Genomic DNA, 109,939 nt, shown 5'->3' with positions numbered 1-109,939 from the left:
TCTCGATTTCTCGAACCAATTTTCGTTTCTCAGATTTTATCCCCGATTTCTTGAACCACCCGTTTCCCCGGTAGATTCGAGAAAACGGGATACTACAGTCATTTTAACTAATTTTCTGGCAAGGCCTTTTTCTTGGAAAATTTTCTATTCAAAAACAAAAATCTCGAGAAATGTTTTTTTTTAGAGAAACCAAGGCGGAAATACTGGAAACTGATAACCAATGAAAGCTTTCCATACAACTCTTCTAAACCGCTCTATGATTGGCTAACTTTTACAGGCTCAAGTCCAAAGATGTAGACATGGCGGACGAGGACTCTTCGCCTTGGAGTCGCCTGTGGCATCTTCAGGAACGTTTAAAGCAAGAGCGGCTGTTCGTCAGCAAAGAGAAGACTGAAATATCAAATCTACACCAAGAGATACAGTCGAGCTGCGAAAGACTTTATCACTTGTCGTGGATAACCCGGCAACAATGGAAAATTGTACAACGAGTGAGGGCTTCACCTGAAGAATGCAGCCAGGCTGTAAATAGGCTGGATTCTGCCCGCTTTGTCGATGCTTCAAGGCACCTTGGCTACCTAGAGTCAAAGTACTGGGAGTTTCTGAAAGGAATAAGGGAGAATCCTTCCCTTGTCGCGTCGACTTTGGCTTACGCAGACAAAATCAATTTGGACACTTCGCAGCTGATTCGCCTGTTGTTGAATTCTCTGTACGGAAATTGTATGCTTCCGCAAGATGAGAGTTATGTTTTGTTGCTGATGAAGCACCTTATCGAACTTAAAATCAAAGGAGACGATAACCCTGAAAAATTCTTTCAGCATCACAGGAATTCGTTCACGTCGCTTTTCAGCATTCTAGTGGAAAGCTTGTTCTCTGCGAAGTTGTATTTGACAGCGGCGTTGCACGCGCCTATAATGCAAGTCCTTTCGGAGGATTCGCTGCTGAAAAGAAAACTTCCTCTAAAATGTACTAAGTTTGTTGAAAACCTGAAATCGAAACTGTACTGCTTTCCGCAGAGCTTACGCTGGCTAGTGTGTCAGTTTTCGAAAATCCTCTCTGCAAGCGGTAGCCTGAACGACAAGGATGTGCGCTCGATGGTTTTGAAACTCTTGTTCGATTTCCTTGTGTGTCCGGCAGTAATTCGGCCTGAACAGTTCGGCATTACCTCTGATGTCCAAATCAGTGAAATAGCCTTACAAAACTTGCAGCAGATAGCTTCGTGCTTGTTATGTTGTTGTTCCTCTGAAGGTGATCTTGAAAACCCAAGAACATTGGACATGTTTTCGAGAATCGATACAGTAAGTGTTCCCCTGATAGGGGAGGGGTGGGGGTATTGGACCTTTGGGGGTGTTGCTTCCTGTAGAGCTGATACGGAGGCCTTCCAAGGGGTAAAAGGGACAAGCGACATGACCCTGAATACTGGCGACACAGGAATGTTTTCCTAGAGACGAGCGACATCGTTAGGGCACTGAAATGAGACAGTAGCACATTTCAACAGCAACATAATAGGGGGAAAAAGGGCAGCGACAATTACAGCTGGTGGCTAGACGAAATTGGTTCTCAGAAACATGCGACACATCCTACCCCCTTGGAAGGCCTCGATACTGTACAGTAACGCCCAGAAGCACTTTTCTGTTGAATTGTCTAAAGATGTACTATTGCTTAGTTTTCAGTTTATAACCAGGTACCCCCACCCCTGGTGTCGTTCACACACTCCCACCCCTGACTTTTCCTTGTTTTGACATCAAACTTAAGTTTACGTTTGACTTGTCTGTCAAGCTTCCCAATTTCACATACAGTTTTTTGGGCAATATAACCTATTTCAGAGGAGAAAATGAAGGTAGAAGGTTCTGTAAGTAAAGGAAAAATGCATCTGATTATCAACTTCTTGTCAAACGTTAATTTCTCTATAGATGTTCCCTTCCTATAAGAATAATATAAACTCTGAAAAGAAATTCATCATTTAATATGGCAGCAACCTGACAAAACAGGGTTTGTTTGTATATAATTTGTCATTGTAAATGTATTGATTGAAATCTTGACTGTTTCCTTTCCCTTTTCAGGCTTGCATCACACAATTTTTAGATGCCATATTAGAAAGCCAGAAAGAAATTGCAGATTTTCCAAACCAAATGTCACTTCCTGGCCTTTGCCGCAACTCAGTTCTTATAACAGAAAATGAGCTGCATGCCTTTGTAAGTATTTACAGAGGGGGTGCCCTTAGTTTATACAATTATTATGGTTAATCACTCCGGACCCATTTTAAGGATCGCCTGTTGTTCTCTTTTCCATTCACTGGTTAATTCCAAATGCTATGGTGCTCCTGGTTCATGGCTCCTTCTGTTGCCACTAATAATCTGTCTAAACACAGATTACAATAAGCACCCATATGCACTGACAGCGCTTCAAGCTGCGACCATTTTAGTCGCCATGGCGAGTGAAAAGAAAATTTGGCGACTAAATTTTCCAAACAGGTCATTTGGCGACCAGTGCAGTGTAAAGGGCTGGCTAGGCATCATTTGTTTTTGCAGTATAATTACTAAGCAATTTCACCACAAAATTTTCCATTACAACTATTTCAGTCGTGCATCTTGCAAAACAAAAATACTAATTATCCATTTGGCTTGGACTGTGCTGTTTGATGTCTTTGATCGTGGAGCCGCCATTAATTTGAACACCACATTTATGTTTCTATTATTTTACTGTACTGCACGAGAATTAACTTGTTTTGCATGTTTATCTTCCTTACCTGTTTCTCTTATCATTTATTTACTATTCTGCACGATAATTAGAACAGATCAAGCAAAAAACTTTGGAATGCAAGCGAAAATTACCGCGTCGAAACGTTCTCCGAACGATTTCTATTCAGCTCATCATGGTCAGCAGTATTACTCTATGTAAAGCGACATGAAGTGTCTTCTTCTAAAACGTTTTTGCTTTTGGCGACCAAAATTTTTCTAGTGGCGACCATTTTACAAAAGGAAGTCGCCAAAGGGCGACTCCTGAAAAACTTGAGCTTGAAGCACTGACTGATTTCTTTAGGAGTTGTAGAAAAGGAGTATAGCCTAACCAGATGCATTATGTTTGCCATACTGGACCCTGGATCAAACAGTCCAGGTTCACGCCCAGGCAGGCGTCACTGCATTGTGTTCTCAGGCAAAATACCGTACTTCCATAGAAGCTCTCTCAACCCAGGTGTATAAATGTGTACCAGCAATTTTACATTGGAGGTAACCCGGAGATGGACTAGCATCCCATCCAGGGGGGAATAGAAACATTCCTAGACGGTTGATGCGGAAACTGGGATTAACTTTAGGATAAACTTGCATGTAACTCTTACTGCATCTCATATCCATGTATAAACGGGTACTTAGTCTAGTGAATTCAGTGCTGCAGGTAACCCTGTGATAGACTAAGATCCCATATCGAGTGGTAGGGAGTAGGCTCAAACACAGACTTAACTTTGTTTTATCACATCTGTTTGCAAATCACTGTTTATCTTTTTTTTTTTCTTTCAAAAGACAAGCTTTCTAAGGATGGTTGAACACAGTGAAGATCACAGAGACATTGTCAACCACCAAGAATTGAAAGAGTTGCTGGATACTCTACCACCCCAACCAAACCCCCCTGAACCCACTCCCCCTGACTTGCCCAAAGATGTTGGTCTTCCACTCAGTCATGAATCTCCAACAGATAGTCCAAAGACCCCTAAAAAGCGGCGCGCCTTTAAAGGGAAGAAAGAAGAGAAACCTCGCAAGCCAAGCCTGAATGAAGCTCATGCAGCAGAAGTTGAAAGAGTGATCAAGCAGTTTAATCCTTTAGCAGTTGTGAGTAAATCAGAGGAGTTCAAAAAGGAATTTCTCAGGAGAATGCCACTGATGTTGCAGGAGGATGAAGATGTTTTAGTGATTTCTCTTGGTTATTCAGTTATTGAATGTCCTGGCATGCTGTCTGAGGAGAAGGTATATTTAGAAACCTTTAAATATTACATATAAATTAATTACATTTGCATATTTTCTTTTTACAGACAGGTTGCGGAGCATTTATGAACATGGGGGCTAAGACTCCCAAAAACACTCAGAAGGTTAAAACTTCACATTTGGGGCAACTTTTTTTCCTTCCAGCAATTTTTTTGTTTTCTGAGCAGTTTCTAGACTGTAGATTTCTGAAGATTCTCCGACTGTTGTTCAAAGGCCATATGAACATTTCCAATCATTTTTCAAACTTTTCCGAAGATAAACAAAGTTTCCCAAAGACTAGCTTCCAAGGAAGTTTTGAAGATGTTTGAACCCACTCATGAAACAGATTATCTTGACAAACCAATTTTATGCTGCTCATACGATATCCCCCCCCCCCTCCCAAAAAAAAAAAAAACAATTTTGTTTTTTTTTTTTTGGGGGGGGGGCGCTGTACCCACTGCTCTGCTGCCTATGCTTTGTCAACTTCATACATTCAGGAATCAGGCCAAACCATGATTTTCCGTTATGGAGTGGGGTGTCAGTTTGCTAATGTTTAGTACTATCATTTATTATGGTAGAATTTTTTTTGTTTTGTTCGCAGGTCCTTGGCATTGAAAAGCCAAAGAAGGAGGATGATCCTAGTAATAGTTTCAGGCCAAGGAGTAGCTCATCCAAATTCTACAAGAATATATTTCCTGAAAAGCCAGTGACAAAGAAAAAGAATGAAGATCTTTCTAATGATAAAAGCAGTGATGAGAATATTTCTGTCAGCACACCAAATGGTAAGTGTAGACTAGACATGAAGTTTTACTCTTGGGAACCGATTTAGTGATGGCAATCTAGTGTGGGGCTAATTATGATAGGAAGGGTTTTAATGGAGGTTGTAGTATAGCAATTGCAAAGCAAATGGTCAATAATGTTGCTCAGGTTTTATTATTGTATAAAAATTTGTATAGAATAGCTGAAATCATGAGATGAACAGTTCTGTATTCTAACAACCTATCTAGCAAAGCTAACACCACTTTAAGTTGGCAGCTTCTATGTTCTAACAATATGTTGCGATGTTTTGTAGATAACAATCAATCAAGTGGATCTGGAATACCTCAGCCAGCTATCATTGGTCCTAGTCTTGATGCTGACAGTGCTAATCCACCAGAACTGACAAATGAGGTGACTTCAGGAACAGATCATGTTGATTTACTACACAGCAATCCAGAGGCAAACATGCATGTGGCACCAGATGTTATAGAAAGAGGAAATACAGAAGTGGGACACTCTGGCAGTGTAGATTTAATTGATTTTGGAAGTGGATGTGAAAGTCCACCACCCCTCCCGCAAGTTCCAGGTGATTCAAGTGGTAACCATGGCAACCAAGCTGCGGGAAACAGAGACAGTGCCATTAGCAGTGGTAGCAGCCAACGTATTAGCACCATCAGTAGTACAAGCACTCGTAGCAGTGGAGTTGAATTTCCCAGAGAATGCATGCCTGTTGACAGTGGGCATGGCGATATAGCAGAGGAGGGTTCAGGTTTGGATTTCTCTGGTCTTGAACATCTCGATGCACCTGGTAATGATTTCAGAAAGCGCACAAGTGTTATTGGTGACCAGGAGAAACGACAAAGTAAGATCAGTAATCGTGGAAGCACGAGCAGTGGAACAATAACTGGCTACCAAGGAGAAGGATCCAACCGTGACAGCCAAGCAAGCTTCTTAAGTTTTGATTCAGAGTTTCCACATCGAAGTGGGTCTTCCAGTGCGGCTGATGACGAACATGAAGTGCCACCTATGGAGAAGAAGGCTTCGCGTGCAGCCTCTTTAAAACGACATTTCAGAAGTAGGAAAAAGACTAAAGGGAAAGGTTCCTTTGACGGCCAGGAAAATTTGAATGATGAGCAAGGTGAAAAGAAAGAGAAAGGATTATTTGGAAAGATCAGGTCAGGTCGCTCTAAAGAGTCTAAAACAAAGGCGAGCGGATCAAGAGTGTATGAGAAACTGGCAGAGAAAACACTTGATGCTTTTGATATCACCAACAGAATGGCACCACCTGAAGTAGAGGAGAAAACACCCAGAGGTATTAAGTCTTAATATTACATTATGAAATGAATATATGAAATTCATAACTATTATTTGTACTGCGGATATTCATTTTAAGCGAATGAAAGATCATCGCAGTAAGGTACTCAACTTAAGCAGTTGAGAAAAGCAAGCCTGAAAAAATTCCGGCTTTTACGGGAATCGAACCCATGACCTCTGTGATACCAGTGCAGCGCTCTAACCAACTGAACTATCAAGCCAACTGGGAGCTGGTCACTTGTGAGTTCGTAATATACCCGTGGATGGAGAAGATATGAAATGAATATATGAAATTCATATATTTGTACTGCGGATATACATTTTAAGCAAATAAAAGATCATCACAGTAAGGTACTCAACTGCTTATAAGTTGAGTACCTTACTGCGATGATTTTTCATTTGCTTCAAACTTAATATCACATTGTCACAATTCATTTTTCCTGTTTCACAAATAAATGCAAAGGTCAGGAATATGCTTTCAACGTTTAATCTATGAAGAAATTAAAGTCACTTTTGACCGTCTCCAGTTGGGTTTTCTTATTAGTTTGAACGCTATTGAAGACTCCAGTGTTTTTTTGGTGGAGGGGTAGGAGTCCACAACTACATGTACAGCGATCACTGTCATTGTATTTGCACAGTCTCAACTTCACATTGAAATTTTTTTCTGTTCTGAAATACAATGTGCATGTCAAATATACCGGTAAAATCTATGATTGCCAGCAAAACTGCAATATTATTTTTAGAGATTGCTACAACAGGCTCTAAAGCAAACTTTTTTATTATTTCTTTCTTTTTTGTTTTCTGTTATATGAGGTACATGTAACACACCTGCAACAATTTGACTGAGCTTATCATTTTCCTTCCACAGTATTGATGTGCTCTGTAATGTTAAAGAATAGTTTTAACCACCTCAGTTTCTTTTCTTAACAGAGATTGAAGATGTAGTAGCCGAAAATGTAATAAACAAGTATAAAACCATGGCACGTTCTGCAGCTGAAGGGAGTAAGTTAGATGACGCTGCTGTTGGTGATGATGACGATGATGATGACCAAGTTGAGGAAGATAATGATATTGTTGACGAAGATGAGAAGTTTCAAAACTCCAAGAGGAAGCTTAGACTGGTGCTTTGTCAAGCTGATTTTCAAAATCTTCCATTGCTTCATCCTGACAACAGATTGCCAGAAAAAAGGTAAGAACAATATCCTACCAGGCTGCCTAACACAACTTCCCAAAAATATCAATACCCCTCCCACAGCTAGTGTTTGGCTTGACCACTCCACGCTATCTTTCTAGATAATTAAGTTAAGCTTCTTTACCTTTAAGAACTTTGGACTTTTTAAAAAAAAAAAAGAAACCTAGGTCTCTTACCTCACAATTTCCAAAGACCTTCCTTGAGGTGTGTGTAAATATTAAATAAATTTGAACCACACATTTTCACAGGAAACATTAGAATCAACTGTCGGCTCAGCCATCAAAAAAGGAAAACTCTGTGCCATTATTGCTTTTATTGGATTATTGAATCTGATTCATCTTTAGTTATATAATAAATAATTATTTTTTACTGTCATTTGCTGAAGGGTGAGTGCCAAAAAGCCTGGCCATGAGCTGTTGACTTTCCTCCATGTACAACTTGCTGAGGCAATTAATCTTCAGGACAGATCTCTGTCTGCTCAGCTACATGAGACGATAAGAAGTGTCAAGGACCTTCAGCCACAAAGGTACAGATACATGTACATTCATACATTCCAATTTTTTGCTTTAAACTCCCCCCCTTATATTAAAATAAGCTTATCTATGTGATAATCCCCCAGTGTCTAGATGTGCAGGTGTTGTTGTTGCCTCAATACAGGTACATCAAAGCACCTGTAAAGACAAATTTCCAGGCAAATTTCTCCATGGAGGGGGGGGGTAGTCAAGATTTCAAGTGATGGGGATGATCAGTTCCCTCAAATCCAAAAACAACGGGCCCTTAAGACAGCCCTGGAATGGGGACAAAAATGAAGGCCCAAAAAAATCCCTGGACCATGTAAAGCCACCATTGTTATTTATTAAACAACAGCAAAACATGTTGTTTGTACTTTATTTGCAGAACTATGCAGCCAAGGCGCTACCACAAATCTTAAGATTTTTTTTTCATACCCCAAAAAATCCCAACTTAAAGCAACCACCCACAAAAATACTTGCCAAATTATCCTACCCCAAAAAATCCCAGAATCAAAAATTTCGAACCCAAAAAATCTTTCATTCATCCCCATCACTTGAAATCCGGAGTACCCCCCTGGGTAGATTTCATGGGTACATTTCCCATATTTCCATTTTGTCCCCAGATTTCTTCTTGTTCTAAAGTGGCGAGTGATGCGGAGAGTGTTTTACTAATACATGCTACTGTTATTGTTCTTCTTTCACAGCTTTGCTAAACTGTTACGGTCCTTAGAGGCGGAGTACAAGGCACGTACTCCATACTTGGCCTACCTGGTCAATGCACATCAAGGTTTACTGGCAACACATGCTCACTTGGAGAGATTAGTGGAAAGGGTAGAAAGGTATACAGTCGAAAATAAATGTACATATGTATCTAACAGTACTTTTTTGAGCCATTCTGTTTTCAATAGTGATTGGCATCTAATTGTCCTAGCAATAAAAGTAAGAAAGGTTGAATGAGAATAACTGAGTAAATCATAACTATAATAAAATTCTCGAATCTGATTGGTTCTAAGCACGCCCAATTTTTTTTTTGGTTCCTTACTCCTTTATATTCCTAAAATCCTTGATATTCCTAAAATCTTCAGTTTTAAAAATTACTTTTTTTCATTGTGAGGTTAAATCCTCAACAGGATTCTCTTTGTCTAAATTTTTTCCTCCAATCTTGATATATAATATGATTCATTGGTAATATGACTTTGTGAAGTCCAATTCGGCCGGATTGGACTCCACTCAGTCCTACAGTCGAAGCTCTCATAAGCGGACACCCTCAGGACGCGAAAAAGTGTCTGTAACTGGAGCTAACCGCTTACGAGAATGGTTCTCGTAAGTGGCCATTAGGGGTGTAGGGGATAGATGGCCGCTTACGGGAGCTTGCCCAGCTAATAATAACCGGACGAACGTGGATGACGACAAAACAAACACTGAAATATGGTACTGTAATTAATGTAAAATCATTGTGACGAACGGCGATGTGAAGTTGATTCATAAAAACAAGATACAGAGGTTTTTTATAGGATTTTCTTTGGGGTGTCAGTCCGCTTACGGGAGCTTAAAAACAAAGAAAAAGTTTAAGTCGTAATCTGCGAAAGTGTCTGCGACCGCTTACGGGAATGTCTGCTTACAAGAATGTAAAAGTACAGAGTGTGTATGGGAGTTAAAACGGGGTTTCAAAAGGTTGCCGTAAGCAGAGATGTCCGCTTACGAGAGTGTCCGTGAAGAGAGCTTCAACTGTATTACCATTATTAATAAGTACCGGTTTACAAATGTTATTTGGTTTAGTTCAGTGGTTGTTAATTTCTTTCTTGTTGTCACTTGTGTCTCCAAATTTTATTGCTAGAGGAGAAAATACTTATGATCAATGTTGATCTTTGGGAATTTGATAGTTTGCACACTAATGCTGCCTATTCTTTGACCTTTATTACAGAGACAAAATCATCTGCCGGAATTATTTCATCATGACTTGTGTGAAGCTGTTTCTCGAGTCAAAAGAAAAAGGAGAGATTAATACATTTGGCTCAGACTTTCAATCCCAACCCACACCAGATGAAAAGGTTTGACATTAAGCACTTATAACTCTTAATCCAGCATTGTGACCCCCACTTTTTATTATTGAATAATGATCAGCATGTTAAGATACAACTTTTAGCAGGTTAAAAAAAAAATTCTCCATACTGAGCAGTTTCAGAGCCACCTTAAATTTAAGGAAATTGAAGGTGGCTCTAAAAGCGCTCCGCTCCTGTTAAAGATTTGTAGTACTGACCCAGAAAGTGCTGGAAACCGTCCTGAGCCTCCTTTAAAACATTTCTTATATTGGTGTCAATTAACAGTGTGCTTTGCTTGAGGACTTCCTTCAAACGTTAGCTGAAGAGATGGAAAAACATCCCATCTGGTCAGGTAAAGAAACTTTCTTTAGTTGGCTTTCAGTTTCAGTTTTGTTAATATATCACATTTATATCACTCTAGAATTGGATCTAAATCGATTGAACAAAGAAACCACATACCTTTAACAAGTTTTGTCTGGCATTATACACAGTGTACACATTTTAGGCCTATCGTATTTTAGTTAAGTATTAAAATTTAAGATTAGAAAAAAAAATTCATAAAAGTAGTGTCGTTAACTACGATTGTAAATGTATATAATTTTTTTTTTTGTTAAGTATTATGTTAAATTAAGTTAGTTTAAGTTAGTCAGTTTTAGGTATACTGTTGTGTTGTAAATGGACTTTTGCTTGTCAATAAAGTTGTGTTGATTATTCAAAAAAAAAAAAAATACACAGTGTAATTACGTGACTTTGTATTATCAAGCTCCCTGTACCCATTGTGCAGCTGTGATGCTAAATGATGAAGGTGATAATGATGATGATGATGATGATGACAACGACAATGACGTCAACGATGATAATGATGATAATGATGATGAAGAAGATGAGGATGACAATGCAACCCTCCAAGTTAAGACCATTTTAGTCGCCATGGTGACTAAAATTTTTGAGCTGGCGACGAAATTGGAACCATAGTCGCCAGCTTGGCAACTAAAATTGAGAAGAAGGACTGAAAGTGTGAGCTTAATTTAGTGACTAAAATTCTTCACTGGCGACCAAACTTGAGCAGTCGGTGGCCAAATGGCCACTAACAAAAATAATAAACTTGGAGGGTTGCAATGACAATGACGTCAACAATGATGATGATGTCGTTCCACTACGGTGGTTTTTTAAACTTTTTATCTTGATTGACAGGTGCCAGTGAGGAGCAATTACAGGACACGTTTATGGCAACAGAACGTGCCATTATGAGCAGCATCTACAAATTTGCATTTTATCCCAATGGTGAGGTTGACATGGAAAGAGATAGGTGAGTAATGATCAAGAGTAGTCATGCAATTGTGTAGCACATTGGGATTGAGGTTGAGATTTCATCCCCTTCTTTTTTCATAATTTGTGTTTGTTTGCTGGGCTACATAATTCACTCAAAAAAATGAAAGAGACATGAAATTATACAATCATTCAGCTTCCTCCTCAGTCTTACAGGGTCGTCAGGTATGGCTCAAAGAGTTTCAAGTTCTGACTTACCCATTAGCGATCAAAAAATAAACAGCACACAATGCATGCAGAATCGATGACATTTCACAATGGGGTCTTAAATAATTTTCGGCAAATTTGTCAAAAAATAACGTAGCTGATAACTTATGTGTTGAATGTTTGTTCGGTAAAAGTTGCTTTATCTTACAGCATGATATACAATACAAGGTCAAGCGCTGATTTGAAATTGTTTGAACTGGCCTTTTGTTTTAAAAACAATCAAAAGTTTCAGTTAACTAAATTTAATATAACTCATCAAATATAATTTGTCTCTTTTGTTTATACCTTGGTTTAGTCCTTTCTTTTTGCTTTGCTTTATTTTGCTTTGTATTCTATGTGGCGATTTCTTGTTGAGGTAAGCTCGATTTCTGGTCACCTAACACAGGGTTGGAAATTAGCGCTCGCCCACTCGCCCAGGCGAGTGTGAAAACTGTCGGGCGAGTACAAATCACGGATCACTCGCCCAGTTTGGCGAGTACGATTTCATATCCAGATTATAGTTTTCAAAATAAGCGTCCACTGATCCACGAAACGCGGCAAGATTGCTTTTCCTGCCTCTTTTTCTGTACAATTTCGACACTTTGCTTGCAACATACAGGAATTTGGGAAGATGTATCAAATTGAAAACTGCGTATCAACTTTTGAAGTAAGCATGCTCATGGTTAAATTGTAAAGTAAGGTCTTTTTTGGCGATTTTTCATTCAAGAATTAGATTGCAGTCTGTATCATGATCGACCACCACTGTGGCACAATGAGTATTGAACGTGATTAAAATTGTTAGAGGAGGGGGGCTAAATTTTCCTTTCTTTAATGGAGGAGACTGGGCGAGAGAAAATTTATCTGGGCGAGCGCAATTTGAAGGTCACTCGCCCAGATGGCGAGTGCTCCGAAATTTTAGTTTCCAACCCTGTAACACTTATTCCTACTCATCAGGCAATGGCATGCAACTGACAGAAAGACCCTGTCCACTTGCACGATGACGTTATCGCTTCAAAGCATGAATATAAAAAAATACAGTTGAAGCTCTCGTAAGCGGACACCCTCGGGACGCGAAAAAAGTGTCCGTAACTGGAGCTGGCCGCTTACGAGAATGGTTCTCGTAAGCAACCACTAGAAATGTAGGGTATAGATGGCCGCTTACGGGAGCTTGCCCAGCTAACAATAACCGGATGGACGTGGATGACGACAAAACAAACACTGAAACATTGTACTGTAGTTACTGTAAAATCATTGTGACGAACGGCGATGTGAAGTTGATTGTTAAAACCAAGATATAGAGGCTGTTAACACTGGGCAGGATTTTCTTTGGGGTGTCCGGTTACGGGAGCTTAAAAACAAAGAAATAGTCTAGGTCGTAATTTCTAAAAGTGTCCGCGGCCGCTTACAGGAATGTCCGCTTACGAGAATGTAAAAATACAGAGTTTGTAGACTGTAGTAATAATAAATAACTTATACTTCAAGACCATCACTGAGAAGTAAACTCAAGTTAATATTTTTCACATTCTCTAAATCTTCAATTTTTTTAATTTTCAGAACATTTCATGAGCATGTGAAAAACTTGCAGAAGGTTGTTCATCCTAACCACAAGGCTGTGCGAGTGCCCAAGGTAGGTTATTCTACACTTGCAAAAGAGATGTAGCAGGACTTGTACTCAGTTTATTTGTTTTTGTTTTTAGGGGAGGGATTGAATACGACTAATGAATTTTTTCTGAACCAAATTCAGAACAATTATTGTGCTCTGAGTATGAAACTGATGGGGTATTTGCAACAAATCTTGTATGTTAGATTTACCGTAAAGAGGCTCCTTGGGAATCGGCTCAGAAGGAACTGCTTGCAATCAATGCTTACAAGGTAACAAGTTCCATTTCTTGTTTTGTACAATGAGCACAGTCATATCAGGTAAGAGTTATTAAGTGGGGTTCGAATAACTTAAATCGTGTTTAATGTTTTAAGTCTAAATCCTAAATTAATTTTAGAATGTGCATTAAAACACAAAGCAAAAACGGGGCAGAGGGGATGCAAAGCCAAGTAAACATGCTCATCAAAAAAGTGATTACCTTGGGGGGGGGAGTACTCCCTATAGTGGACTGCACGGGGAGGCTCCGCCCGCCAGCCAACGAGGAAAAAAGGGTACCTTTTTCTGTCAAAAATGGTATATAAAAGGGTAAGAGTTTGGACCTCGAAGGGGAGTCTCCCCCGTTTTAGTAACCCCCCCTTCCCCCGGGGGAGGGAGACATTAGCATTAAGAAATTCAATCAATATGCTTATTATGTTACATTTTGTCAATGAAATTCACTGAGCGAACAATAATGGTAATATGTCATTTAAAAGTAATTGTAACCAAAGGTTTAGATTCTGGGGTTAAGGGATCTGTGGGGATACACTGAGCTCACTTGACCTCTTTTTCTTCTCTAGACGCCCACGGACAAACTGAAATGTGTCAAGCGGTGCTGTGCTACCATCATGAACCTGCTGTGTTTGGCAAAAGAGACGAGCGCGCCTGGGGCCGATGAGTTTGTGCCTGTTCTGGTGTACGTGGTGATTCATGCCAATCCACCTGGCCTGCTGTCCACCATGCAGTACGTCAATAACTTCTATGACAAGAGGCTCTTTGGTGAAGACGCTTACTACTGGATGCAGTTTTGTGCAGCCATTGCGTTTATTAAAACGTTACGTTATGGCTCGAACTAAACCCAGAATACAGTAGTTAACAAGCGATTAATTCGCTGTTCAAAATTTTGACCAAACTCAAGACTCTCGTCTTGATGATGAAAGTCGTTTCAAATCTACTGTGGTTTTATTTTCCGGTGAAGTGACTCTTACAGATCTTTGGCAAAATATATTGTCATTTTTTCTGAGTTGCAAAATGACCTTCGTATCGAAGGAGACCTTAAGATTGTAGAATACTTGAACAGAAAAACGGCAAAATGGTAATGATGAATCAAAACGGAACACAGGTGGTTAAAATTGGGAGAGATTTAAACGGATTACGAATGACCACAGGGAAATTCTGGGCTGATTTTTTTTAATGCGCCATTCGTAAGGTATTGCCTTAAATTACTCGTAAAATATTTTGCAATTAACAAAATTGATTGCTGGCTGTTATCAGTAAAACAATCATGTTTAGCCGTTTGAGACATTTTTTACATATGTCTGTTTACTGTTTAAATTTGCTTTTAATTAATGCTCGCCATTTTTAGCAAGCTGTATCAGAAACCGTAGCGAAAGCACTTTCAAAAAGCTTTGCTTGGCAAATCTTCTGAGAAGAACTTTAGTTATGTCAAATTCTTATTGGTCAATCAACAGAAAGCATGTCGTCGTACAATTAAGTCATGTTGCTTGGCAAATACTCTGACAAACATTGTGGGCTCAGTCAAATCCAAGAACGGTGCTCCTACCTCTGACTCTAACTGTTTTGTATACGACGCTTTGAGCTTTTAGCTAATTATTCCACAGGAAACTAGATGAATATTTCCAACTTGGATAGTTCAGCTTTGTGAGAAAAACTGAGGAAAATATTGAAGCGAATGAGTTTCAGAAACGAACACGGACAAGATGAGGGAGGGCTGGGGACAACGTGGGATTCGTTCGATCCAGGAAAATGATGGAAACCCTGGAAACTAGTTCAGTGCTCTCCTTTCTCTTTGGGACTGGAATAAACTACCGGTGCTATGGCAATTGGTGCCATGTCCTTAGAAACTTGTAATAATTATTTCAGTCCAACTGAAGGATGTGAGCCGTTCCTTTATAAGTACAAAATATGGACGAATGGATTTATGGGGGTTGGAGAGGGTGGGTATACTGGGTTCAAGCTACCGTGATGTTTAATTAGAATGTATAGATTGAGTGTGAAAAAGGAAACGAAGTCAAATTTGTATGTAAATCAAGTTCAGCTGACCCAAAAGCGTTTATAATAAGCTTACAAATAGTTTTTTATTTCTTGAGCAAATTATGTTGATTTAAAGGAAAAGAGTGTGCATTTAATTAGAAATTATTGTATTTAATAAGTTAGTTACATTTTGTGGAAATGATGGTTTGTTTCCCTACTAAATAGAATAAGTGAAGGAGAAAATGAAGTACATTAAAAAAACCAATGTCACAATTAGCCATGTTCAAAACGAGCAGGGGACTGGGTACGAATATTCAATATCGATTGCACTGAAAAACTGGGCCCGTCATCTGAAAGAGCATCCAAAAATTAGTAACTCGACCAAATTTGAGAGTTATTGGTTTAAACGAATGGGTATGGTTCACTTTTAGAAATTGCTAAAATAAGAGAGCTTAGTATGGATTGGAGGGACAGCTGTCCATCCAGCCATACTAAGCTCTCTTATTTTAACGATTTTTAAAAGAGTTCCATGCCTTTGCGTTTAAACCAATAACTCTCAAATTTGGTTGAGTTACTAATTTTTAGATGCTCTTTCAGATGACGGGCCCAGTTTTTCAGTGCAATCGAAATTGAATATTCGTACCCAGTCCCCTGCTCGTTTTGAACATGGCTAATACGAAAAACGTATATATCTCAAGGTGTAGATTTTGTATCATGCTTTAGATTTTTATCTTAATATTAGGAGTTTAACTCCTGGTTTTAGTGTGGAGTCAATTTGTGGGGTCAAAGAAAATGATTTTATTTTGTTATTACTAGCTACAGAAAGGCATTGATTTGTTCAAATATTTTTTTTCTTTTCTATTATTTTAGTGGTCAGATTTGAGGTTTTACCTTTGTATAAGGTGTAGTTCTAGTGTAACCATTAATGAAACTGTTCCACTGCAAACTAAACTCCAGTTGGGTGAATAAAGCAGGTATTGCACGGCCTTATTAAGTATTAATAGAGTGTTAGTTGGAATGAGGCGGTTGAAACGAAACGGTCGAGTAACAAGCCCCGTATGTTACACGGGAGTTTCTTGTGTTCTCCTCTGGAATCTAACGTGTTCTTACCAAGAGTCTCGTATGTTGTATCCGGGATTTTATATTACAGGTGTTATAATAATCCGCTGTTCTTATCGGGAGTTTTATAACTGTGGTTCTTCTCGGGATGCTCGCGTATTCTCCCCAGCCCAGGTATCGTACTATTCCTCGGGTATCGCGTATATTCTCCCCGGATGTTGTATTTTCTCCCTGGGAGCTGTATGTTCCCTGGGGAAAATAATTGACAGAAGTTTCGCATTTTTTCAAGAGGGTGTGATTAACGCGTGGGGAACCTTAAAAAAGTAGAAAGGAGGTATCCAATAGTTAGACTTGAATCGCTTCACGTCATGATAGCCAGAAGCTTCTGCACCTAAAAGCCGTCCTGTCCCTGCTTGTTCTGAGCTAGGACGGACTCGAGAACATTGCAGTACAAACGACTGAAATCCCGTCCTAATCTTGGCACTTTCTATTGGATATCCACCTTTCTTCGTTCAGGAGAAACAACTACACGTGCAATATTGCGCATTCCATTCGCAGCTTTAGCTACAGTGGTTTTTGTTGCTGTGATCAAATGGTGAAAAATAAAACATTGCAATTTAGAAAATAAGGATCCCCAGCTTGGGATAGGTTATACTCCATCACACCAACGCCGAAAAGGCCTTTGGTGTGATGGATTGTAACCTTCAATAGGACTGCCTATCAATGGTAGGCCCGGAATGTGTGCGCGCGTTTACTGCAATTTTATTGAAAGGGTCCCAATATAAGTTAATGTGGCCATGCTTATCCAAATCACGCGGTTAAATAAAAGAAATGGTCTTGTAGTATATAATAAATACACCCACGAAGTGCTGCGAATACGTAATTTTGACATATCTCTCCTCTTCTATCCCATCACAACTAACTTAAATCCTTCAATGTTTTATGGTCCTCAAAGTAAACGTACACATGCTTAGAGTCGCTGCTGGTAGGAGGTTGACCAACAGTACTCGGGACTTGGAATTAATTGTCAATTCCAGCTCCTTTTGCTCCCTTTTCAAGGGCTTGTCTTTCATATTGCTGGGGTGCTAATATGAAATACTGTGGAGAGAAGTGCTAGTAGATGTAAAGCTTGGGAAAAGTATGAGAAAGATCAGCCAATGATCTAAGACACTTGGACCAAAATTTGTCTCCCAATGTAGAAATACCGTGGGTTTCAGTTTTGTTTGTTTTTGACGAAGTCAAACAGCTTAAAATTAGAGCAGTTTTCACTTGAGTGTCGAAAGTAAATTGCGGTTGCTTTGGTTTTGCATTACTACGCTTTGTGATTGGCTTAAAAATCTCGCGCCACTTTCTCAGCCAATCAGAACTAAAACCAAAACCAATCGTGACTCGCTCGCGCACGTTTTCCCGCGCTATGTGCCATCTACATGTATTTGCTTCGAGTTTTGATTGGTTGACTGGATTGTCTGTGCCCTTTGTGATTGGCCAGAGCAATTACTTTGGTTTTGGCTTTACGTTACTCAATTGAAAACTGCTCTAATGGATTGTGACTTTTAGGGTACCAGGCAAGGATGTACATCTTATATATGCCAGAAAACGTACAGTCGCGCTTTTTATGTACACCCAAGAAATATCTTAATTCAACAATCTATAGATTGTGTAGAATTCAGACATCAGACCATGGGGACTGTCATCGAAAATTTTGCATGTCGAGTAGGGGATTACATTATTTTCTTTTTGACTGAGACAAGGCAAGCTGAATGGTTTGTTCCAATTGCTTGCAAGAGAGAAACGGTTATGCTGACGTCTAGTCTCTCTTGGTGATTTTGAATGTCTAATAAAGTTTTTTGGGCGTCCCCTACCAGAAAACCTTATGGGTTTCTGCCCCTACTCATATACTTCGTCGGTCTAACCGTCTCGGACGAATTGTCCGTCGTCCAAACACGGCCATTAACAAGATAAAGATACAAGAAAGACAACACAACAAACTTTTTTCCAGACTTCACAAGTGAAGTTTAATCACCAACTAACCTTCGATGGCTTACCAAACAAACTCTAACGGTATCATAAAATTATAATATATTTACCTAAAATTTCTATTCGTCAGCTCGTATGGATATACTAACAAAATAATGGCAAATTACACTTCAATGTTTCTTACGTTTGAGAAGCAAAAAACAAGTTTATTAATAAAATATGTATTTCTATTATTATCGTATAACTACTTTGTCAATGTCAGGCGAACTACGCAAACTTCATCAATAGGGCTTGCACACTGGGCGATTCTGCAGTAGTTGTACATCATTTAACATAACCAGCATAACGTTACCCTCACAAAGTCGTTTGTCGACTACAATTTATCCCTGGTAAAATTTTCTTCTTGTTTAGTTCCTTCTACAAACACAATGGATGCTCGTTGTTTTTCATTCAAATGTAGCATGAATTTAACCCTTTCACTCCCAGAATGATTTTAGCAGTACATAAAAGAAACTCTTAGGAGAATACAATAAAAATGAAAACTGTTGTGCAGCAATAAGTATAGTTAATTAACGTTTTACTTTTCGGAGTTAAAGAGTTAAATGATCTACATACAAAATAACCGTATTCCTTGAAATAGGCACCTATGAAATGCTAGGTCCGGTTACGCCTTAAAACACGCTTTTAAACAAAAAAACACCGAACAGTGTTTGAAAAAAATTCTTTTTTTAAGCAGATTTATAAAATAAGTGTGAAAAGGCCTGTAAAACAAAATATTGAATCATTGGCTAAGAAACCTTTAGAGACCAAAGCTTCAAACCGTTCTGAAAAAAAATACTGTCTCTGGAAACTAATACGCAATCCAATTTGACCTGCCTTCAGTTAGACAACGTCTATCGTTCTCTGACGAATCTATGATACCTGATGTGCTCACTTAAAGAAATATCGTTCTGTTTAATTATAACAGGTCGCCAAAAAGAACAAAAATCGGTTTATAAAAAACTTCAGAGAGAGCTATTGCTGGTTTGGAATTGAATCACTGTCGGAGTAGCCGAGGGGTTTGCGATTCCAATGTCCAATCACGAAGCAGATCGAGCACTTCCGGACAATTCAAAGCTGTCAATCAAGCGCAGCACAGCGCCTCAAGGGTACCTCAATGCTTAGTCAATTCCTGAAGTAAAAGAAATTTACTACACCATGTTATGCCGCCTTATTATGAACGGGATGTCAAATAATTGTATTTTTTTTTCTTTCATGTGAGATGTACACCCTGTCTGCGTATCCTTTTTGTCACAGTGATCATTTACAAACTGATAACTGATAATTACTGTCTGTAAGTATAACACAACAACCTTACTAGTTTGATATTTTAAAACTATTTTGTCTAATTTTTAGCAAGTAGGCACTCTCAAGGATAACAGTCAAAAATCTATAATTTTGGTTATTTTTACGCTAAAAATGACAGAATAATTTTGTCGTTCAAGGGCAACTCACACGAGATCCTGGTCTATCAGTGATTACCAACCAAGTGACCGACTATTTCACAAGCTCACAATCTGATTGGCTACATAAGGGCAGTCATATTCTCGACAGACAGCCCTGGGAGCCCGTGCAAGTAAAATTTCCGAAATCACAACCCTATAAGTAAACCACCTTCACTTAACTTTTTGTTAATTAGATTGGTCTCTGAGTTATGCTAAAACAGTTAGACAGCTCGCTCTCGGTTTCTATCGACTTTTGATATTCCACTCGGGGCTTCGTCCCTTGCCAACCCCTTGCCAACTATCAGTCGATAGACACCTCGAGCTTGCCGTCTAATTATTAAATAGTCAACGATGAAAGAACCAATCAGATTGACGGATTTGTAATGGCCCAATGAGAGCCTACTAACTCCAAAATGTCACACTGCTGATCTTAAACAAACATTTGTCACCAAGTAGCCAGTGAGTGGTTTCACTTCATGGCCAAAGCAAGCAGTTAGTGTAGCTTGCAAACCAGATGTAATAATAGCAAACATTATAAAATAAACTAGCAAAGCTTTGCTTTGAATCATGTCATATTAGTAGCTTTAACTGAGAATTCAGTGGCATTTCTGATGCGAATCAGCTTTACTTCAATTCATTTCAACTAATAAAACGCTCGCCTAAATCAAACATTTTATAAAACAACCTAAAATCTCCATATTATTCGCTAGTTTTCTCTCTCTTAAGTTTTCTTGAAGACAAACCCCAGCCTGCCAAGAAAGGCGATCTGATTCCTTCCTGCTCACCGCTTCTCACATCTTTGTTCGTTTTGATGGTGGTTCATCTCTAGATCTGTCACTTCCCCGTGAGTCAAAGTCTGCATTGGCCATGTCACTCAGTCCTTGGAGACTTGAGAACTCTGAACCTCCCTGCTCATCCTTATCCTCTTGGGAGCCTGGTAACGAGTCCGACGGGGTGTTACTGCGGCTTCCTGAAAATTAATAGCCGGGAAAGTTGAAATTTAAATTATCGTTTGAGTACAGTATCTAAATCATGTAGATCATTTGATGTAGCAGTACAGTACTCGGGGTAGTTTTGGCTTGGGACACAAAAAGGTGACCCTCAGAACCCCTTTGCAATGTCCAAAGAACACTAAGGATGTAAAAGACTGCAAAACAGTCGTATCTTTTGCAAACTTGCTCGGTCTTTAAACGAGAGCAAGAGGTCTGAAATCAATGTCAACTGTTTTGCAGTCTAAGGACTAAATGGATGAGATACTTTTTTATAAACAGCCACATCCACCACAACAATAAGTTTTGTGTTCATTTTCTTTAATTTTTTCAATAAACCACTCATTGCTTGAGTACATCTATCTACACATTTAGTTCTACCACGGCCACACATTTTAAAAGACTTGCAACTTGCAAAGGAAAAAAGTAAATCAAACAACGTTTTTCTCACCAGATTTGCCGTTTTGTCCTCTCTTTCTTTGTTCTCCACCCTGCAAAACAAATAAGAAATTTTGGATCAAAAACTGAAATTGATTAACCTGTATGTTCCTCTGCATATTAGTGTATATTGGTGTAGTTCCAGAAAATGTCCATACTCCCTCACAGAAGGAATTGGAAAATTCTGGGGGTGGGAGGGGTTTCAAAGGCCAAAAACGTTAGGGAAATGTATGAGGCTTAATTGGAATTTCCGGAGGGGTAAGGGGTCCCTTCTGTGGGGGAGGTATGGATAATTATTTTATTGAACTACACATTATTCACGATCAAAATATTTCACTTGCTTTTTCTTCCAGAGTAATATAAGGAACACGAGTGATGAATGGGAAATGCTGAGAGAACAACAGGTGTTTCCATGGCCATTGTCATGTGAATAAAAATAAGACGTAAACAACTTAGCTAATTGGCAAATCTACATATACTGTAGTAATTTTTATTTAACCTGTACAACAAAATCTAACATTTAGTTAGTTTATAAGTCACAGACCTGAACAAACCAGAGAAATGAGTTTGAACATTGTTGTCATTAAGCAAGAATTCACTTATTATCAGAAAGATTCCTTTTCATTATACAGTGTGTGAAAGTAACAATGTAAAGTACCTTTCCCGATCCGGATTTTCCAGCCCAGACATTTATGGAGTCAAACAATTCATTGAATCCTCTTGCCTTAAAAGTTGGTAGAGATTGTTAATTATTAAACAAGGTCTACCAAACCAAAAGTCATCTACTAAAATTCCTAAACATTTAAAAAAACACTAACAAATTAATGATCTAAAAGGTGGTACATTTTGAGTCAATGACTTGAAACAATGTACTGTACTGGCCTGTGGTTTCTTTGAGCTAAACAATGCTATTATTGATCAATTTGTTGTCATTATTTCTATCACCATGGGATGTGTAGTGGCTTAACAGTAAGTATACTGGGATTCAAGCCCTGGCCCTGGGGTAAAAAATAGAGGATATTACATGGTTGCGCTGAGATATGAAATTTATCTTCAGTGTTCAAGTCGATATCTCACGAGTGAGTGCAGCGAACGAGTGGGATATCGATTTGAACACGAAAAGATAAATTTCATATCTCCAAGCAACCATGTAATATTCTGTTTATTATATAAACCTACTTATTACGATGTTTTTGACGATTTTCCGAAGATTGCCGACCATTTTCCGAAGATTTCCGAAGATGATTACAGATGTTTCCAAACATTTTCCGAACTTTTCCGAGAAGATATCCGAAGATTGCCGAGGAAGATCCGAAGATGTTTCAACTTAATATCGCTTTACTTTGGCTCATTCAGCATTGAAACAGGGAAAACTTGTCAGAAAATGTTTCGAAATCGATATCTTTACATGTGAAAATAACATGTTATTTTCATGTGTGAAAATATGATTTTTTCGCGCGAAAGATTTCCTGGTATTTCACTGACGTTTATATAATAAAGTGTTCTTAGACAATACTGTGCCCTTTCCTGGAGTATAAAAGGGTGTGGCAAACTGTTACAGTAATCAAAGTACAGGGGGGAGAAGGGGTAACCAGCAAATAAAACTTCATCCAGGGGAAGAAACAATACTCCAAGTCGCTTCATGCTACAGCAACCAAAGTGACATGGCAGACAAATTATTTGTTACCACTTTTCATCATTGTAGTTGTTCAACCCTCCAGTTAAGACCATTTTAGTCACCATGGCGACTAAAATTTTGGAGCTGGCGACTAAATTTGAACCAAGGTCGCCAGCCTGGCGACTAAAATTGGGAGGAAAGATTGAAAGCATCAGCTTAATTTGGTGACTAAAATTTTTCACTGGCGACCAAACTTGAGTAGTTGGTGGCCAAATGGCCACTAAGGAAAAAAATAAACTTGGAGGGTTGTTATCAACTTACTTGATGGTGAAGGTGATGCGGCTCATGATACACCTGGCCCTGTCCGTGGGGCTGCATGTGTCCTGTTGCTGGATCAATATAACCTGTCGCAGCCTGGGATATCACATGACGTAAACCTGGTACCTGGAAAGGGATGAGAAGAAATGTTACATCAGGCAGTTAACAATAAACATACACTTGCACATGAGAGAAGTTTCCCCCTTTGTTGTTTTTCTACTTTAGAAAACTATTACTATTACTTTGAGGCTTCCTTCAATTTGAAAGTTATCAGAAAAATATCTTCAAATACTGTGACATTGCTCCTTTAATATTGCATGTAGCATTTTTTATATCAAGCTTATCAAATAACTGAATGGCACATGAACATAACAACTTGTCATCTGATTTGCAAAATAGTTTGAAGGACAGTCTTGTTGAACTTAACCAAAAAACAACCTAGTTAACTCATTGTTGTCACATCAAAAATAATGCAAAATTGACCGTGTCGCACGTTTTATTTAATAACTCCAAAAGTAATTTGCAGCTATAAAGTCTCCAATATCTCATTTGAAAGGGCACAAAATATGCTTTCTAGAAAAAATATAATCTCCTTCATGGATACTTAAAACGTTTCAAAAAAAATTCTGAATCACAAAAAATCAGTAAAAATAAGTCACAAAATTTAGGCAAAACTGAAATAGTGCAAAAACGCTCCACTGGGTAAATTTTAAGGTCCAAGTAATCATTTTCCGTATTCTAAGACAAAATTGGTGCCAAAAACCGGATGAAAAAATTCCAAACAGGGAATTAATTATTAATTTTTTTTCTTACGTAAACAGAAGGATCGCATTTCAGTTTCCATGGCAACGACTTATCAGAGCTCAAGTTACGTGCGGCTACTCACGGCTGCATAATCCCTACAAAACGAGTGATTATCAAAGAAATTGAGCTTTACATTCCCAAATTCAACAAAGGACAAATTGTTTATGATAAAGGCGAGTTTCTAAACGTAATAAAACGGCGATCCGAACGGTTTTTTGCCGCATTTTGAACAGCATGTGCTCATATCGCAAACAGACACAAACATGTGCGAAGCAAAATAAAAGATCATTTACCTCAATTTTTCGCTTCGAATTTCGAGCTAACTGTCCAAATACTTTGTTTGAGACTTGAAAAACCTTCTGGATCAACTTCCTTCTCAAAAACCATCTTCACCGGCTTTTAAAAGCTGTTTAAATTCATTCGACTGATTCCATAGTCACGTCCGCCATATTGAAAATTTTTTTTTCGCTTGGAAAAATTGGTCATGTAAGGCACATTCAAGTGTCTTGGCCCAAAATCGCTCTGTAATTGGCTAATCATATCAGCTTCCTGTTCTCCAAATTTGGAGGAAAACAGAAGTAAGGCAAATTTTCTAGGAATTTTCGCGCTACCGGTCCAAAAGGACCGGTAAATGGCCGTGCCTGACAAGAAAGAGTTAAAGGCTCCAAACAAGAAATCCAGAAAGCCTAGTACTAAAGTTTTGAGGCAAACTGTGTTCCCCTGGTAACTCAAAGACAAAATCAGGAGGGTCAGATTTGCAGCCCGCCATTTCTCTTACTACTGACCTGTGACTGAACATTGGCACCAACATTACTTCCTGGTTGATATTCCTGACCCATGCCGCTCCCATTCATCTGCACACCGTACATGTCAGGCTGCGGCTGACTTGTGATTGGCATCTGATGTTGTGATGACGGAGTCACACCTGTTGGACTTCCTGCTACTGCACCAGCTGGGTATTGTCCTAAAAATAAAGGAAATGAAAGAATTTATAAAAAGTAATATCATGTACATGGAAATAGTTTCAATAACACAGAGAACTGTTTCTGTGTTCCGAATTCACGGGTTTCAAAATGTTTTAAAGTAGGTGTCAGCAAATGGAAGAGTAGGCGGCTGTGACAATGCCAAGCTTGTTTGTCACAAGCTAATTGTTGCGACCAGTTACACTGGTTGCATAAAATCAAGTAGCCAGCAGAACTCCAGAGGACAAGGAGTATACTGTGATAGGCTAGGATCCCATACAAGGAAAATACCAATACTCCTACTTCCAACAAATTCATGCTGTATAAGATATAATGAGGAACACAGGCACTGGGTACAATGCACAGACCATCTTGACTTGGAAAAAAAAAACACAAATCATACTAGTTATGCAACGCTTTCGAGTGGTATACTATGGAATATCCCACGAGTCACTTGTATTTTCTCGGTATACACACGAGCCTTTAGGCTCGTGTGTATACCAAGAAAATACAAGTGTCAAGTGGGATATTCCATAGTATCCCACGAGAAAGTGTTGTGTAACTATTTTATACCATGCCATGGAAAATACGCCTTCTAAATTTCGTCGAGAATACAATCGCAGCGCATGATGGGAAGGTTGGGTTGAATACCGCCGAATATACAACGGCTTTCCTGTATTCTGATTGGCTGTATTTTCTATGGCATGGTATAAAATGGGGAACACAGGCACTGGGTACAATGCACAGACCATCTTGACTTGGAAAAAAACGCAAATCAAACCCTTACACACCTTGACCAGCTGAGGGTACTCCTGGCTGTCCAGGCTGGACTTGCCCCGCTGGCCCACCCCCTGAGGCAGCTTTAGCAGCATACATATTTGCCTCTTCTTGAGCTTTTCCAATGTTTTTCTTGTATCTGATTCTCTTATTGCCAAACCAGTTTGAAATCTGTACAGACGAGAAAGAGAAAGTCAAATTGTCAGCCGCATAATAAGCCTTGAAATAACACGAATGCACGATAGATGACCTGATATGCACGTCTATGTCTTTTCAATCACATACATGTATGACAAACTTTCTCTTAAGTGTCACTCTTATCTTCCAATATATTTCTTTAAGCCCAAGCCAAATTTTGTAAATATTCCATTTAATAATTAAGGAAATTGACCTTATCTAGTAGAGGATCACCTCAAGATTACAGGTAGTAGTTTTACCAAGTGTGGCATTTTTTTGTTATTAGAAAGCAAAAATCAAAGGAGAAACTGACAATGACAAATTAGGGGGAATCACCTCAGAAGTAGATACAGTGGTATGGATTTAGACCATCACCACTCGTAGCACTTTTCAATCAGTGTCGAGAATGAGTTGTAAAGGCATCGCCGCTATCAGTCTATTTATGACTTGTAGATGCAACTGTAGCAGCACCTTCTATATCAGTTCCACCAATAAGCTACAGTATATTTGTACATTTAACCAGTCAGTTGATTTACCTGTGCAACACTGATGCCACATTTTCTGGCTAATTCTTCCTTGGCTTCCTCGCTGGGGTAAGGATTACTCAGGTGTGAATAAAAGTATTCATTCAAAATTTCTGTTGCCTGCTTGCTGAAGTTTCTTCTTTTTCTCCTGGAAATAAATCAAATATATTCTCTTTTTAGCACAAATGAAAGGGGGCAATTTCAGAAAATATCCATACCTACATGTATTTTGGAATTCCAAAGGCAAGGGAGGTTCTTTTAAATGGAATTCCAAAGTTACGGGGGATACTTATGATTGGAATTCTGAAGGAGGAATTACCGATCTGAACCCAGTTGCTCAAAGTGTGGATAATGCTATCCACCAGATAAACTGCTATCCAGTGGATAACTGTCATACAAAACCTAACTTGCTATCCACCGGATAGTGAGTTATCCAGTGGATAGCGTTATCCACCCTTTGAACAACTGGGGCCAGGGATTATTTCCAGAGGGGACAGACAAGAGTGTGTTCTTGAAAACGCTATTTTGTGGACTACTTGTCTTTAAATGAAGCTTGGTTATTCCTATTGTAAGCAGAAATCCTGCTTCAAAACAGTGAATTTTTCGAAACAAAAACAGTGAATTTTTCACCTTGCGTCCAGGAACCGTGATCTCAAAATCATAACAGCTTCACATGTACTCTGCTTCAGCTGCATCTGAATAGCACTGAACTTGCGGTGAATGATATTCACCATCCGTTCAATTTCCTTGGGAGATATGGGTCGTGTTCTTGACTGTTCTCTCAGTAGATTCATCACATGGGTTGTAAATTCATTGCAAGCCTAAAAGAAGAATTAATAGGAGCTGAAGAATTATAACACTACTTTGAATTTGTAAGTTCAGACTATCCATGAGCATTTCAGTTTCAAAGAAATAGCAAGTAAAATTTCACTTATTTGTTTGTCTGATTTGTTTTATTTATTTCACGACACCAAATAATTACAAAAAAATGAAAGGGGTGGTGAAAGGTACATTGTAAATCTAAGACTTTCTGAGATGTCAAGACTAATATCATTTTTGTGAGCGTGAGAATTTCTCAGCCTTGCAAAGGAAATCAAGACTACAAGACTGCACCAAGCAAAAATCAAAGTGGCTATAAGCCACAAAACTCGGAAAATGTATTTGGAAACAAGAATCGACCAACAAACTGACAAATAAAGATTTGCCAAAACGAATGATGCTAAACATTCTACACATTCTTCACTTCACTTAGTTTGATTTTCATCTTGCTGCTCATCGAGAGCAGGCCGAAAGGACAAGAGATAGAGTTCCCATCCGTTGCAAATTGTTTTCTTTCTCTTTATTTTTCCTTTTTGATTTTTGAAGGTTAGGCAAAATATTGGAAAAATTAAGCTTTGGTCTATTTCAAGAAAACTGACATTAATACAATACTTCGGCTGGTAATTAAGCATGATAATATTATGTAATTTAACTACAAATGTAGGTAATCAGAGAACAGGTCTAATTCTCTAGAGGCCTTAAAACACTTGCACGCATTGCGTGCCTATGTCTAACAGGAAACGAGTGAAGGAGTGAAATTCACTTCGCTAACTACAACTCTTTTCCGAGTTAAAAATGAGATGGCAAGACCCGTGAAATTTGACTTTAGTTCTACAAGACCAATGAAGAACTATTTGCTACCCTTAATAAAATAAAAAAATATATCAATTAAGAGGTTGTGAAAAGCTTATAATTTTAGGTTTCTTCATTACAAATGAAATATCTTAACATTGCTAAACATGATGAAAGTGTTATTTTAATAAAGTAAGGTCTATTGAAACAATAAGCACAAAGGTGATAGTAGTGTTTTGTCTGCCATGCAAGTTAAAATACAAAGAATACATCAATGTTAAATTAAGTTGCCCATGACAGAAAGTAAGGTATTGTTTGTTATAGCGCACATGTTTTGGGTGGTACATTTTCCCAAGAAATGTAAATTACAGGTATCTGTGAGTTGTGTATTTTACCAAGGCTGCCTTGAAATTGTTTTTCTCACATGTTTTTTGACCACATAAAAGTCCTTCGAATTTCAAATGAAGAACTTGTTCATACAGAGTCGCTCATTGGTCTAAGTTGAACCCATAACACCAGTGAGTGGTGTCACTGGTAGATATCATGGCTGTGACGTGAGTTTTTTTTTTGGCAAAAAAAAGAAAGCATGCCGTCCCTGGGCCACCTTGTTACACCTGAGTGTACATGAAATGCTACAGTAGATGAAAAAGTTATTGAAAACCCTATGTTTACATTGTTAACATTTACTATAAATAGAGGGATTTCATAAACCAGCTTATAGAAATGTCACCAACTGAAATAAAACCAACTATTAAAATTTTCATCCTATGAACTAATATTTAGATACAATGGCAGGGGTTGGCCTACATGTAACTGCAGCCAAAACTTGATTCTCTTTAAGCTTCTCAGTTATCAAGACTTTCTGTCTGTGGTCATTAATTGTGGCACCATTAAACTTACTGTAGATCTAATTTTTAAGATCACCCATACTTTCTCTTGATTATCTAGAATATTTATTATCTAGAATACAAGTCACAGCTTAATAATAAAAGCAGAATCATGTTGCCTATAAATATTTACCTAAGGGGTGCACACATTTCAACTGTTACGAATAAGTTGTTATGAAATACCTGTTCATATTTTTCCAGTTCTGTGTGATATATCTGTCTTATCTGGTTTAACTTGGCCCTGTATTCTGTATGTTCAGCTTGATTCTCATGCACCCCAGCTGCGGCAGCTGCTGCTGCTGCAGATCCCCCTCCTTTCTCAGGACCTGCTACACCCTCTGCAAGGAGCATGTTATCTAGCCTCATAAGCTGAGGATCAGGCGGTTCATCTTCTTGAGATCCACGGATGCTGAGAACTGTTGAAAGGAAAATGTTATTGTGCTTCTGAATGTTAAAGTTTCAACCACCTCACAATATAAAACATTTAATGAGGGAACTCCTCTAAGGAATCATGCCTTTCTGGGAGATATCCCCTAGAAATTTGTCAAATGAGAATGAGAAAATAATGGTAAACAAGCGCACATCATTATACACCTCTACCTACCCCATGGCCCAAAAAAAGTTTATACTTTTAAATAAATCCATTATTCTCTAGCCATTATGTTTTATTTATTTACAGACAATTCTCTTATTTAAACCAGGCATTGACTTGGGGCCCAGCAGTCTATTGAGAAAATAGTATATAAATGTCTGTACTTTTCACATGTGAACAGAACATTGATTTCCTTTGTAGAGTACAGTAGCTAGACAATTCAAGCAATAATCAAGCAGCACATTCAAACTTCAGGTTTTTTTATTGTAAGTTAAAATGTTGAGTTACGTTTTACTCTGCAACGTGGTTCTTGTTGTTATTTAAATTGTCCCTAAGTTTATAAAACGCATAGTAAAAATTTCTTGGTTTCATACTTCCTTCTGAGTGCAAACGATTGACGATTTGATGTAAAAATCATTTAGAATTTGTCAAAGCCAGACAGAATCAGCGTGTCATGAAAAATCAATATTTCACATTATTTTTTCACTTTCATCAATCATTATAATTTGAAAGCGGGGTGGCGACAGCAGTATGGTGGGTGCATGTATATATTGTGGTTAAAATTTTCTTTCTGGTTTGACATTTTGGAAACAGGTCAGGAGCAGTTTTAGAAATGGTAAAAGTTATGAATATGGAAAAGTTGAGCTCAAACAGGAACATCATGTTTTCTCAGGGGATCTTAACTACATGTTTCCAGGATGTTTAAAAGGAAGGGGAAAACTTCTGATAATTATTTTGGGCCAGAAATAAAGGATATCAATATCGGAGCAAACCCTTAGTTCCAACTGACAAGAAAGCAATTGTACAGTTAGGGTGATGTAGGATAGATCACAAAATTATGCTCTCCTTGACTGCATAAAAATTTGGCCTTTGAATTGACTAACTGTCATTTGAGAAGAATTTATCTGTACTTTTTTAGTTGCCAAGGGGAAAAAATGCAGGGAATAATGCAAACTTTTCTAAGGAAATTTTGTCGTGATTGGGTACGGTATATTGTCCTGATTGCTGACAGTTGTATCAGAAATTTTCTGAACAATTCTCTGTATGAATTTCAGGATGATCTTTGGCAGCACACAGTACTGCACAAAGTTTTTTATCCTATGGAGTTGTCACCCTCCATACCAAATAAGCTTTCAACAAATTGTGCTATTAGTCCAACAAAGAATGAAACAGTTCTAGTTACTGTGTAAAATATTCCACCTTTTTTTATTTTCTTGCTGGAAAAGCAACATTAAAAGAATGGCTTTAGTGCATAATTTTAACTTTGACCTCCGAGGAAAATAATTTACAAGATATGTGTTAGCTGGCGATACATAATATGTGATCTTTGGAAATGAGAATCATTGTTTCCTTATTTAGCAGATCAGTATTGTTATAGAAGATATTTATTAAAGAATCACAACAAAGGTATTTTCTTTGGGTAGCTGTGAGCCTATTGTTTGCCCTAAGGAACGCTGCAGACAAACAATAAACATTCGCCAACAATCTATTATACTAACACCAAAATAACACACGACACAACTCATAATTACTACCTTTCACTTTATCGCTACATACGAGCAATCAAGTGAAAAATGCGAGCCCAAACTACCACCGAAGTACCGAGGAAATTTATCAGTGCAATCAACGCAAAAACAATAAATTGATAGCGGCCTTCTTTTCGAGAAAAAACATGTTTAAAGGCGTCATCAATTTTAACTGAAGCAAATAAAGTTGTGATCGCCGTTCTACTGGAAACACATGCTCACATGTGAAGTTGAGTTTTAATAAAGCACAAAAATGACACCACGACGTATTATTTCGATGAAAATACTGTGTTTAATGATTTCAAAATGTAAGCGTTTGATGATAAGAAAACAGGAAAAAATCAAAAATGATTTAAAGCAGTTAAAGGACTTCGCGATCGAACGATTCGACGTCGGAACGTACACCTCGTGCAGTTCGTGATGAATCGTTCTATCGAACGAGGTGCAAACAAAATCGAGGGATTTATTGAATACCACTGGATTAAAGTTAGGAATATGATTGCAGTTCGTATATATTGTGCATCGAGCTTCCGAGGAAAATAAACACGTGCCTGCAAAGCTGTCATTACTTGCCTGTTTTTTCCTTGATCTCGCACAGGACGTTGAAAAGGGCGGGCTTCATGCGATGGCAGTTCAGAGCATGTTTCCTAAATGGATATGTGATGGGAAAACAATGCATTATCATATGATAAGCCATAAGGCGCGCAGTCAAAAGATCGACAGTTAATAGTATACATAAGAGCGAACTGAACAAGCTTATGTCACTACAAACTCAAGCATAGTACGCGGCGGGAAGACAGGACGCGAAATCGACAACGTAGTGTTCGATTTCACTCACCTCGCTTGCGCTTCGTCCAACGACTGATCAGTGATATTCATAATTTGCTGTAAAATATCACCGATGTCTTGCTTGCGACCGTCCGGTCCTTCCTCTGGAGGTTTCATTTGCTCCAGCGCAGCTTGCTGACCCGATAACATGGGAACTTGCACCGAATTCATCACATTTCCTTCCATAGCGCGGCTGTTGGCAAATAAACCTGCAATCCAAGATGTCCGCGCGCTCGAGGCTGTGACGAACTAGGAATGCCCACCACACTGCACAGCCGGTCGAAATGCAGCTCTATCTGTTTTCACTTTTCGACCTCGGAGTTTCAAAGCAACAACACTTTGTGATAGCTGTTATATTTCACAGAGTGTTACGCTCGGTTGGCGGTCGTGTTTCCAATCTGCCACTCAACGATCTGTTGAATTGAAGCACAGACGTGTCAATATCTTTTGGTGCGTGAGAAGAACACGAATGATTGACACCGCTGGATTTATGCAATTAGCATAAAAACCCTCATGTAAAATTCATCAGAGGAAAGTCACAAAGCTTTTCCTTCGCATTCAAACCTACCTTTCTTCAGTTTTTGGTTTCCTAGCTAACCAAGCACGTCAATGTGGCGTTTCTCGGTCGAAAATATACCGAGAACAAAGGGACGCCCCAAAATTTTTCAAGATGGCGGACAAGTGAAGACAGAATGTCAATATTCATTACAGTTGCTATGGTGCGGCCTGCAGGTGTTGTGTTGAGGCGGTACAAAGGAACAGTTGAATAGGAGAACAATAGAACAGCAAAACAAAAGAAAGATATATAATCACGCGTTATTGGAAAAAAACTGTAATTTTTAACCTGGTGGTAAAAATGATGCCTTGAGGGGATGGAACGCCAGACGAGTTCGACATCATAAATTATAACATATATCTTGGCGTGAGACACATTAAAAGGTTTAATTTAATATGCAAAAAAATGTACTCTTTCAAGCTTTACTAACGGGTCATAAATTTCCGGACAACCCTCACTCCCCCCCCCCTTCCCCTCTTCTCAATCTCCCCACCCCCCCCCCCCCCCAATAATACAAGCCTTGCAGCAACCCCAGGAACGGAAGGCAAACAATTTTGTTTCTTTCTTGCGGCCATGCAGGGAAACTAAACAAAAATTCTTCGTGGGAAAATAAAATAAAATGCAAGACAAAACAAACAGAGTGATATTCCTTTGGTCTAGAAAAAAGTGCCCCACGTTTATATGATTATTTAAACATTTCTACAGATAAAATAATTTGCTTTGCAGTGGCAGCGGCTCTTCATTCAGTGTTTTTAGATCTAATTAGAATTTAGATAAATAACTAGCTTGGCTTGACTTTTTATAGAGATTTGTCTCAATTATGTCTTAATTTAGAGTCTTGTCAACTTCGTACGTAAATAACGTTTATTGAACACCCCATTTCTGCTATAAAAACATAATTGCTTTATTTATCAGTTTATCTTGAAAAAACAATAGCTCGCTGTGTACACCGGAAAACTTGTAAGTATAGTTATATTTATTTTCAGAAGCTGCACCCAAACAATTCTTATAAAAACAAACAACTGAGTGAAGAAGTTGAAATAAAACTATCCTTTTGGACAACAGAGAGGATTAAATAGTCCCCCCACTAATTAGTCAGGGCCGTAGCCAGAAAAAAAATGACTGAGGCAATGTCCATGGTTAAATTGGAAAAATATTTGCCCCTTTCCTTTTGAATTTGAAAAATTGTTCTCCACCGATTCTGTGTGTATTTCCAACATTGAAAGGCGGGGCGGGGGGGGGGGGGGAATTCCAGCGTAAACCGTCCATTGTTGCAGGTATTTACTCTCCCCCTTAAAAAAAGAAACGAAAACAATGACTGAGGCAGTGCCTCGGTTTGCCTCAAAGCGGCTACGGTCCTGAACACAAATGATACTAGTACTGTGATATTCAGCAAAGAGAAAAATTAATTACAAATTACATTTTATTGAATTTATTGAGTTATTTATTGATTTATTTGCCTTGAAGCGACCGATCCAACATTGCGCTCAAAAAGCAATAAACCGGCATACATTTTTTACTTAAAAGCCACGCATAATCCATTTTGGTTGTTACCGTTTGTATCTTTGAGAGAAAAAATGAAATTACTCTTTCCATGAAGGATGCCGTGAATTGAAGTCCTGAATTTTTTTCGGGCTTCTTTTCCCCAGTCACTTAAATTGGTGGGCTCGGCGAGGATCGTGTTAATGCTGCCGCCGTGCAAATAATCAGTTCATTTATTCTGTCATCTATTCCTTCGTGGGAAAAAGAGAACCCACAAAAATGACATGTGTGGCTTCATGATAGCTCAGAATCAGAATCATCCTTTCAAGGGACACTGTCACGAGCTTCACTTCAAAACATTTAGAGCCTAAAGACGTATAATTACTATACCAGTGTACTGAAGCAATAAACAAGTGATATTATTGTGATGCAATCCGACAGGAACCTCAGATCTCAACTTGAAAAAGTCAGGCTGCCTTTTACAAGTTTTGCCCTTGTGGTCTGAACGGCTCCCATCTTCCTTCAACAACAATTTACTTTATATCTTTATCTTGATGTTTTAGGTGCATTTCGTGTACGAGCGAGAATACTTCGCCAATTTTAGTACTTTTAACTGAAAAGCAGATAAACCACGTGACAGTGTCCCTTAATTTAACGCCAAAAACCACAAAGAGTCATTTGAAACTGGAAAACAGCACTATTACCCCCCAGTTAGCGCAAATGTTTTAATTAGAATTTTTTCTTTCTTAAAGATCCCCATGACAGTGAAAAAAAAAATGCTTGCGTGAATGTGTAAACGAGAAGTCTTCAAGTTTTCGCGATTTATTTTTTTCTATCACATTTCTCGTTTTATTCCTCCAACGCAGTCAATTAAATCTGCTTGATCGAAATTTAATTCCTGTGATGTTATAAAATATTAATTATATTGTTGGCCTGACACGAAATAATTACTTCTTTTATAAGTACCTCTAAAACAATGCCAAAAAGTCACGTGCTTTCAGTAGCAAAGGAAAAGAGAAAAGACGATGTTTACCTTTCGGCACATCACCTCGGGAAGAACAAAAGGATGAAGGAACGAAAACAGCATGAGGTGCCATGTAGTTAAATATACGTGTGTGCAATAAAAACTATGCAAATAAAAAACCTCTCACTATACGTGTACTGATCAAGGTGAGTAAATTAGGGACACCTATATTCGATTTAAGAATGATGGTGTGATTTTTCTGTAAGGTAAATTGATAGGAATATCATCAAATTTTGACAGCATTTTTGAAACATTTTTTCCTTTTTTATTTTTTCTTACATATATGTTTAATTTCACCCTGCGATTATTTTAAGTATTTTTTTACAGTCACATACAGTTTTGCGTTTTTGGAACTTTAGGGTTGAAGAAATGAATGAAACAAACCTAAAAACGGAAGAGAAGAGTAGTGGAGCAAAGGATAAACTTCACGAGTTCTGCTCAGAGACTACCGCTCATGGATTTGGAAGACTGGCGTCTTCTAGTTCAGTTGTAGAAAGACTTATCTGGTCGGCGTGTTTGCTTGCTGCCCTGTCATATTCGATCTACCAGGGATATATAATCGTATCAGCCCACTTGTCGTACCCGGTCGATGTCAAAGTTGAGATGAGACAAGTCGATGAACTTGAGTTTCCCGCCGTTGTGGTTTGTAACATGAACGCGGTAAAGCGATCGGCCTTAACGAGGGCCGTCCAAGAAGGGCTCATAACGGTGAGTACTGAGTTATTAATAAGCGTGACTGTCGCTATCTGACTTCATTATCATTTAAATGCTTTTCCACTTTTATTACTGTTAGGTATGTTTATTATAAGCACGCACACTTTATTAAATCACTTTCTGTTTAGACTTGCATGATTTTGATCAATTCTGTGTCGTTGTTCAGGTTTTAGGGGGAAATGGAAGACGTTGATGATATCAAAAAACTTAAAGGAGCAATGCCACGATATTTTAAGTATTTTTTTCGGTTTCTTTCAAATTAATTAAATTATAGTTTCCTTATGTAGAAAAACAACAAAGAAGTAATAGAATCGTGAAGTCAGGTTAACCAAGGATGGTAAAGAAGATTAACACGAATTACGAACGAAAAATTTAAAAAAAAATTGCCAATTTTTTCAAGATGTGTTGTCCGTGACATAGCTCCTTTTAACTGATGAGAAACTGACGAGATCACACGCGCGGTCAATGATTGCTAAATACAGTACATAACGAAGGAACATTGCCCAGCATTTGCCAAGAATTATCCAAACAAATGAATAATGTCAACGCATTATTGTAACTAGGAAACCTTTTTATTGTAAGCTTTGCGGTTACTTTTTAGGTTTCCCTGCTGCCTCTTTGTAAAATTCGTTATTTCTTTATTATTACGTGACTATTGCTCTTGATATTTGGCGTGGTAAATAAACGTGATAAATAATAAATAAGGACACTTTTTCTTATGTCACCATCATCTGCCCTCATCGCTCCAGGGGACGAAAGAGGCCTTAAAAGTTCATATTTTCCTTTATTTTTTTCTTTTTAATAACAGAGATCTTGTTATTGTAATTGTAAAAGCTAGAACGCTTAATTATAAAAACTGATGTAGAAAGTTTGTTTTCCTTTTCTTAATTGCTCTTTCTTAGTTTGAAAAGGATAATAACTTTCTACATCTTGTTAATCAAGCATTCCAGCTTTGCCAATGGAAAATAATAATAATAATAATAACAATAATAATAATAATAATAATAAACTTTCTGTAATAGTGGAACTTCGCGGTAGGGCGTAATTGTAAATTCACGAAATTCTAAAAAAAAAAATCCCTCCAAAACAATATAATTTCTCTCCTATCCCCCCCTATTCCCACCCCCATCCCCACCCCGAGAGTAATTTTTCCAACTGTTTGTCACTACGAACCAGAAGAGAGTTTCGCGTTGAAATTACATTATGGAAATGATTAATATACAACATGGCCTTCTAACTTGTATAAATAAAACCATTTCTATTTTAATTTTTTATTTTTACATTTTGTAACAATCCTACAGCACCCAACTTGGATGCAGGACAGCCTGAGTAATGGTAAGAGTTTTATGTGCACCAGGTCTTTAATATCACTGAAGTGTTATGTTTGTTGTGCTAGCCATAAAATACAAACAGTATATTTTTCGGTTAGAAATTATCATAGCGGAGTCGAGAGCGGAGCCCTATCAACCTCATTGCAAGGGAAAAGCCCTGGGAACGAGGTTGGAGCCCCATAGCTAAGAAAACTTCGCAAACACATCGAGCTGAAAAATTTTGTTTGTCGCGTTCACGTTCGTATGCCCCATACCTTAAAAAAAAAAGAAAAAGAAAGAGGGTTGGGTAAAGTTAAGTAAAGTAAAATAAAGTAAAGTAAAATTAGGAAATATACAAGTGAAAAAGGAAATAACTACGTGTATTTACTTCTAGGAATTTCTTGTTGGCTATACGCGAACATTTGATTATTAGTACACTATTTTCAAGTCGGCACCGCGCTAGCTCAAGAAATAAAAAGCTATGGAGTTCCACTCACTTTTAGGCTTGGCTTAATCTATACATTATTTTTTTTCCTCAGTATATTTTGTTTTTAAGTATGTTTTGTGTTTCTGGAACTCTACAGAAACACGGGCTAAATAAGTCAGTCAGTCAAAAGTCTTGGAATGTCGTCGTATGTTTTCTAACACTGTAAAGTCTTTTCGGATTTTCTAGCTGAACATTTAAGTGACAGAAATATTTAGGGAACAAAATCTCATAACCTGAATTTGTGAGCTGTTGCTATCTTTCCGAAAATAGTAACTAGCGTTTTTCCGCACCCAAAACAACATTTTTACCTCTTCGAAAACAACGGGTGTTATATTTCCCATATTACGAAGGTTCGAGGTGACATTTAACTAAATTAAATTTGAGGGGATATTAGGCCTTCCGAACAGAAATTCAACGAAATGATCTGTTGGGTGCCCCTGAATAATTTGTAATTAAGCCGTGTTTTCTGTCTTATCAGTGTCTCTGCAGCTCATGACATCTTACAAACGAGCCCTTCTGGCCTCCCTTGATGACGACGTTAAACAGTCGATTGGACATCAAGCAGATGAATTTATCCTGGACTGCACATGGAAAGGCGACCCTTGCGGTCCAGAGTAAGCTGAAGTTCAAATTGATTGACGGACCGACCGACCAACTGGCTGGCTAGCTGGTAGTCTCCCACCGCCGCAGTCGTTTTTAGGAGCCATCGTGTGGGGAGAAGTGAAACACGATCGCCCCCTAAAATGGCTGCGTGGGGCGTGGGACTAGCTAGCTGGCTGACTGTTTCAACCATTAATCTAAGAATTAAAGCCGGTATCAAAAAAGAAATGATGGAGTCATCGAGAATTGACGAGCCTTCTATCTCTCGCTCGAGTCCCTGGGGGGACTCCCTATGATAGTTTGACCGTTAACCTTCGCGTACTCCTTTCGACTCTCATGGGTTATTGTTCTTTTGTGTGCGTGCAGTTGGGAAAGATGCTTTAATCTCACAGTAGTTCTCCACCAAATTAGCAAAAGCTATAGACTTTCATCCCATCCAAGGGGAAATAAAAATACTCCATGTTGCTTCATGCTACTGAAACCGAAGATAACTGATTACCGGCCTGATGGGCCGCTAGACTCAGACGCATAGTTTGCATGTTTATAGCAATAAGCAGTAGTTATTGCAGGTGTTATTGTATTATTTCATCCTTTGTTCTTTTTTTTCTAGGAACTTCACGTTGTTATTCAACTATGAATATGGAAACTGTTACGTGTTTGGTGGCGGAGATATGTCGAAGAACGTTAGTGCACCGGGAAATCAAAATGGTGAATTTGTCCTCTTAATTATGTAAAAAAAATTTCAAATAAAAAGACAAACAAATTTCGAGGTTAATACAGCAACAGCATTTTCTTTACCTTATAGGCTTGTCGCTGATCTTAAACATCGAAACCGACGAATATTTAGGAGATTTCTCCGAATCGTTTGGAGCTGTTATTGACGTGACACATTCTCAAGAAATGTACTTTCCGGAGGAGAATGGATACCTTGTGGCACCAGGGCAAGTCACTAACATTGGTTTCACCAAAGTGAGTTTAACACTCGTCAGTTTAGGGGAATCTTTTGTTGTTTGACAAAGTTTGCGTCATTAGCATAAGCGCCTCATTTTCTGATCGAGCTACATATCAACTCAGACGCGGGTTTGGAAACTCAAAAATTTACAAAGATGTATGGGCTCAATAAGTGCTTTTACCACTTAGATATTTTGCATTTTTTGAATGCTAATATCTCCGCCCTCTGCGCCCTTTAACATTGCACGCAAAGAACCGAACATTTCGCGATTACTGGCAAATGGTATAAAGGCTGTTTGGTTTTCCCGAAGGGAAAATTTCCAAAATAAATGGAACGTCTTGAAAGGTAGTCCAAAATTACCAACCGGACGGAAAATGTGCTCACCATCAGCTTTTATCTACCAGTTCCAGGCCTTTCGCCAGTTTGGACCCGTATACGCGACAAGTAACCTCAGTTCCGGCTTCTCCGAGTAAATTCTGCAAAATGGAACACGCCAAATCTCATTCCGCATTTCCGTTCAGGGCTCAGTTTTGCTTACCGTTTGCCCAAACTGTATACGTAAACCAACCGGTTTCCCCGCGTTAATGGTTAACTACCCCTCTTTTCTCTTAATTTACAGAGAGTTGTGAGCCGTCTTAACTATCCGTATGAGGGGAGACATTGTGGATCCACTGGTGATCACACAAATCTTACTTATCAGTACTCAGAGATGGTGAGTCACGTTTAAATTTGTGCATAGTTATTTCGATGAACCAATGAGGAAATAAAGCTTGTCGTCTCGTAGGATATTTCACGGGGATACCGTATTTTCTCGATTAAACGCCTGACTCCGATTAAACGCCGGCCTCGTATAAACGTCGGGTCAAAATTGCTAGTTTTTAAATAAACGCCGGGGCGTTTGTTCGAGGTCCCGGCGTTTATTCGAGGTCAAGCTAACAAGTAAATATCTTCTGTTTGTCACAAATCTCGATTGCAACATAAACTATCCAATCCGTAATAGTGCACCTTTGGGAAATAATCACCTTTGGATACCCAGGGACACCTTTTCGGGGCAGAACGAAGAGAAAAATCGTCCCGCCTTGACAAACTTCCCCTTGGTCTCGAAGATCGGTAACAATAAATCAATCTGAAAAATTGGCAGAAAATTGCAGTCCGTTAATAAACGCCGCGCCCCGATTAAACGCCGGCTTCAAATAAACGCCGGGTTCACGAAGCCAAGTTTGAAATAAACGCCGGGGGCGTTTATTTGAGAAAATACGGTATGCCACTTGAAAACGTTGCTTAACGAGTACTGATCAGATTCTTTTGTAGACTGGAAACGTTTGAACTGTGCCCGCATTCTTTCCATGAAATCTATAAACTTAAAGTAAAGCTTTGAGAATGCTAAGAAGGCGTTATTCCAATGTCAGGGGTATTTAAAGTGATTTTTCTGATTACTTCCAAATTAAAGAAAACCTCAAAATAATAGTGGTGTCATGTAGATCGCGTAAACAACAAAGGAGTAATAAAAACGGGAAAATAACCAAGGATGGTTTTGACTGACGAAGATTTAGATGAATTACGAATGAGAAACTTGAAAAAAACTTGCCAGTTTTTTCAAGATGGGTTGTCTTGACGTAGCTCCTTTAAGTAAATTGCTTTTTTTCAGGCGTGTAGGAAGGCATGCATCGCTAATACTCAGTTGAAGGAATGTGGATGTGCTGAAATTAAACTTGCACTCAAGCCATACTGTGATCCGATTAATTCAACCCAAGGTAGGTAACGGTAGGTAGGTAGGTAGGTAGGTAGGTAGGTAGGTAGGTAGGTAGGTAGGAGGTAGGTAGGTAGGTAGGTAAGTACCGGTCTGTTCACTAAATCTGATAGAACTTGTCAAATATAATTTGTCTCTTTCGTTTACCCTACCAGTAGTATTTTGTTTCGTGTTTTTCGCGGCGATTTCTTGTTAGCTTCATCTCTGTTCGCGAAACATTTATTCCTGCAGTAGCTAGTTTCCGGTCCCATTCAGTTTCATTGATCGGTCGATCAAGCGCAACAACAGAAAGCTAACAGAATGCAGTACAGATCCCGCCGACCGCCTCATGACATAAGGCGACAAATTCACGTCATCACCTAAAAAAAGGCGATTGGTGTGAAATGTCATAATCGAAAGCATAACACTAGATTTGAAAGACGTACTCGTACTCTGATCTTAAAGTCCCTAATATATTGATTTATGCAGTATCGCTTACTGTACTCATCCATAAAAGGGGTAAGAATGAATTTGGGTCACGGCCCAAAACATAAATTATGATACCTATCAGGAATCTTTTTCGAAATTACTGATGAGAACTTTGCACTTTTACATGTAAAAACAGTATGTATACTGTGCATGTTATGGCTATACATTTACTAATATATTTCCAGCTTCTTGCACCGACATGGTTAACGACCAGCACAGGCGGTCAAATCTAAATTGCAGTTGTAATGAAGACTGCAAGTAAGTAGCAACCATTGTATTTGTAACTTATAAAGGGCATTTTTTAAAAGTCTTTTTTAAGGCTGAATGTACCCTTCATGCATTTAGGCTTCAATGGCGAAAAAGCTCGAGCCCCTCAGCGCTCCCCCTCCCCTCCCAGCCATTTGCTGGATTTGTTCTAGGTGGTCCCAGTCGCGCTTTGTAGATAGCTAGTCTCCAACCAGTTGGGATTCAGCATCCTAGTACTTAGGCGTTCTCTCTTGTTACGTATACCACGCAAAGACTGAAACTGTGGTCTCCTTGTCCCCGTGAAGCTGTTTAATGGTGCCGAGAGTCTTAGCTTAAAGTCAACTATGGTGTTTTATACTTATTGCCATCATCATCGTCATCATTATTATTGTTGTTATTTGACGTCATGAGGTCATTTGACCATATTAGGAAATGCCAACAGAGCGTTTTTAACACTGTAGTACAAACTGTATCCCGGTTTGGTCGGCTTAGAACAGGGCGAATGCAAGGGTTACTAATATAGAAGGAAAGGAAGACGCTTATTGAAAAATCCAGCAACTTGAAAAATATTCGTGCTTACCAAATGTTAGACAATCCAATATAAGGTGTGCATATTTCTTTCATATAAGCCGCCCCAAAGACTGCAGTTGAATACAAACTTTGTAGGAATAAAGTTGCTCAGTTAACCTCAACTATTTTAAGTTCCTGAATTTCTTAATCGCTCTCTTAATACGAGGTGCCTAACTATTCCGGTTTAGTGTTTGCCAATAGAGAGATTAAGCTTGTCGTTATACGGCAAACGGCAAACGCGAGCTTGTCTTTCATTTTGCTACCTTTTTTATCGAATTCTAAAATTAATCCCTCATAAAAATAGGGGAAAAATACCACGTTCACAACAAACAAAAAACTACTCATTTTCGCGTACGAACGTCAAACGGCAGACGGCAGAAGTTGAATTTTTGCCGTTCGCGGGAAAAATAAACGTCATGCTTAATCTCTCTATTACACATGTTGCTGTTTGTTCATCTGTTGACTGGTTTGCTTATTTTTGTTGCTGATGATGCTGTTGTTGTTGTTGTTTATTAGGCTGTTTGAGTATCTAGCAACCACATCATCTGCCGTATGGCCGACAGATGCATATCTGGTGAGTTGTTCCTGTCATTTACCTTTTCATCTTAGCTTTTCTTATGATGACGTAACAAAGGCAAGCAGTAGGTCATGTGAATGTCTTTTTCTTTTTGTGAATCATCAGGGGCGTCTACAAAACATCCTGGGAGATAAAGCTTCTGATGTGACAAGTGACTTCGCAGAAGCCAGGTTCGTCATTATCACGTCACATGTTAAAAAATAAATTAATTAATAAATGAGATGCCGGATGGCAGCATAGCCCTGTACTCTCAGTTGTTGGAAAGCCGATTAACGCCAATTATTTTTTTTTTAAAAAAAAAAGGGCAAAAATCAAAATTATAATCAAACTCGAATTTAACCCAGAACTATAGCTTAATCGCGCTTTGAACAATCGGTCTCTAGTGCCAGACTGGTTCGAAGTCTTAATGTCATTTTGTTTTTACAGGCGAAATTTGGCGCGGGTTGATGTTTACTGTAAGAGCATGACGTTGGAGATCATCGCTCAACAAGCACGGTATCAGGTAAATGCCTCGCTGCAGCGTTTGGCAAAGAAACGTTGATTCTGCGACCAAGCAAATATCAGCTGAGGTTTCTGTAAAGGTTATACTCGGTGTTTTTTTTGGTGATTCGTGCGTAAATCCGCTTTTAATAATATAGACCTTCTCAAAGTCCTTGGACGCGCGGTTTAGGTATGTTCGTCACTCGCGGTCGTCGCTTCGCTCGCCAATAGAGGGTGACTTGGTGCAAGTCTAGCTTTAATAGTGTCTCGTTGCTCTTGACGGGGAGGGGAGGTGGAGCGCGAGGAACGGCAAGTGGAAAATAGGCGGGAGATTTTGGGAAAACTAACCCGCGCCTTTTTTCACTTATTGTTCTTCTCACGTTTTCCCATCTTACAGAACGCCTGAAACATACTACTCAGTAGTACTCAAGTGGTCACTCAGTATGATTTTACCCAAACCATAATGATCCAGATGCTTCCACCTCGCGCCTTGTATTAAATCGGCAAAATCAAAAATTGGAGAAGTGGGGTGGCCAAACTGGAGTAACGTTAGCATCACTCGATTAATTTGAGTGAAAGGATTTATATTGCTGTTCTTTTGAGTGCTAATTTTGTACCTTTTCTTCCTTTATTAGTTGAAAGACCTTATTAGCAGCGTTGGAGGTTCACTGGGTCTTTTCACTGGGATCTCGCTGTTGACCTTAGTGGAGTTTTTAAAGTTGATGTTTGACTTGACGAGGTTCCTCTGCAAGAAGAAGTCTGTTGAACCTGGGATGCACGACAGGAACGAGAAAGAGTCGGAGAAGCCAGGCTTTTAATTAAGGCTGTGCTGATTTTATAATCCTACCAAGAGAGGATATCCTCTCTTGATCCTACATATGACAGCACAAGTGCGACCAGCTTGATCATTTAATTGTCGCTAATATAATTCACGAAAACATGACACATGCTAGTCGTCTTCTTAATTACTCAAACAGCTTAAAAAGAATTATTTAAAAACCCCTTTTAATCAGACAGAGCTGCTATTTCACTTCACTCCACTTTATTCAGTTTTTTCTTTTCTCCTTCGAGACATATATAAATTAATAAAAGATACAGTCCCAACAGTAATGAATTGCATGTTATTCCAAGTAAATGGAAATGTCAAAGCTACAATCATTGACAAAACCTTGGCACAGTTGTTGTTTTCCTTACTTAAAACACGAAAAAGTCAATTAATTTCCCCTCTCCCCCGTGGGAGGCGCGGTGGCCTAATGGTTAGCGCGCTCGACTCCGAGTCGAACGGCCCGGGTTCGAGGCCTGGCCGGGGCGCTGCGTTGTGTTCTTGGGCAGACACTTTACTCTCACAGTGCCTCTCTCCACCCAGGTGTATAAATGGGTACCGGCGAATTTACTGCTGGGGGGTAACCCTGCGATGGCCTAGCATCCCATCTAGGGGGAAGTAGCAATAGTCCTAGTCGCTTAATGGTACGGAAACCGGGATAAGCTCCGGCTGTATGGGCCTCATGGCTCGGAGACAGACTTTACCTTTACCTTTACCTCCCCCTTTGCAATGTTGCGTAGCATGCAAAAAACTAACAAAACTGAAACGCACTGCACGAGGAGCTTGGGCACATTGTGCTATCCAACACTGAAACGGGGGATGGGGGTGGGTGGGCCAACGACTTTTGTCAATGATTGTAGCCCTCTTTCTGTAGATTGTATCAAAAGTATGAGAACAAGAGCTTCAGTCCCAGTGAAACTGAAAACTCAATGTAAATATAACTCGTATAACGGCCGTACTGTACCGAAACGGATGGAAGGCTTTTACCAAGATGGCCACTTATACTTGGCTACTTCAGAGTGACGACTCTGGAGTAACTTGAGGGGATACTCGCGGTGTCTTGCGTGCTATCGCAGCTGAGGTGGACATTGAATACTTCGCAATCTCTGTGCTTACTGCTTCGCGTGTATTCTGTTCAGGACTGAAGAAAATCACATAAACCTTCGGTCCGAACAGGCAACCAAGAAGAGCGAATGAACTCACAAGGGTGGTTACGCCGCCAATGATGCCCACGTACCACCCCTCCAGGCCAAACTCAACGGGGTAATACGCAGCCGAGGACAGCAGCACAATGTACATGGAAAAACCGATGTATCTTGCCTCGTTGAAATTCTCGGGAATTTTCCTGCCTCTAAAAGCGTAATAGACGCAAGCAAATGAAAGGAGTAGGACAGTAGTTATAGTCATGGCTAAGAGGGCTTGGCCAGTGGCGGATCTGAATGGTTTGCAAACGACGAATACGTACTGAAGTGGACGAACGATCGTTTCTTTAGAAGGCGGGTCGCTAATAATCCAAGCCACAATCAGTATGACTTGTATAGACAGCAAAAAGAGTAAATGAAGTCTTTGTTCTTTGAAAAGGAAGCTCTTTCTTCTTTTCTTTGGCCTGGGAGTGAGACTGTCGGGTAACGGACCCTGAAACTGGAAAGCCCTAACTATTTTTTTTGACTTCAGTAGTAGTATGGACACACATAAAGTATTGACGGTGTATCGCCACATATTTATAGCGCGGCACAAAAGGTCCGTTGGAGTCAACAGATACAGAAAGGCCAAGACGAAGAATAAAGCCACCACTGTCAATAAGAGGAAGCTAAGCTCTTTGTTTGACGCCTTTACTATCGGCGTATTCCGATGCTTGATAAAAACGACAAAGCAAAGAATTGTCAAAGCCAGACCGACAGCTGCCGTGGAGGCCACCACAATCGCGGAAATATTATTCCAGCTCAAGTTATTTTGTGGAAGGTCAATGCATTCTGTCCTCTCCTTGTTGGGTTTTTGCCTCTCGGGACATTCAGAACAGTTTGAATAAATACCACTGGAGCTAATTGTGCCAAGTGGGCAACTAACGCATTCCCAGCAGCAAGGAGACTTTGTTACTCGTCTCTCGCCTGGCTTGCAATCGTGAGAGCACACTGACAATGGGACACCTTTGAATCCTTTCTGACTGTTCCAAGTTATATTTGGAACATCTAGGTGAAGTCTAGGACTGGTTTTCCTGGCCCACCAGCCAACAAGCGTTTCCGAAAAGCCATTAACACTACTCTTAAAGTTTACAACGTCGTAGCACGCCTCCAACGGATCACCATTTTTGTCAAATTCGATTGTCCCTGTCAATCCTTGGAAACTCACATTCCTCAAGTAAAAGTGCAGCTCTTCCCCTTTTATCTTCGATTGCTGAACTGTTGGACATTTACCGCCCTTGAGCAAACCATGTGGTTCTTTACATGTGTACATGTTGTGCAAGGCATTGGCAAATGCGTACACCGCATCAATAGTGTACGAAATGTAGGGACTGCTTGTCAAGGGATTACTAGTTGGGAATGAAAACTGATGTGACAAATCCAGCGATGTATTCTTCCTCATTGCCAAGTAATCCAAATACTCCTTCCACCACGCACTGGTGCTGCCCGTAAAAGTTCTTTTTGCTAGATCGGCCAGGTACTTTTGGAATGGCTCACTGGATTGCGCCTTGGGCAAAATCCCAAAAGATCCATTCAAAGTGTTTGCAAAACGGGCATCTGCGAAGAATGGATCTGATGGGGTTGTTCCATCAGTAAAAATCCATGTTCTTCCTATAACATTTTGTTTGACGACCTCTTCCATGAAATCCCTTGCATACCCTCCGTAAAGCCATACGAAGACAGCTGTAACTTTCTCATTACTCCTAAGGTCGAGAACAATTTGTCGAATTTGGTCGAAATGATCAACACGAGGAACGAACCTTTTGAAGGCAATGCAAAGGTGGTCTCTTTTGTTGGCCTCCTTTTCTATTCCCCAGATTCCGTAACGTCCAAACGAGTCGTCGAGAGCTATTGCACCGACATATGTCCAGTTGAAGAACTCAGCTATGTCAGCTAAAAGACTGGCGCGCCAGTTGTCCGGCGCAACTGTTCGATAGAAGTGACTGTATAGAGTGGCACTCAATTCCACGCTTGTTGCCAACGGGCTGATAGAGGGGATGTGAGCGATCTCGAACAAGCTTGATACCATTATGGCACTGGAAGAATCCATTGGCCCAACAACCCCTGTTATTTCTTTAAGTCCGCCAGACCCGGACCCGTTGAATTCTGTCGAGTTTGTGCAGTTTTGGAGTGAAAAACGATGATCGCTTTTCACAACCAGTTCGTAAGCAGTCTCCACTGCTAAAGCAGGACGTAGGCAGTAATCCCGGATATCAAACCCGAGTGTCACATTTGGTAAAAGCGTTTTGTTTTGGTTGATGCTCTCAATGGCAAATATCATTGCCTCTGTGTAGCCCAGGTTGGTAGCGAGTATGTCACCGCAACCGGCGTTATTGCCTGCGCTCTGATGAAGATCAAACAAGCCTCCTAACACGATATCACCATCTTTATAAGCAGTCGTTGGTGGTAGTAAACAGTTGGCACGATGACTTCCATGACACAACAAGAAAACGGCGAGGATGGTAAACTTTAGACACGAAGACATCGTCTTTCAGTCTTGATAATTAATGGTATTGTCACTTTGCTGCGCTGTGGCGGAAGAGAGATAGTACAAAGAAATCAGATAATTGTCCTCTGTGGTAGAAACTCAGTTTCTTACAGTGTTTCCTGCTCATTGAGGATCGCTGGGAATTCCTTATGTCTTGGTTATAAACTCGTCTCCTAGTTAGGTCTACTTTTAGCACAATAAGTCGGATAGAACTCAAGCTCATAAATAATGGTAAAACACCATACAGCACGATTTTATCTTATGACAGGAGATCGATTGTCTATAAGTAAACACAGTGGCAAGGAGGACGTGCCTATATGGCAAAAAGTAAATGGATTTTAAGTATTTTGGCTTTTTAAACAAATACAAATCAACACGATTGAAAAGGAAGCATTTTCTTAAAATAAACAGAAAAATGACGTGGGCTATAGAGACGGATACCGACTACAACCCGTCAAAAAAATACGTGCACAACTTCAGTGGAGGAATATAATTCCTTAAAGAACAAAGAAAATTACTTTTGATAATGGGGTTGGTATATAAGTTCTATTTTCAACCATTTTTTTTATCAGCGCGTTCACGTTTTACCACGTATGGAAGGCGAACTTCTAAGTACAAAATGGACGGGGGAAGTTATAGTCTAATATTTCACCTGAATATTTCCATATTTTGGGACATGTTATAGATGAAAATCGAATTAATATCATGGATGGACAGCATGCATAAATCAAACTATCTAGAGATTTTGTTCAAAAATCTGGTAAGGTTTCACAATATGATATTTGGTATGCGTTGTCCTTGCTAAATAACGGCTGTGATGATTTTGTTGTTTTAGCTTTTTTTCTTAACACATGTAGTTTTGCAAGGGTCAATTTTAAAGGCCTGTCACTAGGTCGATTTGTGTCAAAATAAGGCAAAAATTAAAAGCAAGCTAAACTAATACCCAACAAAAGTTTCTTAGTCAAATATTTGATTCGGAATAAATATTTAAGTCGCTGCAATAAATAATGAAAACGTCTTGTGGCCGATTAAATTTCAGTTTACACAATAACGCCGAAATAAAAAAAAATATATAGGAAAATTTATTTTTTCTGGCACTTAATGAAGAAAGCGCAGCTCCATACAATGCAAATTCACTTTGCCATCATTTGGGATCAGCTGCTGATTTTACTCTAAAACCGTTAATTTTTGGTTGATCCTCAATTTCAGGCATTTTTAATTGTTATGCTTTATAAGGTAAGATAAGGTAGCTTTCGCGACTGATCCAATCCGCTTTTTCGCATCTTAATAAACTAGTTGGGGAAATAGTCAAAGAAAACCTTTACATACGTTCTTAGTCAATTAGAAAAACTACTAAAAACTGCTATTGTTATAAGCTACATTCAATTTTGTCCGCTGATTGCAAGGTGTCACAAAGGCTCAACTGATCTTGATTGCCGAGTATGTACCTCGACGTTTTACAGCGCCACCTTTGATCCACCTGGATTTCTCGTTCAGACTGATTATGGGCTAACTCACTGTCTCTCAAAAATGTGCACGTTGCGGCTTAAGTATGGGAGAACACCGTGGAGCCGTTGCCAACAGAGCCTGGTTTGTGATGCTTGTGATGCCGACGTTTGTGGGGTGGCTGTTTCAGTGTTGTCGTTGCTATTTTCTTCTATATCAAGAGTGTACTGTCCTGTCTACATAACATTCACTGCTACAACCAAATCTCTAGCATATGGAATGTACCTTGACGTAGAAAAAGGAAACTTGAGCCTTTGGGCACCTTATAATCAGAAGACAAATTTTCTCGGTCCTCGTTCCTGTAAAAGTAGTTGAGCCTTTGGACACCTTATAATCAGAAGACAAATTTTCTCGGCCCTCGTACCTATAAAATAGTTTTCTCTTTCCATTAATTTATACCTGGGTAACTCAAAAGCTGATTAAAAGAAAACATCTTACATCATTTACCCTTTTGCATTCCGAGTCAAGGTCAGTAATTTCTTTGCTTTTTTACTCACAGCAGCCAAGCCAGCTTCGTCGCTTTGAGAGTTTCTATACAACTTGCTCCGTGTTGACACTATCCTCTGAATAAAAGCTTTCTGCCTGCCAGCGAATGATAAAATAAATAAGTTCACACAAAAGCCCCTGTTTTAAATACGAATTCGCTAGAAACCGTTTAATTATGAAATGTCGAAACACCTTGAAGAATCAATAAGGAAACCCCCCGCCCTTGTGGACAATTATAATTTCAAATTTAAAATGCAAACGTTTTCAAAACAAAGGTTCCTGCATGAGCTTTCAAAATTGGAATACATGATATCCATTTCACAGTGAATTGAATAAATACAAAATAACCCTTCTGGTAGATTGGTTTGCACAGAATATGACCTAGACCCTACTTGTGCCACAGCACTAACAAAGAGGTAAAGCCTTCAAAGAACTGACAACTGGCGCCGACCATTTGGCCATTTTAATTTCTCGCGGTTTCTGGCGTGAGGGGATCTCTCTGTGGGGCTGTCTTTGAGAAGCTGATTTAAATACTGTTCACTTGAATAGGTCAGTAAATATAGCCGGAAGTTTTTATTTCGGTGAACCTGACAGCTCCAATTCACTCTCATGTAAACTAGTGTTTTACCTGTATGTGTAAGACCGTAAGCGCAGCGTAATTAGCATAAACAACTGCCAGTTTCAGACTCTCGGAATCTTGGGAAGCAAAACGGCCGAAGAGAATTCATGGAAAACTTTAGCAGAAAAGGAAAAACGGAGGGTCTTCCAACGGCGATAACGTCTGTTATTTACACAATCGACCGCAGGGATGCTGTTAGCGTTATCGAGTCCTCGATGACTCCTGCTTTTTTGGACCATGGCATTATAGCAATCATTATGGAAATTCACGAGACGACTTTGTGTCTCACCGCTATATCGATAAACCGTTTTTGATCATTATAACCTGTTATAACGCTCGCCCCTGACCGGAAATCTTCTCTTTGCTGGCTGGCTATGGCAAAGTAAATAAGTATTAATTTGAAACCTTTGAATAAGTTTTTCGAAACGTCATAACACAGAAACACCTGTTCTAAGTTGTTGACAAAAGCATTTAAACTTTCCTTTCCTTTCAAAAGTCTATCATCCATAGGACACTATAGACGTTTTAGAATAGGCGCAGTATCGTCAGATTAACTGTTGGGCCCATGCAACTGCTTTTGTAGCAACTTTTTTTCAAAACAGCGGTGAACCTTCAGATTCCCAGCTCAGACAAAGGCAGAAAATAGAATATCGATCCAAATATCAATTAGCATGCAAACAACAACGTTATGGTGCTGTGCAGACGAAAACTTCTGGCGTGTAACCTGAAAGGTAGCGGTATTTTGTGATCAGTTTAGACTTGTGTTTCGCACTATTATTGTTTGTCACTTCAGTACTGATTAACACTTCGTTCATTTGGGTTATTGATAAAAGATTTATAATGGTCCTGTTTTCAGTTCTCTAATTAATCATTTTTTTGTGTGAGACTGCACTAACTGAACGCGACACTATTGTTGCGGCAAGGCTTGTCGGCTTCTTAAAACGTTTTACGTTTGTGTCATTGCAAGCCTCCAGTTTTAAGTAACGTAGAATTACCTTCAAGACCTCTTCTACCCCGGATAATGACCACAACCAAAAACAGTGAGAACTATTGCATTGAATCACCTTCTCTCCTTTTGAAAACAAGTTCGCTCACTGCAACATCATGTGGGCAACTCTCACACTGATCACCTGCGGTCTGTTCCTTGCATGTACAGTTTTTCAGACCATTTAATTCGACTTATATATAGGCGGGAAACAGCTTAAACGGAACCCCTGATGGATACACTACCATAACTTCGATTGGCTACACTATGAACAAAACATTAGTGTACACAAGTGAAGGATTTTTAGGTACAATCAAGTGATTTTTACACACAATCTTGGCTTATACTGTTCTTTAGTGTTTTTCACTTAATTCAGAAACTTGTGTATGCACCTGCTACATTATAAAGGCAACATTAAGGTTGGTGAAAATGATGAATACATTCGTCACACAGAAAAATTATCAGGATTTTACATATGCGGATGCTATAATCCGGCTTTTAAAAATGCAAAGAAACTTGTTTATTCTGCAAGCCATTGTATGTTCTCACCCAAAGAAACCGAATATCAGTTAAACTGGTACCAAAATGGGAGTATGAAAAAACGACGAGCCACATATCCCGGGAGCAAATTAGCAGGATTTCGGAGAAAACTATTGCTAAAAAATAATTACGAATTACTTTGGCCCAAAACAAAAAAAAACAACTGAACGTGGTATTTAACGCTTTCGTTTCAATTTGTGTTATTCATACATCAGTGATAATTTAAGACATTTGCAAGAAATGTTATATTACCAAGAGTATTGTAGTTATTACACAAAAGGCGAGTCACACATCAGTGTAATGTTGTAGTAGTGTTCACGGCTTGGCTAGTGGTTCCTTAAACGTCCTCGACTTCAAAATGTATTTATTTATTTTAAAATACTAAGGCTGTATTCATTAAGCCATGCATCGCTTAACTCTAAAAACGTTTCGCCGTTAAAAAATTATATCTCTGGAACAATAAACGTTCTTTTAACACATTGCGTAAATCGTTATGATCGTACATACCTTGTATTTTTTTGCCGGGTTTTCGTCGATCGGTGGTCAATGTGCACTGACAAAAAAGACAAACAGTTGCAGTATTGACGTTTAAAACGTGTCAAAAAGGCTTTCAAGCTGTCATTTTGACTGCTAATGTTTCAAAATTGCGCCAATTGAGCTAATAACATGAATTATTGCGCATATGATTGGTTAATAAGAACGTCGACCACATCCCGCTTATGAAAAAGTTATGAAACCTGCTGATGTATGAGACATTTGTGATATTGCCTGTGCAGAAATGAAGTAATCTATATCTTTCTTTCGTAACCTTTGGTAGGTCCAATTGCCTCTGTAAATTTGCGGCAAAGACAAAGTGAGGCCTATATTTTGACGTATCGATTAACTAATAGAAAAGTTGAAAATAATAACTTAGTATACTAAAAGCGTTTAGTATTCATGATATCTTCTCCAGATCAAATGACGTTCAAAATAAATGCATAGATCGCTTAAGCTTAAAAGCCCTTTCATACACGATTCTTTCTTGACTTGAATATCACCAGTCGAGTCGTGATATTAACACAGAATACTGCTTCCTGTTTGTTTTAGTTTCTTTTTCGTCGCTCCTGAGTTGACGCGCGAACGCAAACAGTTTTCATCGTTTTTGTTTATTTGACAGGTGTTTGTCTTACTTCTTCAAGTTTTTTTCTTGTGACATAAATGGTTACTTAATATTGATAACTATAAAAGCCGAAATCTGTTCGTGTGTGAAGTCCTAAGTATAAGTAACATAAAGAAAGAAAGAATTTCAGTTTCTACATGGCCGCAGAACGACAACAAACACCATTTGCAGTGCATGTCTTATAAAGCGCTCCATCATAAAACGAAATAATTAAACCCACCTGTCTCTTACGTCAACATTATATCCATTACTGTGGTAATGATTAAAAAAATGGAAAACATAATTGCTGTTCTGTGGCAACGAAAAAAACAAATTATTACAAATAGAATTCATTATGTTTTTCTCTGTTGGGTGGCAATAACCTAAACAGCCTGGTACTGAGTGTAACAGCTGCCGGAGTAAGCTCATGGGTATAACCCCTCACTCAAGACTTGTATTGACCAGACCCATTAATTTGATTGAAGTAGCGAAAATTTATTCCTAGGAATATAACATAAACATTGTCACGGGCTTGTTATGGTTATGTGCTTATTTAGGACCCGGTTTAGCCTGTTGTTCCAGGCGTTCGGTTAGTTGGGAGCGAGGAACGGTGAGTAAAAACAGAGGGGAGTATTATTATTATTATTATTATTATTATTATTATTATTATTATTATTATTATTATTATTATTATTATTAATCTTTATTGAGTACTTTCCATACAAACTTGAATCTCAGGTGTATCTGGCTAAAAAGAGAATTATTATTATTATTGTTATTATTATTATTATTTTTATTATTATATCGAAAATAAAAGTATTATTATTATTAGTTTATTATTATTATTATTATTATTATTATTATTATCATTATTTTTTTATTATTGTTCTTATTCACTCCCCGTTCTTTGTGCTCCTCTCCAAAAACCGAACGCATGGAGCAGGTTATGCCGGGTTGGTCAAAGCACGAAAAAGTTAATCAGATATAATTTTTTGCAAATAGATTGCGAGCTTGATAAGCGCTCCTAAGAAGCATGCGCGGTTTGCCTCTTTTCATTAGTTTCCGTTGGTCAGAATCGTGCGGGCCCATTCTCGTTCCCAGAGCCTTCCGTTTCTTTTGGTCACGTGGTCGGCGAAACGAAGGGCTCTGGTAACACTGACTACCGGATGACGTAAAATCCACGACATCCGGTAGCGCATGCCCACTGCATAAATGTTCGTCTGCGCCTGCTCAGTAAAAGAAAGGGGAAGGCTGGGGCTGACTTAGACGAGAAGAAAGCGAATTTGAAAGAAGATACGACATTTGAGTTTGGCGTTCGAAAGAGCTGTACAGCAATCCTTGCTACAATTGTCGGAGGACATCAAGAAACAAGGAATGGAACAGGAAGACGGCAGATAGAAAAGTTAGAATCCAGAGGAATTGGAGTCATAGTGTTTAAACACGGAGTCGAGGAAATCATCAGCTGATATAAACATTCCGACGGTTGATGATACTGTGAAATTTATTTATGGCCATGCGGAGGTATTGTAGAAAATTCAGAGCTAAAAAAGCGGCTGAGCGATGAGGTATCATTCTATTGAGCGGCGGTAAGAAATATCACATTGAATTTCAAAGTCTTCATGTATTCATGAACTCCATTTAGTGTGTATATCTTGTATAAGCTAAGTTAACGTTGATAGTGCAAATGTTTGCAATATTTTTAATGCAATAAAAAGTGCAACCGAGTTACACCTTACAAAAGATGTACTTTTCATTTGTTCATAAACAAAGGTCTGCTTCGTGAATATGTTATTCCAATAAACTCCCAACAAACTCCCAGACTGTTATTCGGTCTTTTTCCGGAAACATTTTCAAACTGACCGGAAGTATAACGAAAATTGCGTAGAAGCGTTTCATTTTTTTACCTAATTACGCATGCAGTTTTTATCAGCCAATCAAAAAAATCATATTTTTTACCGTTACCAGGGCCACTACGTCATGTCATTTAAAAAAATACGCGTGGCCCTGGGGAAGAGGATGGTGCGGGCCGGGCTCTGACCATTGATCGTGTAGGAAAATGGCTGATGGGCCCAGTTAGCTGATAATAAATGTGATTGGAGATTCTGATAAAAGCACAAGGGGTACTGATAACTTTTCGATTTTCTTCGCTTTCCTGTGAGGCCAAAGATTCGTGGGATTCTTTCCGACACGTGACCGATTCAAATGAAAATGCGCGAGAAGAATCAGGCAAAAAAGTAAAAGGAAAACGAATACGAAAACACAAGAAGTCACCAACATGTCTCTAAGCAAAGAGCCCGAAAACAAGATCTCGCTTTCACTGCCCCTGTAAAGTGGAAGGATGGATAAGAATAACAGTCGAGTTCCAGTTCTTTTCTCTTTGACCTCGACAACAAGTCCTCGAGTGTACTCAGTTCCTCGTACAGAAGCGGTCGATGTTTGCTTTAAAATAAACCATCCGCGAAATTGATCGCTCAGCGTGCTTGAGGATCGGCATAATTAATTAATATTACTTTGCAAACAGCGAGAAGTATTGAATTCAGGTCAGTATAGCCAGCACAAAGTTTTTTTTTTCAAACACTTCTTAAAACCGGGTGTACTAAGTTTTGCTAATCCTTTAATACACCGGAATTCTAGTAGTTAACGTAACTTCTTTCTTAAATATATTTGTTGTCAGGTGGCCTGTAAGCAAATCCGGGAAGCAAGAAGCAAAATAAATTTTTGAATAGCGTATCGGACTGAACATTAAACTCAAATATTTCTTACCCATTTTGCCAAGTGTAGATATAGCTCATACAATGTACACGGTACCGTCAAGGAATAACAACTTAACTGGAAATCGATGTTGATTCTCCGGAGCATAAGTAAACGTAGACTGGTCTTTCCATGCAAAATAATCTGTTTATCGACAGAATTTGGCCGCTAATTGGTTGCACGTCTTGATGGACAAGCGAAAAGAATTCATTATCGAAATTTCTCTTGTCGAAATACAAAACAAAGTGGATATTACTAGCTGCCTTTTGAAATGGCTTGAATGAAATTTAATTAACAAGTTGGATAACGAGGTCTGTTGAGCTTAAAAAGCTTTTAACAAGTTTGATAATTTTAAAAGATAAAAGATTTATATACAAAGGAAAAAATAGTTTTATATCGCATGCAGCAATTAACCAAAATCTCAGTAATAGATGGCTAGTCCCCGCCGCCCGCAGGCAGAGGTGTACTTGAGCTTAATCGACAAGAATTTAATATTGAAGTACAAAACGTTTTTCTTTTTTTTTTCAGATACAGTGAATATATTATTAATACACCTTATTCGATGGTTTAACATAAAATACGCGCAGATATTTTGCGAGTTGCGTAGTATTTTTCCGAGCCCCGTGGGGCGAGGAAAAGTACGAGCAATGCGCAAAATGTCCGCTCGTATTATCTGTTTAACCATCGAATAAGGGATTTATTATTCCACTATTTCTTCCACTAAGTTTGGGTCTGTATTCCGTAAGTTTGTCCGTCCGTATTTTTGTCCTGTTCTACAGTGTAATAACGTGGCTTATTTTGTGCGTTCTTTTGCCCTAATATGGTAAAATGGCGCAGTAGGGGAATAATAAGGGATTTTATATCATTCCACTATTTCTTCCACTATAAAGTTTCGGTCCGTATTCTGTAAGTTTGTCCGTCCGCGCTTTTGCCCTGTTCTACACTGTGGTATATTTTGTGCGTTCTTTTGACCTTATATGGTAAAATGTTGCAATAGTGGAATAATAAGCTAATTACCTTAGAAATGTCCTAGCTTCTTTTTTTCTCTCTTGATAATCTTCAGAAATAATGCAGTGAATATCCCTAATCACATAAATGGATGTCCTACGACTTACGCAATTGAATTGAAAAGATCAAGAAGAATCAGGTAACAAAAATAAAAGGGAAACGAAAAAGCACAGAAAGACACGAAGAACCTGTCCCTTAGCAAAGAGCCCAAGAATGAGGGTCTCAATGGGGTGGTGGCTTTTACGGTTAACGGTAAAATTTTTGGTTCTTTTACGGCTAACGGTTAATTTATTTCCATTACGGTTAAGAGAAGTTAAAAATTAATTTCCATTGTTTTGAAAATTTAAAAATTAACTTCCATTATTGAAAAATATATTTTAGGTCTCAAGGCCATTTTGAGACGATGAAGTGATCAAGTCTGTATTATTTAAAATTACTAAGCGATTTTTTACGGTTACCATATTTTACGGCTAACAGTTAAATTTTTCCAATTTTTACGCCTAACGGCTAAATTTTTGGCCGTTTTATGGCTAACGGTAAACCTCATTGAGACCCTCAAGAATAACTCTTCATGGACAGTTGAATTTGTTCTTTTCTCGAACGTTTTAGAAGCCTGTGGCCTCTCATCTCAGTCATAAAAATGTTTAATTTTCTGTCTTCACAAGCCTTAGCCTAGTTAGCCAAGCTCAGCTCATGTAGATCAGTGATTGACAAAGCGTGCTGAAAATTAGTGAACACGTGGCCATTACTTCCGGTCAAACTGATAAGATAGTAAAGACGGACATTAAACTGTTTTGATTAAAAATATAATTCAAACAGCGGTGATAAACATGATGATAAAAAATCGCATTTTACTAAACTTGACGTTTCGTATGCTAAGCTACATACATTTTCAAAAGTATGACCGTTAAAACTTTTTGGCAACAATTTATATATTGTAATGAAAGTGGTCTGGAACCAAGACTGAGAGTCGACTGAGACGATTGATCTTCAGCAGTAACTGAATAAATGTAGTGACACTTCAGTTAAAAAAGCAGCAACCTCTCACTGCCTACATTTGCATTTAATGAGGGTTGAAGTTCTTGGATAAATAATGTCTCCTTTAATTTTACAGTGGAGGTCAGTCTTGCCACCCAGATGCAAGGATTTTGAAATGATCCCATTGGCCATTTGATGTTGTGGCCTGTGGTTTTAATGTGATCAGCAATAGCTGATGGATGGTCACATTTAGTAAGAGCCTTAAAATGTTCAGTTTTTCTGAACATTTTTTTTAAACTGTGTTGTTGTTTGTTTGTTTTTTTGCCGCAATCTGATTGGCTTAAAACTCGAGAGTGTCTGATGAAGCGTATACTTTATTATTCAACAAATGCGCGCGCTGCCCATATATGGTAAAAATTTTAACGTTATCTGTCATCCGTACATAACAAATATCCTGCGATATACGTAGGTTCCGAAAATTCGTCCAAAGTCTTGTAACGCACTGCAAAATTAAACTTTTTCTATCTGCAAAATGTGTTTCGTTGACAAATTGTTGAATAATAAAACAATTATCCTGCTCAATCTTGCGGAATATCGTCTGATTTTAGCCAACTCGGCCTACGGCCTCGTCGGCTAAGTACCAGGTGATATTCCGCGCGATTTCGCAGGATAATTGTTAATTAACGCAATATTCCTGAACAAAGCAGCCCGCTGTCCAAAAGTGAGCCCGCTAAGGGGTTACAGTATTCCGCGAAGCGTGCAGCATTTATTTTCCAGTCAAAAGTAGTCTCAGTTCATAGGAAAGTTACCATGTCTACACTTAAAGCTCTAGCAAAGAACTGGCCGATGGATCATAAAGAAAGATGTAAGTCTATGTTCAACAACGAGATCCTAAGTGACGTCAAATTTGTCGTTCAAGCGTCCCGAAACAGCGAAAATGGAGAAAGCGACAGCAAGAAACGCAAGATTGTAATTCCAGCGCACAAGTTATTGCTGTCGATTTGCAGTCCTGTGTTTTTTGCTATGTTTTGCGGTGAAATGGCTGAAACCAAAGAACATATTGATCTCCCTGACTGTGAATACGAAGGTATGTTGGAGTTGTTGCGTTACATCTACACCGATGAAGTTTGCTTGAACGGTAATAACGTGATGCAAGTGTTGTATCTGGCCGAGAAATACATGATTCGTAGCCTGACCGATGAATGTGCTGGGTATATAGGGAAGAATCTAGATTTATCAAACGTGTTTTGTGTCTTAAAACACGCCCAATGGTATGAAAATAAAGATCTTTTGTGTCATTGCTGGGATTTGATTGACAAAGAGACGGAGGAGGCCTTGAAATCAAATGACTTTCCGAGCATGGAGAGATCTTTTCTAAACCAGTTAGTGGAAAGAGATACCCTGAGCATCAGAGAAGTGGAGTTGTTCAAGGCTGTAGATTGCTGGGCAAAAGAAGAATGCAAGAGGCAACAGCTGAAAGCAGACGGCTCTGTTAAAAGACAACTTCTTGGAGAACAGATAGTCAAAAATATTCGTTTTCCGATCATGAAGCAGAGAGATTTCATAGATTTTGTTCTTCAAAGCAAGATATTAACAGAAGAAGAAACAAGAAGCATTATGAATTGTTTTAGTTCCAGTGAGACTGCACCTGTTGGATTTCTGGATGTTCATAGGTGGGGTCCCCTTTCACGGTGTTGTAGATTCAAGAGTTTTCTTCCTGATAGCTATTATGAGTATGGTCCTAACGATGAAAACTGGCTTCCACTGACAGTTGACAAGGGCGTGATGTTACATGGTGTATCTCTTCTAGGTAATGATGGTGGTGAATTTACAGTTAATTTGCGAGTAGCATTTTTCATCGATAATGAAGGTGATGATGTTGACCATGATCATGACGATGATGATGAATTAGTTCTTGCATCCAAGGCTGGGATTTTTACATCTAAAAGGAGACATTGTAGCTATGGATATTATTATGGCTTTGATGTTGTATTTGATCAACCTATTGCTTTAGAAAAAGACTTTCTTTACTTTGTTAGTATATCAGTAACTGGCCCTGGCTACTGTATTGCAAACGGGGCTACCAATGTAGTTCAGGTTTCAGGAGTGAAATTCGACTTCAACCCCAATATGACAGACGACGTTCCCCAATGTACATGTGCAGAGCTATTATTCAAAGTAAAAGAATGATCCTGAAAGTAACAGCAGGCTTATTTACATTAACTGTGTAGGTTCACTGCATCCCATGGGGTACTCCATGTAGTGCGCTATTGGCCATTCCGAGGTTGTGCAGGGAACTGGGGCGAGTTTTTAATTTTGAGCAATCGATAATCTGACACCACCACAGTAAAGAAGCCGATGAGATTGGTTATTTCACCGCGTTTGATGCTTTTAGGTTGAACAGAGAGGAAGTTATGGGCCTTGAAACATGGTTAAAAATCCATACAAACGTCTCTTATTTTGAGACAGCGTCCCCCCCAAAACCATATAAACTCTTAATTTTTTTATGATTTTTGAGATATTCTTTAAAATGGGCAAACACTGTGATTTTCATCTTAGTTTCTTTCAAATAATGGGTCTTTGGCAAGATTTTACAGCTGTCACAAAACAGGTTAAAAAATTTAAGAGTTAATATATTTTTCGGGGACGCTGGCTCACATGTATGGATTTTGAACCATGTTTCAAGTTCCATACCACTTCGTTTCTGTTTATCCTGAAAGCATCAAATTTTCAATACCAATCTCACCATGATCTTTCATGTGATAGCGTCAGATTATCGATTACTTAAAATTTGAAACTTGCACCAGTTCCCTGTGCAACTTCGGAACGGCCAATAAGGGGAGGCTCTACTCAAAAGGGGTTTCTTTTTTGTCCTTGTAGCATGCAAAAAAGACTGATTAAGGGGCTGTAAAAATAGTCTTTGGACCAGAAGGGTAGCATCTAAATCAAATTATTAGAAAAGGGGGAAAACTGAGCTGAAACTCCTACCAGAAATTACAATGCAAAGATTGGTGTGAATTGATAGAAGGAGAAGTGCTGCAATTTTCTCGAGTAAGTAGGCAGCAAATAAAGCCTCAGAATACAATAAATTGGATTAGGAACCAAGTATATAAGTTTTTAAAATTTTTGTGGATCAAATTCGACCAAAAGAAATGTTATTATGTTATTGATTGTTGTAAAATTAACCTTCAAAAAGATGTTTTGTTCAAAAATCTTTCATCTTTATCAGTTGATGGAATGCAAATGTAATGGTGAGATGACATGAGATGTAGCAAATCAGCAAAAAATGATGTAAATGTTAGTGATGTCAATACAATCATTCCCAGCATTTGGATGTCTTAGAAAATTGTTTTATGTGTTTGTTTTATGTGTTGTGTTTTAAGTGAATATTTTTAATTACCAGTTTTAAGTCCTTTATATGTTCAATTTTAACACGCAAAAATATTTAAAATCACTTAATGAGTGATTGAAGAAGTAATCTTAGTTTGAGATCTATTTAACAAATAAAGGAAAATTTTGAGTTTCATGTCATATCCATGTTTTCATTCCACTGCATTGTCACCAAGTATAGTGAAGTCCTGAACAAGTTTTGCATACCAGCAGAAGCTGCTAAGCCAGTGGTTCCCCATCTCTTGAATTGTTTTGGCCACAAGTCTTATCCTATTTTTGGAAATGAATGCTTGTTTTCTTGACTCAGCTAACAGATGAAGTTTTTCTTTTTTTGATTACATGGTGGGGCATAGCCAGTGGCGTGTTCCAAAGTCCCCTTTTGGACTATGACCAAAGCTATTTCAAACCAAAAAAAATTGACCAGATCTGCCCCCCCCCCCCCCCCGCCTTGTTCGCCAGATGAGATCTTTGTTGTTCAAGAAAAAGAAAAATTTCAAAAGCCATGACATGCTATATTGAGGAATGCTGGCCTTGTTTGGCACTGAGAATTTTAGAAATTTGTGTTCAAAATCAAGGAAATGCCATTTCTGAGACCTAAAATTTTAAAATATTGCAGGATATCAGTTATGTATGAATGATGGATGATTTGCTGAATAATAATGTAAAAGAAATGGTGAAAATAAATTAAACAAGAAATCTTTTCTTATCCACCTATGATTCTTGTAAGCTAGGCTCAGTCATAAGGCTGTGGCTTAAGTGACTGAAACCTAGACAATAGAGCGGTTTTCACTTGAGTGTCAAAAGTAATTCGCGTTTTTGCATTGGTTTTTCATTACTACGTTTTGAGATTGGTTTAAAACCATCGCGCCACTTTCTCCGCCAATCAGAAGTAAAACCAAAACCAATCATGACGCGCTCGCGCCCGTTTTCCTGCGCTTCGTGCCGGCTACATGTACTGTATTTACTTGAATAAGCGCCGCCCTCGAATAAGCGCCGCATATGGAACAAAAAAGTTAATAAGCGCCGCCCCCGAATAAGCGCCGCAGTTCTCGATGCGGCGCTTATTCGAGGAATTCCGTTAAACTAAATAAGAACTATTAAGCAAACTTGGACATTTCTTTCCGTCAAAAATAGTTCAAAATGATTGTTTTACGCTCACCCATTAGTTTTTCTATCCAACATTCTACAATACCTAGTTCTGTAAATGTTGTGAATTCCGCGAACTTTGCCAGAGCAGCTAGCGCCTTTTCTTTATTCAGCAAACGACAAATACTGACAATCAAAAGACGCTATTTTCAATTACTGTAAGAGATAAGATTCTTTGTGGCGTCCAAATTTAAAATAAGCGCTGCCCTCAAATAAGCGCCGCCCTCGAATAAGCGCCGCACTTGAGGCGCGAAAAATTTAATAAGCGCCGCGGCGCTTATTCGAGTAAATACGGTATTTGCATCGAGTTTTGATTGGTTTACTGGATTGTCTGTGCTCTGTGTGATTGGCTAGAGTGATTACTTTGGTTTTGGTTTTACGACACTCAATTGAAAACTGCTCTATACACCTCTCCGGCTTATAATGCTGTGTAAGAGTTATTTCCAAAATGCTAACCAAAGAAAAATCGATTAACAAGCGCATAACTACGCAACATAAAGTAAAACAAAAATAAATCAAAAGATGAATGAACAAATGCATCACTAATAAAAAACATTTAACATCACTAGGCAACAAAATCTTCCTAGAGCAATATTTCGGGGCGACGTACATGACGTGGATACCTCTTTTTGACATTTTGTTTCCAGAATCTGTGTATGCGAGATTTTCGAAAGGTGGGAATTTTTAGCTGGTGTTAGTTCTCAACTTCTAAAATTGCACTGTTATTGCATATTTTTGCGATTGATGAGTATAAGCAGGAGCCCATGCTCCTGGAATAAAGTAGTCATTTCTGAAGGTTCAAACCAGGTTTGGCGGGATGCGCAGGGACTGCGACGGGGGAGGGGCTGGTAGAGCTATGGCCCTACCACTTTTTCTATTTGGGTTGATTTTTTAGGGCTCCAGATGAAATGGATAATGTATGAATTTTGCCACTTGAAAGTAAAAAAATGTGTCTACTCTTGCATATGCGCTTCACGAAGTCAAAGGAGACGGAACTGACGAGGACTCTAGTTCACGTGGAATAATTGGACTTTCCCCACAAGGTGGACCGTTAAAGCCAGTTGTTTTCGATGAATTCTTGTGACTTTTGTAGTTCTTGTGGGAGAGTGGGATTTTTGCTTGTCCGGTTGGCTACAGCCCGATCGCAGCCAGATGTGCGTGCAAGTATAATTGGATGCACGGCCCAAACGGAACGATTCGACTTTTGCTTGTCCGGACGATTACAGCCTGATCGCAGCCAGATGTGCGTGCAAGGATAATTGGATGCACGGCCTAAACGGAACGATTCGACTTTTTCTTTGGTTTGCATCTTGGAGAGCGGCTTTATTCTCACACCGATAATCTATCAAAGACTCTTCAGGGGACAACGATGGTTTCTGTCAGTGGACAACGATGGCAAATCTTATAAAAGAAGCGCTCAAAAAAATGCGCACTGATCGGAGCTTCAACTTTTCTAATGTTGCCCGCAAGAGTAAAGACTTGGTTGGTGAACCAACGTTTCAAAGAAAGCGTAGCCTGCAGAACAGGCGATTTATTTCGCAGGTCGCTTGAAGCGCGATGGCGAGCGCGAAGCGAAAAATAAACCGCCTGTTCTGCTGTATTGTTATTTTTCCTTCGTGCTTTGCACGCCGGACCCGAAAATTATACCGCCTGTTCTGCAGGCTAAAGAAAGCGACGCGCTCCGGCCGGCCTGGAGGTTGGTGCTGGTGCACCACCCCATCCCCAAACTGCCAAAGATCACTTTAGAAGGGTGTACTATGCGGCCCTTGATCTTATCGTCCTGAGTACTATCGACTAGGGCTTTAACCACGAAAGCTTTAGCTCCTACGCCCAGATGGAGACCCTCTTGGTTTAAGCCGCTGACGGTGACGACTATGAGTCAAATGCCGTCAGAAGCGCACTGCAATCTCGCGGTGCATTTTTACAACGAGATTGCAGTGCGCTGGGCTCTGGGAACGAAATTGAGCACACTGATATTAAAAGCTGGAAGTAGATAATTAACTTCAAGTGCTGGAAAATAACCCAGTTTTATGACTGCAACTTGTTCACCAATAATTAAATAGGATTTGTCCGTTGCCATTATTGTAGCACAGTTCTGAAAAAGTGGCAGTACTCACCCATCGACACATAAGCGGTGGGAAGTGCTGGAAACGGTTGCCAGCCACCAGCCACTACATAAAATTGTAGCTTTTGGATTGCAATCCTTTAGAGTGTCTACTGAAACAATGTTGTACTCGCCCACGTTTTCTTTGAGCGTTAGTCAACCAAGCTGCGACTAGAAAAGTTATACTGTCGATGATACAGTTGGGTTGGCCGGACAACCTGGAAAATGTCTGTGAAGCGTATACGACGCAATTTCCATGCACAAACCAAACCGCTGTCCAAAAGTGAGTCCACTAACAAAGCGGCGGCACAGCGGCCACTTATAAAACAACAGAAAAGGAGGGTACAATACCATGGTTATCAAAGATAACTTATGCAGTAAAAAGTATATGTTTTCACCATTATAGAATACTGGATGATTGATAAATATATTTCGATGTTGATGTGTTTTAGTTGTTAAACTTACCATTTCCGCGTTGTAATTCGATTTTATGCTGAAATTGATTTGGCATTTCCAGAATATCTACATGGTTATTTTATATGATGATTTTGTTCCTCTCCACCATGGTATCAAATGTCTAGAGCGGCTTATTTCCAACCATCATGAGTTTAAAGCGCTCGATACTTGTTAGCGTCCATTTGTTTTGTTGTAATTTGCGAACGTTTTGTAACATTCTATTTGCCCAGTAACTGAAAAACCTTCCAGTTAAGGTCAGTGTCCATGCAAATTGTTGTAACGTATATTCGAAATGATTTATATTTATATTTTTTGGTCTCTCAACAGTGAACACTACTCTGCTACACTGTTGCTGGATTGACTGATTGATTCCAAAAAGGTTAAAGTTATTTTACGCGGAGGAGTTAAAAAATTGTAGACGAAAAGCATGTCTACGAAGACCAAAATTGTCTTTCCAAAGCGCAAAGCGCCGCCATCATTTAATTAAACAGTGTTAAATAGAGTTTTCTCTCGTATTTGTTCATTTTCCCGTATTTGTAGCTTATTATGAGCTTATGATTTCAGTAAATTTTCAGAATTTTAAATTTAAAAGTTTAAGATAATGGTGTAGAGAAAAATTAAAACTAATTAGCATATATGACATTGCTACTTGAACCATTACTTTATGCGTTTTGTTTTCCAAGAAATGGGTCGTGGTGAGAATGTCTCTTTTTTGGCAACATTTCACCATTTCACTCAGTTATTGACTCCATATTTCCATTTCCTTTTTGAATTGGAGTTATGTGACTCGGGAGATAATTTTTTTGTAATTGTCAATGCCTGTGTTATTAAACGAAGTAGCGATGGTGAGTTGCTTTTCTCTGATGGGACACTCTCAGCGACAAGGTTCTATTTGAACCACTTATTGAACCCTTCATACTGAATGTGGTACGTAATATCGAGTAATAGGAAGTTCCTTATTCGCGATGTTGCAATTATGAACAGTGTCATTATCAATAGCTATCTCAATTAAAACACGAGGATATGCCATTACATGTTTTGCTCAGAAACACGTTAATAGCTACTCAGTTCATTTTTGTTTTCATGATGGTGAAAACGAACATTTCTTCACCACATTTTAACCATCTCACAAACTCTCTCATTTCTAACTGTTTTCTTAATTCAAAAACCTGTGCAAGTGTCTGTCTGACGGACTTAGCGTCAAAATACAGTTTAGTAGCGATATTCTTGTTACATTACACACAAAAAGGAAATGTTGATTTATTTTTCCCGGCGTTCACACATATCATCAGCAACATGTGAACGCTTGCAGACTGAATAATAGGTTTGTAAAAAATATCGCAATCCTTTGGACCCCCCCCCCCCCCCCTCATGGCAATAGAAATTTTGAAGAAGTTCTTTCCTTAAGAACATGTTGATATTTAAATGATGCGCTCTGTTCTTCAAGAAATGAGTCGTGGTGAGAATGTCTCTTTTTTGGCAACATTTCACCATTTCACTCAGTTATTGACTCCATATTTCCATTTCCTTCTTGAATTGGAGTTATGTGACTCGGGAGATACACTTTTTATAATTATCAATCAGTCCGTGCTTTAAAAAGAAGTAGCGAATGGTGAGTTGCTTTTCTCTGATGGGTCACTGCGACAAGGTTCTATTTGAACCAGTTGTTGAACCCTTCATACTGAATGTACTACGTAATAGGAAGTTCCTTATTCGCGATGTTGCAGTTATGAACAGTTTCATTATCAATAGCTATCTCAATTAAAACACGAGGATATGCCATTACATGCTTTGCTCAGAAACACGTTAATAGCTACTCAGTTCATTTTTGTTTTCATGATGGTGAAAACGAACATTTCTTCACCACATTTTAACCATCTCACAAACTCACTCATTTCAAACTGTTTCCTTAATTCAAAACCTGTGCAAGTGTCTGTCTGACGGACTTAGTGTCAAACTGCAGTTTAGTAGCGATATTCTTGTTACATTACACACAAAAAGGAAATGTTGATTTATTTTTCCCGGCGTTGACACATATGATCTTCACATGTAAACGCTAGCAGACTGAGTAATAGGTTTGTAAAATAAAAACGCTATCCTTTGGTCCCCCTCCCCCCCCCCCCCCCCCCCCTCTACAATCGAAATTTTGATGAAGTTCATAACATGTTGCTATTTGAAGCATTAAATGATGCGCTCTGTTCTTCAAGAAATGGGTCGTGGTGAGGATGTCTCTTTTTTGGCAACATTTCACCATTTCACTCAGTTATTGACTTCATATTTCCATTTCATTCTTGAATTGGAGTTATGTGACTCGGGAGATACACTTTTTATAATTATCAATCAGTCCGTGCTTTAAAAAGAAGTAGCGAATGGTGAGTTGCTTTTCTCTGATGGGACACTCTCAGCGACAAGGTTCTATTTGAACCAGTTGTTGAACCTTTCAGACTGAATGTACTACGTAATAGGAAGTTCCTTATTCGCGATGTTGCAATTATGAACAGTTTCATTATCAATAGCTATCTCAATTAAAACACGAGGATATGCCATTACATGCTTTGCTCAGAAACACGTTAATAGCTACTCAGTTCATTTTTGTTTTCATGATGGTGAAAACGAACATTTCTTCACCACATTTTAACCATCTCACAAACTCTCTCATTTCTAACTGTTTTCTTAATTCAAAAACCTGTGCAAGTGTCTGTCTGACGGACTTAGTGTCAAAATACAGTTTAGTAGCGATATTCTTGTTACATTACACACAAAAAGGAAATGTTGATTTATTTTTCCCGGCGTTCACACATATCATCAGCAACATGTGAACGCTTGCAGACTGAATAATAGGTTTGTAAAAAATATCGCAATCCTTTGGACCCCCCCCCCCCCCCCTCATGGCAATAGAAATTTTGATGAAGTTCTTTCCTTAAGAACATGTTGATATTTAAATGATGCGCTCTGTTCTTCAAGAAATGAGTCGTGGTGAGAATGTCTCCTTTTTGGCAACATTTCACCATTTCACTCGGTTCTTGACTCCATATTTCCATTTCTTTTTTGAATTGGAGTTATGTGACTCGGGAGATACACTTTTTATAATTATCAATCAGTCCGTGCTTTAAAAAGAAGTAGCGAATGGTGAGTTGCTTTTCTCTGATGGGACACTCTCAGCGACAAGGTTCTATTTGAACCAGTTGTTGAACCTTTCAGACTGAATGTACTACGTAATAGGAAGTTCCTTATTCGCGATGTTGCAATTATGAACAGTTTCATTATCAATAGCTATCTCAATTAAAACACGAGGATATGCCATTACATGCTTTGCTCAGAAACACGTTAATAGCTACTCAGTTCATTTTTGTTTTCATGATGGTGAAAACGAACATTTCTTCACCACATTTTAACCATCTCACAAACTCTCTCATTTCTAACTGTTTTCTTAATTCAAAAACCTGTGCAAGTGTCTGTCTGACGGACTTAGTGTCAAAATGCAGTTTAGTAGCGATATTCTTGTTACATTACACACAAAAAGGAAATGTTGATTTATTTTTCCCGGCGTTGACACATATCATCAGCAACATGTGAACGCTTGCAGACTGAGTAATAGGTTTGTAAAAAATATCGCAATCCTATGGTCCCCCCTCCTCCCGACAATCGAAATTTTGATGAAGTTCTTTCCTTAAGAACATGTTGATATTTAAATGATGCGTTCTGTTCTTCAAGAAATGAGTCGTGGTGAGAATGTCTCCTTTTTGGCAACATTTCACCATTTCACTCGGTTCTTGACTCCATATTTCCATTTCCTTCTTGAATTGGAGTTATGTGACTCGGGAGATACACTTTTTATAATTATCAATCAGTCCGTGCTTTAAAAAGAAGTAGCGAATGGTGAGTTGCTTTTCTCTGATGGGTCACTGCGACAAGGTTCTATTTGAACCAGTTGTTGAACCCTTCATACTGAATGTACTACGTAATAGGAAGTTCCTTATTCGCGATGTTGCAGTTATGAAGTTTCGTTATCAATAGCTATCTGAATTAAAACACGAGGATATGCCATTACATGTTTTGCTCAGAAACACGTTAATAGCTACTCAGTTCATTTTTGTTTTCATGATGGTGAAAACGAACATTTCTTCACCACATTTTAACCATCTCACAAACTCACTCATTTCAAACTGTTTCCTTAATTCAAAACCTGTGCAAGTGTCTGTCTGACAGACTTAGTGTCAAAATGCAGTTTAGTAGCGATATTCTTGTTACATTACACACAAAAAGGAAATGTTGATTTATTTTTCCCGGCGTTGACACATATCATCAGCAACATGTGAACGCTTGCAGACTGAGTAATAGGTTTTTAAAAAATATCGCAATCCTATGGTCCCCCCTCCTCCCGACAATCGAAATTTTGATGAAGTTCTTTCCTTAAGAACATGTTGATATTTAAATGATGCGCTCTGTTCTTCAAGAAATGAGTCGTGGTGAGAATGTCTCTTTTTTGGCAACATTTCACCATTTCACTCGGTTCTTGACTTCATATTTCCATTTCCTTTTTGAATTGGAGTTATGTGACTCGGGAGATACACTTTTTATAATTATCAATCAGTTCGTGCTTTAAAAAGAAGTAGCGAATGGCGAGTTGCTTTTCTCTGATGGGACACTCTCAGCGACAAGGTTCTATTTAAACCAGTTGTTGAACCCTTCATACTGAATGTACTACGTAATAGGAAGTTCCTTATTCGCGATGTTGCAATTATGAACAGTGTCATTTTCAATAGCTATCTCAATTAAAACACGAGGATATCATTACATGTTTTGCTCAGAAACACGTTAATAGCTACTCAGTTCATTTTTGTTTTCATGATGGTGAAAACGAACATTTCTTCACCACATTTTAACCATCTCACAAACTCACTCATTTCAAATAGTTTCCTTAATTCAAAACCTGTGCAAGTGTCTGTCTGACGGACTTAGTGTCAAAATACAGTTTAGTAGCGATATTCTTGTTACATTACACACAAAAAGGAAATGTTGATTTAATTTTCTCGGCGTTCACACATATCATCAGCAACATGTGAACGCTTGCAGACTGAATAATAGGTTTGTAAAAAATATCGCAATCCTATGGTCCCCCCTCCCCCCGACAATCGAAATTTTGATGAAGTTCTTTCCTTAAGAACATGTTGATATTTAAATGATGCGCTCTGTTCTTCAAGAAATGAGTCGTGGTGAGAATGTCTCTTTTTTGGCAACATTTCACCATTTCACTCAGTTATTGACTCCATATTTCCATTTCCTTCTTGAATTGGAGTTATGTGACTCGGGAGATACACTTTTTGTAATTATCAATCAGTCCGCGCTTTGAAACGAAGTAGCGAATGGTGAGTTGGTTTTCTCTGATGGGATTGAGAGCCTGAAGTTCTGCTTCTGCAGTTCTTCTCCAGGTGGATTTTGGACGGCCTCTTTTTCTTTTACCCTCTGGTGTTCATCTGAGAGCAACTTTAGAAATGCTGGTAGATTCTCTACGGAGCACATGACCAACCCAACTCCATCGTTTCCTTGTGAGAACAATACTCATGCCCTCCTGTTCTGTCAAGTTAAAGAGCTCATTGTTGGAGATCTTTTGTGGCCAAAAGATGTGCACGATTTTTCGGAGACAAGATGTGTGAAAGCTTTGCAGCTTTTTCAAGTCATGCATAGTCATTCTCCAACATTCAGATCCGTAGAGTAGTACAGAGAGTACACAAGCTTGGTAGATCTTAATCTTCGTTCTTCTGCTGTAGTTTTTGCTCCTCCACACGGGTCGCAATTTTGCAAAGGCCCCTCTAGCTTTACCAATCCTCTGTCGGATGTCGATGTCAGCCCGCCCCCCCATCACTGCAGACTGTACTACCCAAATAGGTGAATTGTTGGGCCGTTTCAAGGTCTAGCTGTCCCATTTTGATGGGCAATGGTGCTGAGATGTTTACAGGCAATACTTTTGTCTTCTGAGGGCTGATCTTAAGCACTACCTTCCGAGAGAATCTGTTAAGCCGGTCAGTTTTCTCCTGCATGTCACTAAAAGAATGGGACAGCAAAGCAATGTCATCGGCAAAATCCAGATCTTTCAGGGCAGTTGATAGCGTCCAGCGTATTCCTCTCCTTCTGTCTTCAGTAGCTCAAGACAGCACCCAATCGATGACAATGTTAAACAGTAGTGCTGACATAACGCATCCCTGTCGGACACCCGATTTGACATGGAAGCTCAGGTCAGAGCCTCCAACCGAGCAAAAAAAGTCAGTGTATAATTGCTTTATCACTCGGACAATGTGTGCAGGTATGCCATACGCCCTGAGGATACTCCATAAACTCTCCCTGTGCACGCTATCAAAGGCCTTTTGAAAATCGATAAAATTGATGTACAATCCCCTCTGCCATTCATGACACTGTTCGATGATGTTTCTCAAGGAGAAGATGTGTTCTGCGCAGCCTCGGCCTTTTCTAAAACCGGTTTGTTCCTGTCGCAGCACTTCATTGACCGCCAAAGAAAGACGTTTCACAATAACCTTACAGAAGATCTTACTTGGTAAGGATAAAAGAGTGATACCCCGCCAATTATTACAGTCAGACAGTGTGCCTTTCTTAGGAATTGGTATGATGACTCCTTTGCTCCAGTCACCTGGTATCCCCTCACCATTCCACACCTTACAAAAGAGTGGGAGCAATATCTCTGCTACGAGCTCTGGATGACATTTAAAGAGCTCAGCATTAAGCTGGTCCTGCCCAGGTGCTTTACCATTCTTAAGATCTTTAATGGCTTCCACGATCTCTTCTTTAGTGGGTGGTTCAATGCTAATGTCAAGGTCGTCCTCAGCATCCTGAGCAGCAGCTGGCTCCTCTGGGACCTCCTTGTTAAGTACTTCCTGAAAGTGTTCTGCCCATCGCTCCTACTGTTCCTTCTCAGTTGTTAGTAATGCCCCTTGCTTGCTGCAGATAGGTGCCTTCCCTCTCCGTTGACCTCCACATATTTGCTTGGTGATTCTGTAAACTGTGCCTTGCTCCTGTTTCTGGGCAGCAGCCTCTGCTTCTGTTGCGAGGTTCTCGACAAATCTTCTTTTGTCTAATCTAGCTGATCGCTTCACTTTGGTATTGAGTCAAAGGTGATCTAAAGATTTCCGGCCAGTTTGCCATTTTTGTACTTCGTTGTCGAGAATTGTTAAAGATAAGTCTCGCTGTTCTAATGTGGATCTGTTCGAGGGGCTGAAATTACTTTGAAGATCCCACAGTGCAATGGAATAAGTATAACTTGGAATTATACCTTTGAAATAAATTGATTCCAAGATGCATTTGTCAAGACCTTTTAAGCGCTTAAGTTTCTTTACTCTTGCCGAGAAACGCTTGCTCAGAGATTTTACGTGCGGTGACCAACATAGCTTGTTGTCTAATTGAACTCCCAGACATGTAGTTTTGGAGACAAAGGACAGATCGTTAGAACAAATTTTTTGTAAGGGTCCAATAAAAGATGTTTTGGATAGCAACATTAGGTCAGTTTTTGGTCATGAAGTTATTCTTGGCCCATTTGTTTAAGTCGGCGATCGATTTATGTATGTTAATTAATGCTTCATCAACAGTGTTTCCAAAGCAGAAGGCTGTGGTGTCATCTGCAAACATCTCAACAGAAGCATTCGCTGTGGTTCTGGTCCAAGTAACGATCCTTGGGGCACACCAGTAACGAGTTTTAACCATTTAAAGATACTAATTGTTTACGATTATGACGATAGTTAAGAAGCAAGTCGTAAAAGGGGCCACTAATCCCTGTAGAGTGATGTTTTCCTACTAGAACTGTATGATTTACGCAATCAAACGCTTTTTGAAAATCTTCATCCAGGGCTAGACGCTATTGTTCTGTAATTGTGAGCAGTAGGAGTTCTGGTGAAGGGAAAGGGGAAGGGAAAGATAGGTTCCGCCTATCCCTTAATAATAGGCACCAAGTACTTCAGAACCTCTTAGAAGATGGAAGATGAACACACCGACCTACAGAATCAGTGGCAACTAACAAAAGACTGACTTACATCAACCCATGTGATGATGTACTAGGAAGGAGAAAGTTACAGCAGCGAGGAGTGGATCTCACACGAGACATCAGAGAGAGTGCAGAAAAGACGGGAAAGAAAGGGTGTTCGAAACAACAGCCGCACTCGTGTAAAATGGCGGCACAGGAAAAGTACCGAGAGGCACATAAGGCTGTGAGGAAAAGTACTAGAGAAGACAAGAGGTAATTTATAGAAGGCCTAGCCCAAGAAGCTGAGAGAGCAGCGGCCAAAGGAGTCATTAAGCAGCTGTACTATATATATCGAAAAAGCTAATTGGGAAGTAGCAACAACCAGCACGTCAAATCAAGAACAAGGAGGAAGATTTAATGAAAAACTCGGATGACTAGCTGAGAAGATGGTCTAGACACTTCCAGGAACTCCTTATAATTTAACCGTCCAGCTCCGTCCTGGCCAAAGAGGCCAAATATTCCAGCAGCAGAGGCAGATCTTGAGATCAGCTGTGACAGACCAACCAGGGGAGAGATTAAAAGAGCTATTGTAACACACTGCCGGAAAAACTTGCTCAAACATTGATCCCTACTGGGCAGAAGATCACAAACTACCTCACCCCTAGTAAAGCAACCTTATTCAGTCAACAGTGAAGTAGAGTGTACTACACCACCAGCCAACGAAGTGAGGACTCGCTGTGGCAGAGTTGTAAAAGCACCAGTCCGTCTGGATCCGTAAGAGACTTACTGTCAGATTACCTGTTACCTGTTACCTAGCTTCTTTGTGCCTCGTGGCACATAAGGCCTCCACAGAATGCCTCCAATTTTCTCTGATGGCTGCAGCAGCTCTTGCCTCACCCCATGTACGCCATCCCGCACTGTTCCTCTCTCTCTCTCTCTCTCTCTGACTGTTCTTCACCAGGTGGTCTTAGGCCTTCCTCTCCTCCTTTTTCCTTCAGGTGTCCATGATACGGCTATGTTGGTATGGCTGTTTCTGTTTCGTCGCAGGATATGCCCTATCATCCTCCATCTTCTCATCTTAACCTCTTCACTTAGCAACCTTGTCTCTGCCTTCTCAAGGAGCTCCCTAGTGGTAACGTGATCTTGCCAGTTTATTTTGAGAATCCTCCTTAGCATTTGTTGTGAAACACATCTATTCGTTGGTCATCTCCCATGTTCATCTTCCATGTCTCACATCCATACAGTAGCACCGGTACGACTAAGGTTTTAAACAGTCTAAGCTTGGTCCTCTTCGTGATGCTCTTTGAGTTCCATATTCTTTTGAGTCTGGCAAATGTGCCTCTCGCCTTGGACAGACTGTTTTTCAGATCTTTCATTCCTCCTCCCTCCTTACAAATGATAGCTCCCAGATAATTAAACTCCTCAACTTCGTCGATATCTTGCCCATCTACTGCAACCTTCTCCTGACTCTTCCCGTTAATCCTCATCACTTTTGTCTTTCCTTTGTTGATTTTCAGCCCGACCCGTGTTGCTTCCTCATTCATTTTAGTAGTCTTGTTCTGTATATGCTGTTATACTGTCAGATTACTGGACTCCAATGTGTGGAGTTAGAGAGACATTGATTTAACTTGAAAAACCTATCAAACATTTTTTTTGTTGAACATTGTCTTGAACTGTTCCCGCTTAAACTGGCAATACAGTGGAACCCCGATATAACGATATGCCAACTGAAGGGACCAGTAAAATTATATCGTTATATCGAGGGATCGTCATATCATAACTCCCGATATAACGATATGGCCGTAAAATAATGGAAAATATCGTTATATCGGGGTAAACCTAACGAGTACTTTTTACTGCATATTAGAGGAGGATAAAGAGAATAATTTTGATAAGAAGGCTTACAACACAGTATCATTTTCGTATATCAGCCTATAAAGCTGTTTTTAGAAAAGTTAGAGATTACTCGATTACATTAATGCTATTCCATTAAATTTGATGTTCAGTTGCATATAAAATGTGACGGTGTACTGATAATATCGTTATATCGGGAGGATTTTACGTTCGGTCTGCTAAATTTTCATCATTATATCGGGTATTTAGTAAATAAACCCTTTCAGGCGGCTGGTATATCGGAGGATAATGCTCGAGGCTGAAAGATTGTCGAAAAATAAACAGTTGGCCGAGAAGCGAAGCTTCGAGGGCAACTGTGAAATTTTGAGGACAATCTTTCAGCCAAGGGCATTATCCTCCAATATACCAGCAAGCCAGAAGGGGTTTATTTATTTTATAACCCTCCGATTAAGTTCTACAACGCGCTTTATCGCAGTAAATGTATAGGAAAACTCTACAGTGATTTTGTGGTTGAAACAAATGTAATTGATTGGTTAACGTGAGCTTTAAACTCTGTGATTTCATTAAAAGTTAAAATTGAATAAGGTGACTTCATTCGTTTGTTTTATGCTTGCCTACAAAATCGGGCGACGGATATCAAATCGGACGGGGTATATTCGCTGATACCCGTCGTTCGATTTTGTACCACGTGATGCGTTTAATCCAATGAGCGCGCGCAAAAATTACTGGGTGGGTTATAATCGCTGATACCCGTCGTCCGATTTTGTACCACGTGATGCGTTTTGTCCAATGAGCGCGCGCAAAAATTAATGGGTGGGTTATAAATCGTTATATCGAAGATCGTTATATCGGGGTTCCGTCCCATTTCCGTCTCGTTTACATGATTATAGATATAATTTTTTTTAGATATTTTCTTATCTTTTTACAATTGTAAATTTACTTAGCATTGGGCAGGCGAAGAGCCACTCTGTGGATATACTGTCCGAAATGCCATTATTATTATTATATTATTATTATTACATTTTACTGTTTAACTTTTGCCGGGACATAGAATATTCATCGTTATATCGGGGTTCCACTGTACTTGGCTTTATCAGTTAGGACTAACCTGTTAACCTTTCATTTTTTTCACTGTTGTGTTAATATTGTATTTTTTTCACAAAAGTGGGGATGTTACATCATGCCTTAAGGTTACTATTGTTAGCGGCTACTAATTTTAGCGATTTTAGCGAGTTGGGCTAAAATCGGGGCCAGCAACTCTCTTAGCCCTCCCCTCCCTTCCACCTGTGCATTTCAGAGAGCCCAGGGGCACTGCTAGGAAGCCTTCCCATGCCCGGTCACAGCTGAGCTCTAAGAGGTCCCAAGGCTTCTGAGCCAGCCCCTCAAAAACCAAAAGCCAGGAGCAGTCCTGACCACATTTCAAAGTCAAGTCTTTGCAGAAAAAAAGCCAAAAACCTGACTTTAGCCACCCCCCAGCCGGATTGCAATTCAACAGCTGACATAGGGCTCCCTAGGGTTGTTAGGTCAGGGTCCCAGCTAGCTGCCCACGGGGTCGGTGACATTGCCCCCCCCCCCTCAAATTTCTTGGGCCGCTTGCCAACATGAGTTTGCCAATTTAGTTTGTCGTGTGAAGGCCGCTTAATTTTTGTTTATTAAAGTAGGCGTGTGCACGTGCACACGCCTATTTAAACAACACAGTCGGTTTCTGTCGCTTCTTCGGCTAATATTTGTTTAAGAACATCAAATTTGTGCGGGGCATCTATCAGATCGATAGTTCTGAGACGGAAACACCCTATTGTTTTTATTGCTAACCACTAAATTTTTCTCCTTCATGTTTCGTGTGAACATCACACACCTCATTTGATCAGGCAGTTGTACAGTTAGTTTACATTTTTTATACGCAGCATCCGATTGAGCACACGAAAAAGGGGCAACAATGTTTCCAAGGTAATTTTTGTAATCAAGTATAACAATGAAAATCTCTATAAGACATTCTTTATTTAAAAAAAATGTACACGAAAACGCACACCAAACTGTTGTTTACACACCTGTAATCTTTAAATTAATAATCAAAGTTTACACGGTCAATTTAATAAAAATTTAGTCAAATATGTAACTGTCAAAATGAGAGGTTTCATCATCATCTTCATCATCATCATGTCACCTTCATCATCATCATCATCATCATCATGCTGTAAGTATAAAAAGTATAAAAAAATATTCAATGGAAGGGTAGGGGTTAGACCTCTGGACATAAAAAAAATGTTTGAATACCCTTTCACCCCACCCGATATTGTACAGTTATGTGTAGAGATGTAAAGAAATGTATACAGCTAAAATATGTACTTAAGTTGTTAAAAATAATTTATATGAAATAAATAAGCAGCAAGAATTTTTTTTACAAACAGTATCAAAGTTCATTTTAGTGATAACTTTATCTCGCATTATTTTGGAATGTTTCTTTACACTAGGTAAAAGACCCTAAAAAATAGAATAATAGATGAATGATAAGAATAATAGGTATTTTGTGAAAAAATAGGAGAAAATGGAAAGCAGGTTGAAAATAGGAACTCAACACCCTGGTAACAGCAAAATAACCAGTAGCCTATCATCTTTTTGTCATGCACAATGTTTTGCCAACACAGAATTAATAAAAAAGCATGTAAAAATCAGATGGCTTTTTTTGTAACTGATCAACATATACGCATCTAGTATTACTGGTAATTGTGAACGGTTCTTTCATTGTTTTCTATTAATCATCAAGCGTGAAAGCTTGAAATTTCTATCAGGTGATAGTTGTATTGGGGTGAAAGCCCCAAGCCAAGTATCAGAGCCTAGAGAAACAAAGAGCCAGCCACCTCATTGTTTTAGCACAACCCACTTACGCATCTGAATTTAACACAGAATAGGGTTATTGAAGTTTATGTGTTAGTGAAAAACTTAGCGCTTGCTCCAAGTGCTGTCTGTTGATCATTGCGTGATTTTCCCAAAAAACGTACAGTGGATTATGCTTATTAACGTTATATCAATAATAGATTATAAGCCTAAGTTTTGTATGAGCAATTGGCGAACAAGGTGCAGGTCCTAATTCCACTCTCCCTCACAAAAAATCAGGACGAGTAGTATGTTCCTGTGGAATGTATAAAGGACTGCAGATAAAAACTAAAAATGTCATGCACTTTTAGGCCAAAAATAAAAAAATTACTTTTAAGGACAATGGGTGTGCAATTACATGTTCCTTGAGCCATTATAGTTCACCACTAAATTTTCTAGTTATTGGTTTTAATTGGCCACGTGATGCAATAGTGTTCAGCCGCAGAGGGCACTATCAGCCCTTATAGTTCACCACTAAATTTTCTCTGATTCTGATTGGTTTAAATTGAACACGTGACACGATAATACCCGTCCAACGGAGGGTACTACGGTTGCACATCTATTTTTAAAGTACAAAAAATTGCAGGTTTTGTACTTCACTTAATCAATTAGGCTATTTGCCTAATTTTCTACAATGTATAAATGATATTCAACTCAGCTACCTCTTGTCGACTATAATTGTTCAGAGCAAACTTGGGCTTGTAATGTAATAATTATTGTTAATAAGCACATGACTTAAATTTCCCTTAACATAAGCAGGACCTACCTTAAATCATGCCACAAACACATCAAAGTCCCCCCAGCTTGGTGGACCATTTACAATGAGCCTCAGCAGGGTGTCTCCTTGAATGGAGACACCCCTTAGTTGGGCGGAGGTTCGCGCCCACAGCGCAGCACCTTCCGCATGTACCCGCAGTTCCTGCAGTGTGCATACAAATTCCTGCCGACCCTATTAAAATCACAGAGAGACAAATGAGAAATTTGAACATTAAAAATACAGGGAAAACTGTGGTAGCACATGACTTAAACCACAAATTAGTTTTCCTTTCAACACAACAACAATAATTTTTTTTTCACAGTGTTCCATTATTCATTTAAGGTTATGTGCCTGTAAGGAATTTGTTTAAATTGTCAAATGGTACAGCTATCAATCTTCAATGTGTATTCTGGTCTCCACTTGACTGGACTTTGTTTATTTTCACACACTCCCTTTACTTCAAGCATCAATAGTTAATTGTCAATCTCCACTTAAGTCTTTTGCAAGTTCAATTTGTTGCGCCATTGAAGGAGCAAGGAGTACACTTGGAAAAAGCTAATGCATGTAACCTCCTCATGCCTCTTGCATCCTGGTATTGTGACTTAGTTGTTGGAATTTTGCTCCTGCTCGTCGAAAATTTTGAAAAGAAGCCCTAAAAGAGACCAATCTGGGCATGCCTCAAGTTATTTTAGACCCCTAAAAAATACCAAAATCCTAAGAAAAAGAACTTATATTTGTATATTTCTTCATGTGCAACCCTTAACGAGACCCTGACAGCTAAAAATATTGCCACTTTCCTGCATTTCCCCCAGAACACCCTAAGTGAGACCTAAAGTTTGAAATTTATACCCCTAAGCACGACGACAATCATCGTTGTCACTCTCATATGGTAGTCACCCCCCGAGCTGTACTGATCGATTTTCAGTCGGATTGTTTAGGGTGGCGTACAAGTTGCTCAAAGTTAAAAGGTATCAGCACTCAAAAATCTGATCGAGCCACCTTAAAGCAATGAAGAGCGTTATTCAAATCACCCATCCTTAGCATCGAACTTCACACTGAAACCAAAAGAACACAACAATCTCTCTTTCACAAACTTGACCTAGCCTAGAAGCTGTTCAAGCTGTTTCATTGGGTTAATACTAAGCTCATCCTAAAGCTTAAATCAAAGCAAATTAAATGCCTCAGTTAAACAAAGAAAACAACTTAATACTGGCTTTAACAAGCCTGAAAGCAGAAGTTTTCTCTGAGACAAATCTTCGCTCGTCGAAAGCTTTTAAGGAGGCTCGAGAAATTAAAAGAAAACCAAGCTTGTTTGAGAACAAAAGAAAACGTCAATGGTTGTTATGGTAACCTTTGTGACAAAGTGACGAGTAAAAAATTGAAATTTGGTCATATTTGATCATTATGGTGTATTTTGACAAAAATCGAACATTGGCTTCCTAGATAATTTTAATTTTCAAAACGACCACCCTTCGGCTAAAAAAACTACATCGAGCATAATCATCATTCTTGATTCTCAAGCGATTGATTAAAACATTAAAACAAATGAAAAATCTCGCTTTCCTAAATATGACCACCAAAGCTTTTTCAATATGCGCTTGCCTAAGCATGAAGACAATCGAACGAAAAAATCTCACCTTAGGGCCTGATTACATGAGCCGGGCTGGCCCAGCAAGCCGGTCTGGCTTGGTTTGACGAGATCTCGGCACACTTGTTAAACACAACAAAAATCAACTTCGCGATTACATGACAACCGGGCCAGCCCGGCTAGCCGGTCTGAAAATTTTCCATGTACATGTAATTGTGTTTGCCGGGCCAGCCAGGCTAAGCGGGTCAGCAATAATTTTCTCTTCTGAGCACAATATCTGACGAAAAAATCAATGCCCCTCCTTCTAAATAGGATGTTGAGGTAAAAGGTGCCAGTAAAAGGTGATCAAGATCATTCGTGCTGAAACCGGGCTGAAAATCACCTTGGCAAACCGGCCCAGCCCAGCTAACCGGGCTCTTGTAATACCGGGCTGAAAGTCATCTTGGCAAACCGAACCAGCCCGGCTCATGTAATCAGGCCCTTAGCAAGATAAAAATCCCGCATACGCAAGCCAAGAAAGCTTTAGTATCACGTTTATAAATTCGCACTGAACCTTTTTCAATCAACATTACTGAGTGATTTGGCTAAACTGCAGAATACCCCGCAACTAAAGCTGTTCCGTGTAGCCACTGAAAATGGCTACGCGGACCGTCCGATCAAACGCTAGTACTGGGAGCGAAAGTAGTAAGAATAATTTTCTCACTCGTCAACGTGTTTTAAATCGCTGAATTTTTGTCGGGTGTATTTCGCGGTGAGTTCCACTTTAGTTTGCTTGCGGTTAGTTTCACTCCGGTTTGCTTGCGGTTAGTTCCACTCCGGTTTGCTTGCGGTTAGTTCCACTTTAGTTTGCTTTCGGTTAGTTCCACTTCGGTTAACTTGCGGTTAGTTCCACTCCGGTTTGCTTGCGGTTAGTTCCACTTTAGTTTGCTTTCGGTTAGTTCCACTTCGGTTTGCTTGCGGTTAGTTCCACTCCGGTTTGCTTGCGGTTAGTTCCACTCCGGTTTGCTTGCGGTTCAGGTTCCACTCTGGTGTGCTTGCGGTTAGCTCTTATTTGTTTGTAAGGGAAGCACACTAAAACTAACTTAAGCCGTTTGTTCGAAGGTCGAAAGCTATTGCCGTTCAACAACATTCATTTTATACGAAACAGGACGAGGTAAAATTTTTAAAATTATCGATTCACTGTGTTATTAACTTTGTAGTTTCTCGTTGTTCGTCATAATTTGAAACACAAGTTTTATTTGCTTGATGGCATAGACAAACGTTCGTGAGTGAGAATTTCGAGTGTTATGAATAAATTTCGACTGCGTAGACGCGTAGCCACTTTTCGAGTAAACTTCGAGAGCTATGAAAAAATTTTGACTGCGTAGACGCGTAGCCACTTTCCTAGTAAACTTCGAGAGCTATGAATAAATTTCGACTGCGTAGACGCGTAGCCACTTTCCTAGTAAACTTCCAAGAGCTATGAATAAATTTTGTCGGCGTATACGCGTAGCCACTTTCCTAGTAAACTTCCAAGAGCTATGAATAAATTTTGTCGGCGTATACGCGTAGCCGAGTAGCTGGCTGCACCGTGTAGCTTGAGATGCGGGGTATTCTGCAGTTGCTCCAGTGATTTACTCAAAACTCTAAAATGGTTCATTACAAATACGCGTGCTTTTGCAAATAGTTGGAAAATCTCACCTTCGCAAGCCAAGAAAGCTTCATTCTACATGTATAAAATGAAACACAAAAGACAATCGAACGAAAAAACTCACACCTTCACAAGATTAAAAAACGCGCATGGCTTTTCATTTTTAAACTTGAAAATTCGCACTGAACAGTGAGCTTTAAAACATTTCCTAAAAAGCTATCATAAAATAGTCATAGACAAATTTATTTTCTTACTTGTCCCATATAAAAGGAAATATTTGATTTGGAAAACTTACACATAAAAGGCTAGCTAACTGACGGTACAGAACGAACCGTGCGAATACGAAAATTATTCTTACCACACTTTCATCTACAGAACTCGACGGAGTGTTTTCCACCTCAATTCTCCTACGCCGCCTTTTATTAGGAGTCACGACTTCAGGACCGTCACTGAAGTCGGTCTTTGTACTCTTTGGACGTCGACGTTTTGGCATTTTGACTTGTCTGCGTCCCACGACTCACCTCCGACAACACAAGCACTCGTGCACTACTACACCACACAGTCCACAGAGGCAGTTGCTGACCAACACGATTGCAGGTTCGTGGTGAAAACAGCAGTAGTTTCTCCAACAATTAACCAAACACAACCATGGTATTTAATAAGGAAATTTGAGTGAATTATAGCTCCAGCGGCGGCAAGGCCTCCGAAGCAGCATTCTTTCTGATTCTTTCGGATTTCCTGATCGTAAAGTGGTCTCAAGTTCTTGGAAAATAACCATGTCTACTCTTAAAGCTCAAGCAAAGAACTGGCCGATGGATCATAAAGAAAGATGCAAGTCTATGTTCAACAACGAGATCCTAAGTGATGTAAAATTTGTCGTCCAAACGTCCCGAAACAGCGAAAATGAAGAAAGTGACAGCAAGAGACGCAAGATTGTAATTCCAGCGCACAAGTTCTTGTTGTCGATTTGCAGTCCTGTGTTTTTTGCTATGTTCTGCGGTGAAATGGCTGAAACCAAAGAACGTATTGATCTCCCTGACTGTGAATACGAAGGTATGTTGGAGTTGTTGCGTTACATCTACACTGATGAAGTTTGCTTGAACGGAAATAACGTGATGCAAGTGTTGTATCTGGCCGAGAAATACATTATTCGTGACCTAACACATGAATGTACTGAGTATTTGGTAAAGAATCTCGATATTTCAAACGTGTTTTGTGTCTTAAAACACGCCCAATGGTATAAAAATAATGATCTTTTGTGTCATTGCTGGGATTTGATTGACAAAGAGACGGAGGAGACCTTGAAATCAAATGAATTTCTAAACATGGAGAGATCTTTTGTAAACCAATTAGTGGAAAGAAATACACTGAGCATCAGAGAAGTGGAGTTGTTCAAGGTCGTAGATTGCTGGGCAAAAGAAGAATGCAAGAGGAAACAACTTGAAGCAGACGGCTCTGTCAAAAGACAAGTCCTTGGAGAACAGATTGTGAAAAATATTCGTTTTCCGATTATGAAGCAGAGAGATTTCATGGATGTTGTTCTTCAAAGCAAGATATTAACAGAAGAAGAAACAAAAATCATTATGAATTGTTTTAGTTCCAGTGAGACTGCACCTGTGGGATTCCTGGATGTTCATAGGTTGGGTCCTCTTTCACGATGTTGTAGATTCAAGAGTTTTCTTCCTAACAGCTATCGTGAATATGGTCCTGACGATGAATACTGGTTTCCACTGACAGTTGAAAAGGACATAATGTTGCACGGTGTTTCACTTCTAGGCAATGATGGTGGAAAATTTTCAGTTACTTTGCAAGTATCCCTATTCATGAATGATGATGATGACGATGAAGACCATGATTTTGACGAAGATGAGGAATTAGTTGTTGCATCAAAAACTGGAATTTTTTCATCTGGGAGAAGAGACTGTAGATATGGATATTATTATGGCTTTGATGTTATATTTGATGAACCTTTTGCTTTAGAAAAAGACATTCTTTACTTCATTAGTACATCAGTAAATGGTCCTGGCTTTTTTCTTGCAGATGATGCTACTGATGTAGTTCAGGTTTCAGGAGTCGAATTTGACTTTAATCCCAATACGAATGATGTTCCCCAACATACGTGTGCAGAGCTATTATTCAAAGTAAAAGAATGATCCTGAAAGTAACAGCAGGCTTATTTTCTTTTACTGTGTGGGTTCAATGCATCCCATTGTGTACTCCATAAAGTCATTAGTGGGCTATGAGGGGAGGCTCCTCCAACAAGGTGGTTTCTCATTTCATCCTTGTAGCATGCAAAAAAGACTGACTTTTACAATGTTACTGCAAAAATCGACTTTGAACCAAAGGGTAGCATCTAAATCAAATTATTAGAAAGGGAAGGAAAAATTGAGCAGAAACTACTACCAGAAATTACAATGCAAACCACTAATGGGTCCATTCATGTCTGGTTTAGAATACAATTTCTATAAGATGCAGCAAATCAGCAGAATGAGGTGTAAGCTTTGGCAAATGTGATCATTTCCAGCATTTGGATCCCTTAGAAAATTGCTTTATTTGTTGTTCTTTCTGTTGTGTTTTTTGTGAATATTTTACCAGTTTTTAGTCCTTTTAATGTTTACATATATATAGCAAAATTACATGGAAAGTCTTTCATGCCTTAGCTAACCCCCTTTATAGCAATGGTTACAATTATATAGCCCCCCCACACACCCGTTACTCAAACCAGCATTATATCTTAATTGACCCACCTTTCTCATATTACAACCACACAACTTTGTAAATATATATGAAATCAAAACAGCTCAGTAGTTTATCCAATGCTTGGAATTACCTTGTCATTAGCATGAAGGAAAAAAATCCATTTGGGAATGAATTTCTCCTTAAATGACGAGTAATGTGTAGAAGCTAATGTGGACAAATAGTGCCAAAATAAAAGAATTGAACCTTTGCTTCATTCAGCTTTGAGGAAGAGGGAAGTGGGAAAGGCAATGTTAAGTTTCAAACAACCCCCCCCCCCCTCTCAATAGGCTTATAAATATGTGACAGCCCACTAAATACCTTTCCCAAATAGGGTCAACCCTCCTATAATTTTGCCAAACCCCCCCCCCCCCCCCCATGTGCTAATGAATAAAAGCCCACTAGAAGCACTTACTGATTAGTGAGGGTCCTGAAGGGGTAAAATGGGAACTGGGATTTGCCTATTTTGACTGGGAATTGCCTATTTTTTCACTGGGAAAATGAGATTTGGTCACTGGGACTGGGATTCGGAAACAAAAAATGGGAATGGGAAGCGCATCAGTACATGACTACACCTGCATATTTTGCGCTATATAATGTTATGTTCTTAAAGTCCGGCAAAAAATAGTTCAAACTGATGCTGAAAATTCTGAAACGAGACGACCGCACTGCACGAGTGTCCATCAAGTCTTGATCAATTTTCGTGTAAATGATTAAGTTACTCAACGGAACAGCTATGACTTGAGGATCAGCACAAATGGAATATTTAAAAGAAGTGACAGCAAGTTGTTGTCAGTCAGGGTAGTGGTAGGTATGGGATAAAAACTTGATAGCTTTAGTTAAAGCTTCAAAAAATTTCTATTATTCTCTACAAGACAAACAAACAAATAAAAAGTGATATTCTCAACAATATTACTGATAATAACTAGCATGATTTTGGATAGTCCAGTCGTTGAACTATCCATTCTGCGACCCAGGTGCGAAAAGAAAGTCCAGGATAACTTGCATGTGCATGCTTTTAAAAAACAAACCAATGAAAAACGACAGAGAGGTGTGGCGTTTCTTACATGTATATGTAACGTGTGTGGACTAAGGTAAAAATAGCTCGCTTTAATAAAAAATTGAACTATGCAAAAAAGGTACTAAATCCACAAATACAACTTTTTTAATTAATCGTCTGTGCGCGTGCGTGTCCAAAGGTGCTGTGGAATATGGTTTGGTCGCCCCCTTTTTTTGTAAGGGGGGGGGGGGCGACGGATTTCTAAGCATGCGCATACAAGTTATTCTGGACTCGCTCTTCCTGCGCCTGGGTTCAATCCCTATATTGGGCACCGAAGGGACAGTTCAGAGAGTGGGCTACATTTAGGACAATCAAAGCAACAGAGATATAATGTGCTTGAGACCAGATTTTCCACGCACTGGGAATTTCACTGCTGGGACTGGGATTTAGACAAAAAATAGGCTGGGAAATAGGATTTGGGCTGGGAAATGGGATTTGGTACCCCCCCCCCCCCACCTTCAGGACCCTCATTAGTGTAGGAGCAATATTCCCATACCAGCTGCTGAACCAATGGTTGTCCACTTCTTGAATTTTTTCGCCAAATGTCTCACACTATTTTGGAGATAATGCTTGTTTTCTTAACTCAGCTAATGGATAAAGTTTTTTTTCCTAAATACTTTGGCAGTGCATAGCCATGAGAGTGTTCCAAAGCCTATTAAGCTGCAACTAGAAAACTTATACTTATACAATTTGGGTTTGAGCGCACTCTAGTTTCCACACTATGACTGATTATATTCTGGAACCTGGAAAATGTTTGTGAAGCGTATATGACGCAATTTCCTTGCACAAAGCAAACCGCTGTCCAAAAGTGAGTCCGCCAACAAAGCGGCGAACGGCAAGAAGCAGCGCAAAGCGCGCGAAGCAGCCCTCTTTCTGAGTCTTTCGGATTTCTTGATCGTAACCATGTTTACTCCTAAAGCTCAAGCAAAGAACTGGCCGATGGATCATAAAGAAAGATGTAAGTCTATGTTCAACAACGAGATCCTAAGTGATGTAAAATTTGTCGTCCAAACGTCCCGAAACAGCGAAAATGAAGAAAGTGACAGCAAGAGACGCAAGATTGTAATTCCAGCTCACAAGTTCTTGTTGTCGATTTGCAGTCCTGTGTTTTTTGCTATGTTCTGCGGTGAAATGGCTGAAACCAAAGATCATATTGATCTCCCTGACTGTGAATCCGAAGGTATGTTGGAGTTGTTGCGTTACATCTACACCGGTGAAGTTTGCTTGAACGGAAATAACGTGATGCAAGTGTTGTATCTGGCCGAGAAATACATGATTCGTAGCCTGACCGATGAATGTGCTGAGTATATAGGGAAGAATCTCGATATATCAAACGTGTTTTGCGTCGTAAAACACGCTAAACAGTATGAAAATAGAGATATTTTATTTTACTGCTGGGATTTGATTGACCAAGAGGCAGAGGAGGCCTTGAAATTAAATGAATTTCTAAACATGGAGAGATCTTTTCTAAACCAGTTAGTGGAAAGAAATACACTGAGCATCAAAGAAGTGGAGTTGTTCAAGGCTGTAGATTGCTGGGCAAAAGAAGAATGCAACAGACAACAACTTGAAGCAGACGGCTCTGTTAAAAGACAAGTCCTTGGAGAACAGATTGTGAAAAATATCCGTTTTCCGATTATGAAGCAGAGAGATTTCATAGAGGTTGTCCTTCCAAACAAGATATTAACGGAAGAAGAAACAAGAAGCATTATGAATTGTTTTAGTTCCAGTGAGACTGCACCTGTTGGATTCCTGGATGTTCATAGGTCAGGTCCTCTTTCACGATGTTGTAGATTCAAGAGTTTTCTACCTGAAATCCAATGTGAATATGTTCCTTATGATGACGACTGGATTCCACTCTTAGTTGACAAGGACATTATGCTACATGGTGTATCTCTTCTTGGTAATGATGGTGGGGAATTTACAGTTAATTTGCAAGTAGAAATTTATGGTTTTAGAGAACAATTAGTTCTCGCATCCAAAACTGGGATTTTTACATCCGGAAGGAAACAGTGTAGCAATGGGTATTACTATGGCTTTGATGTTGTATTTGATGAACCATTAGCTTTGGAAAAAGAAATTATCTACTTCATTACTGTATCAGTAGATGATGGCCCTGGCTATTGCCTTGCAACCAGGCCGCATTATGTAGTTGACCTATCAGGAGTGGAATTCGACTTTAACCCTAATATGACGGATGTTCCCCACTGTACATGTGCGGAGCTTTTATTCAAAGTAAAAGAATTATCTTGAAAGTAACAGCAGGGTTATTTACTTAAACTGTGTAGGTTCACTGCATCCCAGGGGGCACTGCATATAGCAGGATATATAAGGGAAGACCTCACCCAATAGGGGTTCCTTTTTCATCCTTGTAGAATGTGAAAAGGACTGACTTTTATGATAATTTAGTGCTTTTAGGAACTGCAAAAATGGACTTAAGGCCAAAAGGGTAGCATCCATAAAATCAAAATATAATTTAGATATAGGAAAGGAAGGAAAAATTAAGCAGAAACAGCACTAACAATGCGAAGATTGGTGGGAATTGTTCTGTTGTACCAATAAAGTGGAGGATAGTCTTCTGTCTTTGGCATATGTTTGAGGTGTAAGGCAGGGGTACAATACTTTAATTTTGTTTTTATGTTCGTGAAAGGGCAGGGGATTGAATCATCAGGTGGAGCCTCCAGATGCAATACAGTAAACACCCACACCCACATAAAAGAATAAAAAACACCATATATATAAGAATCAATTCAGCCTGATGAATAAAACGTGTTCTTATATAAAAAGAAACAGGATGCTAGATTTAAAAAAGCAATACAGTAACTCATTTTAATCTAGAAAATAGCTGACAACTAGTTGAAAGACCTTGAATATTTTAAAATTAAACTTTAATCAAAAATCTTTGATCTTTATTAGTGGATCCGTTGGAATTTAAATGTCATGGTGATATGAGATGCAGGAGCAAATCAATGGAAAGCAGTTATAATAATAATAATGATAATAATAATAAAAGGTTCTTGTCTAGTTACAAATGTTAGGGATGTCAATGTGATCATTCCCAACATTTGGATCCCTTAGAAAATTGTGTGTGTGTGTTCTTGTGGATATTAGCAATTTTATTACATAATTATATTTTATAAAGAAAAGGAATATTTAAAATCACTTACGGATTAATTGAAGAAATAATCTCGTCTTGAGATCTACTTTACAATAAAGAAAATTTGTGAGTTTTGTGTCGTATCCCTAGTTTCATTCTAGATTATTGTTTATAGTAGATTCTTAACTTTTAGTGCATTTAAGAGGGCCAAAAATTTATTATTTGAAAAACTATTACGTGTCACCTTCGATAAAAAGTTTTGATTGATTGATTGATTCTTGTCACTGATTATAGTGTAGTCCTGAACAAGTTTCCCATACCAGCTGCTAGCCGGTGGAACTGATTAGCATAGCCAGGGGAGTGTTCCAAAGTCCCCTTTTTGGCTATGACCATGGCTATTTCAAACAGAGCAAAATAAAGCAAAATAAAAAATAGATTAGCAAGATCACCTTACCTACGCAACATAAAACAAATCAAAAACAAAAGATGAATAAACAAACGTGTAACATCACTAGGCAACAAAAATTCCCTAGAGCGATATCTCGTGGCTACTTACATGAGGTTTCGTTGTTTCCCGTGGGACCCCCCCCCCCCCCCCTTGTGAGTTAATTTTCAAGTCAGCGGTATGCAAACCATATAATTCAGTTGGCGAAGACGCGCGAATCCGAAGAATCAACATGGCATGCAAAATGCCACTTTTAGGAAAACACGGTGTGGATGTCGACATGACAATCTGGTAAGTACCCTGGGTGTGGCACAGTGTGAGCCCTCCTTTGAAAACCCAAGCTACGCCCCTGTTTAAGTGCTGGAATATTGCACAAGAACTTCCTTCTGAGAGTTAGTTCAAGAAAGGAAATCGGGACTAGGGCCAACGTTCAGAAGAGAAATTCCTGGGTTATTTTCCAGCACTTTAATTTGCCTCAGAGTTAATTAACCGCCGCCTGGTTAGGTCAGTTGGTAGAGCACTCTAGACAGAGTTGGGCACTACCTTATTGTTACTTATTTTCGAGGGACTTAATTTTCGCGATTTTCAAAATATCGCGAAATTAAAGACCCGCAAAAATTTAAGCAAAACTGCTCTCGACGGGCAATCAAAAACCTAGACTGAAAAACAGTCGTTTCTTTTGCGAACGCGCTCGGTCTTAGTACGAGAGCAAGAGGTCTGGAGCCAGTGTCAAAACTGGCGCTTCGCGCGTTTGATAAGCGCTTGTTTCAACGACTTTAGAGAAAAAAAGACTGTTTTGCAGTCTATCAAAAACCGTGAACATGACGAATTAAGGCCGTTTTCAAAACACAATCGCAGCGGATCCGGAGACTCTCCGATTCCACGTTATATTATACCAAACCAGGGGCCGTTTCTCGAAGGTCCCGAAAAGTTTTTGCACCCGCAAATTAAAGCCATAGCAAAATCTCAAACGTTAAATTATCTTCACAGGTATTTACTTTCCACCTTAAAAAAAAAACGAAAACAATGATTGAGGTACATGCCTCGGTTTGCGCGGCTACGGCCCTGCAAACGGTCATGCATGAAACACAGAACAAAAATGAATTTCAATTATGTAACTAGACAATATAACTTAATGTTTCAGTGTCTGCGGTCGCCCCTATAATACGGGAGCTTAGCAAATCCAAACAAAGAGATTTAAACACCATTTTCCCTTTTGTTTGTCTTGGATTTTCCCTGAAATAGTCCTACGCGACAAAAAGCTATCTTTAAACACGACAAAAATAAACTGAAATAACTGATTTCGCTTCAAAGAGTTTTTTTGCAGTAGAGTTTCTAGAGCTAAAAACATTTTCGACTTAATATTTTGTCAATTTTCTCAGCAAATTTGCATTTAACGATGAATGTTGACAATGCTCGGACTAAATACCCGTCGCAAAAAGCCTCGGGATTTTAGGGAAGATTTTTTTTTCGTTAAACATTCACTGTGCGAGATTCAGTAAAAGAGAATAAATATTTTTTAGGACGAAATAGATAGCACAATTTTAATTCGGCAATGCTAAGAACTCACAGGGAAAATAATGGAAAGGTTTCTCATATTAGTTTTGCCTAAAAGTACGGCGATAAAAGACCGACTTTAAATTGGTCTTCTAATTTACGCCTTAACTTATTTTCGATTCACCCCCTTATGATGTCGACTTAATAATGGTTTATTCATTTAATGTGTGGCGCGCAACGCCTGTGAAATGAGTTTAAATAGAGCGAATAAGTCAAAAACACCTTTGTCAATTTCATTTGGTAGATATAGGTGTTGGCATGGAAACATTGTTCTTAATGGCAGGACAAACAATGATAACACAATGACTGAGCGGAAAAAGAAAATGCAAAATAAGTCAAAGAAAAATACACCTGCTATGAGAGCGCTTTACTAAGACATCAAAATATAACGCGCGGATCAACTTGTTTGCCAAGCTCGAAACGATAGCCATAATTTTCTCGCGCTTGTGGCAAAATGGCCGCGCTTAGCGTAGCTATCAGAGAGAAAAGATTTACACAAGTCAAGTTGCTTCTTGACATCGGAGTTGATATTAATAGAAGGGATTCCGACATGAAGACAGCTCTAATGCAACTTTGCTTTCTCGAGGACGAAACTAAAGCGGCAAAGTACGCGAAGATACTCCTTCAGCGCGGAGCGAAGGTTGGTTTAAAAGACAAGGATGGGCTCACTGCTCTTTCTCACGCTTGTAAGCGAGGACAAGAACAATTAGTATCGATTATGTTGGAGGAAGCGAGTGATTTTGATCTAAATTCGCAAGATAACCTAGGAAATACAGCATTGCATTACGCCGCGATGTCGGGTAACTTCGTGGTTTTAAATCTTCTGCTGAGCAAGTTAAAACGATTCAAATTGAGTGTCGACAAGTTGAACAAAAAGGGAGAAACTCCTCTGATTGTCGCATCGAAATCGGGGAATTTCTTTTGCGCGCGAATTCTCGTTTCAGAAGGCAAAGCGTCAAAAGGAGCCCGAGATTACGTTGAATTCAAGACTGCCGACGAATGGGGAAGGACAGAAGAGAGTCTTCGATCGGCTTCGAAGTCGCCGCTTTTTCGAGTCATGCAACTTCCGCCTCGTTCTTCAATAGATTCTACAAAACGAGGATCGCTTAATGATCATTTATCAAAACAGACCAGTGGTAGGCCGAACACCGCTCCGGGGAACCTATTAAGTCAAGCCAGTGAGAAAAGTCACCGTGAAAATCTCAGAGACCTTTTTCGCGTGTACGAGGGACACGTCTCCAGCGCGTTTCGTCGCGGCGTCAAACCCAGGCCGGTTGTGATCACAGAATCGATTTGCAGCCTCACAGAGAGCATGTCTCAGGAAGATGGAGATGATGTTTGCGTGCTTCCTTCACCAGCAATCTCGCCAATATCATGTCAGGTTTCGAGGCGCTTTAGCATCAGCAGGGCGAGTAAACTGGCCGTCACTACAAACGCGTTCAGACGCGCTTCCGTAGCAACCGTATCAATGGCTACAACGAGTAAACCGTTACAAAGGCGAGGATCTCAATCGTTCGGTGCGACTACGGGCCGAAGACTTTCTCAATCAATGCCAGTGTCACCGAGAATCCGAAGAGGCTCAATGAACGTGATGAGTAAAATTACAAAAGTTGCTTCGCTCAATGTCAACAAGGACAAAACGGATGCGCCGAAAAACAAATTAGTTCCTGAGGGTCCGCCTGCGATTTCTGTTACTTCGGATAAGCTATTAGCTAAGCTTCAAACTTTGGCTGAAGAAAGTGATTCAGAAGGAGAGGAGAACACAGGGGAAATATTACAAAGAAGCTCGCCAGCAAATCTTTTTGGACAAATGTAACTGTAGCTGAAGCAATAAGACGAAAGAAAGATGGCATATTTATTGGGTTCCGTGAGAGGGGCTGGAAATTCAATCGATTCAGTAGAACCGTTTGCGGCAAATGAAAATATTTCATATTATCTTCTTGCAAGGAAATTCTCTTAAATCGGTAAGGAAGAAAATCCTCGTTAACATTTAGTGTTAAAATCGTTGTTTAACTATCGCGGTTGTCATTTATCTTATTTGTTTTTAATTTAAACCACCGTTTTGCGCTGGAATCGCTGTATAAACAAAACGGCATTGTTGTTATTGTTTCAAATATTTTTGCGTTTGTATTTGGTTTTTAGAAGCAAAAAAATCAACCAGAAATGCGGCGGCGAAAATTGGCGTTTCTGGTTTCTAGTGCATGTACAATTATATTCGATAATTTTTATATTTCTGATAAACAAACAAAATCACTATAGACGCCAGTAAACCATTCTACATTACCCGGCAAAATTTCAGTTTAGTTTCGAGCATTCGTGTTTCTCCAAGCCTTTGGACAGTCAAAATCTGTTTGCAGTTGATTTGAGCCGCGGTACGGCTGGGAGTTTGTGACCTAAGTTATCAGTATTTTTCGCAACCAAAGCGAGGACATGTAGCCAAAATTTCGTGTTTTGGACGATTTTCTCTTGCTGATACAGTGTGATATGTTTCCAAACCTATTCCCAAGACTCGGGTGATTCTCGGTTGTATACCGGATTAATTCAGTGGGTCATCTTTCTTAAAAAAATAAATACTAGTTATGCAATGCTTTCGAGTGGTATACTTAGAAAATAAACCCCTTCAGGCGATTTGTTTACGTGATTTTTTAACTCTGTGATTTCATAAAAAGTCAGGATTGAATAAGGTGACTTCATTCGTTTGTTTTGTGCTTGCCTACAAAATCGGGCGACGGATATCAAATCGGACGGGGAATATTCGCTGATACCTGTCGTCTTATTTTGTACCACGTGATGCGTTTTGTCCAATGAGCGCGCGCAAAAATTAATGGATGGGTTATAATTTAACAATTATCCTGCGAAATCGCGCGGAATATCGCCTGATACTTAGCCGACGAGGCCGTAGGCCGAGTTGGCTAAAATCAGACGATATCCCACTTGTCACTTGTATTTTCATGGTATACATGAGCCTGGCATGATCAATTTTATTTTCCCACCCAGCGACCTCCCGCTGACCGAGGAGCCTGCGGACTTTGGGTTCTATTTCCAGCCCATCTATTATTAACATCTATTATGCCCAAGAACACAACACAGTGACCCCGGTCAGGGCTCGAACCCGGACCGCTCGATCTGGAGTCCACCGTGCTAACCATTACGCCTCCCACATTATCGTTTCGTAGTGGAACAATAAATCTTGCAAGGGGTCGGTAGTATTTATCCGGCATTTATTTTACCTGTTTCTTTATTTAGCATTTTACATAACTTTACCAAATAGCCGAGTAAACTGTAGGGTACAAGTTGTTGGTTGCTCGTTGTTAGCGACCTTCAGATTTGACTACGAGTACGTGATCGAGTACGAGTACAACTGTGGAATTTCAACACAATCATATCCCCCAAGCTATAATTCTTCCCTTTTGCTGACTAACACATAAATAAACGTTAAGGATAAGATTGGTGTGATAAATACTAGTTATGCAACGCTTTCGAGTGGTATACTATGGAATATCCCACGAGTCACTTGTATTTTCTCAGTATACACACGAGCCTTTAGGCGAGTGCGTATGCCAAGAAAATACAAGTGACAAGTGGGATATTCCATAGTATACCACGAGAAAGTGTTGTGTAACTATTTTATACCATGCCATAGAAAATACGCTTACTAAATTTCGTCGAGAATACAGTCGCAGCGCACTATGGGAAGGTTGGGTTGAATACCGTCGAATATACAACGGCTTTCCTGTATTCTGATTGGCTGATTGGCATGGTATAATTGATTATAGGAGGCACACGAATTTAGTTTGAAAACTCGTACTCGTACTCAATCTCGTACTCTCCAATCTGAAGGTCGCTCTACTCTAAGTGATTGGAGCTTCCTAATTAAAGATTGTTATTATTATTATTGTCGCTAGAATCTAGTTAGTTTTGGACCAGAAGGCGTTGTAAACAGCCAAGCTGTAGTGTGCGTATGTGCATAGAAGGGTTTTGCAACGCCTTGAGGCCAAAACTTCTTTTTATTTACCAGCTGTTACTGATTTACCTGGTTATCCTAATCTTACTAACAGGGCATGATATATTTTTCCGATAATCTTGTGTTTTATCAGGGTTTGCATTTAAAGTACTTTATCGATCCGAATGATACGTCCGGCTTGCAAGTATACTTGTTTGGTTGACATGGCGCCTTACAAGCCGATGAGCAACGGTTGTGTTCCACTGTATATTTCTTTCCCTTGCTGTCAGTTGTCTCCATTCTACACGTCGGTTTATTGTTTGTGCAGTAACACTGAAACATAACAATAATCTCAGAGTCTGCGGCTATCAAATCATTGCATAGTCGTTAAAGGCCCACCTTCAACTGATATGCTTTGCAACCCTTTGTTTTTGTTTTGAAAAGCTAGCTCTTGTCCCAAAACACTCCAAACTGGAAAGCTGGAAAGCTACTGGTAAAACTGATCGATGGTAAAACAGTTAAATCCCTTTATCCGAAAATTGTGTTTACTACTTAGCTAAAAAAAACAAGGATGGAAGAAGATTGAAGCAACGGCGTGGTACAAATTTCATATACAGCTAATTCGAGAATGGTTGTCGGAAAAAAAGCACACTGAAAAGTGCACGCGACAAGACCTAAAGGTAGTATGGGTAGAAATAGAGAGCTGCAGCACATGCTGAATACTAATAAGATGACGACATGACAAACACGAATTATTTACACGTTTTCTTTCTATTGAGACATGAAGAAACAAGATACTTTTAGCCACGCTGAATTTTAGAAAAATTTTCAAAACTCAAAGACATGTGACAGTTAAAGTAAAGCTACAGAGAAGGCCTCCTGAGAGAAAAAAAACACAAAATGTTCACATGCAAAATACAACTTTAAGGCCAATATGCAAAATTCTAGTGAATACCCAGACCACCATTCGGTTTTGTCGCGTGCACTTTTGTGCTTTTTTCCGACAACCTTTCTCGAATTAGCTGTTCCTTGGCGCGCAACGCATCTAGGGTGAATGTGGGCCTTTAAGACAGTACTGGAATAAAGAATTTTATCGATTGTTGTATCCTTATAATAAAAATTGCCAGAGTAAGTCTGGTTACCAATCAAATGTTATGTTTTCCACTAGCGAGATTAAAGATCAAAGCTACCAAATTAAGGCTTTATAAGATTCCTTTTTCAGTGCTAAAGAAACATGAGACTATGAAATGAACAATTGATAAGTTTGATAACAAGCCTTTAGATCTTTTGTGAATCATTAACTCCGCAATAGCGAAAGATTTGACTTTTTCTTTATCATAAAATAAACATCGAAAAATTAACTACCCAGAGCTGATGGCTAAACTTACAAAGAATTCCTTAAAGACGCGCAAACAGGAGTGAGAATACAGAATTGCCACTAGTCCAGTCCCTGAACTCTCCCTTCCACGCGCCCTTTATAGGGGTTGAACCCAGACGTGCGAAGAGAGAGTCCAGGATAACTTGCATGCACATGCTCAGAACGAACCAATCAGAAGCGAGGAGTGTGGCGTCACTTGAGACGCGCGCGCTAGGTTAAAAATGCTCGCTCAAATGACGAATTCAACTACGCGACCAAGCACGCGAATAAACTGAATAAATGCAAGAAAAAAAACTGTGCTAGAATTCGTTTCGGATTTCGGTACATCCTCGTAAGTTACCGAACATCCCCCGATTCCTATTGTCCAATTAAAAACCAGCGCGAGCAGTCCGTCACATCAGAATGGCAACATGACTACATGTCATGTTGCTTGATAACTTCTAGCTAATTTCTAACTTCGCGGGCTCAGCCAATTCTCGGAAAAAGGACAAAGGTCCCGCCACAAGGGAAAAGGGTTTCTCGTTAATCTTCTAAATTGCATCCAAAACCAATTAAAAAACCTACAAAATACTAGGAATAGTTGACGGATAGTGATTTATTGTGTTTTGGCCGTTAGCTTTAAGTAGACAATAACTGGCAAGCTAGGCTTTTTTGAAGTTATTTCGGTGATCCTGCTTTACTACACGGTCGCGTAGTTGATCTCGCCATCTGTGCGCGTGCGTTTTTAAACGTGCTGCCAAATATGGTTTTCCCCCGATTTTAATAGGGGAACTAGCGCATGCGCATGCAAGTTATTCTAGACTCTCTCTTCGCGCAAAAAAAAGTATATTGTAAGTGCCAAAAAGTTCATTATAAACCAAACGTTTCGGGCTTAGCCCTTCATCAGTGGTAAATTGGTCGTAAATAAAACGACCGTCCTGGGTCGACCCCTAGAAAGGGCGCTCAGAAGAGAGAGTTCAGGGACTGGACTACATTGCCACGTAATAAAAGAACCATAATCAGATTATAAATTTGGTTGGTCAGGAGTCAGTATGAACCAATATCTTCTACCATTTATTGTCTTGGCGAAACACCGTTTTTTAGCTATTAAAAAGTTTTAAACAGTTACTATTTTTCTTTAATTTAACACTGTTACGATTTAGTAGTAATCTTGTGTCGCATAATTGTGTCATCATGATTATATCGGCCAAGTGCGATTTTTTTTAAAAAATTAAAGATTTAACAAAAAAACTTGAATTAATTTTTCTCTTTTCTTCTTTGATTCCTCGCCGTTTGCCAGACGTTATTTAAGATGTGATTAGAAGCCTATTACTTAGAGTGTTCCTTGATTTCAAACGCGGAAATTACAAATTTCAATATTTTGTCCAATTTTGTCTGTAGAATTGTTATATATAAGATCAACAAATGGTATTCTACTGCGCGGTCGCCTGCAGTTTTTTAATCGATCATCCGACTGAAGTATGCTAAGAAATCGCAGTGAAAGCGATTTACCGCTAAACAGTAAACAAGGGAAACATTGCCAAAGAAATCGCGAAAACAAATAAATAAATTCATGCAGAACACGGAATTATTCTGTTGTCAGCTCATTCTGGCGATCAGAGGGACGCCATGTACAATCTAGATTATGTACTTCTGCATGTACGTATGTTCAGTTTTCAAAGACGGAGATATCTGTCAAAACCTGTCTCGTATATTGGGATGTTATATTTTAAACGAAGTTTTTAGAAACGCAAATGTATTTACTTGCATGTCGCTAGTGTAACAGGAAAATCTTTATCATTGATGACATTTGTGTGGCTGGTATCCGTTCAACCGGGAAGTACAGTTTACGGCAATTTCGGTTCGTTTTATGTAGCTTACCAGTGGTGGTTTCGCTCTTCGTCTTCTCCAGGAAAAACATGGCAGCAATTGTATTGACAGGACAAGAAGCAAGACCAGGAACCATTTCCATGTGCGATCCATGTTAAGCCGACGTTTGTTCCGAAAAAATCGGTTCTGTTCTGTAAAGAATGAAAGCATCAGCAAACATTGTCTTAGTTTGCAAATCTAAAGTTTTAAATAACGCCGAATTATTGCTTTCAAGCACAAGAATGGAGATATACAAACCAGTTTGTTATTTCGTCTTGAATAAGCTCCTGTTGTGGGAGATGAGTGGAAAATCCAGCGTTTAAGTTCGTTCTATATTTCTGCGGGATTTCTTTACTTCGATTTCTGGTTTCACCGGTTAACTGATATTGTATTTTGAAAAGCACAAAAAACCTTGAGTCTTGAGAGAAACCAAACGAGAACTTGACAATTGGCTTAAAAATTAGCGATTATTACTTATGTTTTGTACCTATTTAATGTAGGACAAATCACGTCCCCATAAGCGTGTGAACAACAAAACACCCACTAGAAATACGCGCAGGAAATGACTAAGATCCTGCGTAAAATAGTAATGTTTAATTTTGGGGCTCACGGATTTAACGTTAAACTACTGCTCACTAGTATTTTGTAAAAAAGATTGCATTACGCCGCGATGTCGGGTAACTTCCTGGTCTTAAATCTTCTGCTGAGCAAGTTAAAACGATTCAAATTGAGTGTCGACAAGTTGAACAAAAAGGGAGAAACTCCTCTGATTGTCGCATCGAAATCGGGGAATTTCTTTTGCGCGCGAATTCTCGTTTCCGAAGGCAAAGCTTTAAAAGGAGCCCGGGATTACGTTGAATTCAAGACTGCCGACGAATGGGGAAGGACAGAAGAGAGTCTTCGATCGGCTTCGAAGTCGCCTCTTTTCCGAGTCATGCAACTCCCACCTCGTATATCAATAGATTCTACAAAACGAGGATCGCTCAATGATCATTTATCAAAACAGACCACTGGTAGGCCGAACACCGCTCCGGGGAACCTATTAAGTCAAGCCAGCGAGAAGAATCACCGTGAAAATCTCAGAGACCTTTTTCGCGTGTACGAGGGACACGTCTCCAGTGCGTTTCGTCGCGGCGTCAAACCGAGGCCAGTTGTGATCACAGAATCGATTTGCAGCCTCACCGAGAGCATGTCTCAGGAAGATGGAGATGATGTGTGCGTGCTTCCTTCACCAGCAATCTCGCCAATATCATGTCAGGTTTCGCGGCGCTTTAGCATCAGCAGGGCGAGTAAACTGGCCGTCACTACAAACGCGTTCAGACGCGCTTCCGTAGCAACCGTATCAATGGCTACAACGAGTAAACCGTTACAAAGGCGAGGATATCAATCATTCGGTGCGACGACGGGACGAAGACTTTCTCAGTCAATGCCAGTGTCACCGAGAATCAGAAGAGGATCAATGAACGTGATGAGTAAAATAACAAAAGTTGCTTCGCTCAATGTCAACAAGGACAAAATGGATGCGCCGAAAAACAAATTAGTTCCTGAGGGTCCGCCTGCGATTTCTGTTACTTCGGATAAGCTATTAGCTAAGCTTCAGACTTTGGCTGAAGAAAGTGATTCAGAAGGAGAGGAGAACACAGGGGAAATATTACAAAGAAGCTCGCCAGCAAATCTTTTTGGACAAATGTAACTGTAGCTAAAGCAATAAGACGAAAGAAAGATGGCATATTTATTGGGTTCCGTGAGAGAGGCTGGAAATTCAATCGATTCAGTAGAACCGTTTGCGGCAAATGAAAATATTTCATATTATCTTCTTGCAAGGAAACTCTCTCAAATGTAAGGAAGATCCTCGTTAACATTTAGTGTTAAAATCGTTGTTTAACTATCGCAGTTGTCATTTATCTTATTTGTTTTTAATTTAAACTACTGTTTTGCGCTGGAATCGCTGTATTAAAGAAAGACAGCTTTGTTATTGTTTCAATTACTTTTGCGTTTGCCGTATTTGGTTTTTAGAAGCAGGAAATTCAACCCAAAAAGCGACACGAAAATTAGTGCTTTTAGACAATCAAAATCTGTTAGCAGTTGTTTTGACCGGTACGGCCGAGAGTTTGTGTCCCAAGTTATTAGCATTTTTCGCGACCAAAGCGACGACATGTAGCCAAGATTTCGTTTTCTGGACGATTTTCTCTCGCTGATACAGGGTGATATGTTTCCAAACCTTTTCCCAAGACTCGGCTGATTCTAGGTCATTCTAGGCCATATCGGATTAATTTAGAGGATCACCTTTCTAAAGCGAATTTCCTACACCGTTAAGCAAAATAAATATCAGTATACAGTAGAACCCCGGTAACTCGAACTCGATAACTCGAACAACCCCGTTAACTCGAACAAAGTTCCATTTCCCTTGGATTTGAACCCACTTTTCATTCATTTTTACTCGGTTAACTCGAACTCGGATAACTCGAAAACCCCGCTAACTCGAACTAAATTTCGTTTCCCTTGATCAAAATTTGGGTCAAATTTACCCCGATAACTCGAATTGTGGTTCTTGCAGCTCGCCACGTATGCCCATTGATATCCCATAAGCTTTTCTTGTCGTGTAATCAGATTTAAACACTAAAACGAATACTACAGCAATTTGATTTTAATTAGAGCAACGAATAGATCACGTATCTGACAGTCATTTTCCACTCTTGTCACAAAAATGTTTGATCGTGTGAGAGTTTCTGACGAGATAAGTTTAATTTGCACTGTTCTGTGTACTGAAGTGCTGAAAAATCGATAAACTATCAATTATTAACTTGGCAAATTGAATATTTAATCGACCCCGATAACTCGAAACCCCGCTAACTCGAACTATTTTTCGTTTCCCTTCAGAGTTCGAGTTACCGGGGTTCTACTGTATATAAATAAACATCAGTAAAAGTATAAAGTAATTTAAGGAAAGAACGAGACATCTTATGACGTGTGAATCAATATATAAGACAAATGAACAGGAAGACTGCAATAAAAAGAGAGTGAAAGAAAACGAAGTCTTATTATTTTTTTGGCCATGCGGTAGCCAATCATATATGAACGTTTTAATAATCGGAAAAGGGTAGAGGGAAGGCGTGCTTGATTTTGGTTTAAAAAATATTGTATGTAGTTAATTGTCTTAATTAGATAACTCCCCATTTCAATAGAGAACTTTCTATCTTCTGACTCTACAGCCGTTTGATATACCGGTTAATTTGCTCCTCGCGAAATTTCGCCCTGATTTCTAATAGCTGAGATGGATACTTCTGTTTATGGACTTCTGGTATAGAGCCGGATAAAAAAAATTGATAAAGATGAAAACAAATAAATAAAAAAATAAATAAATAAATAAATAAATAAGCAATTACGTGCTGACAAGGCATTTCGGCAAGTTCTCGCAAACTCCCACTCTTGTTTCCATGACTCGAAAGAAAAATGAATAATGTTTTCTATTTCTTAATTCGGTGTGTCTAGACTGTCCCGACCCTTTTTCCAGGTCCCTCTTTTTCTCGTTCTCACTCGCTCCAAGGGAAGAGGAGAGACACTGGGAACGAGAACGAGACTGTGCCCCAGCTCACTAATCTCGAGCCCAGAGTCCGCACACAAGACCTTTAATTTAAAACACAGATATACATAATAAGAATACTGAAGAGATATACTTACTGAAGGCACAAGGCACTCTATATTTAACTCTTCCTTCTTCTGTCTTGCAGAACATTGTTGTTTCTTCCAGTTCTCTCAACGGTGTGTTAAAAATAAGTTCGGCGTTCTCGACTCCCTTACGTCCTAGGAGATTTTACTTACGCTTAGAACTTAAGCATGCGCAATAAAAACAGGAAAACCAGAACTTCCGGCATGATGAATTTCATTTTCTCAGAGTCCGTCCCGGTGACCTTCCGCTGACCGAGGAGCTCGCGGACTTTGGGCTCTAGATTTCCAGCCCATCCATTATAATTGACTAATGGGTAGGATAATTCTGCGTTCGTGCCTAGCGGCCCATCAAGCCGGAGCTTATCCCGGTTTTAGTAGCTTGAAGCGACTCGGAGTATTTCTACTCCCCCTGGATGGGATGCTAGTCCATCGCAGGGTTACACCCCAGCATTAAATTCGGCTGTATTCATTTAGAGGTATCGTGAGAGTGAAGTGTTTTACCCAAGAACACAACACAGTGACCCCGGTCAGGGCTCGAACCCGGAACGCTCGATCCGAAGTCCTCCGCGCTAACCATTACGCCACCGAGCCTGCCACATAATCGTTTCATAGTGGAGCGATAAATCTTGCAAGGGGTCTGTAGTATTTATCCGGCATTTATTTCACCTGTTTGTTTATTTAGCATTTTACAAAACTTTACCAAATAGCCGAGTAAACTGTAGGGTACAAGTTGTTGGTTGCTCGTTAGCGACCTTCAGATTTGGGATCAATTTAGGTTTCTGGGAAACTGCTCACCTACCCCTCCCCAAACCTAACATTAACCCTTACTTATCGCTTTGGGCAAAATGTTAGGTTTAGGGAGGGGTAGGTGAGCAGTTTCCCAGAAACCTAAATTGATCCCAGATTTGACTACGAGTACGAGATCGAGTACGAGTACAACTGTGGAATTTCAGCACAATCATATCCCCCAAGCTATAATTCTTCCCTTTTGCTGACTAACACATAAATAAACGTTAAGGATAAGATTGGTGTGATATATGATTATAGGAGGCACACGAATTTAGTTTGAAAACTCGTACTCGTACTCAATCTCGTACTCGTAGTCCAATCTAGGAGTCAAGAATGGTCCCTCAAAATGTCGCAGTGCTCGCAATGCTCGCAAAATTTAGAGGGTGCTCGTTTGCTCGTGCTCGCACATTTTTACAAGTGCTCGCATGCTCGGTTTTTAGTGGAGGTAGGTTTTTGAAAAGTGCTCGTTGCTCGCAAGGCTTATTTTTGTCAATGCTCGTGCTCGCAAAGAAAAACGCTGTGCTCGCATGCTCGCAAAGACCATTTGATACCCCTCAATCTGAAGGTCGCTTCTAGTTAGTTTTGGACCAGAAGGCGTTGAAAACAGCCAAGCCGTAGTGTGCGTATGTGCATAGAAGGGTTTTGCAACGCCTTGAGGCCAAAACTTCTTTTTATTTACCAGCTGTTAATGATTTACCTGGTTATCCTAACCTTACTAACAGGGCATGATATATTTTTCCGATAATCTTGTGTTTTATCAGGGTTTGCATTTAAAGTACTTTATCGATCCGAATGATACGTCTGGCTTGCAAGTATACTTGTTTGGTTGACATGGCGCCCTACAAGCCGATGAGCAACGGTTGTGTTCCACTGTATATTTCTTTCCCTTGCTGTCAGTTGTCTCCATTCTACACGTTGGCCAACTGTTTTTGCAGGAACACTGAAACATAACAATAATCAGAGTCTGCGGCTATCAAATGATTGCATAGTCGTTCAACTGATATGCTTTGCGATCCTTTGTTTTTGTTTTGAAAAGCTAGCTCTTGTCCCAAAAGACACCCCCCCCCGGGGGGGTACTCGACATATTTTCGGGTAGGTAGGTGCGGCCCGGCCTTCTAAACCCTGACCCTGTTTAAGACACGAACCTCTGATTTTCCTACCCTGTTTAAGACAGAATGCCAATTTTTGATACCCCGTCTAAGACATAAACAAGTACCTCACTGGCTTTGTTGTGATCGTGAATTAAGCTAAGTATCAATGCCGAAATCAACGTAAGTCAGCAATATGAAAGAATTTGTGAAAATTTGGCTTGTTACACCTCTGCAGGCATATAAGCCTATGCTGTTTGACACTGGTCCATGCAAAGATACCCCGTTTAAGACAAAAAGGGGTAAAATATATACCCCGCTCAAGACAGAAAAGCCTGAAAACCATACCTTATCGGGCCGCACGTCCCCGTTAAGCCCTAATAAGGGAGTGCCCCCCCCCCCCGGGCAAAAGACTCCACACTGGAGAGCTGGTAAAAATCGATGGTAAACAGTCAAATCACTTTATCCGAAAAGCGTGTTAACTACTTAGCTAAAAAAAAAAAACAAGGATGGAAGAAGATTGAAGCAACTCAACTTTCTCTCAATTTTCATATACGAAAATTGTTCCTTGGCGCGTAATGCATCTAGGGTGAATGTGGGCCTTTAAGACAGTACTAAAGTAAAAAGTTTTATTGATTGTTGAACTGAATTAATCTTGTCTATCCTTATAATAAAAATTGCCAAAGTAAGTCTGGCTACCAATCAAATGTTATGTTTTCCATTAAAGATCAAAGCTACCAAATAAAAGCTGTATAACGTTCCTTTTCAGTGGTAAAGAAACATGAGACTATGAAATTGACAATTGATAAGTTTGATAACAAAGCTCTTAGATCTTTTGAGAATTATAAACCCCGCAATAGCGAAAAGATTTTACTTTTGTTTATCATAAAATAACCATCGAAAAATTAACTACCCAGAGCTGATGGCTAAAGGCACAAAGAATTCCTTAAAGACGCACAAACAGGAGTGAGAATATAGCATTGCCACGTAATAAAAGAACCACAATCAGATTTTAAGTTTGGTTGGTCAGGAGTCAGTATATACTAATTATGCAACGCTTTCGAGTGGTATACTATGGAATATCCCACGAGTCACTTGTATTTTCTCGGTATACACACGAGCCTTTAGGCGAGTGTGTATACGAAGAAAATACAAGTGACAAGTGCGATATTCCATATTATTATTCAACAGATGCGCGCGCTGCCCATATATGGTCAAAATGTTAACGTTATCTGTCATCCGTACATAACAGATATCCTGCGATATACGTAGGTAGCGAAGATTCGTCCGAAATCTTGTAAAGCGCTGCATAATTGCAGTTTTTCTGTCTGCAAAAATTGTTTTGTTGACTATTCGTTGAATAATAAAAAAATTATCCTGCTCAATCTTGCGGAATATCGTCTGATTTTAGCCAACCCGGCCTACGGCCTCGTCGGCTAAGTATCAGGCGATATTTCGCGCGATTTCGCAGGATAATTGTTAAGTATACCACGAGAAAGTGTTGTGTAACTATTTTATACCATGCCATAGAAAATACGCTCACTAAATTTCATCGAGAATAAGATCGCAGCGCACGATGGGAAGGTTGGTTTGAATACCGTCGAATATACAACGGCTTTCCTGTATTCTGATTGGCTGTATTTTCTATGGCATGGTATAAAAACCAATATCTTCTACCATTCATGTTTTGACGAAACACCGTTTTTTTAGCTATTAAAAAGTTTTAAACAGTTACTATTTTTCTTTAATTTAACACTGTTATGATTTAGTAGTAATCTTGTGTCGCATAATTGTGTCATAATGATTATCGGCCGAGTGCGATTTTTTTAAAAAAATTAAACGAGGTTTAACGGAAAAATTAAATTATTTTTTCTCTTTTCTTCTTTGATTCCTCGACCTTTGCCAGACGTTATTTAAGATGTGATTAGAAGCCTATTACTCAGAATGTTCCTTGTTAACAAACTCGGATATTACAAGTTTCAATATTTTGTCCAATTCTGTCTGTAGAATTGTTATATATAAGATCAACAAATGGGACCCTACTGCGCGGTCGCCTGCAATTTTTTAATCGATCATCCGACTGAAGTATAAGAAATCGGAGTGAAAGCGATTTACCGCTAAACCGTAAATAAGGGAAACATTGCCAAAGAAATCGCGAAAACAAAAAAAAATGAACTCATGCAGAACACGGAATTATTCTGTTGTCAGCTCATTCTGGCGATCAGAGGGACGCCATGTACAATCTAGATTATGTACTTCTGCATGTACGTATGTTCAGTTTTCAAAGAGATATCTGTCAAAACTTGTCTCGTATATTGGAATGTTATATTTTAAACGAAGTTTTTAGAAATGGCATTTGAAACGCAAATGTATTTTCTTGCATGTCGCTAGTCTAACAGGAAAATCTTTATCATTGATGACATTTGTGTAGCTGGTATCCGTTCAACCGGGAAGTACAGTTTACGGCAATTTCGGTTCGTTTTATGTAGCTTACCAGTGGTGGTTTCGCTCTTCGTCTTCTCCAGGAAAAACATGGCAGCAATTGTATTGACAGGACAAGAAGCAAGACCAGGAACCATTTCCATGTGCGATCCATGTTAAGCCGACGTTTGTTCCGAAAAAATCGGTTCTGTTCTGTAAAGAATGAAAGCATCAGCAAGCATTGTCTTAGTTTGCAAATCTAAAGTTTTAAATATCGCCGAATTATTGCTTTCAAGCACAAGAATGGAGATATACAAACCAGTTTGTTATTTCGTCTTGAATAAGCTCCTGTTGTGAGCAGCACAAGCAACGAAGAAATCTTGTTGACTGAAGTTTTATTCTCCTACCGGTTTCGTCTGATAACTAAAGACTTCGTCAGGGAGTTTGAACAAGATTACATTGGAAACTTATTTTATACCTATTTAATGTAGGACAAATCACGTCCCCATAAGGGTGTGAACAACAAAACACCCACTAGAAATACGCGCAGGATATGACTAAGATCCTGCGTAAAATAGTAATGTTTAATTTTGGGGCTCACGGATTTAACGTTAAACTACTGCTCACTAGTATTTTGTAAAAAAGATTGCATTACGCCGCGATGTCGGGTAACTTCCTGGTCTTAAATCTTCTGCTGAGCAAGTTAAAACGATTCAAATTGAGTGTCGACAAGTTGAACAAAAAGGGAGAAACTCCTCTGATTGTCGCATCGAAATCGGGGAATTTCTTTTGCGCGCGAATTCTCGTTTCCGAAGGCAAAAGCTTTAAAAGGAGTCCGGGATTACGTTGAATTCAAGACTGCCGACGAATGGGGAAGGACAGAAGAGAGTCTTCGATCGGCTTCGAAGTCGCCGCTTTTCCGAGTCATGCAACTCCCACCTCGTACTTCAATAGATTCTACAAAACGAGGATCGCTTAATGATCATTTATCAAAACAGACCAGTGGTAGGCCGAACACCGCTCCGGGGAACCTATTAAGTCAAGCCAGCGAGAAAAGTCACCGTGAAAATCTCAGAGACCTTTTTCGCGTGTACGAGGGACACGTCTCCAGCGCGTTTCGTCGCGGCGTCAAACCCAGTCCAGTTGTGTTCACAGAATCGATTTGCAGCCTCACCGAGAGCATGTCTCAGGAAGATGGAGATGATGTGTGCGTGCTTCCTTCACCAGCAATCTCGCCAATATCATGTCAGGTTTCGCGGCGCTTTAGCATCAGCAGGGCGAGTAAACTGGCCGTCACTACAAACGCGTTCAGACGCGCTTCCGTAGCAACCGTATCAATGGCTACAACGAGTAAACCGTTACAAAGGCGAGGATCTCAATCGTTCGGTGCGACTACGGGCCGAAGACTTTCTCAATTAATGCCAGTGTCACCGAGAATCCGAAGAGGATCAATGAACGTGATGAGTAAAATAACAAAAGTTGCTTCGCTCAATGTAAACAAGGACAAAACGGACGCGCCGAAAAACAAATTAGTTCCTGAGGGTCCGCCTGCGATTTCTGTTACTTCGGATAAGCTTTTAGCTAAGCTTCAAACTTTGGCTGAAGAAAGTGATTCAGAAGGAGAGGAGAACACAGGGGAAATATTACAAAGAAGCTCGCCAGCAAATCTTTTTGGACAAATGTAACTGTAGCTGACGCAATAAGACGAAAGAAAGATGGCATATTTCTTGGGTTCCGTGAGAGAGGCTGGAAATTCAATCGATTCAGTAGAACCGTTTGCGGCAAATGAAAATATTTCATATTATCTTCTTGCAGAGAAATTCTCTCAAATGTAAAGAAGAAAATCCTCGTTAACATTTAGTGTTAAAATCGTTGTTTAACTATCGCAGTTGTCATTTATCTTATTTGTTTTTAATTTAAACTACTGTTTTGCGCTGGAATCGCTGTATTAAAGAAAGACAGCTTTGTTGTTATTGTTTCAATTACTTTTGCGTTTGCCGTATTTGGTTTTTAGAAGCAGGAAATTCAACCCAAAAAGCGGCAGCGAAAATTAGTGCTTTTAGACAATCAAAATCTGTTTGCAGTTGTTTTGACCGGTACGGCCGGGAGTTTGTAATCCAAGTTATCATGATCAGTATTTTTCAAAAGCGAGGACATGTAGCCAAGATTTCCTTTTTTGGACGATTATCTCTTGCTGATACAGGGTGATATGTTTCCAAACCTTTTCCCAAGACTCGGCTGATTCTTGGCCATATCGGATTAATTTAGAGGATCATCTTTCTAAAGCAAATTTCCTACACCGTTAAGGTCGTTAAGCAAAATGAATATATATAAATAAACATCAGTGAAACTATTTAGTAATTTAAGAAAGAACGAGACATCTTATGCAGCGTGAATCAATATATAAGACAAATGAACAGGAAGACTGCAATAAAAAGAGAAAGAAAGAAAACGAAGTCTTATTATTTTTTTGGCCATGCGGAAGCCATTCATGAAAAGGGTAAAGGGTAGGTGTGCTTGATTTTGGTTTAAAAATATATATATATATATTGTATGTAGTAAATTAGATAACTCCCCATTTCAACAGAGATCGTTCGAATTCTATCTTCTGACTCTACAGCCATTTGATATACCGGTTAATTTGCTCCTCGCGAAATTTCACCCTGATTTCAAATTGCTAAAATGGACACTTCTGTTTATGGACTTGTGGTATAGAGGATAAAAAAAATCGATAAAGATGAAAACAAATAAATAAATCTAACTTGATTTGATAAAAGGTGTCTCCCGAAATTTGACATGACACCGTAGATCTGAAGCCCTATTTCTGTAACGAACGCTGAATGAGGGCTAATTTTAGCTCAAGTTTAACGTAAGGTACTCTAGTTTATGTGTTTTTTAACCAAAAAGACTGCATATACGGCATTTTGTTTAAATCAAGAATTCTATCAATTTAATTAAGAGTGTTTACAACTTGAAATGTGAGTCAAAATTAATACCAAGATAGACATAAGAAAACACTCGGCGGAGAGCTGAACTGTAGCTTTCTTACAGCATGCACGTCTCAAATAAACTGAACTAAAGCATTCTACATCGACATTCGATTCAACTTTAAGCAAATCAGGCGAAATATCTGAGGAAGCGGGCATGTGTTATCTCAATTGTCAACTCCATTGTCGCGGCCGGAAATGCACACGATCGCATCGCCTCCCACTAGCGAATCACAGAGAGCTATGAACTATGAGTGTTAGCTAGGCGGAGAACGCCTAAAATTGAGGGAAAAAGAAAACTATGTACTCACATCAGCGCTTGAAGCGATTCCTTGGCTATCCACTTCGACATGTTTCTTTTAGAAATAACCGACAATGTCCCGGATGTATTTGAATCTCGTCGAGCGCGTAACGCCCGCTCCACAAACTTCAACAGTAAAAAACTAAGTCTTTAGCCACGGTAAAGTTCAAGCCAAATATCGTTATGACCGCCTTCAAATCAGCCCGTATAGTCTAGTTCCGAGTCCTAATTGATGTGGCTAAAGACCTTTGCTGTCTAAAGCAAGCTCAACATTATCTGTACCTGGCAAAACGAGCCGACCGGTTATCTGTGTTTAACCGCCTAAAGCTCGGTTTGAGGTACGATAACAGCCGACGCACAACTTGCAAATCGTAAGACTTTCACCTTCACGGGACTTAATGATGTCCTCCGGCAAACTTCCTTTAGACAGCAGAATGGAAAGCTATAGATCACAACTGTTCTACTAGTTAGCGCGCGCAACTAGAATTCAAATGAAAGAGAGGGGTTGGAGTTAGAGACTGGGCTAGACTAACCACAAGTAATTCTAGGGGGAGGGAGACGGGGGGGGGGGGAGACAGGGAGGGAGAAAAAAAAGTAAGATTGCATTCACTACATTAGACAGGGCGACATTTCATTGGAAGAAAGCCGAACAATTCTCCGTATCCTCAAAAAAAACAAAATATGAAACCCCATACATTCCTTAACAGCCCGATAGCCACCTTTTATCAAATCAAGGTAGAAATAAATAAATAAGCAATTACGTGTTGACAAGGCATTTCGGCAAGTTCTCGCAAACTCCCACTCTTGTTTCCATGACTCGAAAGAAAAATGAATAATGTTTTCTATTTCTTAATTCGGTGTGTCTAGACTGTCCCGACCCTTTTTCCAGGTCCCTCTTTTTCTCGTTCTCACTCGCTCCAAGGGAAGAGGAGAGACACTGGGAACGAGAACGAGACTGTGCCCCAGCTCACTAATCTAGAGCCCAGAGTCCGCACACAAGACCTTTAATTTAAAACACAGATATATAATAAGAATACTGAAGAGATATACTTACTGAAGGCACAAGGCACTCTATATTTAACTCTTCCTTCTTCTTTCTTGCAGAACATTGTTGTTTCTTCCAGTTCTCTCAACGGTGTGTTATTAAATAAGTTCAGCGTTTTCGACTCCCTTCCGTCCTAGGAGATTTTACTTACGCTTAGAACTTAAGCATGCGCAATAAAAACAGGAAAACCAGAACTTCCGGCATGATGAATTTCATTTTCTCAGAGACCGTCCCAGGGACCTTCCGCTGACCTAGGAGCTCGCGGACTTTGCGCTCTGGATTTCCAGCCCATCCATTATAATTATAATTGACTAATGGGTAGGATAATTCTGCGTTCGTGCCTAGCGGCCCATCAAGCCGGAGCTTATCCCGGTTTT

General features: G+C 39.3%; 10 protein-coding genes, 1 long non-coding RNA gene and 1 pseudogene across 19 annotated transcripts; 8 read left to right on the top strand and 4 right to left on the bottom strand.

Moving 5' to 3' along the window:
• Positions 1–274: 274 nt before the first annotated feature.
• On the top strand, positions 275–16,135 carry LOC144663474 (GTPase-activating protein and VPS9 domain-containing protein 1-like). Its single transcript, XM_078524438.1, has 14 exons — positions 275–1,295; positions 2,061–2,192; positions 3,519–3,959; positions 4,558–4,738; positions 5,029–6,027; positions 6,960–7,218; positions 7,607–7,747; positions 8,438–8,572; positions 9,658–9,784; positions 10,061–10,127; positions 10,970–11,084; positions 12,845–12,917; positions 13,097–13,162; positions 13,727–16,135. The coding sequence occupies exons 1-14, from the start codon at positions 300–302 to the stop codon at positions 14,000–14,002; spliced, it is 4,008 nt and encodes a 1,335-aa protein (XP_078380564.1). The 5' UTR covers positions 275–299; the 3' UTR covers positions 14,003–16,135.
• A 2,053-nt stretch (positions 16,136–18,188) lies between these two features.
• Positions 18,189–32,383, bottom strand: LOC144663576 (pre-B-cell leukemia transcription factor 1-like). Of its 2 annotated transcripts, XM_078524588.1 has the most exons (13): positions 32,280–32,383; positions 31,722–32,124; positions 31,457–31,530; positions 28,949–29,181; positions 26,898–27,088; positions 26,280–26,415; positions 25,581–25,737; positions 24,613–24,791; positions 23,027–23,149; positions 21,746–21,811; positions 21,429–21,476; positions 21,101–21,140; positions 18,189–20,630 (listed from the first exon to the last, which is right to left on the bottom strand). In XM_078524588.1, the coding sequence occupies exons 2-13, from the start codon at positions 31,895–31,897 to the stop codon at positions 20,452–20,454; spliced, it is 1,602 nt and encodes a 533-aa protein (XP_078380714.1). In that variant the 5' UTR covers positions 31,898–32,124; positions 32,280–32,383; the 3' UTR covers positions 18,189–20,451. The 2 variants fall into 2 exon arrangements, with proteins under 2 accessions (XP_078380714.1, XP_078380724.1); XM_078524598.1 differs by lacking the exon at positions 21,429–21,476.
• A 2,524-nt stretch (positions 32,384–34,907) lies between these two features.
• LOC144663589 (acid-sensing ion channel 1A-like) lies at positions 34,908–43,870 on the top strand. Of its 2 annotated transcripts, none has more exons than XM_078524616.1 (13): positions 34,908–34,979; positions 35,133–35,481; positions 36,789–36,822; positions 37,763–37,898; positions 38,495–38,592; positions 38,690–38,853; positions 39,456–39,548; positions 40,485–40,590; positions 41,240–41,312; positions 42,387–42,444; positions 42,553–42,617; positions 42,874–42,949; positions 43,563–43,870. In XM_078524616.1, exons 2-13 carry the CDS (start codon positions 35,143–35,145, stop codon positions 43,743–43,745), a joined length of 1,425 nt encoding a protein of 474 aa, XP_078380742.1. In that variant the 5' UTR covers positions 34,908–34,979; positions 35,133–35,142; the 3' UTR covers positions 43,746–43,870. The 2 variants fall into 2 exon arrangements, with proteins under 2 accessions (XP_078380742.1, XP_078380735.1); XM_078524609.1 differs by having other exon boundaries at positions 34,914–34,979; positions 35,101–35,481.
• A 79-nt stretch (positions 43,871–43,949) lies between these two features.
• On the bottom strand, positions 43,950–53,099 carry LOC144663559 (extracellular calcium-sensing receptor-like). Of its 4 annotated transcripts, none has more exons than XR_013572626.1 (2): positions 44,467–48,494; positions 43,950–44,153 (listed from the first exon to the last, which is right to left on the bottom strand). XR_013572626.1 is itself a non-coding variant. In XM_078524566.1 (2 exons), exon 2 carries the CDS (start codon positions 47,414–47,416, stop codon positions 44,765–44,767), a length of 2,652 nt encoding a protein of 883 aa, XP_078380692.1. In that variant the 5' UTR covers positions 47,417–47,460; positions 52,063–53,099; the 3' UTR covers positions 43,950–44,764. The 4 variants fall into 4 exon arrangements, 3 of the variants coding, with proteins under 3 accessions (XP_078380692.1, XP_078380701.1, XP_078380680.1); XM_078524566.1 differs by adding an exon at positions 52,063–53,099 and having other exon boundaries at positions 43,950–47,460; XM_078524575.1 differs by adding an exon at positions 52,063–52,087 and having other exon boundaries at positions 43,950–47,455.
• Positions 53,100–58,179: 5,080 nt separating this feature from the next.
• LOC144663464 (BTB/POZ domain-containing protein 6-like) lies at positions 58,180–61,081 on the top strand. The gene has a single exon (XM_078524427.1). The coding sequence runs from the start codon at positions 58,241–58,243 to the stop codon at positions 59,618–59,620; it is 1,380 nt and encodes a 459-aa protein (XP_078380553.1). The 5' UTR covers positions 58,180–58,240; the 3' UTR covers positions 59,621–61,081.
• A 15,247-nt stretch (positions 61,082–76,328) lies between these two features.
• Positions 76,329–81,833, bottom strand: LOC144663629 (uncharacterized). Of its 4 annotated transcripts, XR_013572643.1 has the most exons (4): positions 81,078–81,531; positions 79,467–81,017; positions 77,990–79,250; positions 76,329–76,541 (listed from the first exon to the last, which is right to left on the bottom strand). XR_013572643.1 is itself a non-coding variant. In XM_078524640.1 (3 exons), exons 1-2 carry the CDS (start codon positions 81,689–81,691, stop codon positions 77,996–77,998), a joined length of 312 nt encoding a protein of 103 aa, XP_078380766.1. In that variant the 5' UTR covers positions 81,692–81,816; the 3' UTR covers positions 76,329–76,541; positions 77,990–77,995. The 4 variants fall into 4 exon arrangements, 2 of the variants coding, with proteins under 2 accessions (XP_078380766.1, XP_078380773.1); XR_013572642.1 differs by having other exon boundaries at positions 79,467–81,531; XM_078524640.1 differs by lacking the exons at positions 79,467–81,017; positions 81,078–81,531 and adding an exon at positions 81,557–81,816 and having other exon boundaries at positions 77,990–78,172.
• A 59-nt stretch (positions 81,834–81,892) lies between these two features.
• LOC144663605 (BTB/POZ domain-containing protein 6-like) lies at positions 81,893–83,363 on the top strand. Its single transcript, XM_078524623.1, has one exon. The coding sequence runs from the start codon at positions 81,975–81,977 to the stop codon at positions 83,349–83,351; it is 1,377 nt and encodes a 458-aa protein (XP_078380749.1). The 5' UTR covers positions 81,893–81,974; the 3' UTR covers positions 83,352–83,363.
• A 2,469-nt stretch (positions 83,364–85,832) lies between these two features.
• LOC144649787 (BTB/POZ domain-containing protein 6-like) lies at positions 85,833–88,158 on the top strand. The gene has a single exon (XM_078509379.1). It carries the CDS (start codon positions 85,898–85,900, stop codon positions 87,245–87,247), a length of 1,350 nt encoding a protein of 449 aa, XP_078365505.1. The 5' UTR covers positions 85,833–85,897; the 3' UTR covers positions 87,248–88,158.
• Positions 88,159–90,443: 2,285 nt separating this feature from the next.
• LOC144649778 (uncharacterized) lies at positions 90,444–92,901 on the top strand. The gene has a single exon (XM_078509368.1). It carries the CDS (start codon positions 90,548–90,550, stop codon positions 91,907–91,909), a length of 1,362 nt encoding a protein of 453 aa, XP_078365494.1. The 5' UTR covers positions 90,444–90,547; the 3' UTR covers positions 91,910–92,901.
• Positions 92,902–94,001: 1,100 nt separating this feature from the next.
• On the bottom strand, positions 94,002–97,725 carry LOC144663446 (uncharacterized). The gene is made up of 3 exons (XR_013572607.1): positions 97,521–97,725; positions 97,275–97,414; positions 94,002–94,369 (listed from the first exon to the last, which is right to left on the bottom strand). It is a non-coding gene; the product is annotated as an uncharacterized LOC144663446 (long non-coding RNA).
• Positions 97,726–97,870: 145 nt separating this feature from the next.
• LOC144663411 (uncharacterized) lies at positions 97,871–99,679 on the top strand. The gene has a single exon (XM_078524345.1). The coding sequence runs from the start codon at positions 97,933–97,935 to the stop codon at positions 98,953–98,955; it is 1,023 nt and encodes a 340-aa protein (XP_078380471.1). The 5' UTR covers positions 97,871–97,932; the 3' UTR covers positions 98,956–99,679.
• A 5,661-nt stretch (positions 99,680–105,340) lies between these two features.
• On the top strand, positions 105,341–107,328 carry LOC144646349 (uncharacterized; annotated as a pseudogene).
• The last annotated feature ends 2,611 nt before the right edge of the window (positions 107,329–109,939 follow it).

The sequence above is a fragment of the Oculina patagonica genome, chromosome 1, assembly GCF_052425735.1.
Source record: "Oculina patagonica isolate OP01 chromosome 1, crgOcupat, whole genome shotgun sequence".
NCBI classification, from domain to species: Eukaryota; Metazoa; Cnidaria; class Anthozoa; order Scleractinia; family Oculinidae; genus Oculina; species Oculina patagonica.
This window is presented reverse-complemented; position numbering and strand designations above follow the sequence as displayed.

Excerpts from the sequence above, each read along its gene's own strand:
- LOC144649787 (XM_078509379.1), top strand. The coding sequence starts at position 85,898 with ATGTTTACTCCTAAAGCTCAAGCAAAGAACTGGCCGATGGATCATAAA.
- LOC144649778 (XM_078509368.1), top strand. The coding sequence starts at position 90,548 with ATGGCCGCGCTTAGCGTAGCTATCAGAGAGAAAAGATTTACACAAGTC.
- LOC144663589 (XM_078524616.1), top strand. The coding sequence starts at position 35,143 with ATGAATGAAACAAACCTAAAAACGGAAGAGAAGAGTAGTGGAGCAAAG. Across the intron at positions 36,823-37,762 it reads GCAGGACAGCCTGAGTAATG|TGTCTCTGCAGCTCATGACA; the intron begins GTAAGAGTTTTA and ends CTGTCTTATCAG. Across the intron at positions 37,899-38,494 it reads GGCGACCCTTGCGGTCCAGA|GAACTTCACGTTGTTATTCA; the intron begins GTAAGCTGAAGT and ends TTTTTTTTCTAG.
- LOC144663411 (XM_078524345.1), top strand. The coding sequence starts at position 97,933 with ATGTCGGGTAACTTCCTGGTCTTAAATCTTCTGCTGAGCAAGTTAAAA.
- LOC144663605 (XM_078524623.1), top strand. The coding sequence starts at position 81,975 with ATGTCTACTCTTAAAGCTCAAGCAAAGAACTGGCCGATGGATCATAAA.
- LOC144663474 (XM_078524438.1), top strand. The coding sequence starts at position 300 with ATGGCGGACGAGGACTCTTCGCCTTGGAGTCGCCTGTGGCATCTTCAG. Across the intron at positions 7,748-8,437 it reads AAGGACCTTCAGCCACAAAG|CTTTGCTAAACTGTTACGGT; the intron begins GTACAGATACAT and ends CTTCTTTCACAG. Across the intron at positions 13,163-13,726 it reads TTGCAATCAATGCTTACAAG|ACGCCCACGGACAAACTGAA; the intron begins GTAACAAGTTCC and ends TTTCTTCTCTAG.
- LOC144663464 (XM_078524427.1), top strand. The coding sequence starts at position 58,241 with ATGTCTACACTTAAAGCTCTAGCAAAGAACTGGCCGATGGATCATAAA.
- LOC144663629 (XM_078524640.1), bottom strand. The coding sequence starts at position 81,691 with ATGCCAAAACGTCGACGTCCAAAGAGTACAAAGACCGACTTCAGTGAC. Across the intron at positions 78,173-81,556 it reads GTTCTGTAGATGAAAGTGTG|GGTCGGCAGGAATTTGTATG; the intron begins GTAAGAATAATT and ends TGATTTTAATAG.
- LOC144663576 (XM_078524588.1), bottom strand. The coding sequence starts at position 31,897 with ATGGAAGGAAATGTGATGAATTCGGTGCAAGTTCCCATGTTATCGGGT. Across the intron at positions 23,150-24,612 it reads GTGCCAATGTTCAGTCACAG|GTACCAGGTTTACGTCATGT; the intron begins GTCAGTAGTAAG and ends ATCCCTTTCCAG. Across the intron at positions 21,141-21,428 it reads ATATTACTCTGGAAGAAAAA|GGTGGAGAACAAAGAAAGAG; the intron begins GCAAGTGAAATA and ends TTTGTTTTGCAG.
- LOC144663559 (XM_078524566.1), bottom strand. The coding sequence starts at position 47,416 with ATGTCTTCGTGTCTAAAGTTTACCATCCTCGCCGTTTTCTTGTTGTGT.